Here is a 144,179-nt window from a genome sequence, read left to right as displayed (position 1 = left end):
GTGGGGACGTCTACTCCAGTTACTCCGGCTTTTGCGCAGTCGTTAGCAAGTGGCACCCCTGTGGGTGCCACTCCGAGAGATATTACCCCCCTCGGTACATCGGATGCACAGGGGTCTCTTGGATATGCCTAGGAGCGTGGACGCAGATGGGAGAGGACCCATCTTAGGCAAACTCCTGGGGGTTATGGATATCTAGTTGATAGTAGATCAGGAGCCATCATCATGAATGATGAGGGGAGGAGGGTGATGACTCGCATGAGAAAGTTGTGCCAATAAGTTTTTCGGCAGAACGTCTTAGATCACTGGAAGAACATACTGGAGGGGAGAAAGGACTACATAGTAGCAGCCTTGCACGAGGAGTTTCCGATGCTAGCCGCAGTAGATAGATTCTCTACGGGCTAGATGATGGATTGCATGCGTGCATACATGTCACATAGACGATCTGACGCACTCAAGGAAATCAAGAGTGGGGCTGCAAAGCCCGAGTGGTTAGATGCAGACGACTAGCACGACTGAGGGAGGAGGCTAAAGATTCTCCAAGACATTGGAGTCAACAGTGTGTTTGTAAGTTTTTCTTTTGTTTTTCCTATTTATTTTTTTGAAATATTCTTTGTACTGACAATCATGTTTCTAACAGTTAGCATTTTGTTTTCTTTGCAACACTCCATTACAAATCACAATCCGACTGGCCTTGAGACTCGATACGTAGAGAGGCACGGTCTCAAGGCAAGTTATTGGGGCACGTTATTTCCAAATATGGTATTGCAGTCGACCCAGATAAAGTGACCGCAATTATGCAGGCTCCGCAACCTTCAAGTCTATCAGAGTGTTTGCGATTTCTAGGCAAATTCGGTGGCATGGGCGTCATTTGTGGTTTTTTGCGGATTTGGCTATTCCCTTGAATGTGGTCGCTCACTCTACTAAAAAGGATTTTTTGTGGACTAGTGTCTATGACTTGGCTTATCACCGTTTGAAATTGCAATTGTCTAAGGCTCTTGTGCTGATGTTTTCCAGTTGGGAAAAATCTTTTCATGTGTTCGTTGATGCTTCTGATATTGCGATAGGCAGTGTACTTATGTAAGAAAGTCAGAAGGTAGGCTGGTTTCACCTTGTGTGCTAGTTGTCGCTTGTCTTTGGCTGAGAAGAATTATTTTGTTACTGAACGTGAATGTTTGGGCATGATTTATTCTATCAAAAATTCCGCCACTATTTACTCGGTCGTATGTTTTATTTCCATGTGGATCGCATTATTATATTTGGTGCAGCAACAGAATCTTACGGGATGTTGGCCCGATGGGTTATTCTTTTACAGGAATTTGAGTATGAAGTTATTCATAGACCGGGCAAGTATCATGCAATTGCGGATTACCTTTCTCATCTTTGAGTCTAGTGAAGCGGCTAGTGGAGTTAATGATTGTTTTGCGATGCTGATTTGTTTGCGGTCTGTTCTCTGGATGATGGAAAACATTTTGGTTTGCCACTTGCGGATCTTCCTTGGACATGGTATGAGGAATTGTATTGTTTTTTGGATACGGGGATTATACCGGATCATCTTACTCCTGATTAGTGTTGCCGCGTGGCCCTACGCAGTCACTCTTTTGAGATTATTTTAGGGGATCTTTATTACCGCAATTCTTGCACGAAGTGGGTGGTCTGGTCAAGCTGGTGAGTGACCGCGGTGCGCATTTTCTCAATAAGGTCATTCACCACATGACGCGGTTTTATTTGATTCTGTTGAGGGTAAAGGCGCCTTCGCCTAGTCGCCCATGTATTACTACACTGACAGTCACCGCCACTGCACACTGTAGGTGGCGAGCGCCTGTCACCCTCACTTTATTCTTTATTCTTTTAGTGACAGTTTGAATAAAGGAAGGCCTGGTCACACATTGTGACTGTTGAAGTTCTCATTTCTTGTCTCTCTCTTTTTTGCTCTTGCTCTCCCACCATAGCTCTCGAGTCCAAGCTTCGATCCTTCTCTCCCTTTCAACTAGTATTAGAGCTCAGCTTCTCGACTCTTGAGCTTGGTTCGTGGCATTCTGAGCTTCCCATCGACTCCCTACTCGCATCTCCTTCCCGGCAGCCATATCCGACTTTTTCGAGCTCCCGTCACTCCCCGGCTTCTCGAGCACATTCTCGGCATTGTTGGGCACCTTCAGGGCATTACATTAGAGGTATTTGATTATTTTCTTTAGGGTTTACTTCAGTTCTTAGGTCACACAGGCTGTGAACAGTTTGGGGCAGCCACAATTGAAGCTCCATTGCTTCATATCTTCATTGCCCATGCTCAAGAACCTTGAGGCTTGGTGTGTGTCCCCTTAGGCACCTACTTGAGCCCCTACTCCACCACAGGTGTGCCACGTGGGTTGCAGGCCCCTCAGGACAGTAGCACGCTGTTTGCGCCTGTTTTCAGGCTACTCTACATCTGCTCCACACTGGTCCTCCTCAAGCTCCAGGCCATTGGGCACTTCCACATGCTTCATTTGAGGCATTTGCACATGTTTTGATGCTTGGTATTGAAGGCTAAGTATTGGCATTGCTTCTGGGCTGATTTAGCACTGTTTTGGGACTATCATAACAGTCCACAAATAGTTTATAACAGTACTACATTAACATTTGATGCTTATGCTTGCTTGGCATTGTCATTTGATGCCCGGTTGGTCATGTATGATGCCTACATGTTAAGGAAATGTATGTCTATTGTTTGGAAACCATTTGGCACTGATTTGAGACTGAAATTTCTCAAATTTTGATAGTCATTTCATGCTGTAATAAAAGTGGGTTGAAGCTATTCTACATGCTTTGGGTTATGCCTATTGGTTCCGGCCTATGTCTTGGATATATGCCATGAAGTATTTTTCTTTGGGGTACGATTTCAAGCCAAGATTTCATTCCGGATGCTTTTGGAAGAGCTTTGACATTACTCACTCATTGACATGGTTCGTGCTTGACAGTGGCATATGCTTTGACAGTGATGCTCCTTGGGTTTATGCATACCCGTTGCCTACGGCTTGATGTTTATGTCACGGTTGATTACCCTATGCATACGTTGAGCTTGAGTGCTCATTGAAGCTCTACCTTGGATGCATTTTGGATTATCTGGAGTAGTCTTGGATGTTACTTGGCTTGTCAGAGTTTGGATTGGGATGTATTTGATGGCTTACATGCTTATGGATGCTACATACGGATGCTCTACCGCTTACATGTTCGGGATGTACTACTGATGTATTGTCTTGGACTTATGTCATTGGAACTGTGTCTTGCCTTGGCTTGAGCTATTGAGCTCATGCATATGGCCTTTGTGCCAGTGGGAGCATTCTTGAATTCTTATTAGACATTGAGCAGGCGGTACTTTTATGCATTGAGCAATTACATGCTATTGAGTAGTTACAGACACTTGAGACTTTGGGATTTCTTACCCTTTGGCATGATACATTATATGTCTTGGTTCACTGTATGGTTATGAGCTGAGTCTTAGTTTTGGATATGTATCTTTGCAAACTGACACCTACTTGTGTCAAGTTTTGGTAGTGGCAGGAACACTTTGTCCCGTTGACTAGGGGGTATGCCTACTCACTGGCAGATGTTTGTATGACGTACTTGGGTGTTGGATTCATGGTTATCGATCGTCATATGCTTATGCTATGCCCGCATGATGCTGGATTTGGTCTTGGCAGTATCTGATTGCCTTGGGATCCTATTTTGGCACTGTTAGCTCTCTTTTATTGAAATCTGAAATTTATTATAGCAAGCATATATGTATAGACTGGCATGGATTTTTCATGCTGAAACATTTTGAAATGATGTAGTTTCATTAGTACTTAGTATACAACAGCTTTGGTTCCACTTTTCTGGCCATTTTTCCTCGATTTTGGTGATTTTTTTGTCATTTTCTATAGTAAACAACAAGCAGTTTTGAACTGTCTATAGTCTTCCAGCCTGCATTATGGTGAGTTCGTCCACTAATCATGCTATTTTCAACATCACTAAGCTTGATGGTACGAATTGCTCTTATTGGAAGAGCCAAATTTGGTAGGTCTTGGTACAAAAATCGCAGATCAAACCTTTGAGGTTGAGCGGGCATTCTCCTGCAACTATGCCAGATGAGGAATGGCTTGAGCTTGATGAGTTATGCAAGTCCACTATTATATTGTCTCTCACAAAATAGGTTCATTATAATATCTTTGAGGATGAATAGAGTGCATAGCCGTTGTGGGATAAGATCAAGAATCTCTATGACAAGAAAAGTCCAGCGAGTCAGTTGTATTGGTTGAAGCAGCTTATGGATCCGTGCATGAAGGAGAATGTAACTATGTCTGCTCACTTGAGCCAGTTTCATGCTATACTCAAGAACTTGACTTTGCAGGACATCACTTTTGCAGAGGATGTCACTGTCAAGATTGTGTGAAAGAAGGAAGGAGTCTCACTTGTAGCTTTCTTGCTTGCACAATGGGGGAATACACACATAGGTGGAGGCTGAAAATAGTTTTCCTCTTCTTAGTTGTGTAAGCCAAAAAAAAGAACTCAAGTACATAGAAATAGAAGAACCCTATATATGGGTCTCAAACCAAACTCAACTAACTAAGGTGGCATACTAACTGAGCCACAAACTAGAGTAGATAAGGATAGTTGTCATCTAGCTATTATTCATGGGCGGTGTACCAACCACATCTGCAACTGACAAGTCGGTGACATAAATGCACAACGGTCACCCTGGCATATCACGAGTGGAGCTCGATATCTCAACACTCCCCCTCGAGCTCAATCCCAATTCTTGCACACCAAGCAGGTTTCTAAACTTGCACAGCTTCTCTGCGCCCAATGCCTTCGTAAATATGTCAGCTACCTAATCCTCTATGCTGACATAAACTAGATCAATAAGACCTAGTAAAACCCTCTCCCGCACATAGTGATAATGCACCTCAATGTGCTTTGTTCTAGCATAATAGACTGGGTTATTTGCCAAGTGTATACTACTCATGTTGTCACAATAAATGACAACTGGCCCATTTGTAGGCTGTATATCATAAAGTAGCTTATGCAACCAAGCTACCTCACATGCAGCCATTGCTGCGCCCCTGTACTCAGGTTTTGTACTCGACAAGGCAACTGTAGGCTGTTTCTTGCTGCTCCAAGTGAATGCAGAACTCCCAAAAGAGAACACATATCCACTGGTAGATCGTCTATCAGAAATACTACCAGCCCAATCAGCATCAATGTATCCATGTAACTGTATCTGAACCCCAGTCTCATAAAGTAGTCCATATTGCAATGTGGACTTCACATACCTGAGTATGCATCTAGCCGCATCCAAATGCGGTTTCCTTAGAGCGTGCATAAACTGACGTACCAATCCAATAACATAGCTCAAATCTGGCCTGGTAATAGTCATACAAATCAAACTTCCTACTATGCGTCTGTACAAAGTAGGGTCTTCCAGAAGCTCACCTGCATCTGCGCTCAGCTTCACATTCTGCTCCAAAGGAACTGAAATAGGCTTACTGCCTGTCATCCCATATTTGGACAGCATGTCCAATCCATACTGCCTCTGCAAGAGCCGTATCCCACTTGGTGATCTAATCACCTCAATGCCCAAGAAATAATGCAACTCTCCCAAATCCTTCATCTCAAACTTCTGCTTCAATAGCATTTTCACATGAAGGATTTCTTCATCACTGTCACCTGTCATAATCAAATCATCAACATAAATGACAAGTAGCATAATATATTTCTCTGTTTTTCTCACATAAAGTGAGAAATCTGCCTTGGAAATCTGAAAGCCAATAGTGAAAAGATACTGTCCTATCTTGTCAGACCATGCTCTAGGTGCTTGCTTCAAGCCATACAAGGCTTTCTTCAACCTGCAAACAAACTCAGGATGAACAGCATGCACATAACCTGGTGGCTGCTCCATATATACCTCTTCTTGCAAATCACCATGCAAGAAGGCATTCTTTACATCCATCTGATATAAAGACCATTCCTTTGATACAGCCATAGCAATGACTACTCTTACAGTTGCCATCCTTACAACCGGACTGAATGTTTCTTCATAATCAATGCCATATGTTTGTGCATACCCCTTGACTACTAATCTTGCCTTGTATCTGTTCACAGAACCATCTGCATTGTGCTTCACCTTATAAACCCACTTACAACCAATTGCATTCTTATCTTTAGGCAAAGGTACCAATTCCCATGTAGCATTTGCTTCCAAGGCATCCATTTCTTTATCCATGGATTTCTCCCATTTTTCTTTTCCCATGGCTTGCTCAAAAGAAGTGGGTTCTGGTTCCTGTATCACTTTGACCATATATGCATAGTGAATGGCTGTAAATCCATCATATTTCAGCCTATTGGAGCCCCAAGAGGAACACCAAGGAAAAGGGAATTCTCTTGCAAGAAAATCTATCTTGTAACATCAACAAGATTTTTTATTAGGTTTTATATGATCACAATGAAGGAAAGAACACCAGGCACAACAAATCTTCATGCAGCATCATATAGATCTCCCACGGATTTGATAAAATCAACCATATTCTTCAACATCTTCACAAAATCCATCAATAGAACAAAGAAAGCAAAGGAATGCACCATCTTTGAATGGAAATACATCACATAGTATTCATCTTCAATGTCTTCATAGTCTTCTCTCTCAATCTCTCATATACAATCATTCTGTTTCAATAGAATTGACTATCTCTGACTCTCTCTCTCTCTCTCTCTCTCTCTCCATCAATAGTACATCATATCCTCACTACAATCTCTCGTAGTCACTCACAATAATTCTTCTTAGGTCGTGGATACCCCTCCCAAGAGGTATGTCTAATATGAAGAGGCACCAGAGCCACTATAGTGTCCTTTCGTAGCTCACCACTGTCACTTCACTCCAGTCTTTACTTGAGTCTTCAGTAGCTACTTCTTTCACTTCTTTTAGCTCTTTTGTACTTGTATTCACCTCTTTCCAAGGTTAGAAAACTTTCCCAAGCTACACTCTCATCCAACAGAACACATACAGAAGCATACAGAAGGTCTACAGAAGCTCACCAGAAGCTCATCAGAGAGTTACAGAAGGTCAACAGAAAGCATCAGAACCACATAACTCATACCAAAACCATTCCAAACCATCAAAAATCACTCAATAAGCTTTCAAACAATCTCAAACCCAATTAATCAATACTCCATCCCTTCTTACAGAGAGAAAACTGAACAAAACAAAACAAAAACAGAAGCAATCAGGACCAATCAGAACATATTAGAACATCATCAGAACTTCACATCTCTACTAATAAACATCATGAGCTTAATAAAACCATTCCAACCTATCCAAAAAACTCTCAAACCACTTCCAAACTAATCAATCATCTCATAAAATCAACCATTCAGCTCTTAAAAACAACAAAAATCAGCCAAAAAATAGGTCATTTCAACACTCAACATATCCCCACACTTAATAAGGAAGCGTCCTCGCGACCCAAGAAAAAGGAAATATAAGTACATTCAAAAGCTCAACTTGGATATTCAATACATCTTCAAAAATAGTCCATCCAACCACGACCCCAACTTATAACCTGTATCTGATATAAAAATACAACGAAAGGAAAACCCTTTATACATTAACACTTCTTATCAAACTGGAAATCACAACAAACTTGTAAAGGATATGAGAGGTTTCTTCTTCTTCTGCATCAGCATCTTCAACTATCCAACCAGCAACACCATCACCACAATTCTCCAAAAATGTAGCTCGCACGAAAGCCAATCGAATAGGCAACCACCACGATCTTATCACATAAATTAACCCACAACACAAACACTACACACAACACAACCATCTGAATGACTCCTCCAAAAATAGAGTTTTATCATTAAAAATCATCCACCATACATGGCAAAGGTATCAATGAAGATGATCTCTCTTGAAAGATTGGTGATTTCGAAAACGATCCATGGACAAGGATTCCTCTACAAATGTCTTGGGAGGATTCTGGAAAAACTGAAGGCAGCACATCCTTTCCAACAGGACAAGGTATCTGCTAGGCAAACACAGGGCATGAAAGTACAATACATCCAGTTACTGGGAATCAATGCTCACATTGACATTCATGCACAACTTTGGAATAGGCTTTGAATCATTATGAGAATGCCTATGCATATACGCCAGGTACCAAGTAAAATGAGCAGTTAAGCACACAGAAGGATTTGCAGACTAAGAACATTGCTGAGCAAAATGCAGATAATTCTGATAAGCCTGACTGGCACTTATCCATTCTCCTGGGATCAATGGCCAATTGATTTGAGGTCCAGTAAGGGAATCATTTTAACTCTAGCCTCTTCTTTGAATAATCTTCTAATCAAAACCTGGATACGCACTAACCAACTGAGGAGGATTAGGGATAGAAGTGTTAGGAGACGGAAGAGGGACTAATGAAAGAGGATGAAGTGATGTATAGGCAAATTTATAAAAGGAAGAATGGATTAAAGATGGATTGGCTGAAAATTGAGGAGATTCTGTTAAGAAAGGTGTTAAAAGATAAGGAGGAAAAGTTGATAGAATATCAAGAGATGGGGAAGGACAAGGATCAGGAGGTAGAAAAACTCGATCTTCAATAAAAGAACAATGGGTAAAAATAGGAATTTGAGGAGATCCTTGAGGTTGGAAAAGAAGGGGTAAAATGACTTTTGGGTTAGATTGAAAAAGGGAAATATAAGCATCATATCTATGAGCCATTTGTTGATAATGAGTTAAGCATGGTAAGGATGGACCTAAAGCTAATCTACGATGATAGGCTTCAAAGAAAGAAGTATCAAATGGGGGTTGATTGGAAAGATAGACTAAAAGATCCACCCTCAATTGGTTAGTGTTCTGAGCATGAGCTGAAGCTTTGACCTGACGGTGATTCAAAATGAGAGAATCAACCATAGTGTGCCATGAAAACTCAGGACACTTAGCCACCTTTGAAAAATATCCCTGGAACATCTCATCAATCCTCAACTCCAAATGTCAGACATACAAAGAAGCTTGCAATACCACATCTCCGACATACCAAGCTAGATCTTCCTCATCTAGAATCAGTAAATCACCCCTCAAATACATGTAGGACAGAAGCATCGTATCTGGAGTGACAGAGTCTTCAAAAACCATCCTTACGACTTCGATCAGCAAATCTGATGACCAGGCCCCACTCCATCCATCCTCTGGAATAGGTAAATCCATCGTGGAAAGATTTATATAGAAGGCCAACTTCTGTTGTTAATAATGGACAAAAAAGGAATGATCTGTGGAACATATTCTTGATACTGCTCAAAAGAAGACCATAACAAATCCATACGAGATTGCAATCTTTCCACCTTGGCCTGGAATAAGGGACATAAGGTAGCCTGTCTTTGAAGAGCTGCCAAGTCTGCAGGGGATAAAAGAGAAAGTGGCTGCACAAGACTCTGTGTATTAGACCGAGACTGAGCCAACTGATCTTTGAGTTGCTGGATTTGAACATTGCTCTGGTCTAAAATAGCTGTGGTGGATTTCAACTTCTCTACTTGGGTAGCTATCACCTCCTTCATCTCTTGACTCTCCTTTTGTAACTTATCCCTCTCCTCTGTCACATCAACCACTTGAGACCTAGCTTCTGCCAACTCAGCTTTCAACTTAGAAATTTTAGCTTTCTGAGTATCTACGAGCTTAGTTTGCTGCTCCATTTGCATACAAAGGTCAGAGAATTTCTCCTGAGCAGAGGCTAACTCAGTATTGGTCTTATTCAGTTCCTCCTTAGAATGCTGAACTTCATCATAAAATGAAGAATATAATTGCTAGATACAAGCAGTCATCGAAAGTTCAATAGAACTCTGGATATCCTTGCACAGGAACAGAATAGCATCTCCTATTACCAGGCAGTGAATAGAAGGAATAGTAAGGCCGAGCATCCCATCTCTATGGGCTCTGAAAAGGTTTGGCGTCTGAAGGAATGCAGGCAAGTTGTTAAAAGACTGGGCAGGAATTGGCACTGGAACTGGAGGAATAGGCATTGAATCAGCCACCCTCTTGAGGCGTTTTCTCTGAATGACTAGGGGAGGAGGAGAATCATCATCCTCAATTATCACTTCATCATCTTCATTATGAGGCAGAGGAGGAACTTTTGGAGGATCAACTGGAGGTAAAGGAACTTCCTTTGCAGGGGCAGCATGTAGCAAGAAGACATAGAGGAAGGACCCAAATGTAACATTAGTCACATTTTCTCGAGTAGCTCGGATAAAATGGTGATCCATCTTGGAGAGGAGGCAGGTACTCCAGTCAATGGTTATGCCTTTCAAAATCATTCGTGAAGTTGTAAACAACTCCTTGTAAATACAATGAGATGGGGATTTTGCAAGCATGAACCTGTCCTGAAGGAATTGGCATATCTGTTTCCATAAGGGATTGGAAATCATGGAAACACACACTCCTAACGTGGTAATGACCTTCTTTGGATCAAGAACATCTTGAGTCTGCTTTTGCAACAGCTTCAAAATATCATCATTGGTAAACAACTATCTGGCAGTAGGGACAGATTCCCCATGATATGGCAAACCAAGAGCCTTGCCTAGACTCTTCGGTGTCAAAAGAACAGTTGTGCCATGGACTGGACCAGACCTCTTGCTGTAAGAGGTTAAAAACTCGTCACAAAGGGAAGGATCATCTGGAACCAATGGGAAAGAAAGGCTGACGAACTTGGACAAGCCCGCTTTAGCAACAACATCCGAATCTAATAACAAAGAATAAGCATGAATAGCCAAAGAAACATACTGAATTGGGGGAGGAGTACGAGAGGGTGCCATTCAGATGGTTACACACACACCACAAACACAGACAAACCAAGAGAATGCTTGCAAAGCAACAAACAAAAACCAAGGATAAGATATCAACCAAAGTGGTAAAACGTGACTCGACCAACTATCCCCAAGCAAACCACAGCCTAGAAAAAATTCGACATGACCTCTAGACATATGCGACCGAAAGCTTCATGCTATGCAACATGCAAACACACAAATCCCCGTATCAGGAAATTAAAAAAAAAAAACTACACACCGTACCCTTAACTGTAGCAAAGAAACTGAACCAAAACATAACAAAAACCCACACATATCAGGACCACAACTTTGATAATCAAGTTTGACCATGGAGACAACTCCAAAGACTTCGCGTACCCATCCCACGAAACAAGTTCATTAAAAAGGGGAAATAAGTGCAGTGAGGGGAAATTAATTTAATGAAAGGTTCATTTTAATAGTTTATTAAGAAATGGGTGAATTTTTATTAAGTGATAAACCTTAACAAGAAAACGACGGTTCCTTCTTAAAATTTTAATTACCAATTATTAGGTTAGAGCGGTGCTTTAATCCGAATCCCGGACTTCGATACCCAGACTGGGTCTCTAAATGCAAATTCATTTATTAAAAATTAAGGTGATGTGGAGCGCTTTTTTGCCAGCATGTGCTCTTGTGTGACGACGACTGGTTCATTTTAATTAAAAATATTAAAGTACCTCTTAAGAGCACTTAGCGCGTGCTAAGTGAACGGCTAGTTTATTTTTATTACAAAATGGTGTGTTTAGCGCAAATGCGCGTGCCATGGTGGTGTTTAAGGTTCATGTTAAAAATTAAAGGTGGATTTTGGGGTAGCGAGAAAAAAAATAAAAATATAAAAGGAAAAAAAATACCTAGAAGTGGATGTATGTGTATGCAATAAATATGCTCTTCTCAATCCCAAAGGTATTTGGATTTTTCTAGAATTTTCAGTTGGTGTTTTGAATGAAAGAGATTTTTGTATAAATTTAGCATTTAATGAAGTATTTTTACCATAAAATAATCTTAGAATAAAATGACACATCATTTTTAGCTTAAAAAATCTTCCAAAAATTAAGTAAAAAAGTGAATGGAATTTTTAGGAAATTTTGGTAATTAAATTGGAATTGTTAACCATTTTTAATGAATGTTTTTCATTTTGTGGGTATTTTTCAAAGAATTTTTAATTTGAAAGTGGTCTGAATTTTTTTTTAAAAAAATCAAGTTAGAAAAATATGGCAATATACTGCAGAAATATTGGAAATTTGTCAATATTTTTTTGTAATTTATTTTAAATTTTAAGTGATTTTAATGCTTTTTTTAAATTTTCAATGTATTTTGAGGGTTTTCAGGTATGGGAATTAAAAATCCGAGAATATACCCAGAAATAGACTGCGTGTCAGCTGCGTGTGAACAGCTGGCTGCACACCACCTCACGCACAAGCTAACGTGCGTCCCCGCGCGTGAACAGCCGCGAACGGTCTTCCGCACAACACGAACACGCACAATCACAATCACACGAACACGTTCGTGTGTCAAGGGCGGAGAATGGTATCGGGAGGTTTCGTCCGGTGGTTTCTGCGAGTGTCTGCGTCTCAAGGGGGAACAGGGGTTTGGAGGGGGGTTGCTTGCGGGTCTACAGGGGGGAACAGTGCTTGAGAAGGGGTGGGGGGGAGTGAACAGGGCTTGGGTGGGGCTCTACAGGGTGTGACAATTGGCTTAGGTGGGGTAAGGTGAGTTGTGTGCCTTGGGGAGGAAAGGGGGCTTGCAGGGGGGTTGGGTGGGTTTGGTGTGCTTTGGGAGGGAAAGGGGGCTTGCAGGGGGGTTGGGTGGGGGATTGTGTGCCTGTGGGGCGCGGGGGGGGGGGGGGGGGGTGAAAAGTCACTGATAGGAAACGGAACTATACAGTGACAGAGCTGGAGTGCTTGGCAATGGTGTTTGCCCTAGAAAAGTTTCGCCACTACCTACTATCTACCCACTTTAAATTTTATGTGGATCATGAGGCCCTATCCTTCCTGATGAATAAAGCAGATGTGAAAGGACGAATGATGAGATGGCTCCTTCTATTTCAGGAGTTTGACTTTGAGGTAATTACCAAACCTGGTCGTTCCCATGTTCTGGCTGATCATCTGTCGCGTATCCCACAAATTACAGACGAGGAGCAGGGTGATCGAGACCTCCCTGATGCTTCCCTATTCCTGGTAGAAACTGTAACCCCCTAGTATGCAAACATTGCCAATCTGCTAGCAACCCAACAATACCCTCATGGCATCTCTAGTCGGGAAAGGAAGAAGCTTATGTTAGAATCAGCCCCCTACACCCTGTTAGGCGGTGCACTGTACAAGAAGGGCAAAGATGAAGTGCTCAGAAGATGTGTTGCAGGAGATGAGATTGGGATTGTTTTGAAGGCTTGCCATGACGAGCCATGTGGAGGTCACTTTGCAGGAGAAGCTACAGCCAGGAAGGCTCTGTTAGCAAGATACTGGTGGCCGATCCTCCACAAGGATGCCTATGATTACTATAAAAGATGTGATGCATGTCAGAGAATGGGGAAACCCACCAAGACCAGTGCCATGCCACTGCAACCTATCCTTCCTTTGAAGCCTTTTGAGAAGTGGGGCATCGACTTCGTAGGCCCAATCGATCCTCCCACCAGAAGGAAACAGAACAGATACATCCTCGTATGTACAGATTATGTCACAAAGTGGTGTGAAGCTAAGGCCCTAAAGCGGGACGATAGTAATAGCGTGGCCCTGTTCATGCACGAGAATATCATCACCCGTTTTGGCAATCCCTTAGAGCTGGTAAGTGACAGAGGCACGCATTTCATTAATAAAGTTATGGAAGAGTTAATAGAGCTGTATAAGATTCGCCATCGCAAGTCCACTCCTTATTACCCCAGAGCCAATGGCCAAGTCAAAGTCACAAATCGCATCCTCTGCTTGATCTTGACAAGGACAATTGCCGCACATCGTCGTGATTGGGATGATCAACTTACAGAGGCCCTCTGGGCATACAAACCTCCCATAAAGCAACAATAGGACAAACACCCTTCCAGCTGGTGTATGGTACAGAACTTGTTTTCCCTGTTGAACTGGAATTACCCTCTTTGAGAGTGGCTATCAAAGAGCGTTTGGGGGATGATGATTCATTGCAATGCCGTCTCCTGCACCTGGAATGTTTGGACGAAACTCGCAGGATGGCTCTATAGTGCATGGAAGCCACGCAAGCTCGACGCAAGGCTTACCATGACAGCTTCATCAAGCACAAGGAGTTCAAAGAAGGTGATTTGGTCCTAGCCTATGATTCACGATTTGGCAAGTTTCATGGCAAGCTCCAACAGCGGTGGATGGGCCCATATAAGGTACTTGCCATCAACCCTAATGGCTCTGTCCAAGTGCAGACCGTTGATGCCTCTGATGATCCCTTCCTGACCAATGGATATTGCCTGAAGAAGTACTTCCCTCCTTGGGGATCTTGACAATCACGGACACCTGATCCTTTCTCTCGTTGGTGTGGCACTATCACTCTTATGATGCTACTTCTGATAGCCGTTCTTCAGCTACTCCTGATGAGGTGGACGCAACCCTTTGTCCCCTCAGCCCCACCTTCCAGCCCTGATCTCTTATCCTCTATTTTCCCCCAGCGGCGAGCAGTGGCGAGGTTGGTTCTGACATATGGTCTTTCTACCATTCCTTTCCTAATGTTTAAAAAAAAAAGAAAAAAAAAACATATATACATATCGGTCATGGGAGAAAAGGACTTAGGTCCCTATCATGCCAACCTATTCTTTGAGAAAAGGTGGAGACACCCTCAGGAATAGGGGAAAACAAGAAAAAAAAATGAGAAGAAAAAAAAACAAGACAAGAAAAGAAAAAAATCTGTTATGGGAGAAAAGAAAGCAATTCCCTGTCATAGCAGGCCTCATTCCAAGAAAAGGTGTTCAACACCCTTGGGCGAGAAGCTAGCTGTGGAAAAGGTGGTCAACACCCTTGGGCGAGAAGCTGGCTGTGGAAAAGGTGGTCAACACCCTTGGGTGAGAAGCTGGCTGTGGAAAAGGTGGCAACACCCAGCAGTCCAAAAAGTGGATTCATCAATTGACATCCCCAAGATCCAATTCCGAAGCTGCCTCCCTTGGTACGCTGTGTCATGGGTCTTTCTACAGAGTGTCTAACTGTCCTCTAGCAAACGCCATGTTCCTATGTAACCCCACGCTCGATTTGATGGCTACCTCCCTGGGTACGCCTCTTCAACAACTGATGACGCAATCTTCATCAACAAACAATTGAGTGATGTGAGCTTTCATCCTAACTGGATGGGGAAGTGAGTAAGGTTGCCCTCTGTAACTATCAAACGAAAGTGAGACAGAGGGTGGGGCGAGTGACCAGTCTTTTCCCTTCAAATCAAATGAGAGGTGAGAAGTGTGAATGAAGTGTTGCACGCATGGGACGGGCCTCTCAATGCACAAAGCACAATTTGTTTCTGTGCACTGCACCATAAGGCTCCTTGGCCTTTCTTCTCGCACCGTATGCCAGTACGGGGCACGATGCACAGTTGCACCATCAAATGCGCACAAGGCATACAACCTTTGCACAAGTGACCGTGAGGATAACATTAATGGGTTTCAGGAAAGGGCTGCCCTCCTGTATCTATCAGCAGAGCGTGAGACAGAGGGTGGGCTGAGTGTGACTGGAGTTTCTTCAATCATTTACCGAGAGGTGAGATTGAGGGACGTTACGATACTTGGAGTCAGGTATGTTCCCGTTTCCCTATGCACCCACGGGATGGGTCTCTGCCGTCATCACAGGACACGTCACCATGTTCTATACACTGCACTGTAAGGCTCCCTTGCCTTCCTCTTTGCACTTATGCCAGACGGGTTGGACGCACTAATGCACCATCAACTGTGCACCCTGGCATACTTCCTCTGCACCATCCCCCTTGTCGATTCCTAAACCGGGATGTGAGCCATGGGTTTTTCATCTTGCTTTCCTTGAGTGATATTAGTCATGGGGCGAGTGATTGCTCTTTCATTCCATTTGAGTGATTGTGAGTTGAGTGTAATATCCCTCGCCATCGACGAATTTCCTGCGATTCTTTCAACCAACTACCTCCCTGGGTGCTGCCTCGTGGTCCCTGCCATGATGGATGTGTGCTGTGAAGAACCTTGGTACCTCCTGCAGCAGCCGACAATGACACAGGACGTGCCATCGACAATCAACCTTGATCCTCGACAACATGGGCCAAGTTTTTCTAACCCTACAACTTTTGTTTCTCAGTGACGTTCATGTTTTAGGTCCGCGGACGTTAGTGGATGGTCTATTATGTGGTCCTAGGTCCCTGTTGCTCGGTTAACCCTGTCTGTTAAGGTCTTAAGTGTGGGGACGCGTCCCTGCACGTCTACATTGCATACCCTTCTGCATATGGCTCAACCTGCTCATGCCTCTATGCCATGCCTTGCTTTTACCCTAATGGGGTTCCTTCCCACCCACCCGTCCACTGTCACCCCTCCCTTGGGGCTGTTCCTCCTCCATTTCTCTTTTTCCCTTATTTTGCTGTGTTTTTATGTGAACGCACCCTACATTTAGCAGATTTCCAATCTGACTTTACAACCCTGTTCCTCCCTTTAAACTGACCATTTTTCCTTTTACCTACCCCTATTCCGGTGCATGGTTTTTGAGTTATTAATTTTTGAAGTATTTTGCGCACATTAGCTGGTTTTTCCATGTGAACGCATTTTGCTTGCTTCGGAACAGTGATTTGATGCCATAGCCCTGACAATAACTTTTCTCCTGACATTTTTCCTTTTTACACCGTGTCATTTTGATGCACGGTTTGTCCAATATTAATTTTGCGATTTCTCGAGACTTTTTCATGTATCTTTTTGACATTTTTCCATGTGAACCTGCCTTGTTTGCATCAGAATTCCAATTTGATTTGATAGCCGTGTCCGTCGCGCCTTCCCTCACCTTTTTTCTTTTTCCTCCACCCTCTTTTGCCTTCTGGATTTTTAATTATTAATTTTTAAATTTATTTTTGGGTGTATTTTTTGTGTTTTTCGCATGTGAACCCCTCTTACTTTTGCCGGAACTGTGTTTTGCCATGACAACCCTGTACCCCCCCTTCTTGCGGACATTTTTCCTTTTTACTGCATGTCATTCCGGCCAGCAGTTCGTCCCATATTAATTTCCGATTCCATTTTCGGGTCTGTTTTTTGGGTTTTTCCCATGTGAACGCGTCTTATCTCAGTCGAAACTATGTTTTGATGTGATAGGCTTGTCGGGCACGTCCTTTGCACCTTTTTTCTTTTTCCTGCACCTCGTTCCGATGCACCGATCTTCCAATATTAATTTTCGTTTGCGTTTTTGGACCCGTTTTTCGTGTTTTTTGCATGAGAACGCCCTTTACCCCCCCCTCAAAACCCCCGTTGCACGTTTCCCCTATCTTCCCCCTACCGTCTTGCCCACTTTTTGTTTTTACAACATTTCGTTTTGATGACCGGATTGGGATATATTAATTTTTCTTTATTTTCTTGTGTTTTCGCGTGCCTCGTCCCGCGCGTGAATGCGTCCGTTTTCAATTTCCCGCATCTCCACGCGCCCCGATCGCGTCTGCGTGCCCCGTATCACCATCCGGGCGCTATTTCGATCCCGTCACAGCAAATTTTTTTACCCTGCCCCGCGCACGTGCGCGGGACAGGGGCACGCCTTTCTTTTATGGCGGCACCTCCCATGGGCCCCCACCCACATCCCAAGGCACCCCACCCCCACTCCCCGGGCGCCCTTTCAACCCTACCCACCCCCCTACACCTACCCTTCCCCTATGGGCACCCCGCCCATTCCCACCCCTGGGCATCCCCCCTATGGGCACCCCGCCCATTCCCACCCCTGGGCATCCCCCCTTATGGGCACCCCGCCCATTCCCACCCCTGGGCACCCCCCACACCCTTCCACCCCACCACACCCTTTCACCCCCCCACCCCCGCCATTCTCTCTCCCTGACCCTCCCCCCCCCAACCACCTCCTTACCTCTCTCCCTCTCCCTTCCCCTGCGTGTCTCATTCCCGCTCCCTCCATCTCCACCTCCATCTTCTTCTTCTTCACCCTCCCCTCCTCCTCCTGTCCTTCCCCTCCCTCTTCTCCTCGCCCGCCACCTCCTTCGCCCCTGATCGCCCTGTGTGCCCTGCCCTCTCCGAGAGATCGTTGCATATGGAAGTGAGAGAAAGGGAAGTAGAAGCAAGAAGATAGTGATGATGAAGATATGAAAGAAAGAAAGAGCTCAATGAAGATACAAGAGACCAACTTAGTCATTGATGATGATGATGATGCACAAGATATTCATATGGTTATGGAGTGTGCAGAGGTCTTCTATGATGCTAAAGAATCTTTGTCACTTGATAGCTAGTTGTCAATTGAAGTACTAGTCACTAGTGAGATATCACATACTTGGATATTGGATTTTGGTGGGTCTCCTCACGTCACACCACACAAGTATTGGTTTACTTGATATGAAGAGATAGTTGGTTCTGTCACGTTAGGTGATAGTTACACTTGTGATATCAATGGCTTGGGGGACATATAGATTGTTCTTACGAATAAAACATGATTTTTACTTCAAAATGTTTGCCATTTTCCATGCCTAACTTAGAATTTGATATCAGTTTGGCATAAGGTAAAATTCTATAATTAGATTTGGCGCATATATAAAAATAATATGGTTAAATCCAATTGCTCTAAAGTGGGGATCTCTTTACCCCTTGTATGTATCTTTGAGAAAGAGTCTTGTATTCATAATTGAGCTGTCAAGTGTCGCTATGTGGTATAGCCAGTTTGGAAATATTTTTAGAAAAGAAAAGAACATTCTTTCTTATTTGGGCTACTTATCATCTCTCATTTTTTGAATTTCCATTTTGTGCACATTGTCAATACGGTAAACAAACAAGAACTTCTAGAAATATGCATTTTAAGAAAGATAGACGACCCTTAGAGCTTGTACACAATGACGTATGCGAGCCCATGCTGACTTAAAGTCTTGGTGGTGCAATGTATTTTGTTATGTTCATTGACAATGCAACTAGGAAAGTTTGGGCTTATGTTATGAAGTCACAAGACAATATATTTTCTCACTTTAAGAAATTTGTCTCTCATGTTAAAACTTAGTATGGAAAGAATCTCAAGACTTTGCACTCACACAATGGTAGTGAATACATTGCCAAAGAGTTTTTTGACTTTTATGTTGCAAGGAGAATTATAGATGTGAGTCCCTAGGCTCCATATACTCCTACCCAAAATGGTGTTGTAGAAATAATGTACATGTCACTTTAAGAGCAAATTATGTCCATGCTTTCAGAAGCTAATCTGACATAGAGTTTTGGGCTAAACCATTGTATGCATCCATCTGTCTTATCAATATATCTCCAAATGCTACATTGAAGTTCAAGATCCCTGAGGAGTTATGGTCATAAGACATAAGTTATCCTATATTGGCAGACTCAAGATTTTTGGTTATGAAGCTTACGTTCATGTGCCTAAAGAGCTACATGCTAGATCCATAGTAACAAAAATACACCTTTGTAAGGTTATGGATTGGATGGCCAATTTGACAATCACTTGTGAGATCCAAAAATTGATCCATACACCATAGACATGATGTGGTCTTTAATGAGACTAAGATACATAAGTAGCCAATAAAGGAAATTAAATACCAAAAAAAGCCATTCAATGATGTCTTACCTCTTATATAAAGATTTGATGAGCTAAAATTTCTACAATTTAATGTTCATGTTAAAAGTGCTACTGAGGATGCTAGTACTAACTAGCCAAGAATATCTCAAAGGGTCTCACATTCACTTGTTGCATGGTTTGTTTTAGGCGTTGACTTTGTCTTGTTGATTGATAGTGGGGAGCTATCTTGTTATAAAGAGGCCATGCTAGCCAAGGATAAAGCCCAGTGGGAACTTGAAATAAAGAATGAGATAGCCAGTATACATAAATATGGGACATAGGAGCTTATTCCCTTGCCAACGGATAAGAAGGGACTAACATGCAAATGGGCTCATAAGATCAAGTACGGATCTGACAATGTTAAGCTTACTTTAGAAGGGAAAATTAGTGGCAAAAGGATTCAAGCATAACTATGGCATAGATTTTGAGGAAATATTCTCTTTACTTGTTAAGATAACAACATTGGCATTCCTACTTGGATTGGTTGCTCCAAAATATCTTGAGCTCATTCAAATGGATGTCAAAACCACTTTCTTACATGGTGATCTTGACTAGGAGATTTACATGATGCAATTCAAAGGTTTTGCAATACATGGCAAGGAACACTTTATTTGTAAGCTACATAAGAGTCTCTATAGACTTAAGCAAGCAAACAGGAAATTGTATCAAAATTTTGATACATTCATGCATTCCCTTGGGTTCAAATGTAGTAAGGAAGATCCACGTATCTATGTGAAAAAGCCTATAGAAGGACAGCTCATTATGCTTATCTTGTATGTGGATGACATGCTCATAGCTAGTCATTCTATGAAGGACATAACTAACGTGAAACAACAACTACAAGCGACTTTTGACATAAAGGATATGGGCAATGCAAATCATATACTTGGTATGGAACATTACTCAAGGCCATAAACAGGGTTTGCTATACTATCTTAAAAAGAGTACGTGCATAAAGTTCTTGAATGCTTCAATATGCAGAAGGGGAAATTATTGAGTACTCTGCTATCTCAATATGTGAAGCTTAGAAAAAAGGCTTGTCCAAAATCCCCTAAGGATAAATCTATGATGGCAAAGATTGTATATGCTTCAGCTAGTGGTAGTCTCATGTATGCCATGGTGGCTACTACGAGACTAGACATTGCATATGTAGTGGGAGTAATTAGTCATAATATGTCCACTCCATAAAAGAAGCATTGGAAAGCTGTCAAGTTGATCCTCAAATATTTGAGTGGCACAACAAATTGACAGTTATGCTATGGCCGTGGAGAGTTATCCATAGTTGGATGTGTGGATAGTGATTATGTAAGTTGTGTCAATAGTCATAGATCTACTATTGGATGGATCTACACGTTTGTTGGTTCTGCAATTTTCTTCAAGGTCAACTCTTCAAGATTGTGCATCCGTTTATAAAGGCAAAGTATGTTGCAACTAGTGAAACTTTCAAGGAAGCTATATGGCTTACTCACCTAATGGGAGATCTTGGACTTTAGAAAAAGATACAAGTTCTTCACTATGACAGTTATAGTGCAATTGCCTTGGCACAAAATCCAATGTTTCATGAAAAGACAAAACACATTGATGTGCAACATGGTCATGATATGAATTTTGAGAATTCACACCTAAGTCTATGAGATGAGGGCAAGGCCAGGCAGATACTATGAGCCATGGGAACCATGGCTATGGAAACGGACTTCCAAGAATAGGTGTCTGAGAGAGCCTATATAAGAGCATGGTTGGGTGGAGATTCTTAAGTCTATTCCATTTTCCCTCTCAATGGTATCAGAGCCTACTAGAGGCATGCACTATTGAGAGCTCCAAAAATAGACTCAAAGTGAGCTATTTTTGGACAAAGAGGGCTCACTTTCCTCTTGTGGTTGAGAAACTTTCATTTTTTGAAAAGACTCTCTATTTTGGGAGGTCATTGTGTAGTGTAAAATTTCTATTGTGCTTGGGCATTGTGCTTGGGCTTGGAAATAAGCTCTTGGGCGACTCGTCCTAATCCTCAACTCCAATCACACACACACACACACACACAGCAAACTAGCAGTACCAACCGACATAACTCTTGTGCACTATTAACTTAGACTTGGACTTTTTTATTTTGCCTTTGTTTCATAGTTGGAAGTCAATTGAGAACTTGAACAAGAAAGTAATCAACTATACACTAGTTTTTGATTTCTAGGCTATCAAGTTGGTAAAGCAAGTATATGATGGTGGCGATTGGAGTCAAGTTGATTTTTCTTACTGTCCACATCTTCATAAAATTTTGCAAAAAATCAATGAGGGTTCATGGTTTAAAAACTCATACAATAAATTTTGATTATTAATTCTTATACGCTTGTGAAGTGGATTACTCAACAATCTTGTAGATTCAATCCTATTATCATTAATTTTCAACCCTATTATCATCAATTTTCAACATAGCTAGTCTTTCAAACTTTTAGTGACTGCAATTTCATAGCGCATTAGGGGAGTTTTGAGGTCTCAAAAATGCCTTTTAGGATGTGGAGAGAGAATGCTCTAGACCAATAAGAGCAAAGCCTTTGTAACGGAACTTCTATTTTTTAAAAAAAATATTTTACAAAAATATATAAATATAATAATATTACGGAATTTTATTTTTATTATCTATTTTTAGACTCTTATATTCGTGATTATGACATCTTTTGTATTAGTGGCATAGAGTCTCGGCTGCTTTTATTTAATGATGTTTCTAGATTAATGATAATGACTGATGTAATCGAAATTCAAAATTGGTGAAAAGCATGGCGCTTAGTTTTTTCCCTCCTTTCTTTTATTCCTCTATTGTTTTTCCCTCCGTTATGGTAGCCTAGTCCTCTCTCTCTCTCTCTCTCTCTCTCTCTCTCTCTCTCTCTCTGTGCATGTCTCTCTCTCTTCTACCATGGATACATAAATTCGACCTTCAACAAGGCGTCCAAGCTCCCAAATCACATCCATATCAGTGTTTAACTCATTCCAAACTGATGGAAGATGGATTCCTACTATCATTAGCAAAGCTAGTTGGATCACCATACAACAAGCAAAACGTGGAAAAAGGCAAAGACATGAGAGCTCGTTCATCTCTGCTTGGAAGGGCAGAATCTGAGATGTTAAGCTTGGGGCAAATAAGAATAGCATCAAAGAGGTACTAGTGCAACATGTGTTCATGCATAGAGAGCTGTGTTTGAAACCTGGATCTTCAAAGCTTCCAATGCATAGACCAAATTGTAAGAATTTGATTCTTAAAGTTTTTCCTTTCTTAAACATGGTTTAGGTTTTTCCATTATAATATTTGTTTGTCTTGTAGATGTCTATCCCTCTAATCTTGAGGAATGGCAACCAGTGGAGTCTATTATAGATGTTATACATGGTTCAATTGGAGAAGAAATGTATAGAGGCAGAAAGAAGACAGAGCTTGCAGAGAATGGAATATTCTTTTATGACCATTCTTATGTTATTCCTATGCGGCGTTGCCAATGGGGATCAATAAAACTCCTTCCTTTGCCAGATTTTTCAAGCTTTGAGTGGCCTTTGCCAAGTCCAGCTACTAGTGAGGGCTATAGATGTAAGATATTTTCTGAGATCTAGAAAGCACTAAAATCTAATATCTCAAGTAGGCTAAGAAAAGTTACTTTTTTTATGTCTATTAATATATTTATTGATTTCTTCTCTAATATGGAGATAAGAATAACAAAAACCATGCTTTCAGTGAAGAGACTAACATATGATCATATCATACAATTTGTTGATGAAGGATGGGATACAAGGACAAAAGGAAAAAATTATATGTAAGATAGATCAAGACTCTATAGCTTGTAAATATATGATTGCTACTCAAAATTTTGTCCTTAGCTTTTACTATAGTCAATGGCATTTTGTTGGTAGTAGTCTAGTTGCTTTAGACCAGAATCTTAATGATTTCAGCAAAGATCCTATAGTGGATCTTGATATTTGGTTCAATGAGGATATTATTGCAATCTTAAATATCAGAAAATCATGTACGCTACATCAAGTGAGAATGGATTTACAAAATGAAGACATTGAACTACCATGCTCCTTTGTATTCCAACTTGATAAGAAACGAGTAAGTTTTCACATCATATTATATCTACTTAGATGTATATCAAGATCTCACTTTCTAACTAACAAACATTTGTAATTTATTTTTTGCAGATATCGAAAAGGAGAGAAAATAATATACACTGCAAGTACATTCAAGAAAAGATATCTTTATTATCAATATAAAATATATGTACAAATTTTGTAGCAGATGTCTATCTACCATCTCTATGAGATATACAAGGGCTGAAGGGAAAATTTCTATATATGAAGGCTTACAAGGCGATATGGCAAAGCTATTTCTTTTTTGGAGAACTATCCTTTCTAGGAGTCCTTTTGCCTTTCTTTGATGTCTTGGGTATAGAAGGTGTTGAAGCTGTGGCTTCGCCTTCTGTGGTTATAGGCACCACATCTCCTTCATGGTGCAAATCCCCACCAATCTATGTTGTTGGTTGCATACAATTGACCATTATATACTTCAAGAGCTTTGCTCTAACGTACCAAACATGCTCAGATGCATAGCAATCCTTCGATAATTGTCACACATTTATAGAAAAAAGAGTTTTAGTTCATTATTGTTCTTACAATAGACTATATTTTTATCATCAATGGACTATTTGCAATTAATATCTATCTTAAAGTTTAGCATTTTTCATATTACCTTTACATGTTTATCATTATTAAGATAAACAAAGTTAACCATTCTTCTAGCATTTGCAATCACCCTCTAGCCACAAGAGTGGCTATCATCTTGATGGGGACACTGCAACCACCAACACAAAGTAAAACTATAAAGAGGACGTATGGTAGTTCATAGAATAAACTTATGTTTCAAAATAATGAATAACTTACCGCAACTTGTCTATATTGCATTGTTGCAAGCAAATCAGACAGCATTAGGGGGTCTTTTCTCTAGCTCTTCAATTAATATTTTGGCACCTCTATATATAAAATATGTTGAAATTTAGAGTACTTACAAAAAAAAGAATTGAAATATCAAGGAGCCCTTGGATAATATAACTTACAATTTAGCATTTCCATGGCTTCCTTTCATAGAGTTGATTAAAAAACATTGCTTATCCACAAGGTCTATTGCAATCAAGCTCCAATGAGAACTAAAAGCAATCATATCTCAACAAATTAGTAGGATAAATCTCAAAAACTCTAATAGAATATTGAATCACTTACTTTTCATTATATGGAATTATAAGGAGCTCCAAAGTATCGAAGTCAATCAGATTGAACCAGTGCTCAATAAAACTTGTATCAAGCTCGTTTCTCATAAAGAATGAGATAGATAGATCAAGAACCTCAATTTTTTGTTGTATATCCAAAGGAAACTCATGCATTATACACCTAGAAAAGGCATAGAAATAGTGAGTATAAACAAGAAAAATCTTATTGTTAAAAAAATATCAAAAATTATAAGTAATTATGGATGGATATACCTAACGCCAACAAGAATAATACTGTCATTTACTTCTCTTCTTTTGTCCTTAAGAATCTGAACACATGCAGCATCAAAGGAGATAACCTCACTTCTTTTGCCTAAGTCACCAGGTAAAAAACAAAACACACTAAATCCTTTTGGATTAGCTGCTTCAAGAAGGGTGGCTAGCTCATTTTCAAAGGACTCCAGTTACTATGTTTCCCTTTCTTCAGCCCTTTGCCTCCTATACTCTCTCCATTTATCTGCATGTTCCTCTTTAGCTTTCTCCTCTTTTTCATGTTGCCTTGTATCCTCTCATGGGTGACATCCTCAACCCTGAGACTAGAATCATCTTTCTTTCTCCTAGCTGGGGGCACATTAAGGATATTAAATGTCTTCACATCAGTGAGGGGAATTGGTTCAAGGACCTTTGAAAATCTATATCTTAGCCTCCTAAGAATTAGCATGTCCTTGTCCATGAGTGTGAGCCTATGAGCATGAGCAGCACAAATATAGGCATCTTAAAAAAACTCAACTAAAAAATCATATGTGGCTTCTTGTATACAATTAAGAGCTGTTCTTGTCCATCTGAAACTATCCAAACTATATTTGTCACAAATCTCCCTGACAAGCCTCTGAAAAGACAACTTTGGAATTGCATTGTCAAGAGCCTGCCTTCCTAATCTCCCTTAGGTACTTGACATTTTGAGAAAACTTTCTCTTTGGCTTTGACTTTCTAGAGAGCTTCTGAGGCTTTGAAGATTGATGAATCTTTGATGTTAAGCCCCTAGGATCAATCTTCTCCTTTCTTGTTGTTGCTTTAGTCCTAGCCATCTTCCAAAAAAAGACATGTTACTTCTTCTCCAGCATGTCCAGCGAAACGCGAGTTTCAGACAAGAGGTATCCATGCTGCATGTTGTTTTCACGTTTCAGTTGACTTTTTCTCCAGCGTGTCCAGTGAAACGCGAGTGTCAGGCAAGGCGTCTCCTTGTAGCTGCTTCTTTTCGCGTTTCACTGGACTTGTTGTCCATTGTGTCTAGTGAAACGCGAATTTAAGACAGGAGGCCTCCTTGAAGCACGTTCTTTTTGCATTTCACAAGATAACTCATGAATAGCAAAGAAATCAACAAAACGAAGAAAAAAAAAGCTTTGATCTAAGGAAATCTTTTAAAATTACATAAAATATCCACAAAATTAGGGAAAAAGTTTGAAGATTGCCTTAAATCTCCACAACATTAAGGAATGCTCCCACTGTGGAAAAAATTCTTTTGTAGTGCTGATAAGCTCATAATAACATAAAGGATTAAGGAAAAGTATCAAAAAAATGCATTGAATGGAGCCTGTTAAGTGAAAAGCAGGATGCAGAAAACCATACCTTCTTTGGAGCTTGTTCTTTACAATCTTAGCCTAATGACGAGAATATGGTCGAAGGTTTACTTTGTTGGGGAAGCAGTGAAATGCTTGGAGATTGGAAGGAACACCAAAGGTAAAGGTGGAGTAGCAATGTTTTCTGCTTTGCTGGAAATGCGGTGAAAGGCGAAGACGGTGAATTTGCACTGGACTCAACGTTCTTGGCAAAGTGTTAAGTAACACATGTGTAATGTATTCTTGCTTACCGGAATTTTTTAATCGATGGTACAAGCATTACTTGGCAAAGTGTTATGTAACACACGTGTGACGTACTTTCGAAAAAAGGGAGTGCGCACGTCTTCTAAGGAGTTTGATATGGTGTATTAAGTGAGACAGGTGTGCACGTATTCTGGGGTATTTCGTGCATGCAAAAATATTGGAAATTTCATCCAAACTTGTGGTCCCGTTTATTTTTCCATCATTACACAAACTTTTTTGTTGGAACTATCACCACATGCTTAATGGTCAATATAAAAGCCTTTCGAAGCCATTTCTCCGACATTGTCTTCCTTTCTGCCGAAATTTCGTCTCGACTTCCCTTCAACAATTTCATCTCGGCTTCCTGTGTGAAGAGAAGTTCAACAATCTTTGATAAGTAACAAATTTTTTTTATTATAAGTATTTTAACAAAATAAATTTGATTAATATAGAAAGAATTTTTAATAAAACTTGAATAATTACAGATGTTATGTGCTTTGTATCTTTTAAAAGCAGCATAGCTTTTCTAGAAAGGATTTTATCATAAATTTCTGTGTTTCCATAGAATTAATTTATAGTTCATGTTTCTCTTCTTGATTTGCATCTTTAGACCGGTGAAACACGAAATAATGTCCCTGTTAGTGATATTTTGCTAAGTATCATGTTTCACCGGTGAGATATTGAAATAATTTTTGTCTTCAAGTAGTGTCTGGTGAAACGCGATTTCTTCACAGGCATTTCCTTGGACACTTTAATTTTCGCGTTTCACCGGTCAACTAAATTTTTTTCTCATTTTCTGATTTTTTTGTCTTGAAAAATGCATTTTTGGGGCCTCTTTCCATGGTTCCATCTTGTTTTATTGGATATTGTTGCCATTCTGCTTTGTTTTCAGAGATAAATCTTTTCCTAGTCAAGATGACAAAGAGGAAGCTATCTCTGGAAGGAATGGATGAGGAGGAGCTAATGGAGACATCTGATGATAGGCTCTTTGATTTCTTACACACCACTGGAAATTCTTCCAAGTTTGGCTATATCAGGGAAATTTTCAATGTTCCTTTTGATTTGAAAGAGTTATTGGAGGATCTTGAAGATAAACTTAAGGAGTACAGATGTTTTTATGATAGACATGTGCAAGGTTTGGAAGTCAATGGATTTGTTCATTATAGTAATGTCATGGGAGCCACCAGTACATCCAGGTCAACTTTGCTAGGCAGGTTCAACCTCATTGATGAGGAATTCAGAAAGAAAGAAACATGTTGCCCTTTCCACATGTATCAACACCAATGCCTTCTGATCCACAAGGACGTTGGATTTATTGTGTATCTTCAGTACATGGAAAAATCTTCTCCAGATATAGACCAACAGGGAAAGCTAGAGGATATTGCAAGTATGGATAAGGAGGTCCAAGAGAAGGAGGAGATGTTCCAAGAAGATGTTGAGAAACAACTTGTCCAAGGTTTTGATGTAGGTTTGTTCAAGAGTGGCAATATCACAATGGTGGAAGAAAAGGAGATCGAGGCAAGTGCACAAGTTGATGAAGAAGGTCCTCTTGCATCTGTTCCAACATTTCCCACTTATCTTATCAACAAGAAGAGATATGTGTTGCTAAATGATATTCAACATCTTTTTGATCTTAGAGAAGATTATTGCTTAGCAATCCTTGCAGGTTGGGGCAAAAATGTCATCAATTTTATAGGTTATGAACAAGAACCACTAGCAAGTCTTGATGTTGAGGGAGAGAATTTCCAAGATAGCTCTATAGCCTTACATACATGTATTAATCAGATCATAGAATACGAAAAGGGGGGGCTACCTACAGAAAGAGAGTTCTTGCAGGTCGAGAAGAAACTTCATATTGATGATGTAGGGTATGAAGAGAGATTGAAGTCTCCATCAGATGAGAAGCCCAAGAGTTCAATAAATCTTTATGATGATAGTCTTCTTGAAGAAGATGAACACCCTAAGGTATGAAATATAATTCGAAGTTACCCATTGAGTTTATGTTATACTTTATTATGCATTATAGATAATATCTTATATCTTGTACTATTGTGGTTTGTTGTGTAGATTGAGATTGAAGATCTGGACAACTTTCTTGGAAGGGCCAAGGGCTCTAGGCCAATGAAGCTTGGAAAAAATCAAAGCCTTGGCCATTATATTGGAAACTTAAACAATCAAACAATTGTAATATATCATAGTAGATTGTCAAGCTCTCCAAGTCTACCAATGATGGCTTTGAGAGCTATCTCAAAGGTAATTGGATCTCAAGTTTTCAGCAAAGGTTTGGACAATATCATTTTAGTGGAGAAGGAAGAAGCCATAAGAGTTTTTGCCTTCATGCCTCGATACAGTGGATCTAGAGCTGGATATTTTGGAGTTCTTGGCTCCTATTTGCTCTCTTATGTAGGAGATAGTAAGAATTTGAAGCTTCTTCCAGGCTATTAGAAACAAGAGTTTTTGAAATACAAAGGTCTTATTGAGTGGGATGAAAAAAAAGATTCCTCTAGAGGCCTTGTCAAGCTACCTGAAACCAAGGACTCCTCTAAAGGCCCTGTTGAGGTGCCTGAAACTAAGGACTCTTCTGCAATACAATCAGACTAGAAGATGCCAAAGATTAAGGGTTTCTTAAAACCCATCTTTTCCCAACTCTTTGTTTGGTTTGTAACCATTCTGTAAATCTTTGCTTTGCCCAAGAATTTAAATATCTATCTTTTCTTCTTTGTGTAACAATTTGTATAGTCCTTGCTAAAGATGATGTATTGCTTGATGTGGTTGTATCTTTAAGCTTGAATTTATGCCAAATTTGTCGATAGAACCATTGAAAGACCTCTAATAAACTGTTGGCTTTGTGTCTTCCACCTCCATGTCTTGTGTGTCTAAAATATTTTGTTCTTGCTTGATAATGTGATTTTTCCATACCTTGGGTTGACCAGATAGATAGAGATCCATATTGTTTAATAAAGTATGGAGCATGGTTGTATAGAATATGCTGCATAGTCAACAAATAAAGAAAGTTATTAAAAAACATTATATGAGTTCGACAATGAAGAAACAAACATATACAAACTTCTTACCATATAGTGAGTAAAGTGTTGATCACCCCAAGCTTCTGTCATCATCGCCTTTTTGAAAAGGTTCAATTGGTTTTTAAAGTCTTTGAGATCATCATCATTCCATTCAGTCTTATCACAATAAAAAAACACTTTGTCTAGTGTTTCCCAAACTTTAGATTTTCTATTTTGAGCTTGTCCATTATTAGTGTGATCCTTAACTGCATTATGTAGGGATTTCCACTGATTAAATTTAATAGTTGAGCCACCATTTCTCGAGTTTATCTTGCCAAGTCTCCCATGAAAGCCTGGAAACCTTCTAACCTTCACTCCACCAATAGATGGTTTTTTTGGGACACAATTACCATCCTTAGACTTCTGAAGATCTGGTTCAATAAAAACATTACCACCATGCAAACCAATTGCAGAGAGAACTTTTTCAACCTTTCTTATAGCATCTGTTCTAGTTGATAATGGCTTCAGCTTCCATGTAAATCCTATATAAAGATGAACAAGCTTTTCAATTATCCTGCAAAGTGCATGAAGTGTACAAATATGGGCATTCCCTAAAGGAATGTCCAAGACCAGTTTAAACTGTGGATCCTTATTGTGCCTAAAGGGAGCTCTATTCCAATTGCTTGACTTTAACTCTGCAACAGCTGGTGACATGCAGTATAAGCAAGGAGATCTCGAGTTGGCTCCCTTTGATACATTATACATACATTTGAGTGTCTTTAGGTCACCAGCTATGTGCCACTCAATCCTGTAGTTCCCAAATCCTTCAATAAATAGCTCTTCTCCTGCTTGTTGCCTTTGAATAACATTAGGTATTAATGTTTGATGAAAAACCCAATATAGTATATCAAAATTCTCAGTATCTACCTCAAATGCTCCTAGCCACCAGATGTTATATTCAGATTGAACACTAAATGATGTTGAGTGATTGCAATCACCTGACGAAAGTGCTCTATTCATCAAGGTAATAGAGATTCTCTCCAATTTTTTACATTTCAGAATCTCACTTTCATCAAGTTTAATCACAAATCTAGCCACTCCCTGTGCCTCTGCTCTACTGACAAGTCATAAAATTTGATCATTAAGCATTGTAGGGTGGGCAAGCCAAGGAAAATATTATTAAATTCATTGAATGTAACCTCCTTTTTCTTGTCCTTGAAGCTAGCCTTGATATGAAAAGGCTCACCTAGAATCTCTATCACTTTGTTATTAACTCTCTGTCTGATAGTCCTAACCACAAATGGCTTCGGAAGTATGCAATTGCGTACCTGTCCTTGCTTCATATTTGATTGTAAAAGCTAGAAAAGTTGCATATAAGCATCTCGACTAATACCAATACTATCAAGTGTCTTCTGTACTAACTCAGAATCCAAAGAATGATCCTTTACAAATGACTCCAAGCATTGTTTCTTTGCCTTTTTAAATTTCTTATTCTACAAAATATCCATTGAAACTACTGAAGGAAGAAGATGATAATAAAACTGAGCTGCTTTTAAAGAATCTCTTTCACTTGCATTTTGTTGTAGAAGATATCTAAGCAAAATTAACATTACAAATCAATGCAAGTAATTTAAATTAAGACATATTTAAGATTTTTCAAGTGAAAAAAAATATACCTTGTTGCTTGGATTCTTTTACCACAGCCTCCTCCTCCTCGTTTGAGATTCTCAATATTTTTAAGAGCTCTTTGTTGATTTCGAAGGCCTAATAAAGTTTGCTTTCGTTGATAAGCTTTGATACGCTTTTCCAATGAATGAATTTTTTGTTGACAATCCTCTAGCTTCTGCAACAACTCTATATTGTGTTTCATCAAAAGATGATTCTCTAGTCCAAGGATATCCTTTTCTGCAACAAGATTAAGTGTATAACCTAAAAATCCATTGTAGCCATCACCAATAAACCTCATTAATAATGAGCTATTATAGAAAGGAGGAGTGATATTTCTACTAGGATATTTGGGATATAGCTTTCCATCTAACCAAAGATCAATATTCTTCTTTCCTTCAAACCTCAGTATATGTTTCATAGACTCTATAACCATGATAGATTTTGTTCTCTTTCTTATTGGTTCATACTCACTATCCAACTCAATATGAAGATGATAGAGAGGTCTTTTATGAGAGCCACAGAGATCATTAGATGATTGATCCATAGTTACAGAGATCATTGGGTGATTGATCCATAGCTAAGGATATGATTAAAAGCAAGAACGAAAACAAAGAAGAGACTACTAAGGAGGAGAAAAAAAGAAGAGAGAAACGATGGAGGGAGGCAATCGAGTATCCACCAAAATTCAAATTGAATATTACTTTTCACTTTAATGAGGAGAGATAATATCTTCATTATGACAACCTTGCCAACTTTATGGCGACCTATATTTCTAGGTTTGATGTGACCACGAGAATATCACGACAATTACTTATTAACGAATTTTGATATTTTAACTTACCAAAATATAAACCTTTTAAAAATTCTATAAAATGATTTTATTTCTTAAATTGTTTTCACTCTCTAGGATCTCTTACAAGGCATGTTCGAGACCTCAAAACTCCCCTAATGTGATCTATGAAATTGTTCATCATTATCCATATACAAGTTTGAGGTTGATTTTTGGAGGTGATTCCTCTATGAATTGCTTCTTCTTCCTCTTCTTGAGTTCCCTGCAAGGGTATTTATGCTTCTCTCTATATGCACATACACTTGATCTTCATCATGGACTTTGATGTGCCTTCAACTCACATGTCTGAATTTGAAGGACTTGATTTGGAGTGTGAAGTACCTTTTATTGGCAACCCTCTTCCTACTGTAATGTCCAATGATGAAGAGATCATGAACACACATGGACTTTTAGACTATATAGAGTTTAAAAAACTTTAGACATGGTTTTTTGCATTAGAAACAACTGTGCAGCATATGAGTATTAATTTATCTAAAATCATGGAGTTAGTTAATACATTAGTCTCTTCACAAGCGGCTTTGATAGATATGCCAAGGGCTAGCTGTCTTGCACCATCTTCCAACAAACCTATCCACTACAGATCCCATTGGCTCAACTAAAGAAGTTGATTCCTTGAAGAACTTGAAAGCACCAATCTTCTAGGGGGAAGAGAAGGATTGCAATAAAGATGTAGTCAATACTTTTCTAAGTAAGTGGCCTGATATACATTGGCTTCGTTGTACCGTGGGTGAGATGGCGCCAATGCAGACTAGTTTCTTCCTCTAAGGTAAGGCCTACAAGTGGTGGATTACTTTTAATATGCCACCACACACCCTAAGAGTTAGGGTGCAATTCGAGAAGTTGTCTCACAAGGGATTCCTACCCTCCAACGGGAGGAAGTAGAAATGGGATGCCTAGGATCGGTGTCATCAAAAGCACAGTTCTCTTACACATTATATATCTCACTATTGAAACTTGATGATGGTATAAATGAATTTTACAAGGTGAAAGGCTTCTTATGCGGTGTAAATCCTGAATTGTAGAAGGAAGTTGAGATCAAGGCTCCAAAAACTTTGGAGAATGCTAATCAAATAGGCTTACATTTACATTGATTAAGTTTTTAATCTTGAGGTGACTTCTAAGGGTTCTTCTTTCTTTCATAATCACAAGTGTAAGCATCCTCTTGGTGTAGATCTTATAGCTTAGAAATCCAAGGACTTTGATGGTGGACTTACTCCATAGGAGTTTACTTGTGCTAAAGTTGAAATCCTTTGTTTCAATCATTTTTAGGCGATCATTCTTAGAAAGATTGTTGTCATAAATAATTGGCAAGGCCAACAATATCTCCAATAATGTATAAGTGTCATTATTTTGGCTTTAATTAAATAAAAGTTTTTCTAGTTTAGCTATACTTTCACTTTGTATATGAGTTTGAGAAATGTGCTCTCCATTATACACTTAATTTACATGCTACTTAAAGAAAAATTTAAAGTTAAGTAATCATTAATGAAATTCCTAAATCCCAACATTATTTTCTCTCTTTTTTAATATCTCTCTATATTATAGTTGGAAAATTTTCGAAAGTTATATACTTTATGATTGTGGTACAACCACTATGGTATAACTTTATGAGCCATGGTGCTCTATGATTCATCTTTAATGCTCTCTCATGGGCATTTGGATATAGACACATAAGTATGCAATGCTTTTTCAATGATACTGTTTTGAGTAACTATGTAGAGACCGTGTAAGATATTTGCACGGCCTCACATAAATTTGCATGCTAGCTTGTCTAACAAGCTTATGATACATGTCCACCAATTCAAAGATGATCCTTTACTTGGGCCACCAAAAAGTGCAAGTATCTATATCAAAAAATGGTCAAGAAACCATGAAATTGATGATTGTAATGACTCTATCTATGAGTACTAATTCTTGTCTCGCATAACTCACTATGCTGAAGTGATAATAAGGGGTGACATATGATGTTGTTATGCCTTAAGTTTTGGGTATTGCTTCCTAGAAATGGATTTATTTCCTTGATTTTCAATATTAGACGCGTAAACAAAAGTATCCTATGAAAATAAGAAATAGATATATTTTACAAGGATAGGTTCTTTTAGTAGTAGACAAGAGAGAAGAACGGCCATCATAGAAGGAAGTCTACTAAAGGACATAAGCTATTTCATAGTTTTATACATATATTGATCCTAGATTAGAACATCCACTCTTAGAGAATCTAGATTAGTATTAGGAATTCTTCAAGGCTAGGATATCTTCTTGTTGATGCAAGCACAGTACATGGAATGGACCCTAGTGTTCAGTAAGAAGGTGTTTGAAGCACCATGAGAATTCAAGAGATATTGACCATTGGAACACTAACCTTTAAGACTTTTTCTCACATGTTTATGTCTTGGATAGCCACCATATGATGAAATGTATGAATGGTTGATTATTATGATAGATTAGGAGTTTAAGTGTCACTAATTTTAAGGTCATGACAAGATAATGTAGGCTAACGGTACGATGATCTCACTTTTGAGCCAAAATAAATTTTAATGGCTATTTATGAAGTTCAAGATGACGTTAAGAGTCACTATTTTCAGGAGTACCATGTTAACCTTATGATATTTTCTACTTTGACATATGTTACAATCAACTACATGAACATTCACTGACAAGTTGAGTATAGTTTATGGGTACCCCTTTTGATGCTAGCATTTACCATGCTTAACCCTTCATAAGTCATAACTACATTGGGTAGACTCAACTCTAACTAACCAATTGCTCTTTCAAAATCACCCCAATCAAGTGATAGTAGTTGTTGAGAAACTTATGATGTTTTCGAGATAAAAACTCTTCTCCAAGGTAGGAGTAGTGTTAGGACATGGGTCCTAAGAGTTTGCCCTAACTTTATGAGATAAGGACAAGGTGGGTATGGCTCAAGTGGCTACAAGCCATGGAATCCATGGCTTAAGAAGGAGGCTCTACCACTACAACAAAAAGGCTCCATAGACGCGCTTGTAGATACAATATTTGAACTGTGATAAAAAATGTCGAGTGCGTTTATTACCGCGTCTACTGTTGCGTCTACAATTTCGTGTCTAAAAGCGCGCTTATGGGGTCAGAGTTTCACGCCCATGTAGATGCGCATATAGACTCCTGTATTGACGCGCTATGTAAATATATAATCATATTTATAAAAAAGTGGATATATTCATATTGTGCATGACTCCTGTATTGACGCGCTATGTAAATATATAATCATATTTATAAAAAAGTGGATATATTCATATTGTGCATCTATACACGCGTGTATCTACGCATCTAAAAAATCATTTACTCTGCAAGTTTTTGACGAGAATAGACGCGCATTTATCCTGCAATTTAGACGCCCTGATAGACGCGCAAAACAGAGGTATGAAAAAAAAAACTATGCTCTCTGGTTTTTTGCCCCCCATCAACATAAAAATGTATGCTTAGGGAAAACAGAGAAAGATTATTTCAAAGATTTTTGTACTGAAAACAAAACAATGTATGTAGAACACGAAATTTCATATATATAGATGAAATGTTTTTACATGATGAGTTCTAGTGCTTGTGACCTCAAGCATGGTCATGGTCGCAAGCACTAGCTAAAAGTAATACATATCAAAAATGAAAATTACAAGCCAAGGGGAGGCATGCATGCATGGGGCTCCTCTACATCTCCTCAGAAGAGGCATCATCATCGCTACCACCACCGCTGCCTGTGCCATTGCCATTGCCGCCACCGCTACTGCTAGTCCCCCCTTCGCTATCCTCAACTGCATCAGGGTTCGCCTACACAAAGGATTAAGGTATATAAATACCATTACAAACAATAAATTAGAGTTATCTATACTTTTCATGTAAAAAATAAAACATACCTCTTCTGGTGGTGGAATCCTCATGGCACGATTATATTGCTCCTCCGTGATGAGTCCCTCCTCGTAGAAATGCTACCAAGTGGACGCCTGGTTATGACCTCGATGATAGCCTACCTCTCTAGGAGTAGGCATCCTACCAATAATATGATACTACAAAACAATTTGAACATACAATGTATTAGAACACACTACATAATGAAGTGAAACAAATTACAAAATTTAATTTAAAAAAATAAATCAAATAATACTTACAAACTTAGCCTCTCATGACTCCCTACCACCCGATCTATAATGCGATAATCCCATGGTTGCCATCTGGATACGTCGCGCCTCTGCATGCTGGCAACTTGTCATTTTCTCTGCTGCTCTCTTCTTGGCCTCTTTCCACTCCCTGTGGTGGCAATTGGATGGTTGGCCATATCCAGGGTGCCCCTGCTCTTGTCTCCGCAATGACTCCTTGGTACGCATCATAAGGTGAGACTTCTTGTTATGAAGCACGTCTCTCACCTTTGACGGTCCCCAATCATCTGAGAATCGTGAATTCTCGAGATTAGGGTACCTTCTATGTACTACCCGTAGCACCTCTTGCCACAAACCATTTTTTTGGTGCTTGAAGGGAATCATGCAATCTTTGTATGTGGTATGCATGACACTCCTCAAGTAGTCTATCACTTCCCTCCCCTCAGAGTCATGCAAGATACCACCAACATCAGACAGAGTAGTATATCTATGGAGACTTACCTCTCTCATTTCCCGGTGAGGGTGATCGAGAGCCACCTCCTAGGCAACCCCCACAAAGCCCTCGACCTCCTCGTCCTCCTGCACGACTCTCCCTCCTCCCTCGACGGGCACTACCCTCTACCTCACTCGATGCACGTGCTTCTGCAAATACACGTGCTTCGGCCGATCCATGTATCTCAGCTAATCCCTATGCATCAGCTGATCTATGTGTATGCATAGTGCGTGGAGTACCTGTTAGTAGAGGTGTGCCAAGGTTTGGTGTGTGTGCGGCAGTGCTAGATAAAGATGTGATAGGTGTCCCAGATATCACACTGAAAACCTCCTCTGCAATGGGAGGGCAACCAAGATAATTACTCATCTCCCCCATGAATTGCTCCTTGTTTGGAAAACCTCCAAAAAAGCTACTAACACCTCTAGAAAAATCCGCTAAGGTGTTGTTCATGCGTTCCAACTCAGGATCAGTGTTGGAGGATCCAGGATTCCACATCTACACAAAAAAAATCATATTACCCTATGCAGATAAAACATATTACATGCTGCTCTATATCTGCGTCTCTGTGTGCATCTGTCAGCGTGTCTATTTCCGTGTCTATACCTGCGTCTACACTATCATCTGGACACGCTGACAGACACGCATAGTCGGACCATTTCTTTTCAAACTTGGTTAAAAAATGTGCAAAAAAACCTCCATAGATGACAGAACACCATATTGGGGAACATTGGAATTTTCCATAAGTTTGGAACATGTGGTCAAATCTTTGGATTTGTCATAACTTGAACACTATAACTCCAAATCAAGCGCTCTATAGCTCAATAGATTCCATTTTTCAAGCGCTTTCCAATGATAGGTCACATCATATGGTTTTAAGAAACTTACGGGCATGTTATCCGGGTGCCACCTTTTTAGTATTCAAAAAATGAGAATTGGGAGATTCCCAAACTCACTAATATTGTGTTACAGACTATAGCATGTAAAGAGAGAGAAGAGAGAGACAAACAGATAGAGAAAGCAAACAAGATTGAGAGAGAGAAGAAGAACTCATCTTCTTTGCTTGTTCCGATGGGTAGTGGCTAGGTTGCAAGCTCCTTGTCCTCTTTCTCCCTTCCCTTGGTAAGTTGCTTGAATCTTCTTCTCTTCCTTACTGTTTGTCTCTTGTTCTTTACTCTTTGTCTCTTCTTTCCTCCTGTCCTCTTTTTACTCTTATTTCCTTGCCTCATTATCTTCATGAAGTGACAGATAGACATGAGTAGTGATGTCGAGCTCGAACTGCAGAAAATGCGCAAAAAACGCAGAAAAGCACAGGTTTGAAAAGAAAGCCACAAATTTTTTTAAATTTTTTTAATATTTGTGTAGCGCGTTTGTAAGCGTGTGCATATGCGCAGATAATACCTATTACACGCGCTGACATATGTGCAAGAACAATTAAACTGATTAGATGCTAGCTTTTGGTTGTTTTTGGATCAACATGACATGACTTTCCTAGTCTTTCAATATCAAAATGTTTGCCTCCATGTTGTAAGTATCAATGCATGCATTTAGGGAATATGACATATATAAATTGTATGTGCATAGTGGTCCAACAAATCAAGGCTCTTTCTTATTTGCAGGCATTATATATTGTAGTTAAACTCTAACAGTTTATATTGTGCAAAAAGGTGTCATTGATTTAAGCTAAGATCTTGATCTACATTGCTATTCATACAATTTCATTTATGTTGGGTTAGCCAATCTGCTTGATTAATGCAAGATATGCTTGATATGATGTTTTTGATTGAGAATACTGGTGAAATATATAGAAAAACTTGAGATAAGAGATGGTACACTAGCAAATCAATTGACCTATGTGGTGACATATATAACAAAGCTTGAGGATAAGAGATAACACATTGGCAAGTCAATTGGCACATATGTGGTGACTTACTAGACCATCCCACTTGCAATTGCATGCAAGTATCAATAGGTGGATAAAGCACGAATGGTTTTTAGCTAGAGAGAGATAATGCAATGAAGGTGTATACGAAAGAGATAGAGAAAGGCATATTATCCATCAATCAATCAAAGATATGTACATGAAGTGACTTGATATAGTAATTAGAGTATCGTCATTTTTAGGATGCTCCATTGACTTCTACAAGTTCCCATAACCTTGAAGTAGATAGCCAACCACACTATCCATGGAAGGAAAACTTGACCTCATCAAATTAACCATGTTAATTTACTTATACATTTCATATATAAGAGATTTGTAGTTGGCTTGTTGGTATTGCAAAGTATCCTTACAGTGATCTATTTTAGTCACCAACAAGTGGACACATTGGCTAAAGATGATGAAAAGAGGACATGTGCACATTGGCTACATGTGGTCCACCTTATCTAAAATTATATGTGAGCTATAAGTGCACCTTGACATGATTGGAATAGCTTGCACATGCACAAGCCAACTGATTTACATCAATCTACTCATGCTATGAATTGGCATGCATGTCTTGCTTTTGCTTTGATTGTATTGATTGTGATGTATATTCCTCGAGAATAATGAGAATCAAGGGACTACCCTAAAAAGTGAGGGTACTCCCTTGAATCACCGATTAAGCTTTGATCTATAAGTTTATGCATGGCTAGGTTAAGTGCACAACAAATGAGACATGTGAGTGTATTGATCAGTTCTCTCTCTCTGTTCTGCCCTTTCTATGCAGAATACATAAAAGAACAGAGAAATACTTCATGAAGCAAATACCTAATCTCACACCCAGAAACCATAGGAACTCAGAACTAACCATATGAAAGCATAGATACACTACATTCAGCACCACTAATCAGAAAACAAAGAATAAATCACACAAGACATGCTACAAACGAGATCAAGATTCCAGCCATAATGGCGCTAACTGTCAGATCCTCTTCATTATTGGGTAGAAACATCATACATCAGGCGTGATCATCATCAGTGATCAGAGAGACAAGAAGAACACACAAAATGCCTCATCAGGTCACGTTTTTCAACTGCCCCCAAAACTGCACTTCATGAGGCAGTAAACTTCATAAGACATATAAAGGCTGCTTCACATAGAAAATAGTAATACCTAAGGTAATGCACCATTCTAATGGTAAATGTAGTGTCAAGCCAATGGCTAACACCTGGCACAGCCCGGTGGATGGCTGGCACAGCCATAACTCAAACCCTTGAATGATCGATGAAGTCAAAATGCCTTATCCAAAACCCGACATATCTAGTGAAAAAGATTATGCCTTACCCACAGCCTTTCACCGTGAAGTAAGCCACACAGAGTAACCATAAGTAGAGCCTCTCTAGTAGGATACTTATAGCCCTCTACTGCAGTTCCATAAGCCCCTCAAAAGATAGTCAAAACAAAACATAAAGGCATAATCCTAGAGGCATACATATCAAGTATGATGTAAGTATGATGAACCAAAAAAAGAATATGATCAGACAGTTCTACACCAAAAGAACTTATGAACTATGAGGCTCATGAGCATCATTGCAATCCGTAATAGATTGCTCCTGGACATGATGCTCTTGCAATCCAAAAGATGCAATATCATGAACTATATCCACCATATGATCTTGAATCTTAATCTGCTAATTTATATCCTGCAAAACATTATTAATATTAGCTTTGACCATATCTACTGCATCCACAGATAGATTTTCAGAACCTTGAATTTGCTTAACATTCTGCAACCCAAACAGTACATCCATCATCCTATGATAGTCAGCCTGCATACCATCCAACTTTTCCTTTAACATATCTTTCTCATGAATCAATTTCTCCATGTTTTTAGACACAAATGTCTGCTGCAAAACTACATATGGCCGAGAAATAACTTGAGACATTCTAGCAGCTATGCTAACCCACTGATCATGCATAAAGGAAGTCAATGTAGTTCTCATTGATGTCAAATCTTGCTGCATAAAAACAGAGCCATCAAGATCAACCTCCATATCTCTCAAAAATTGCTTTTCCACTTTAAGAAGAGGTTGTAAACGGGCATCCAATAATACCCTTTCAGCCTTCAACTTAGCATATTCTTTAGCCAACAAATCCAATTCACCACCAAACTTATCCTGCATATTAGCTGTCCATTCCTTAAATGCAACAGAAGACAATTTACATTTAAGCAACATATCAGCATACTCATCAATTTGCCTTTTCAAAGCATCCACCTCATTCTCATGTAATTCCTTCATTTTTCCCATTTCAACTTGCATAGCATCTCTTTTAGTTTTAATGGACTCTAACTGCTCCTGTAAAGATTGCACCACACTTAACTTAACGGCACCATTAGCATGCATATCCTTCATGAACGGATGTAACCCTGCAACCAAAGAGCAAGCTTCACCAAGACTTTGAGGAACATATCCATCATGAACCACTTCCCTATCATAAGACAAACCCATATGCTGCTGCAAAGCATCACTGTGCTTTGGTATAGGCATAGTCTCCATCTTCAACTTGGAGAATCTAACCTTCTTCTTAACCCCTGTAATAAGCACATCTTCACGAGCATTGTCATTCTTGACATCATCATTTAACCATGTTGATATATCTAAAGGCACAGTGCATCCCAAAGTACTAGCATGTGAAGATTCTGGAGATGAAAAAGTCATAAACAAAGGATCCACAAACTCCTTTGACTTAACATTCTCAAGATCATTCAATGCATGATCATGAGACAAATATTTATCATAACAATCAACCATTATTCCATCCACTAAATTTTGCCTTTTAAATGCAGTAACCTTGTCCATAGTTGGAGATTCCCAAAGTGACGGATGCAATGTTGGACATACAACCTGCAAATGAGCATATAAACCAGCCAACATAGGTCCAAGTCTACTTTTCTGCTACTGCTTATGAATTGTTGGCACATGAACTTCCTGCATCAATTTTTCATATAAAGTTCCTGACCAATTTGGAATCCCAACATTTTCTGCATACCATAAAATACCAAAAGTGTCCTTTGTTATTACATCAGCCTTTATGAACAATAAAAACCTCTCCATGAACCATTTGATGAAAAACCTCCTCTTTGCATCTGCATGCCTTAACACACACTAATTTCTAACACTTGAAGGAAGCCCAAACTCTTGCTGCATAGCTTCATCTGTGCACCGCCAATGCTTTGGCCGATCATTAAGCGCAAGAGAGAAAACATGTGCTAGTAAAGTAGGAGTAAGCTCCAATCTTCCGCCAACTTTGCCACTTTCTCAAATCATAAGTAACTGTTGTTGAGCATGTATATTATTTCCCCAAGTCTCCCATGGTAGCTCCGCATAATCAAGCAACCCAATTTGCATTAACCAGCCCATGGTATTGGGTTCTTTGGTATCCATGAGTATAGAGCAATCAAGCATAGGAGTAGGCAACTCACCGTCATCTTCACTCGACATAATAGAAGGCGTTTTTGGCGTGGAGTTCTTGACTTTCGATGGCGTTGTATCAGGTGGACTATCACTAGAGTCATCATCCTGGTCTTGGACTGCTCTCGGCTGCTGTCGTGCCCTCTTAACAGGGAGCTTCAAATTCTTCTTTTGTCTTGTCTTCACCATGGTTGCAACAGCGGATGACCTGCTACGAATTAGGAATGAAAAGAGATGAAGAAAATGCTGAAGCTTGATGGCGTGAAGTTGCAGAGAGACGCTGCTAAATTGGCGCAGGCGACAGCACACGAGTCTTCTTAGCCATAGTTTTCCCTTTTTCCACTTGCGTTACCTGACCATAAGTTAAACTCCTTGAAAAAAGAGACATGGTAACATATTGATTGCCACTTGTACTCCAAGTTGAACATGAAAGTCTTGTTGCTTCAACCCCACCTCATGCAACTGAAACTTTATAAGTTCACACAATGAAAATACCAACAGAACTGGAGTTAGACACTTGATCTTCTAAACCATCACATAAACATCCCAAGTTGAAAGGTAGATATCTTATCAAAGCACAATTTTCCATGGCCATGATACCACTTTGCCCAATCATGATTGCAAGACAAAGAAATTTAAAAAGATAATCCTCATAAAGTAAATTCCAAGAGCTAACTTTGAATATCATATATTGCCACCACTTCATGTAGTACCATTGAACCTTGAAAATGAGATAGAACAATTACCAAATAGATTGCACTTCATAGAGCACTACTGAAGTTTGCCTCACTTCTTCATGTTCACCACAAGTGATATACAAGATGACATTATCAGCTAATAGCTCACCATAAAAGAGTAGTTGTTTTTGCCAAAAACCAAGCCAGGGCACCCTAAAAACAATAATGAGTCATAGAATCATAAAGTGCTCCATGAGATAAAATGCCATAGATTACTCCATGAGGTAACAGTGCTGGAATTTGAACCAAATTTAGTGCAACTGGTTCTTGTTCAAGTCCATAGAGTACCTTATCATAATCCGGTTGAACTAACCTTCTTAATCTAAATCTATTCACTGCAGGCTTAATAATTTCACCCTTTAAAGTAGTCAACACAAAAGTGCCTTGACCAACATCTTTCAAAACTTCATAGGGACCGGTGTACCTTAACTTTAACTTCCCTGGGTGCTTCCCAAGCCGTGAATATACACCATAACCAAATCCCCTTCTTTGATTATCTTCTTTTTAATATGCCTATTAACCCATGCCTGTCTTCTTGACTACACCACCCCTTGAAGGTAGTGAGCTATAATTCGATCTTTCTCTAACTGGAACAAGTTCAGGAGCCTATCATGAAGTGATTCTTCTGGACACAACCTATAAGCAACTGCTATCCTCAAACTAGGCACCAAGAATTCCATGGGGACAACTACCTTAAGTCCATAAACCAACTTAAAAGGAGTTAAGCCTGTTGACACCTTATATGCTGTACGAAAGGACCATAACACCGAGTCTAACTTTGTATCCCAATCCTTACGGTTATCAGCCACAATTTTCTTAAGAATTCGGAGTAAAATCTTATTTGAACTTTCAGCTTGTCCATTTTCCTGAGGGTGATAAGGTGTAGACTTCTTATGAAGGATCATATGCTTAGCAGTAAGCTCTTTGATTACTTCATTTAGAAAATGCTTACCCCGATCACTTACCAACTCTATGGGGCATCCAAAACGGTTCATAATATTAGAGTACAAAAACTGAGCTATAGTTGCCACATTATTATCCTGTAATGCTTTGGCTTCAACACACTTAGTAAAATAATCGGTACAGACCAAAATATACTGATTCTTACTCTGACGAGCAGCTGGCTTGATGGGGCCCACAAAATCAATACCCCACTTTTGAAATGGTTCCAAAGGTAGAACTAGATGATCTTACATTCGATCTTGAGATTGAGGTTGACCCTCCTTCATACAAGTAATGCATTCTTTAGCATATTGATGAGCATCTTTGAGTACAGTTGGCCACCACAATCCCGCTTGAAGAACCTTTCTAGCTGTAATCCGACCAGAGAAATGCCCTCCAGTTATTCCTGCATGTGCTTCATGAAGAACTGCAGGCTGCTCTTGAACAATTACACACCTTCTTAACACATTATCAATGCCTCTCCTATAAATAACTCCCAAAATAACTTGATAACTCGTGCTTTGTAATGCCAATCTTCTATGGTGGTCTCTAGACAAATCTGCAGGCATCACTCCATGAAGCAAAAACTGTAACATTTGATCATAGAAGGAATTGAATTGACTTACTTGAACATTGAATAATTCTCCATCAGGCAACTGATCATTCACCCCCAATACAGGGTCCACTGACTCAATTCTACTCAAAAAATCAGCCACTATATGCTCTTTACCTGGTGTATGTATTATTTTGTAATCAAACTCTTGCAATAACAACATCCACCTTGCCAATCTTCCTGTAAGCTGCAGCTTGTTAATAAGATACAACAAAGCCTAATGATCCACATGAAAAATAACTTGGTTTCCCAACAAGTAATGTCTAAATTTTTGCAATGTAAAGATCATCCCCAAAGCTTCCCGTTTCGTAACAGTATAATTCTTCTCAGCTATTGTAAGCCGTCTACTTGCATAATAGACAAATCTGAACCAACCAACAACCCATTCCTGCATCAAGACTGCACCTACTGCAATATCAGATGCATCGACAAATACATGAAACAGAATATCCCATTGTGGTGGTTGCAAAATTGATGCTACAACCAGCATCTTTTTCAATATAGCAAAAGCTTTATCCTGGTCATGCCTCCACACAAATTGAACCCCTTTCTTGGTTAACAATGTTAGTGGAGCACAAATATGAGCTAGATACCTCAAATACTTGCTATGCCATTTGACCTGCCCCACAAAGCGCATCACTTCTTGAACTGTTGTAGGTACTACAACCTTCTGAACTACTTGAATCTTCCTTGAATCAATAGCCATACCTTCTTCTAAAATAATATGCTCCAACAGAACTCCTCTTTTAGCAGCAAAAACAGATTTGAAAGGATTAAGGGACATGCCAAATTGACGGCATCTTTCAAAACAAAGTCTAAGATGCTGCAAATGATCCACTTTCTTACCAAATACACAAAAAACATCTATGAAGACCCTCATAAAAGATGTAAGATAAGGATCAAAGGTTTTATGAGCTGCACCCTGAAATTCTGGGGGTCCATTCTTCAAACCAAAATTCATGACAGTACTCACAAAGACACCCCATTCGGTTACAAAAGCTGTCTTATCCATATCTTCCGGATGCATATGAATCTGATTACAGCCAGAGAAACCATCCAAAAAACTATAAATCTCATGGCCCGCCACATCATCCAATAAAGAATCCATGAATGGAAGAGGGAATGGGTCAGTAATAGTTGTTGCATTCAACTTTCTATAATCTACACAAACTCGTATTTTGCCATTCTTTTTAGGCACCACCACAATTGGTGACAACCAAGTCACTTCATTAACAGGGCGGATAAAACCCACTTGAAGAAGTTTGTCAATCTCTTCCTTCACCTGTTTAGCATAATTAGGATTGATACGATATCGTTTCTGCATGACCGGCTTTGCATCTGCCTTTAAATTAATTCTATGTTGACACACCTTTGGATCAAAGCCCTTCATATCTGTATATTCCCAAGCAAAAATATCCTAAAAGTCCTTACACGACTTAATTAATTGCTGTTGAAATCTTCCTCAATGAAAATACTCACATTTATCGGCTTAGAGCCTATTTCAGCTTCCAAATACACTTCTTGGACATCATCCTCAAAGACTCTAGCTGACTTATGCATAGTATGCTCATATTTCAGCTCTGCATCTATAATAGCTTGCTGACTTGCTTTGTCTAAATCCTCCTCTGCATCCAAAGAAGGCTTCTTTTGGTCTTTAAGTGTTCCCAAATTAGTATTTTTACTTCCCTCAGAAGTAACATTACTTTCCACCCTCAAATTACTATTCTGCTGCATGAAATCACTACTCTGCTCCATGAAGTCACTGTCCTGCTTCATGGGGCAAACAGTTTGCTGCATCAAATTATTTTTCTGATGCATGGGGTAACTGTTATGTTCTGAAGATAAAACCACTTCTGATGATAATACCGCTGGAAATACCCTATACTGAGCCAAAATTTTCTGAACATCCACTTCAAAAACTGGGATAACTGTGGGGTTAGCTTGCATAAAAAGTTCCTCCTCATCATCCTCAATCTCAGGTGCAACATTAATTGTTTGAGCAACTAACGGACGGTACTTAGGTTCCAAAATTACCTGATTACTTGTGGATAACTTCACCTCCTTACTTCCATGAGGAATAGTCACTGTATCTGAGCCCCAATCCTGCTTCAACTTGGCTAGTCTAATCCAGGTCTTCCCAACAGCATATTATATGAATCTCCTAAACCTTCCATATGAAGAACAACAAAACTAACCTTGAACCTCAGCCCGGCTATCCGAATAAGCTGATTCTTTAATATTCCCAATTGCTGAATTCTTCTTTGATCTGTCTTTTTAACCTAAAATGGTGCTGCCACAAGTCCTTGCAACTTATGTGCCAAATACATCTCTTCAGGCAAAATATTAACTCCAGAACCTCCATATAGAAGAACATCATCAAACTTGCTACCCAAATAGTCAACTTGAATAGTTAGAACTTTATAGTCTACCACCTCCATGTATGTGGGAATCACCGCTTGACAATCTGAAGTCTGCTCTCGATCCATAGCATAATGCTTAAACACTTCATCCTGATTTGACATAACCTTAGCTAAAATCTTTTCTTTAAACCCTGGAATTAAATCAAGGATTTGTTCCAAAGTCAACTGTAATGAAGATTTGGCTAGTGCAGCAAACAACTCATGAGAACCATGCAATGCCTCACAAGGCTTCAAACTTTGTGAGTGTTTGCTGAACTGCATTCCTGACACAAACATATCTATCTGATTTTCCTCATGAATCAACTGACTGTCTTGCACTTCATAAGGCAATTCTGCAACTTTAAGCTGTTTTGAAGTCTGTTTTTTCTACAACTTCATAACTTCATTGGAAGCTACTTCCCTAGCCTTTTCTTGATCTTCCCAATTAATCTTTTGCTTAGCTTTTGCTCTGGTAATGGCCAAAACTGCTGTCTCATTTGGACAATCTTCCACAACTATGCAATTTGAACAGTCATAGCTCACCTGCGGCTCCAAACCATGCTTAGTAACATTTAACACACCCTTACATAATAGTACTTTTTTCTGTATAACTTCACAAACTTGCTGGTTCTTTTGATGACTTACTGCCTCACTTTCCATTACTTCTACAGGTAACTCTACTAGGACTAGTGCTGCGAGTGCCGATGGTTGCTGTCCATGGGGTATTCCCCTTTCAGCCCTATGGCATACCCATAACTCATAGTTAGGTCCAGACATGTGTCCCTGCCTGCCACAGTAATAGCAAGGTCCTCGCTGCCTCTGTTGAATATTATTCCACTGCCTTGGCTAGTCAGTATCCCATTGCTTAGGTGGCTGAACCTTCCTACCAAAGCCTCTAAATCCTCTTTGCTGTGCTAATTTAGGTGCAATTTGGTTAACTGGTGCCACCGGAGATGCTGTTTGCGGCCTTGCATTCCATACAACTGGATTATACCAACATTCTCTAGCATCATGACCCACTTTCTGACAAATGGTACATGACTTTACACTTTTGGAAGTTGTCAATACTCCCATCTCCAACAGTTGCTTCTTAATTTTCTTTTCCAACCTTTTTTCCAAGGCCGTTTTTTCCTCTTTCTCTTTCCCCTTCTTGCTATCCCTAGAAGAGGTTTTATCTTTCCTCGATTTCTTTTTGTATCTCCTTTGTCTACGCTTACTTCGATCATCATCTGAGTCACTTGATTCGGTTTCCGACTCAGATCCTGATGAAGTATTTTCCTCCTCACTACTATCCTCTGAATCAGAACCATCCGAGTCAGAGTCTGAAGAGTCATGTTTACTCTTCTTCTTGGATTTACTCTTACCAAGTTTCTTTTCCACCCGCTGCACTGCTTCAACCAGCCGATCTATACTATTATTGTTTCCAATTTTTGCATTAGCAATTGTCGCTGCAATTGCTTTGTCCAAACCCTTAACAAAATAAGAGTATTGCAACTCCATAGAAGGTCTATCTTCCTGATTCAACCTGTTTAATAGATTTTTAAATTTCTGTGCATAATCCTACACTAACATTGTATTCTGCTTGATCTGCTTCAACCTTTTCAACACATCAGTAGTTGTCTTATGCTTTCTAAACCTACTTAAGAAAGCGGTTTTAAGGTCAACATATGTGGTAAAGTATCCAGCATCATAAGTACTATACCAATCCATAGCCTTACCCTTGAAAGTTGCAGCAAACTGTTGTAATTTAACTTGATCCCCAAACATATTTTTGAAGCCATTGGCCACCCACCTTGTCTCAAACTGAGCGACATGACAATCCGGGTCTTCTTTCTTCCTCCCTGAGAATTTAGATGCCCTAACCTTAGGGTTAAGTGGTGGATTAGGATTCATAATTCGGAACTTCTTCTTCTTCAATGGGGGTAAGGGATCAAATGTTAAAGACTTCCTAGCAGTACCCACTGGTCTCCTTAACAGGACTGCACTTCCTAACACCAAATGCTGTAATCGTCGTGCTGCACGATCCAGAGGAGTTGAAAGATCTTGTAAGTTAAGTACTTCTTTTGCTTCATCACGGGAACTTGAGGGAGATTCACTAGACGACGCAGGGGAATGATACACAGTAACGGTACCAGCAGAGGTACCAACATCTTCGAACTCCTCTCCAAAAGATGGAAACTCCCCCTCATCCAAGGTGTCAATTCCTCCTGCTTCCCAGCTATCATTCTGCAATAACTCCCTTTGTTGTCCTGCCAATAACTCCCGTAATTCTCTGAATTTTCTTTGGGTTAGAATAACATTTGATCAGTATGGGTAATTCGCTGATATATATGCAGAAATGCAAAGTTAAACCTATAATCTGCATCATGCTGCTTGAAGCAATATACCATTGCCCCAAGAAGCAACTAGGTTTTCAGATATATATTATCAAAGAAAAGTAATTCGACTATGGTTCAGCATCCAGAAATAAAAACCACATAAAGAGAATGGAATTGTCATGATTCTGGTTCTGCTTCTTCATGCAGAAAACTTTTGCTTCACACAGAAAATTGTTTCTTCATGCAGCAACTTTGAACATCTGGGCTTAACCTTCATCATTCTGAATCATGTTTTGACACAGAGGTTCCAAGAAGAAAATAGCAAGATCGCCAAAGTGTTGCTGCCCTTTCTATGCAGAATACATAAAAGAACAGAGAAATACTTCATGAAGCAAATACCTAATCTCACACCCAGAAATCATAGGACTCAGAACTAACCATATGAAAGCATAGATACACTACGTTCAGCACCACTAATAAAAAAACAGAGAATAAATCGCACAAGACATGCTACAAACAAGATCAAGATTCCAGTCATGATGGCGCCAACTGCCAAATCCTCTTCATTATTGGGTAGAAACATCATACATCAGGCGTGATCATCATCAGTGAGGATCAGAGAGACAAGAAGAACACACAAAATGCCTCATCAGGTCACATTTTTCAACTACCCCCAAAACTGCACTTCATGAGGCAGTAAACTTCATAAGACATATAAAGGCTGCTTCACATAGAAAATAGTAATAACTAAGGTAATGCACCATTCTAAGGGTAAATGTAGTGTCAAGCCAACGGCTAACACACACACACACACACACTCTCTCTCTCTCTCTCTATATATATATATATATATTGCAAATGCACAAGTCAACCTTTGATCTATAAGTTTTAGCCATGGCTAGGTTAAGTGCACAATAGATGCAACATGTGCATATATCAATCACTTCTCTGATAATTATGTCGTATATACATCCAATCATCATGCCCTATCCAATCACATTTGTATAGGGCATGATTGGATGTATATAGGGCATGAAATCACATATATATAATTAGCTTTGAATGATTGGATGTATATTTGTAATACTCAGAAAGAAGTAAAGTTGGTAATGTATATCATGTCCTATATACTTGTATATCATGTCCTTATGATCCAAGTGTAATTATGTCGTATATACATCCAATCATGCCCCATCCAATCACATTTGTATAGGGCATGATTGGATGTATATAGGGCATGAAATCACACACATATAATAATCTTTGAATGATTGGATGATATACATGTATGCCCTATACATGTATATCATGCCGTATATACATGTATATCATGTCCTTATGATCCAGGTGTAATTGTGTCATATATACATCCAATCATGCCCTATCCAATCACATTTGTATAGGGCATGATTGGATGTATATAGGGCATGAAATCACACATATATAATTAGCTTTGAATGATTGGATGTATATTTGTAATACTCAGAAAGAAGTAAAGTTGGTAATGTATTCAAACAAATACTAGCTATTAAGAGGTTTGGTCATATTCAAGGACTTTATGAGAAATGAAAAATATGTGTGTTTATTTTCGCATCTATAGGCCCGTTTATAAACGTAGATATATAGATGTGTTCTGTATACTAGCGTGAATAGAGGCGCTGATACAAGCGCTTATAAACGTGCCCGCTTTTTCACGTGTACAGTGCGCGTCTATAGGGCCTTTCTCTTGTAGTGTACGAGTAGGTGTCTTGAAGAGTCTATATAAGAGCATATGGTTGCGTGGAGAGTCATAAGCATATTTTGCTTGCCCTCTTAGATATCATTCTACGTAATAGTTCCTAGCAGACAAGAAGCTTGAATTAGTGAAGATTGACACATTGGACAATGCAGTGAATGCATTAACAAAAAAATTGTCTAGTGTGATCAGTTTTAGCATTGTCAAAAGTTGATGGGCATAGGGTCAAGATGATAATCCCTTCACTAACTTCTTGTATATTACTACGTCCCACATTGGCCATCAAATGGGAGAAATGTTGAGATACTGGCCATGTTGTTTCCACTTCCCATCACTGCTCACTAACCCCACATGTATAGATATTCACTTGAGCCACTCACTAACTCTAAGTGACTGGTCATCTTGTTCATGAACAATGAGAAGCTTGGGGGGCAAGGCTCACCCTCACCCACACTGTGCATGTCTCTCGCTCTCTTCCCCTCTCTTTCTCTTAGCACATACAAATGCATGCATTGTGCACTCACACTCTTTAGGATGTGATGCATGACTCTAGGGAGTCAAAAACTTTAGATGATGGAATTAAAGAGGAATTTGAGTCATTTCAATCCTTAAATCAATTCCAAGGCAATTTTATTGATGACATCCTTGGGAAATTACATCCTTAAACGGAGATGATGATCATATTGTAGAACTCATACCATGGAGTTTACATCCTAATAAACCTCATTATAAAGTCCCTCAAGCTCAACAAGAGGATATTATGAGGTAGGTGAATGAACTACCAAACAAAGGAATGGTGAGACCTATTTCATCTCCATTTTGTTATGTAGTTCTCTTAATGCAAAAGAAAGATGGCACATATTGTATGTATTTTAACTATAGAGAACTAAATATGATTACAACCAAGAAAAGATTTTTTGTACCACAAATAGAAGATGCATTCCATAAGTTGCAAGGATCTATTTACTTTAGTAGAATAGACCTTAAAAGTGGCTATCGTCAAATAAGAATAGCTAAACAAGATATTCCTAAGATTTCTTTTCAAACTATGTTTGGTCTTTATGCATATCTTGTTATGCCTTTTGGCTTGAAAACCAACCACTTTTAATTGTTTGATGGAGAACATCTTTTGACCTCATTTCAAGTTTATGGGAGTATTCTTTGATGATATCATCATCTAATCCAAATCCCTTGAAGAAGACAAAGAACATTTTCAGGTAATACTTCAATCTTTGAAAGATAATAAGATTTATATTAATAAAAAGAAAAAAGATTTTCTCTTACAAGAAATTAAGTATTTAGGCCATATTATCTCTCAATTTGGTATTTTTATGGGTCCCATAAAGTTAGAGGTAACAAAAGAATGGCTTGAACTAAGGAATTTACACAAGCTATAAAGCCTTATTGGTATGTGTGCATATTATAGATGATTCATAGAAAAGTTATCCTCCATAGTAGGTCCATTACATGACATACCCAAAAAAAAGGTCAAGTATGTGTAAGGACTACAAAGGAGTAATTAGTTTTTGATAAACTAAAGCAAAAGCTTATCTCTCAAATTTTGATCAAGCTACAAGATCTCTTCAAGTCTTTTAAGGTCCAATGTGATGCATGTGGTGATTACCTAGGAGAAATATTTCTTTAGAAAGGGCATGCCATAGCATACAAGAGTAGGAGATCAAATTTTGATGAAAGAGCATTAGGAATTTATGAAAAGGAGCTATTAGCAAACCAACATGCTCTAGAGATATGAAAACACTATCTCCTAGGCACTCCCTTAATCGTATGAAGGGATCATCAAAGCTCAAAGTATTTTATGATAGACTATGTGTGACTCACTCACTTTGTGAGAAAGTTATGTATGAATCTCATGCGTCCCCATATGCAGGGCATCAAAGCATTTAAACTACCTATGTGCGGTAGAAATTCATGAAAGTAGACATAAAAGTTATGTCTCTCAATGCATATTATGCCAAAAGATAAAGTATGATAGAGAGAAGCAACCCGACTTGCTTCAACCATTGATAACTTCCAATTCACTATGGGAGAGTATATCCATGGATTTTATCTTTGGCTTACCTAAGTCTCTCTAAATAAATACAAGAATATGGTGAAAACCAAAATTGTCCGCTCCTCTATTAACGTAACACATTTTAGTGACAAGGTTGCAAAACTTTGCTAAGAGAGATAATAGAAGATGAGAACTATGTGCATGGATGGAATCTAGTCACAAAAAAACACATAAAAAAGTTTTACCATTATGAGAATAACTTATAAGGAGAGTCAAAGAGAGAGGGGCCACATAGAGAGAGTGGCAATGACACAATTTAGCACTAGATTTATGTGGCACTAGTGTCCCCTCAAAGAGGCACATGTATTATAAATTCTCCTTGAATACAACTTGGTTCCTTCTCAAGCTTAATAGCATGACTATGGTGAGCTTCATGCAACAACACACACATAGCTTGGTGGAGCCTCCATCCTAAGATCTCAAAAACCTTCAAAGGTGGAGATAGCTAGTAGGAAGAGAGGTAGATTGAGAGGAAGAAGAACAAGAAAGAAGTATTTCCTCACATAAATCCTCTCATGGAGCTTATCATAGCATAATACATAGTATATGATAGAGAGATATAGATAACTTGCACAACTTGCTTGTTTAACATGGATATTGCATAGATTTGCACTCCATAGCCAAGAGTTGTTGGTGCAAGGTCTCTTATTCTCTTCACATGAGAAGGAGACTTGATAATGAGTGAAAATACTCACAAAAAAAAACATATATCCCTCCTTGGGCAATAAAATCCTGTTTATATTATCATCCTTGAAGGCTATTGGACCTCTTCTCTCATCCTCCAATAGCATTGATGGCTTCCTTGTATGGTGGAGTGAGAACATAGTAACAAGTGTCCTCTTAACTTGTGTGAGAGGTGTGAGAGGCATGTGTGAGACTAGGCTCTCATTAGCTCTCTTAATGGCTGGCCAATAGCATTTGAGCCTTCACATGATCATGGGTGTAGGGGTTATGTGTTGCTTAATTTCCATTGGCTCTCCTTGTAGGCTACCCATAGCATTTTGTGCCTTCACATGCAAGTTAGGGTGACTAGAGTGGAAGGGAAGGCTCCTAGAATGGAAGGGTGAAGTGAAACCTAAGTGAGTCATCTCACTCTCCTCTCTCTCTTCCCACATCCCTCCAAAAGAGGAGGTGCACCCCCTTCTAGGGATATATTTTGACTTATTTTGTCTCCGATGCTAGCCTAAGGCTATATTACACTAGCATTGATTTACCAATAAATACAATAGGCTCTAGGTTTAATTTTGAAACTCATTTTTGTATTTTTTATAATAAAATATGGATAAGCTACCTGGCACCCCCCACTTGAAGCTAGCTAGAACCCCTAGTTTAAGCTTGTTAGCACCCCCTAGCTTAAACCAACCCCTAGCTTGCCATTCTTTAAGGTTCTTTTAAGACCATTTGCACCAACCCTTGGATCTCTTGGTGGACTATTTCCCCTTGGTTCCCTTGTGGAAGTAGCCCATCGCTCATCAATATCTTGACCTTTATTCCCTTATCATTGTTTCATTTTAAGTGGCTACTTTAAAATGGGATAATCATTTTTGGAATGTCAAATATTAAATCTCATGACAATGGTTCACAAGTTAACCAAACAAGCTCATTTCATACATACTAAGAAAACTATTAAGGCCCATCAAATGACAATCCTCTTCATATCACAAATCTTTTAATACCATGGCTTGCCTACTCCAATAGTGTCCGATAAAGAACCTAGAATGACTAGTATTTTTGGGAGGGGTCTCTTTTAAAATCTAGAGACTAAGCTAGATTTTTTTTTGGCCTATCACTCACAAACAAATGGCCAAAGTGAAATAGCTAATTCCACTATCCTTGATCTACTAAAATCCTATGTCATGGAATTAGATCAATGATCTCAATGAGAGAAATATTCACCCCTTGTAGAGTATGCATATAATAATGCTATACATGCTTCTATAGGCAAGGACCTCTTTGAGATAATTGAAGGGAGATACACAAGTCCATTGCTACTTAAATTTCATGGAAAGATATTTATTGCTGATGAGTATAGTGGAGATTTTTAAGATTCTATTCAAAAGATCAAGAATGCTATACTCGTCTTACAACAAACATAAAAGGCTACTGCCAATGAGCACTAAAGATCCTTAACCTTCAAAGAAAGCATTGTGTACTATTAAAATTTCTCAAAGTTTGCCTTAGGTACACATCAGGTAAGAACCCTATGGGCCATCAAAAGTATTATGCTAAACTAGCAAAAAGATACTATGATCCCTTTTAAGCCAAAACCAATGATATGGCTTATAGACTTAAGCTACCCAATCACTATCTCATAGGCTATGCCCTCCATGTAAGTCTAATCAAGCCATAAAAATGAGAGCCACCCAAAAAAATGATTATTAAAGATGCACCAGAGTTTGAATGTCAAGAGGAGGTACTCCAACCAGTCCATCCTATGACATGAAGATAAAGTGTTGCATAATGGTAAGACTCTCTATGGTTATCTTGTTAAGTTTAAAAATTATCCATTTGAGGATGTTAGATGAATGACAGGCAACCAACTCAAAGATAGGCAACACCTTGTCAAAGCATATAGTGACTCAATTGAGTAACTTCATGTATTCAATATACTGTGCAAATTTTTAATTTTAAATGACTCAGTTCTCTTTAAATTATCAATGTTTAAAGTATGCATGCTTAAGATCGTGCTTGCAACAGCCATGTCTGCCAACAAGCACCGAATAGAACTTTCCAATGAACTAAGTTGAAGGGATATGAAAATTTCATATCACCCTTGGATAACAATTAAGGTAAAAAAGAAACAAATGAAGAAGTGTTTAGAATTTAGAATGCCAACCCATTGCATGCATTCAAAAAGAGGTGCTTTCACTAGAGGTAATTATCTATCTAGCCACATGATTTCACAAAGTTTTGCAATTTATTTTCCCCTTTGTTATAGAGATTTGCCTCATAGAGGAAATAAGAAGCATAATACACAAAATTAGCTATTATGGCAAAATGATTTTTTTTAATAAAAAAAGCACAAATAAACAACATTTCCATTGAAGATATTAGAATTAAAATAATTTTTATTTGAGTCCAATTACCTAGACTTGATAGTCACATCGTATGTGCGCGGTCAAGGGCCAAACTGACCAAGGTTCACAGTTCAAGGGTTAGCCAAGGGCCAATAGTTTTGGGATCAAGTAAGGTTTCTCTTGTGTATTTTACCTTAGTGCGAACCTACTCTTGTTAAAAAGGCTCCTTAATTGGTAACCTACATCTATATGGATTGGAAGAGAGTCACACACATGCATACTCTATTATTAAAAAGTCTCCTTAATTGGTAACCTAGGGCTATATGGATTGGAGGAGAGTCACACACTTGCATACTCTATTATTAAAAAGGCTCCTTAATTGGTAACCTAGGGCTATATGGATTGAAGGAGAGTCACACACATGCATACTCCATTATCTTGATATAGTGGTGGGGGTTGGAATTTGGGGGAAAAACTAGAGGTCTAAGCTCACATGATGTTCTTGACCATCTATCAAAAGGTTTGGTGTTTGCAAGCGTCTCACACTTGGTATTCAAGCGAGTCAAATGCATGAATACCTCCCATAATGGACCCACAAAGGCATGATAGTGCTTAGCCATCTCACCCAATAGTATAGCCGTATGAGAATGCACCTTGAAAGTCACACACAATAGTCGTACGACAATGGGTTGATGTGTGACACATGCAGTGCAAATGAATACCCCCCATTGAGCAAGAGGCACATGCATCACACAACCTCTCTTGCCCTCATGCCTTTACTAATTGCCTACTCACCTTATGATATTTATACCTTATCATTTCTCCTCCCCACACTATATATGGGATAAATCCCTCTCTCTAGAGCCACTACCCTCTCTCTCTTACACCCATACATCAACTCAAGTTTGGAGCATCAAATCTCCACAAAATTGAGCCTATTTAAAGCTAGAGGATCGTGGAGTCAAACAAACAAGATCAAGCCTTCTTTTTGACCTAGCAAGACCATTTCTAGTGAGCAATTTGAGTGTGAAATTGATAATAGATAAGTGGTTTTAAGCTTTAGAAATGCTTGCAATGTATCTAGTGATTCTAGAAAATCAATTTCATTTGTAATTATTATATTTCCAATTGAAGTGCTTGTGTTTGGGACTTGAAAAGCGAGAGTTAGGCTATAGATACTGTGTGTATAAATGAGTAGAATTGTGGATTTGAAAACAAAAACAAAAAAAAGAAGAGAGAAAAAAAACGTGGAGGAAGAAACTTCACGACACCATGATTTTGATGAGCCAATGCTTGAGCAAGACAAAACCATAAATGTGGCCAATATGGTCACTTGTATAGTATCTATGGAATCCACTATGATCTACTTGTTTACTCAAATGAAAGAATTGACTAAAAAGTGGGGCCATACTCATGGTAAGACTGTGACAAGCTCACCAAAAGTAGAAATTAGTGAGGGTGTTGCTAAGGAGCTAAAAACCTTGACTAAAGTTCCTTTGTTTTTAGGGCTTACAAGATGGCAAATCAAAGACTAAAACCTTCAAAATATTATGGGAATGTAGTGGCCAGCATAGCTAATGCAATAGAGCAGTGGCTCTCCAAGTGGGAGCAATGCTTGCAGCTTTGATATGGTAAAATTAAACAAGCCACGTATAACTTCCTCAATGTCGCTTATCAATGGTGGAGGAAAATTGAGAAGGATAAAGCAAAATCTGCTACGTACTAGGAGCCTTTTAAAATAATTTTTTGCAATAATTTTGTTCCTATAGATGAGTGTAGTAGAGCTTTAGATGCATGGTTTTTCATGACTCAAAATAATTATTAATTGCAAGAGTATGTTGATAGATATCAAGATATATTGCTTAAGGTTCTTGATCATATTCTTGATTTTTTACAAGTCCATAAGTTTATTTTGGGTCTAAAAGAAACTCTTAGATCTCTTGTTAGAAAGGAAAAATGTGCTACCTTAAATAAGGCTGTGGACTTAGCAATGGTGCTTGAGGATGGCAAGAAATTCCTTGTGGGTGGTAGCCAAAAATCCTCTTGGACCTAGACACCTAGAACTTCAATGCCAAGCACCTCTACTCTACCCTCTACTAGTGAAGGTAAGGAGACTAAAGCAATTCATATGATTAATACTACAAAGGGAACCAAAACAAAGGTTTTTACCATGGCAAAAAGAGCCTTTAATTGATCTATTTCAACTTCATAGGAAAGAGATAAAGCTATGAAGGAAGGCTTGTGTTACATATATATGGGATGCAACATAAATAGAAAGAATGTCCCAAGAAATCCAAGATCATGGCTAGGATGATGCTAAATCTAATGCAAGAGTTGGAGAAAATTTAAGATGACATGTTGGATGAAAAATAGCAAGATTATCCTAATTGTATTCTAGCAATGTCAACTAGCAAGAATGTGCCTTTAGTTCTAGATGTTGTGTTATCACTTGAGACACAAAAGGATTACCAAGTTTTAGACACAGATCTTATTGTATTGAGGAGGACTAAGTAAGATATGTTGGTCAAGGTTCTCTTTGATACTAGATCAACACATAATGTAATTAGTTCAAGACTCATCATGAAGCTCAAGATCCCAATGCAACCTTCTAACTATAGCTACACACAATGGAGCTAGCTAGAAAAAAAGGTATAAAACTGTGGACTAGGTAAGTAGTTGGCCTCCCTTTTCAAATCCATTTGTATGAGGATAGATTAGATTTCAAAATTACATGGCTTGCAAGATTTGATCTAGTTTTTGGAAAGCAATGGCATGCATAGACGGAGCCCACCATAGATTTTTCACTGCATGTCATATAATTCAAGCATGATGGTAGATGCATTTTTATTTAGCAAGAACTCGACTTCTCAGAAGCAAAAGTGCTCAAGGCTCCTAATTGAAATAATGTAAGCATACTTAGTTTTGTTACATTGTAAATATAACTAAAGTAAATCCAAGGATGGATTTGATAGTTGGTGGTAATTCTACCATCCCAGCCTTAAATCTTTCTAATAAGATTAAAGTTGAGTTTGAAGATATAGTCAAATTCAAACTACCTATTGAATTGCCTTCATGTAGGAACATTGAGCATATGATTAAGCTCATCCTATCAACTTATCCAATTGCTAGACCCCTATATTGCATGAGTCTTAAGGACTAGAATGAGGTTAGGATGTTGGTGTATGAATATCTCTACAATGGGTTGATTTGTCCCAGCTATTCACTTTTGCATTCCCAATTTTACTTGTAAAGAAAAAAGATGGATCCTTTGGAATGTGCATAGAATATGGATCGCTATAAAGCATCATTATCCTATGACTAGGATAGACAAATCTTTTAGATGCTCTTGGTGAGGCCAATATCTTTAGCAAAATAGATTTAAAAAGTGGCTACCACTAGATAAAAATAAGAGTAGATGATGTACATAAAATAGATTTTTGTACCAGGCTTGGCCATTAATGAATACTTAGTTATGCCATTTGATCTAACTTATGCTCTAGCTACATTTATGTTGCTTATGAGTGACATGTCAAGACCATTCAAGGGTAAGTTTGTTGTTTATTTCATTGATGACGTGCTCTTGTATAGCAAGAACATCATAACACATGAATCACATTTATTTTGAGTTTTTCAAGCGTTGCACAAAAAAAGTTTGTTTGACAACAATGATAATTTTTTTTTTGTGTATAGTCATTATTGAATATTTAAGTCATATACTGACGATGGGATTAGAATGGATCCCAAGAAAGTTTTTACAATATTGGCATGGCTAGTGCCATAAAATCACTGCACTAAGATCATTCTTAGGATTAAGTGGGTTTTATCAAAGATATATAGAGTGCTAGTCTCTATTCGCAACTCCTATGAGATAGATTTATTGCAAGATCATGTGCCCTATGTGTGTAGACATCTTGTGCAACAAGAAAGTTTTGAAACTTTAAAACAAGCGGTTTCAACAACTCCTATCTTAAACATAGTTGGCCCAAAAAGGCCTTTTGTGCTAGAAATTGATGTTAGTGGAGTGGCTATTGGCATAGTTCTAAGTCAAGGTGATCAACCAATAGCTTTTGAAAGTAAGAGACTTTCACTGGCTCAAAGAAATTGACCATTGCATGAGCAAGAATTGTATGCTATCATACATGCTCCAAAAATATGGTGACACTATCTTTATGGTGTTGAGTTTAAAGTGTATATGGACTATCATACATTTAAATATTTTAAGAACCAACTTGATCTTTGAGGAAGACAAGGTATATGGGTTGAGTTGAATTCACATGGAAATTCTTTATTGCAAGGATTGAGATAATGTTGTCATTGATGCATTATCTAGAATAATGTAAACATGAGTTTTATAGTCCTAGAAAACTCATTGCTTCAAGAAATCAAGGAAGCATAGGTAGAAAAACCTTATGCATAAAAAGGAAAGTTGAGACTCATGTCAAGTATGGATACTAATGAAGACTTAGCTTTGTCTACTTGTTCACCAAAGATAACTTCAAGTTTGTTTGCCAATTTATCAGTGGAGAATGGATGGCTAAAGTGAAAAGGAAAGATTTATGTTGCTTGTGCATGGGAACTAAGAGCAAAAGTTTTGCAAGTAAACCATAATACTCCATACGTTGTGAACAACTTGTTCAATATAAAATAGTACAACTTGTTAGATGGACATTTTGGTGGTCGCATCCACGTAGAGATGTCCACAAGTATGTCCAACAATGCTTCTAATGCAAAATTATAGTGGAAAAAAGAATAAAGAACCCTAGGCTACAACATCCCTTATAGATTCCAAAATCTAATCAGCAAAGTATATCCATGGACTTATGCATTTGATTGCCAACAACCCTAAGACAAAAAGATACTATTTTAGTGGTAGTTGACCACTCGAGCAAGATGGCTCATTTTATTCCTACCAAAGAAACTATGGAAGCTCCATAGGTGGTAGAATTATTTATCCAAAATGTATTTAGATTACATGGATCGCCAGCTTCTTTTGTCTCAAATAGAGATGTGCACATTTGTGGCCATTTTTGGAGACTTATTTATGAAAAATTACAAGTTACTCTCAATATGAATAGTGCTGACCATCCCAAGACACACAGTCAGATAGAAAGGGTTAACCAAGTACCCAAAGATATGTTACATGCTTATGTATTGGAGAGGCAGATATATTAGAATTCATACTTACTTTTCCTTGAATTTGCATATAATAATAGATCTAACAAGGTCACCTAGTATGTCTTCTTTTGAAATGAATTATGGTATAATTCCTTTATCACTTGATACTGTAGGCACACTGTAAAATTGCCCAAGTGTGACACACTTTTTTGCAACTATGCAAGATAATTATAGATAAAGGTACTACGGATAAAGCTACGTTTTATGTTGACAAGAAAATATCTTCTAGAATATTTAAGGAAGGAGAAAAAGTTTTTGTCTGAGTTAATTTAAAGTCTACTTCCTTATCTACTAGAAATTATCCTAAGCTTTTGCCCAAGTTTTGTGGACCTTGGACAATAGTAAAGAAGCCTAAAGAAGTAGCTTACCCCTTGGAACTTCCACCAAGCTATTGTGTCCATTCAGTATTTCATGCAAGCAATTTGAAAATATATATTTCAAATGATATTAATGTAATTGATGGTTTTATTTTCTTGCAAGAAAATGAGTCTAGTGACCATCAAGGTACTAGATCATATAGAGAAATGACTATGTAATCATATCCTTCGAGACTTTTTAGTTGCTTGGAAGGGTCTACCACTCTCCAATGCAACTTGGGAATTGGAAGCTCTGATTTGTGAACACTTTCCACAATCAATCATCTAGGATGATGATCTTAGAAGAGGGAGATAATGTTAGAATTAAAATAATTTTTGTTCGAGGCCAATTGCCTAGACTAGATAGTCACATCATGTGTGTGCAGGCGAGAGCCAAGCCGGCCAAGGTCCAAAGCTTAGGGGTTAGCCAAGGTCCACAGCTTGAGGGTTAGCCAAGGGCCAATAGTTTTTAAGGCCAAGCAAGGGTTCTCTTGTGTAGTTTATCTTAGTAGGAATCTACCCTTATTAAAAAGGCTCCATAATTGGTAACCTAGGGCTATACGGATGGGAAGAGACACACACACACATGGATACTCTATTTTCTTGAATTGGTCAATGGATTTTAGGAAAAAAATTACAGTTTTGAGTTCACATGGTGTTCTTGACCTTTTATCAAAAGGTTTGGTGCTTGTAGGTATCTCACAAGAGACACTTGCCATCCAAGTTCTTGAACTTTGCTTTATGTTGTAGATGAGGTGAAGATTGCTACTAGTGTACATGCTCAATGGATGATCTTGCTAGAAAGATATATGAATACCTTAAAGAGCTTCTTGCAAAAAATGGGCTAGACATGAGGAAAGCATGGCAATGGGTTGCTTTGTACAAGAGTCTCTTGCCTAAAAAACATTGAATCTAGAGTTATAAAAACTGTGGAAATAAAATGAAGGTAGCAAGAATGCAAATAATGAGCTACAAAAGAAATGGCCAAGTAAGGGTCATGATTCATGAAATGAGAGGAAAGGTCAATGATTATTATGCTTCAAATGCAAAGACTTTATAAAAGTGGCTTGATAGATAGGAAATTGCAAGGCACAAGCATGACCATGCTTTTTGAAATTTGATCCACACAAGGATGAGGAAGAATACAACAACTTTATCACCATCACACCTTCCATAGCTTCAAAATTTCTCTTCTTTGGATGAAACTATTCACATTATGGTATTCTTTGCAAGAATCACATTAGAAAGAAGTAGGATTAGCTTACTACGAGATTTGTTTTCCATGTAAATATTATTGTACTCAAGTTGAAATGCTAGAGTTTAGCATATGGGACATTTGACATATTAATGTGTACTCTAAAATGTATTTTAGCTTTATACATTTCTTTTAACCTTTGTAAGTATAGGAAGTATGGTGCCTTTTGGTCACAAGGATAACATTTTTGCTTAGAAAATGTGGAGAAAAGAGAGCCATATGGATTGCAACCTCACAATAAATTTCAAACAATGATAGACCCAACTGGTGACATTAAAATTATGACTGATCAAAGTGTACTTGGGATATTAAAAACATCATGAATTTGAGCTTTAAGATGTTTCTCTTTAATGTTAATTGCTTAAGGGTATTGATCCAATCTTTTGAAGCAATCATACAAAAGTTGTTACAAACATGAACAAGTATAGCTAGATTCCCCCAAAGTATGGACATACCAAATCAATGCCTTTGCTATTCTTGAGTGAAAAAGTTGTCTCAAAAGCTAACCCAAGGAAGTCTAGATGGCTATATGTGGTTGAAGTAGCTCCTCACAAGAGAAAGGTGTTTGAGCCTTTGGAACTACCAAAAGAAGCTAGATACTAAACAAATGAAGAATTAATTTAACATGATGTCAGTGGAGGAAACTCACAAGAGGAAAAGCTCTTCTCCACATAGGCAAAATTTGACAATTGCAAGTGTCGTCTTTTGATGAGAGTGATGAGGAAGAGAAAGATGATGGTAATAATGAATCAATTATTTTATTGATCAATCCCCATTATTAAGCTTCAATTTGGAACTAATGGATATAGACGTAGATCATAATGACACTAGAAATAAGCTAAAATCATCTCATGATTTAGATATTGACAATTTTGTTGTCAAAGACTTGATTTAATAGATTATGAGCATACCTATTGTATTGGCAATTTTGTGATCAAAGACTTGATTTAAGAGATTATGAGCATACCTATTGTATGCTATGCATTACTTAAAAGGATGATGGTAATAATGAATCAATTATTTTATTGACCGATCCCCATTACTAAGCTTCAATTTGGAACTAAAGGATATAGATCTAGATCACAATGACACTAGAACTAACAATATGACACTAGAAATAATATAAAATCATATCATGATCTAGATATTGATGATTTTGTGATCAAAGACTTGATTTAAGAGATTATGAGCTGTATGCTATATATGCATCCCCATTACTTATAAATATCCATGTTTTACTAAGATTACTAATGCTGCCAATGTAAAGGGATGCAAAGCCCTGTAAAAGCTAACAAAACAACCTCAATGGCCAAAATCCTAGAAAAGGGTTGTGCCATATTTCAAATGATGCTTTATGTTTTTATGGGCTATTTTTTTCATGTTCTTTTGACAAAGTTTTTGATGGTTTTCTTGGTCATTTTTAGTTTCTTCAACCCATCTTTAAGGGATTATTTGGGCACCTTTTTAGAAAGATGCTTCAACAACAAACAAACATGATTAACAATCATCAAAGTAGGAGGTGTTGTATTATAGTTATAGTTTCTCTACCATCCAAACTCCATATTTGTCAAGGTGTGTTTACATGCGGACAAGTTTTTTGTTAAGGATATCTAGAGGTATCTATACATACATGTTGGCTACTTGTAAATGAATTTTGGTCCTACTTATTTGGGACATGTGGTTCTCATGTTTCTCAAGTTTCCTTTGTCATAATGAAAATTCCAACCCTAGTGTCCAAAATACTCATGTGCTTGTGCTCTTCCAACTCTATGGGTAGCAAAGGTTTTACTCTTTTCCTTGAAATATTCATTCATCTTTTTCAATGGTTTTAATTGAAGGCTTTTTATTTGTGATACCGCATGATTAGGCTCTGCCTTTATTAGTTCAAGACCTCCTACACAAAATTTAATACTTGTTTTATTTGAAGTGATAAGACATATTTCATCTTTAGCATGACTATTGATGGTTGGAGTGGAGTTCACTTGATATGTATGTTAGGATCTATTTTAGGTTGCTTGTACAAAAAATTGGAGGTTAATTCTTTCTTTGTCTAGGTTATTCTTTTGATTCTTAACCATCTTTTGTCATCCTTTAGGTAGGAAAGAAAGGTTCTAAAGTTATTGGCTTTGCTCTCATCTTTGACCCAAGGCCTCTAAAATGTGTCTTAGTGTACATCTTTGAATGTTGGCTTTTATAGTTTTTTGAAACAAATTTCTCCTTTTGGATTTAATTCCATAAGGCATAAGCTCATGATTTCTATCATTTCTCTAGATCTTGGTGTACTGGCACTAAATTTTTTATAAGTATCTAGCTTTTTCAAGGATAAAGTAGGAGGCCCTAGAGTTCTAACTAGATTTATAGTCTTTGTTATAGGTTCTCATGATATTAATAGCCCCTTACAATAGACTATGAATGTTTGTCTACATTTCTACATAGGGCTTCCATTCCTTCTATGATGGATTGCTCACCCATGACTTATCTTGGATGACATGTCTTGTCTTTGTATGTCCTCATTGGGGTTTAAATATATTTTGAGATTTTCCTCAAGTATCCTTAGGTTTGAGTCTAGTGTCTAATTGATTTAAAACATCCTTGGCATCTAAACTATTTTATTTTCCCTTATTCTCTGAGAGAAACAAACATTCTGTCAATAAAATAGTCTAAATAAATTTGCACATTGATACAAGCAATACTGAGAGGGACTCAAGCTTAAGCAGTTGGAGGCCATTGTAAGTTGTAAACATAAATGTATCTACCCTTGAAAACATAGGATAAGGCACTACTAACACACTCACACATTGTAGTTAGAGACGATCCTAGGTTGTCAACCTGAGTGCATCTACCCTTGACAACATAGGACAAAGTTCTACTATAACACTCACATGACTAGGGACTACTAAGGACAAGAACAAGTGAAAATGACACAACCAAGTGAACTTTGATTTCTATGTTATCAAGACTTGCAATACATGCATCTCACCACCAAATGCAAAGATCTTATCAATAGAGCTAGCTATCCAACTAGAGAGCAAGAGCTCAGATCTATGAGAATTGAAAGCTCTAAATAATGAATCCCATGCACTACAAGTTGACTAGAGGCACAAGGAAGCTATCCCTTGAATATCAAAACAAATCTAGTGGCATTTATGTACAAAAACTCCACAAGTGAGACAATGGTGTATCTCATGCTCAAGTCTCACGCATTTCACAAAAATCAATATTCCTCATTCTCCATGCTCAAGGACTTCATTCATGGTCTTGTATTGGAAAATGGAGGTTTCTACATATGGATCTGATTGTTCATGTCTCATGCACTCATGCAACATAAACAACATGAATAAGAACTCAAACCAAGCATGCAACACATTTGTTTAGGGCAAAATTGTAACCCTAAATGAAAATATAATAGAGCATAATATGACACTTAATATCCATAGAATACTAAAAATAAACATCATACAATAGCAATATGATGGATAAGAAAGACAATGTGATGTTAGATTCCATTGAAAAACTTCATAAAACTGTCATAGATACAGACACGTAGTCAGATGCACTAGGCACAAATAGTCAGGAATGAATAGACAACATTTACACACTACAAGATATAGACCTTATAGCGACGTTTAAAGCGACGAAAATACAAACAACAAAATTTTCCCCCATCATCGCAAAAAGCATCGTTATTGACGACGCCATAGAATCGTCGCTATATGCGTCGCTATATGCGTCACTATATGCATCGCATTTGCGATGCATATAGCGACGGTTACAGAGAATTTGCGATGCTGATAGCGACGACAATAGCGACGCGTGCAGTAAATTTGCGACGCAAATAGCGATGGTAACAGAGAAAAAAAAATGGCAACTGTGTGCTGTATGAGAGCCATACAAAATAGTTTCTGCACTGCTGCATACAAAGCGTTTGCAAACAAAAAGAATGTATACTGAAATCATAAAACTGATAGATGAAATAAATACATGATATCGCATAAAATGCGATTGGTACAATCATAAAACAATATCACTAATACATAGAAAATGTCTACATAGATCGGGCGACTAAAAACTAAAGGTATGTGAGCTCTAAGGATCCAAGGGCGAGCTACAAATCGTCATCCCCCGAAAGCTCTTCCCGCTGCAAAGGAGCATCAAACGGATTCTGCAGAAAAAGAAACAACATATCAATCCACCATACAATAATGCATTCAAATATCTCATGGTAACTACGGACAAGAAAGATGAGTGACTTACTGGGCCGCCGCGTCTATACAATCGGTCGATCAATGATCTGAGACCGTGCCTCTCTACATATCAAGTCTCAAGGCCCTGCGGATCGCGATTTGTAATGGAGTGCTGCAAAGAAAACAAAATGCCAACTGTTAGAAACATGATTGTCAGTACAAAGAATATCTCAAAAAAACAAATAAGCAAAACAAAAGAGAAACTTACAAAGTCCTCCAAATATGTCCTATGGCCGCCACTCCCAAGGTGATGTACCGATCCGGCCTCGATTCGTACCCTCGCCGCCTCCCGCTGCTGCTGCTGACTCCAACGTCCTGGCGAATTTGTAGCCTCCTCCCTCAGTCGGCACCAGTCGTCTGCATCTAACCACTCGGGGTTTGGAGCCCCACTCTTGATTGCCTTGCGTGCGTCGGATCGTCTATGTGACATGTATGTACGCATGCAATCCATCATCCAGCCCGTAGAGAATCTATCCACTGCGGCGGCTGGCACCGGGAACTCCTCGTGCAAGGATGCTACTATGTACTCCTTGCTCCCCTCCGGTATGTTCCTCCAATGATCCAAGACGTTGTGCCGAAAAACTTGTTGGCACAACTCCCTCATGCGAGCCATCACCCTCCTCCCCTCATCATTCATGATGATAGCTCCTGACCTGCCATCCACTAGGTATCCATAATCCCTAGGAGTATGCCTTGTATGGGCCCTCTCCCATCTCCGTCCACGCTCTTGGGCATATCCAGGAGACCCCTGTACATCCGGTGTACCGACGGGGGTACCCTCTCCCGGAGTGCCACTCAAAGGGGTGCCACCAAAGGGGGTGCCACCAAAAGGAGTGCCACCAAAAGGTGTGACATCTGCTGACGGCTGCGCAAAAGCTGGAGTAACTAGAGTGGACGTCCCCACAGGTGTGACAAATCCTGGAGGTGACCGAGCTCCAGCTGAACGACGAGACAGAGACACCGCGTCCGTGTCTCCACAGCAGCACCCCCCTGATCCTCCTGCAGTCGCAGTCCCTCCCTCTGGCCCAAGTCGCGAGCGTCGAGATCGTCTGCTCGAAGCTGAAGCATCTGATCGCGCTGAAGCTGATCTAGCAGAGCGCCCTGACGAAGAACGAGACAGCTCCTGATGTGCCATCTCTCTGAATCTCGCGAGCTGATCTGGAGACATACGTGCCATCATCTCCTGAAACTCCTCATCGCTCATCCCTCGACTCATCCTAAAAATGTCGATACCTGCACAGATAAAAAATAATGTTAGAATAATCAATTTAAACTATAAAAAGCACATTAATATAAATCATTTTTGAAAAATCCCTCTTAAAATGCATATCTTATCTACCTTTATGGAAGATCTAAACAACGAATTGAGTAATACAATTCTCCAAGAATGAAGTATTCTATGGTCCCATGTTAATCTCCTGACACAACTCTGCATACACTGGAAGGTCGATAGACATGTCACCACAAAAGAACGAGTCTGCCTCATTCTCAAAAAATTCTACGACTTCTGTATTTCGATCATTGTTAGCCGATGCGGGCTCCAAGCTTGCGGTGGCCTCCACCCCTTGTAATTTCGATCCCTCTATTTGCATATTTTCTTCATCTATGCCTGGAACATCGCTTTGATCATATACTCTCGCACCTCGAGGAGTTGAAGGTATAACATACCACCATCGAGGTTGTCGGGGATTTGGATAGAAGATTACCTGTTCACAAACACTTACAAAGCGGCTTCAAACCATTGTGACATAAACCATGTCGTATTACAATTAGCAAGCAAATGACTAGTTGTACCTATTCACAATGGGCCGGTAACACAAAGGTGTCGCGCAAATCCATCCATTTTTTTTCGGAATCTATTTCAAGAAATCCAGATGGACCTCGTCGAACTGTTGCGCCAGCTCCTCCAAGTACCACTTTGAACCACTACACATCGAATATTATCATGGAGAAGCTACGGTAATCCACCGTAATAATACTTTGCAAGCTCCCAAAATACTCCATCTCATCCACAACCGTGTTTGGATCCGTTGCTCGTCGCCCGCTCTCTTGCTCAAACCTTGCCATGACACCATAGTCCATTGTGGAGCGCATTTTGTCAATACGCTCCACCCGAAAATGCCATCCGCGCGACCACGCTGCACTATATATTTTGTACTGCACATTGAAACACTCAAATTAGATGTAGCAAGCAAATTTAGATACGACACATTCTAAACCCCTCATTACCTTTGGACTACATCCCCTCGAGAACTCCCACTCCTCCATTGAGACCTCTGTCCCTTCGCTGGATGCTGCGGTCAAGGCTCCATGCAACCATCGTGTTAACATAAACCGCGGCATCTCCTCCATGCCTTCGGGATATCGGATCGGTCGGTGACGCATACTGCGTCGGAATTCAGCTCGCGCTTCCTCTCGATCTTGCCTTGCAATCTGGTACTTGGCAAGCCACGTCTCCATGGAGGCATGGTGCAACATACAAAAGCGATTCACCTTCTCTTCCATTGAGGCATCCATTCTTTTTTCTACCCCATTTCCAACCACCACATCTCCAGTCAGCTTGTCATCGTCCTTCAGCATCCATAGCATTTCATTGTCTGGTTCCACCGTTGGTAGCCATTGTGAGATATGCACTAGCGCCTCTGACACCAACCAACCTTCCGCCATGCTACCTTCTGGACGAGCTCGTTGTCGTACAAAGCCTTTCACGGTTTTCATGAAGCGCTCCAGGAAGAACATCCATCGCCTATGGATAGGTCCAGCAATCTCCACTTCATCCACAAGATGCACAAGAAGGTGAACTTGTATCGTGAGCATGCTAGTGGGCAGGTATTTCTCAAAGAGACAGACCGTCTCAACTGCTCCCCGCCTTGCGGATTCAATAGAGGACGTCTTAATCTCTTTCTGTGAGATCCATTGCACCAAAGTCAACAGCTTGTAAATGGCCCCGCGAATTTCTGGAGTTAGGCATCCCGCGATCGCGATCGGTAGGACAAACTGCCACAAATGAGAAAGCATTAAGAATAATGGTCACTTTTCAAATTTCAAAATGTCCACACTAATTAAAATCCATTTTGTTCACAAATCTAACATATCTTATGCCAATCATGGGATTTTAGCCCAGACATTTGGTCATCTTTAGAAAATGCGGACCTGAGAGAACGCATCATACCCGTCGGAGTGCGGATAGACTTGATTACTTGCTTCACAATGCGCTCTTCGTTGGTAGACAAAACCCAGGGAGCGCGAGGAAGCTGCACTCCCCCTTCAGCACTCGACTGCAGCCAAAGCGCCTCCATCTTACCTACCTCCTTTAAATCCATTCGTGACCCTATAGTGTCTCTCTTTCCTGTGATGTGGTCCCATAGCAAGCTGCCCACATTTTTGAAAATATGCATGGGATCCAACAAGTGGTTGACCTATAAGTGGGTCCAATATGGCAACTCGTAGAAAACTGAGAACCGTCGCATTCCATTTGGATGTGATTCCGGGTTTACCATTTTCAGCTCGTACCAGCTTGCAGCGTTCATACGTGCTGGAGGTCATCCAAGAAAACCTTCCCTGAGTTCATGATCCTCCGGCAAGAAAGCGGTGTGTCCTTGATATACCATCTTCTTCATGGTTCGTGACCTTGGGGAGTCTAACTGTGGCCCACACAATGGACATGCATGATAACCTGAGGTAACGAGACCTGCAAGGTGATCCACGACCTAGTGAATACTTGATTGAATGAAATAAAATATAGATATTACCGGCAAGAACAAAGGTCTGCTCACCTGAGCACTCTCCCAATCCCGGAAAGTCATGCATCGTCCACATGAGAATGGCTCGAATGTTGGCTGACCGTCGACCATCGCGTCTGCTCATATCTTGCACCGTGACCCCCTCCTCCCACAAAATCTTAAGCTCATCGACTAATGGACGAAGATATACGTCTATATTTTTTACTTTGTAGCGGCCCGGGACGAGCAAGCTAAGGATGAGATGTCCTTTCTTCGTAGAAAGCCATGGAGGAATGTTGTAGTTGACAAGCACTATAGGCCACACACTGTAAGAAGTGGAGCGCAGACCGAATGGGTTCACACCATCCATGGCGAGACCGAGCCGAAGATTCCTTGGCTCTCGCGCAAAGGGTGGGAAGGTAGAGTCAATGTGGCTCCATGCGCGCGAATCTGCTGATATTTGTTGCACTCCATCCGTGGACTTATTCTGCACATGCCACATTGTCAAGCTTGCCATGGCAGACGTGCGAAACATGTGGTTTATGCGGGAAATGAGCGGAAAGTGTCTAAGGACTTTTTGAGGGATGGTTTGCCCTTGCAAGTCCTGTCGATACATGTGAGCACCACACTTTGGACATGTCTCCATAGTCTCGTATTCATCTCAAAACAATATGCAGTTGTTGATACATGCATGGATGTTATTGTAGTCCATGCCAAGCTTCCGTAAAACATGTCGTGCATCATCACGAGACTCAGGCATGGTGTTTGCAGGTGGCAATATATGATATTTCAATAACCTGAAAAAATCATAAAACGCCTTGAAAAATCCATCCATGTTTACAATAATACTGTTTTAAAAAAAAAACAATGAAGTCTGTGTGCAAGGTACCTGAATAACTCAGTCACACTCGTATCGCTCCAACCGTATTTTGCTTGCACACTTAAGAGTGCAAGCAATGTCTTCAACCGAGATACTTAGCACCCATCATATAATGGTATGGATGCTTCCTCTCTAAGCGGGTCAGATGTCTCAACATCCATGGGAATCAATGCATCGATCATTGCCTCCATCTCAGGCTCCAAGATTGTAGGCAGGTCGGGAAGGTTGTCTGTCTCCTCTGGCATTGACGGTATAGATGGACCTTGCGAGTGGTCGATTGGCTCCTGCAATCCATCCATCGCACGTCCACGAACTCTCCTAATTGGCCGCAAAGGGTGCACTCCCCCTTGGGTGGAGACATCACCCCCCTGGACACAAAATTTGCCAACAAGATCCAATCTTATTGTGTATGGTTTTCAATTAGCTTGAGAGTACAATGCATGAAAAATGCTAACTTCAAATTACCATTTGCTAAAAATCTACAATCGCCTGATCAATGATCTCAGATTGAAACTCGCCAAATCGTCGTACCTATTCTATAGACAATCGGCGTTTTCGTCTAATTGCCAACTTGCATTGAGAGTAAGGACATGGGACACGTTGATTAAGATACGACTCGCGGTCTTGAACAATAGGACCTTCTTCATTTTCCATCTTATCTACATTACAGCAAACGAGGCTTAAATGGATAGCTTTATGGAGATGTACGTCAAGTTGCAAGTTGACCATAAACCTTGCATTGTATATAGTAGTCGAGAGATTTTCCGATGTTATATCTCGGCCTTGTATCATGCTCAACGATTTGTTTGTCCCGGTAAATAATTTTTTGTTATATCTCGGCTTTGAGTATAAGTAATCCATTTTAAAATTAATGCGCGCCATCTATGAAATTTTATAACTATGGTAATAAAATTTATTTCAATCAATTCTACTCATAGTCATAAGACCTGAGAGAAATTATCCTATACTCAATTTAAGGGTTTCTTCTTCTATAACAATAATTTTGGGTTCATTTTGATGAAGTACGTGGCTGTATGCAAAGCACATTGCATACCATTACCCATAAGTATATTATCTTAAATTTCCTTCCCCTCCCTCTCCCTCTCTTTCTCTCCCTCTCCCTCTCTTCCTCTCTTTCTCTCACCCTCTCCCTCTCCCTCTCGTTCTCTTTCTCTCCCTCTCTCATTTCCTCCCTCCCCCTCCCCCTCCCTCTCCCTCTCCCTCCCTCTTTCTCCCTCTCCCTCTCCCTCCCTCCCTCTCCCTCCCCCTCCCTCTTTCTCTCCCTCTCTCATTTCCTTCCCCTCCCCCTCCCTCTCCCTCTCCCTCTCCCTCTCCCTCTCCCTCTCCCTCTCTTTTTCTCCCTCTCCCTCTCTATCTCTATTTCTCTCTCATTTCCTAAACAAGAAAAAAATAAAGTGATTTAAACATCCTCCAAGCAAAAGGGAGAGGGAGAGATACAATGCACTCTCCCTCTCTTTCTCTTTCTATCCCTCTCTCATTTCCTTCCCCTTCCTCTCCCTCTCACTCTCTTTCTCTCTCATTTCCTCTCCTAAACAAGCAAAAAATAAAGTGATTCAAACATTAAACAAGCAAAAGGGAGAGGGAGGGAGAGAGAGAATGCACTCTCCCTCCTTCTCCCTCTCTTTCTCTTTCTCTCCCTCTCCTATTTCCTCCCCCTCCCTCTCCCTCTCCCTCTATTTCTCTTTCTCTTTCTTTCTCTTTCTTTCTCTTTCTCTTTCTTTCCCTCTCCCTCTCCCTCTCCCTCTCTTTCTCTCTTACTCTCTCGTTTCCTCTCCTAAACAAGCAAAAAAGAAAGTAATTTAAACATTAAACAAGCAAAAGGGAGAGAGAGAGAGAGAGAATGCACTCTCCCTCTCTTTCTCTCCCTCTCCCTCTCCCTCTCCCTCTCTTTCTCTCCCTCTCTCTCCCTCTCCCTCTCCTTCTCTTTCATTTTCCTCTCCTAAACAAACAAAAGAGAACGATTTAAACCTTCAACAAGTAAAAGAAAGAGAGAGGGAGACTCACCAATGAGATATGGCGAGCGTGGGCGGCTTCTCTTTGCAACGAGGGCTCCTCCTCTCCTTCGCGAACAACGGCGGTGGCGGCGACAGCAAGTCTCTTCCTCCTCTTCTCTCACAAAGCCTTGGCTCTCTCCCTCGCTCTCTCCCTCGCTCTCGCTCTCAAAAGGCAAAGAAAAGAAAATGAAAACGGTGCTCTGGTTTCGGCCGCGCTTTTTTTCCTTGCGGCGTCGCAATTGGTGTCGCTATATGCGTCGCAAATAGCGACGCATATAGTGACGCAAATAGCGACGCATATAGTGACGCCTATAGCGACGCCGATATCCGGTGTCGCTAATCGGCGTCGCTATTGCCCCATTCCCTTGTAGTGGCATCTGCCTTTTCCATTAAAAAACTACATAGGATCATGTCCCAAAAAGATACCCTTTCACATGAGCCAAAACTCCTTAGGCTTTCTAAGGTTAAAAGAGAAATAAAAGTTAAGATGTCCAAGTGTCTTTAAAAGAGAAAAACATGGGACCTGAACCTAAAATCCCCGCAAAAAGTACTAACGAACTATTCCTTTTTGGTATCTAAAGATACCTTTTTTGCAACATTCTCAATCATCTCCTCTATTAACTCAAAAACAAGAGCTTTAACATATTTGACATCAACTATATCCTCTCGATCTTCCTCTTGCAATGACTTCAACACTGTAGCTATATTTGAATTTAGAATCCTTTCAGATTCAGTAGATGTTGGATGGATCCTTGTCAATATCAACATCCACCTACATCTCATTCAAAGGTGTACTAAATATTTTTGAGTGAGTAAATATTCAATAGATGTTGGATCCTTGTCAATATCAATATCCATTTGCATCCACTTGCTGAGGTGTGGCACATCCATCATAATTAAGGCTGGAAAAATCATCACATAACTCCTTTTATTTTTTGTTTGAACAGCTTTTTCCACTTTGAGACTCTTGGAGCTTCATTAACATTCTTCTTTAGCTAAAAACATCTCCATCAAAGTCATAACTTTAGATCTGAATGCTTGAAGTTCAATGTCCTTCATTTCCAACAATTGCTTGTTGCTGGTCTGCAACCGTAATTCTAAATCTCTGCACCTATTTGACAAATGTATATCACCTTGCAAAACACCATATTGATTAAACATTTCATATGGTTTCCTAGCTATAATTTCTAATCGCTCCTTGTTTGTTTCCATATTTGTTTTTTGCAATCCTTGAGTTCATTGAATAAATTCAAAATAGCAAGATCTGGTATGAATATGCCATCAACACTAGCTTCATCAACATTTGCCTTCAATTCAACTTCAAAGCTCTCCAAAAGGTGAAGTCTGCCCTTGAGGATTTGTTTTGTTGCCATATATGTAGCATTTGCAGCCACAATAATATCAAATTCACTGGTTTAATTGACATGTATTCTCCATTTTTGCCTTAAGGTCTCTGAGTTTTGTCAAATAAATCATCCAAATCTGGTTTAAAACTCTTCACCTATTTTAACTCTTCCTACTAACTCTTTCAAATCATACATAAGTTGTAATTAATTGTCTGAAAACTATTGGATTCTTTTATCTTGACTTTTCACAAAATGAATTACTATTAATAAATCATCTACCACCTTGCTAACTTTGGGTGGTATAGCTGCAGGTTCATAAGGGTCTTCATATACATCTCCCAAATTTCTCTTCCCTTTTTTTTGAAAACAATTTTTACTTTTAACGACCCCTACAAATTGAATTGCAGTTTTCACTGTTGTTTTTGGAAGCTTCACAAAAAAAGATTTCTATTTTGACATAGAGCCTTCATACAAAGTATCCTCTAGAACATTGATAGACTTAGGAAAATCATCATCTAAAGGCACATTAGCTTTAGATGTCATTGCGACAATAATTTCTGATTCACTGTATCCTGTAGTTTTGAGATCATTCTTGATTTATTGTCAGCATCATCAAGAAACTTGTTGTGAACCGCGACCAAACTGACATCATTTTGTATCAAATTTGCACTGGACCTAAAAAATTTTCTAGGTTGTAATTTAGGTAGTACATATGTAACTCCCTTTTGTTCTACATAAGCAAAGATCATCCCTAATAGAGCTAGAATTTTAGAGACTATCGACCGCTTCCTTCTATCTTTCCCCATAACCTCCATTACAAACTTATGCAATAAAATATGAGCCCAATCAAAATTCACACCTCCTTTTGCTGTTGACAGCAACCCAAAATTGTCCTTAGACATATATTCTATTTTCACAAAAAACAAGACTTTCTCTAAAAACGATACGCATTGCTGGCATCAAACTTCATCTCGTATGTTTTTAATAACATAGTATGATTTCAATCCAAGTTTTTTGCCAACTTGCTTCTCTAATTCTTCATCTGAAACTTTTTCCAACTCTATAACACCATCTTAGGCAAAGTGAAAATATCTGAAAAAATCTATGGTGTAATTTCGATAGCTACATTTTTGCCCTTATACTCTTTAGCCTTTTGTAAAGTCTCAAACTGCTCTAAAGCTTTAACATTCCCTGCATACATAGCCCAAGGTAATGAAGCATAAGGTAACAATCACAATTGTTGAAGCCACTTTCTATTTTTAACCATGGATAAGTCCAAGGTTTCCTAGAGTTCTAGTAGAGCGAGTACAATAACTTGGTCACCACTTGAATTTTTTTCTCTTTTTGCAGCTTCAACACCATCTCTATCAAACTTGTGGCTGCTAACTGTGCAATCCTTTCATGAGCTTCCGCATGAGCCTTGCGGGTTAAAGGACTTCTTGAATACTTATCTTGCCTAAAGGCCTCCAAAGATGCACGCTTCACCATGGTAAGAAAAGGAGAAACACAAGCTCAAATGCAGAAGCTAACACAAAATTGAGCGATCACGCATCAAGAATAAATGTAGAGAAAAATCTCACGCATGCAATATGTCAAAAGTTTATCTTGCAGTTCAAATTTTCCCACGTAGGTAAAAGATGTGCAGGTCAACTCAAGTATATTTGATTGTACTCACATCAACATGAATTTGAGACAAGACCTCCCCATTCAAATTTGCGAAGCCAAAAACCATTCACCAACTTTTTTAATATTTGGCCATACTCATCTTGTAATTGAAATGTACCCTAACCCAAATCTTTAAAAATTTGGAAAGATCCAACATAACACAATTTTCAGCTTCCCCAGATGTTTACCCCCAACTTTGAGTTGTGCATCAAAACATAATCTCCTTCTTTGAATTGTCTCCTCTTGATACGACTATCAACCCATGATGCTCTTCTATTTCTAATTATTGTTGCAATATATGCACTCCGGCATCTGTCTTCATCCAATTGCAACAATTTAAAAACCCTTTCTTTCAATTATTATTCCATTGGCAACCTTTCAATCACATCAATTCTCATTGAAGGAACTATAAATTCCATGGGCTAGCTGCTTCAAGTCCATAAAACTAACTTGAATGGAGTTAAACGTGTGCTTACTTTGTAGGCCATGTGAAAATCCCATAGTGCTAAAGTCAATTTAACATCCCAGTCTTTCCTATTTTTAGCAATACTTTTCTTTAGAATTCTAACTAAAGCTTTATTATACTACTTTCAGCCAAAACATTTGCTTAAGGATAATAAACAAAAGACTTCTTGTGGTTAATCATATGGAGATGTGCCAATTTTCTTATAATCTTATTCAAAAAAGGGAAGCAAAGTTGTGTTTCATCAACATGGGTGGACGCAACAAGAACAAGAGTGGGATTCGAGATGACCGAGATGAAATCTCGGTGGCCCTTGGAATCGGGGCAAGTAGACCTCAATTTGTGATTGGGGAAGGATATGCAACAGAGCATGAGAATGAGATAGATGCTGCTATGCACGAAGAAGAGGAGCCACGGCACAAGCTCGACCCAATGGATGCCATGTGAGAAATGATGAAAAACTTGCTGGCTACCATGCTACCCAAAGCACTGGGGAAGGCTCAAGCCAAGACAGACAATGATGGGGAGATTCATCGGAGGCACCGAAGGAAAGAAAAGAAAGAACGGGATGGCTCCTCATCTGATGAAATGGGAAAATACAAGCCTCAAGCACCAAAAAAATACAAGGGTGAGAGGGACTCAGTGAGCCTAAACCGATGGATACGAGAGGTGGATGGCTACATGAAGTTACTCAAAGTGTCAAGCAAAAGAAGAGGATTGGTGGCGGCACAGCTGCTAGAGGGTGATGCCTCAAAGTGGCTGATGTATGAGGAAGAGCAATTTGGCAGAAAACTTACATGGGAGGAGTTGCAAAGGAGCATGAAGGAATATTTTATGCCAAAGAATGAACCATTTAAGGTCAGAGACGAATGGAGAAATCTGAGGCAGAATGCGAGCCGAATAAGAGACTATGTACAAAAGTATAGGTCTCTAATGCTACAGCTACCCGACATGGATGTAACCACCAAACTGCATGGTTTTTTATATGGAAATGCAACCATGGGCTCGAAGAGAAATAGAAAAGAAGGAGCCAAGAAGTGTGTTGGAGGCCATGACAATGGCTGAAAGGCTCACAGATTATGATGGCAAACAAGGAGGGGTGGGTGGTGGGTCTTCGCAAGGAGGCAACACCGCTCAGTCCAACTCAACATGGGGAAACCGACAAAATCAAGGATCATACCAAAACAACACGCAGGGAAATAGTGGATGGAGTGGCAAGCAACCCCTCTGACTGGAGTATACTGAGACTCGGTCAGAGACAACCCCAGCCAACAGTTCTGCCAGTTCCAGGACAACCACGTCAGGGGTCGGCCGAGGGAATAACTCAAACAGAGGAGGATACGGAGGAGGGGGTAGAATTGGGCAAGGAAGAGAAGGCGCTTTGTCTTGTCACTCATGTGGAGGATCGCACTTCGCAAGGGATTGCCCGAGAGGTGCAGCTTCATCAAGTGGCTCAAGATTTTCCTATGCTCAAGCAGACGCAGAGAGGTTGAGGTCAACAATGCAAATAACGGAGGTAGAAGATGAAGAGAAGGAGTGGGAACCTAAGGCAAAGGCAGGGGCAGTGGGGGCCAAGCCTCCAGCCACTATACCAACCTTCATTCCCAGTATATGCAATATGTTTGTTCAAACCAAGTTGGGGAACCACCCCCAGATGATGATGGTGGACACAGGGGCCACACATAGTTTCATAGCACCTCAAGTAGTAGCCCAGCTAGGAGTGAAGCCAGTGAGGGTAGAAGGGCTGCAGGTATCGTTTGTACAAGGGAAGTACAGGTATTGCGAGTTAACAAAAGGGGTCCCAATTCAAATTGGGCAGTGGCAGGCAAGCCTGGATTTTATAGTGGTCCCTATGGATGATTTTGAAGGCATCCTAGGCATGGATTGGATAGATAACCATGTCGTGCAGATATTGGGCATGAGGAAGAATAAAAGATACTTGCAAGCCCCTCAGTCAATGGTATGGATGCCATATTTTTGCACAAAATGCAAAGGCCACAACAAGTCACCGGCCGGAAATGCAGTGGATGCTAGGTTGGTGGTAACCAAAGTGAATAATGTAAGCAGCCAGGAGAAAGATAGCCCCACAAAGGTATGGATGCAGAAAGCACCAACAAAAGAGCAACCAGAAGAAGAACAATCGGAAAGAGCAAAGGAGATGGAAGCAATGGCGAATCAGGCCATGGAAACTACCGAAGAAGCACAAGTGGAAGCCCAAGGTCCCATGGAGATTACTGCCAAACAACAAGAGAAAGAACTGAAGCACCGGGGGGGCAGTTGAGGCTGTGCATGATGAGGCTCATTGAAGAGGAACCAGTGATTCAACAGATCATTTGGACAATAGGAGATGACAGGGTCTGAGAAGTCCTAGACAAGTTCGAAGATGTCATGCCCGACAAGCTGCCTTCAGGGTTACCGCCTTGTAGGAGTGTTGACCACCGAATCGATCTCTTGCCAGGAGTACAGCCGCTAGCTAGGCCAGCTTATAGGATGATAGGAACGGAGCTAGTAGAACTAAAGAAACAATTGGGAGAGATGGAGGCCTCGGGTCACATCCAGCCTAGTAGATCACCTTATGGTGCTCCAGTCCTATTTGTCAAAAAAAAGGATGGGCCTCTTCGCCTATGTACAAATTACAGGGCCCTCAACAAATCTACAGTGAGAAATAGGTACCCAATTCCGGTGGTAGATGAGTTGCTAGATCGGCTGCAAGGAGCACGCTACTTCAGTAGAATCAACTTAAGGTCAAGGTACCACCAAATCAGAATAGAGGAAGGAGATGAAGTAAAGACGGATTTCAAAAGCCGATATGGAAGCTATGAGTGGTTGGTCATGCCAGAAGGGCTCAGGAATGCACCAACAACTTTTTGTGAGCTCATGGATAAGATATTCATTAATTATTTGGATGACTTTGTGATCATTTACATTGATGATGTGCTTATCTACAACAGAACATTGGAAGAGCATGTACAGCACCTGGAGAAGGTCTTTACCCGACTCCGGGACAATCAGTTATTTGTCAAGCTAGAAAAATGCGAGTTTGTTGTACAAGAGATTGAATTTTTGGGCTATCTGGTCAAAGAAAATGGCATTGCCATAGATCCTAAGAAAGTACAAGCAATGAAGAACTGGGAAGCTCCTCGCAAAGTGAGCCAAGTGCGGGAGTTTTTAGGATTTATAGTCTTCTGCCGAAGGTTCATTCAAGGATACAGCAAGATTACTGCCCCGCTGACAGATCTGACCTCCAACTCAACCACGTTCCAGTGGACAGAGCAAGAACAGCAGGCCTATGAGTAGCTAAAGAGCATGATGATTCAAGCCCCAGTATTGAAGATGGTGGATTTCTCACGCCCTTTTAAGGTCCACACGGATGCGTCAAGTTATGCCATAGGTGGTGTGCTCATGCAAGATGTGCATCCTGTATGTTATGAATCAAAGAAGCTAGACCCAAGTGAGAGAAGGTGGGCGACTCACGAGAAGGAGATGTATGTAGTAGTACATTGCTTGAAGAAATGGAGGCATTATGTTCAAGATAAGCCAACCAAATTCTATACAGACAACATTTCTCTCAAGTACTTTCAAACTCAGCCAAAGTTATCACCAAAGCAGGCCTGATGGCAAGACTTTTTAGCAGAATTTGACATAGAAATCATTCACAAACCCAGCTCCTCCAACAAAATGCCAGATGCTTTAAGTCGACAAGCAGAACTTCAAGCCATCACAGTCTCGCAGAAGGCAGATTTGGAGCCCAAGTGTGGGAGAAAATGGATGGAAATGAAGAAGCTTAGCAAATCCTGAAGGAGATTGAAGCAGGAACTACCCCATGGGGAATGTATGAAGTCAAGAATGGGCTCATCTACTACCAAGGAGACATGTATGTACCAAAGAATGATGAACTCAAGAATCAGATATTATGGGAATGCCATGATAGTCCTATTGGGGGACATTCTGGTCAGATAAGGACCTTTGATCGCCTAAAGAGATTTTTCTACTGGCCCAAGATGCGAGAGGATGTCACCGAATATGTCCACACCTGCCCGACTTGTCAAATGGTGAAGGTGCAAAGGATGAAGCCAGCAAGAGAACTTCAACAGATGTCGATTCCATCCCGACCCTGGGATGTGGTAAGTATGGATTTCATCACAGATTTGCCTAAGTTGCATGGATGCACGGTGATCTTCATGGTGGTGGACTACCTCTCCAAACAGGCTCACTTCATTGCTATCGAGCCGCCGGTTACTGCACCAAAGGTGGCTGAGTTATTCTTTTCCAGGGTCTTCAAGTATCATGGGCTACCTCTAGCTATTGTATCCGATAGTGATCCCCGCTTCCTCAGCAACATGTGGTGGCAGCTCTTCAAGTTGATGGATACTCAGCTCCGTTTCTCTTTGGCATTTCATCCTCAGACAGATGGCCAAATAGAGAGACTCAACCAAGGCATTGAAGACTACATCCGTAGTTATGTCAGAGCTGATCAAAAGGATTGGGCGCAGTATCTCGACATTCTAGAGTTTCACTATAATGCTACCTTGCACAATTCCACTGGTTTCACCCCCTTTGAGGTAGCAATAGGTAAAGAAGTAATCACCCCTCTAGCCTTAGGAGCAGGTAAATAGTATGTAGAAGACCCGGATGCCGAAGAATTCCTGCTCAAATGGAAACAACGAATGTTGGCGGCCCAAGAAAGTCTCCGCAACAACAAGCTCCTCATAGCAAAGAGATACAATGCCAAGAGGAAAAACCATGTGGAGTTCTTTCTCGGCGATTTGGTGCTGGTCAGCTCCAAGAACATCGACTTACCTAAAAACCTCACCCCAAAATTCAACAACAGGTACTATGGGCCATACAAAGTCATCACCTGGCTCAACGATGTCACTTACAAGATCCAGCTGCCGTCGAATATATTAATCCATGATGCATTCCATGTTCAACTCCTCGGGTGATTCCATGTAGATACCCGGTTCGGGCGACAACGACCACTTCTAGCACAACTTGTTCAGCTTCCCTTCGAGCCAGAGATTATTCTAGACACGCGCTTCATCGGCAAACACCCGGGGCAAACACCCGGAGTTTCACATCAAATGGAAGAATCGACCTATGAAAGAAGCTTCATGGGTGGCAGAACCACTGGTCATCGAGCATGCTCGCGAGCTTCTACTCCAATTCTATGAGTGAGAAAACCCTGATTTGTATCATCCGCCTTTACCCCAGGAGCGATCATCTACCTCACAAATTGTAAGTGAGAAGTGGGCAGATAAAAGTGTTGAATCTTCATCAAAAGTCCTTCGCTCCACATCTGTAATCGAGTCATTGGGCAAGGCAAATTTAGGTCTAGGAATTGTTTATTTTCTGTTCAAATAAACAAAGACCTTATCTCACACTTGTATTGAGTCCGTGGATAAGGCACTTAGCGGGTTCAGACACTGATCTACTCACTAGGAGTGGATTAAGACCCCCGAATTTTGAGTCAACAAGTCCCACTCCCGCTCAATGAGGACATTGATCTTCCTTGTGGGGGGGTGTGTATGAGGGGGGATAAGCGCACAAACATTGTAACCAACATTTTCATCTCGCATTGCCTAGGTGTTCCCCCTCCACCTAGGCCTTGCGCCAACATAACACGAGTGTTATTTCTTGTAATCGCAAAGCCTTCTTGCAATCTACTTTCTTTCTAAGCAAAGTGCCTTCTTGTAAGCTAAAGGCGGGGAAAGACTGCGGGGGATCACAGTGAGAACCGTGGGTGACGAACGCAAAGTGGGAAGTTGCACGCTACGCAGGCCTTGTCCGTTACAACAGGTGGTTGGAGTATCCTCGAAGCCTCACCATAGGCTATGTATCTCATGGTTTTGGGTGCTTTTATGCCAAATTGGCATCAGTTTTGATGCATAGATACTTGTTGACACTTGTATGCTTATCTTTTGGACAGTGTTGATGTTATTTTGAAGCGTTTTGGGTTAAGATTTTGCTCAGCGTACAAAGGAGACTCTGTCGAATTTTTTCTAGGTCTTATGTGCATTTTTTGGCAGTTAGAACACTGTTGATGCGTGTATTGTAGAGATTTTGGTTGTTATATAGCCAACTTTCAGGGGAAATTCTGCCAAATTTTAGCCAAAAATTTTATGTGTAGTCGCCATAACTTTATGTGAGCTCTTAGAGGCATCTACTGTCACTAGAGAGTAGTTCAGCCTTGTATCTTATTGTGCACACATTCTACAAGCAGTATGGCATCTACTAGTAGCACAGAATACACTCTCTTTAACATTGAAAAACTTGATGGTTCCAATTATATGTATTGGAAAGAGCAGTGTTATAATGTCCTAGTCCAAAAGAAGCAGGTCAAACCAATTCGGCTAAAAGGTGTGAAGCTAGAAGATTTTGACGATGAGGAGTGGTTAGAGCTAGATGAGCTAGCCAGGTCTACCATCTTATTGACTCTTCATAAATCCGTTTACTTCAATGTAAAGGATACCATTGGTGCTTATGGGTTATGGCAAGCGTTAGAGCATCTCCATGGCAGAAAGAGTGCTCCTAGTCAGGTGTATTGGCTGAAACAACTAATCGACTTATGTAAGAAGGAGTCCACACCCATGAAGAACCACTTGAATGAGTTTAATACCATTTTGAGTCAGCTGCAGTCATAGGAAATTGAGTTCAGTGACTCCTTGAAGGCAATGTTTCTGCTAGTTACGTTGCCACCAGACTCATGGGATACTTACAGGACATCCATTAGCAGCTCAGCTCCAGTTTACAGGGTTGAAATACACTGACGTAGAGAGTAGCTTGCTAATGCAAGAGGTCAATAGAAAGACTGTTGATGAAGCTAAGCCTGCTAGTGCCATGAATGTATGAAGCAGAGGCAGGTCAAGGTCAAAATCTCGCAGTGCATCTAAAGAGCCTAGAGAAGGAAGATAGAGAAGAAAATCAAGAGGTCGTAGCAATATAGAATGCTACCACTGCCATAAGAAGGGTCGCATGAAGAAAGACTGCAGTATTTGGAAGAGAAGTCAATGATCTCATGAACAGAAGAGTAAAGGCAAAGGCAAAGATGCTAGTCACAATGCTGCTGTTAAAGATGAGGAGTTGAATGCTACTTCTCATCATGACTGTGATAGTGGGAGAGACATCCTCCTTGACAGTACCATAAATGCGTCATTTTTGGTTGCCACCGAAAGCTCGTATGAGCAGGACTGGATCATGGATTTAGGGGCATCATTTCATGTTACTCCACACACAGAGTGGTTTACTTCTTATGATAATAAGAGGTGTGGGGTGGTGCGTTTAGGCAACAGTTATGCATGTGATGTAGTGGGTGTTGGAGACATAAAGCTTGCTTTGCCAAATGGATCCTATTTATTGACGATGCTACACAAAAGGTGTGGGTATATCCTATCAGGAAAAAGGATGATCTGCTTAAAACATTCCAAAAATTTGTGGCCATGGTTGAGAATCAGATGGGCAATAAGCTTAAGTTCTTGAGGTATGATAATGGTAGTGAGTATATCTCCCGTGAATTCCAAGAATTTTGTGATGCTCGAGGCATCATAGGCTTTGATGATCTGTCTTAATAACAAAATCAGCCCCTAACAAGTAATGTTTCCAAATAGAGAGAGCATGGATAATTGCCATAAGCTCCTTCTCATAAATGGAAACATGTAGCTCTGCTTCTTTGAGGCACTGGCTTTCATAAGCAATGACGTGGCCCTCTTGGTTCAAGACTGCTCCTACACAGTCATCGGATGCATCGCAATGAACCTCAAAAGGCTTGCGAAGATCGGGGACTATGAGGATAGGTCCATGACTAAGAAGATAATTAAGCTTTTCAAAAGCTTCTTTCTGACTAGGGCTCCAATGAAATGGTACCCTCTTCTTAGTCAAATCATGAAATGGCCCAGCTATGGTGGCGAAGCCTCGGACAAAGCGCCTATAATAGGAGCATAGTCCAACAAAACTTCAGACGTCGTGGACTGTAGCTAGCATAGGCCATTCTACTATTGCTTGAATCTTCTCGAGATCCATTCTCACTTCGTTGTGAGACACTATATGGCCAAAGTAGTGAATTTCTTTTAAAAAGAATTCACTTTTCTTAGCATTCATAAATAGCTTGTGTTTACGTAATTCTGCAAACATTGTTGCTAAATGTTCATAATGCTGCTCTTCTATTTCTGAGAAGACTAGGATGTCATCAAAGAAGACACCCGTAAATCTTCTATATGGATGAAAATTTTGATCCATCATTCTATTGAATGTCGTTGGTGCATTGGTGAGACCAAAAGGCATCACTAAGGACTCATACAACCCGAAGGTTGTTCTAAATGAGGTCTAATGCACATCCTGAGGAGCAATGCGTATTTGATGATAGCCGCTCTTCAAGTCGATGAGATTGAAGATGCATGCTCCTTATAACTTGTCAAGAATGTCATCAATTTGGGGAATTGGGAATCGATTCTTAACTGTGATCTTGTTTAGAGATCTATAGTCTATGCACACACGAAATGTGCCGTCCTTTTTCTGCACTAATAAGACAGGTGAACAATATGGAGAAGTACTAGGTCTTATGAGACCCTTCTCCAAAAGTTAATTGCCTTGTTTCATTATCTCCTCCTGCTACATCAAGCTTGCCTTGTAAGGGGGCTGAAGGAGAACTTCCTGGGATCAGATCAATTCTGTGATCCTCAGGTCTGGAGGGTGGAAGCTCATCTGGGAGTGAGTTTGTGAAGCACTCTTCAAATCTATTCAACAACTTAATTCTGTTTTGCTCTAAAGAGGGAGAAGATGAAGTAGAGACATCTTTCTCTCTTGCAAAAATTAAGCATGCTGAAACACACTTCTTCATTTCTTTCTTAATTGCAATGTGATTGGCGATAGGAATGCGCTAATCACCTGCATCTGCATTTACAACATGGTGTTTCCCTTTATGAGAAAAAGAGAGGGTCTTATGAACATAATTTGGGATGGGATGCGTGTAGATGATTTTTCCGTGGCAGGTGTGGATCCATCAATTGTGAGCGTGATGACTAAGAGGCAACAAGCTTAGTTTCAGGCAGATTATGTTAGAGCTTTGCCCGAGGGTGTGCACCAACATTTGAATGGTGCCATTCTTGGTCCCCATGGTTTGGCTGGAACTGTGCAAACTCAATCCCACATCAGAATAGCATCAGAAGTTACTTCTGAGCCTCTCAAGCAAGCGTAGATGTGAAGGATGTGCATAATGAACATTCTACGCCAATCTTGTGCAGTGTCGCCTCAGAGAAAGCAAACATGCATAGAGAAGAAGCTGAGAAGACATCTAGGGAGGAATCTGCAAATGCTAGTATACTTACCATGCTAGACAATGTTTATGATACTGGAAAAGGTCCAAAACAGGAGAGCTTAATCCCTTTAGAGGAGTTTAGGCATGTGGAGGATAACCAATTAAGGGATACTTCTTCAGTAGAGGGTGATGATGACGATCTTGGCAATGTCGTTAATTTGAGGTATCCTTATGACTTGAAGTAGGTTTCAGAGGTCCTCTTTGGAGGAACACCTGACTTTTTCCAACTTTCAGGTTATTGAGCTAGGGGCCTATTTGCCTTGGTATGAATATTGGCATTTCCTAGATTATAGGTAATGCCTTTGTACGCCTGCAGTTTCATACATTCCAGAATGACCAGTGAACCTTGTGAGGTTATATGGTAACATGAAGGCCATTTTTCGTCAGGTAGAGAGAGTTTCATAAGTGGATGTTCCATTGATAGGAGCAAATCTATGCCGTATTCATGTAGCTCCTATTTAAGAGGGCCTCATTATTTGTTTCTCATATATGGATTCCCTTTCGCCTTCTGCATTTGGGACCTGGTTGGTTTGTATTTTGTGTTGGATGGAACCTGTGAGGAGGTTTACCATGTTTCCTCTCTATTTCGATGAAGGCATGTCTAAAAACTATGTAGAATGCAACTACTAGGTGGAAGATGGTTTCACTGAATGGCGACAAAAGGAGACTGGTTTACGTGGATGATGACAGAACTTGAATGACTACTGGAGCTGTGATTGATCTTTTTTGGATAAGGCTGTCATTGGTACTTCTTGTGACTTGCGGAGTATGGATTGTTGTATCGGCCAAATGGCTTGTTCTGTCTTCATGTCATGTGAGCCAAGTTATAATTTTGGTGACTGCTGTCTCACAACCAACATTTTAGCTAATTGACTATTTTGACCCTTGTGTGAGGCTTATTACTTTTATTTGTGCAAAAGTTGTGTTCAATTTTTAATGTTTGGTTCAATTTGTAGGTTTTGCTTACCAAAGTTATTATAAAAATGATAGTCCAAACATGTGTGTCTGTGTGTTTGTGTGAATCCATGAGCTTTTTGTGGAGATAAGCTTGGAGCACAAGGAGGCATGCAAAACTATTATTCATCAGAAATGGTGCTTTTATAGTACCTCTCACCTCTATTTTCACCTCTATGCCATTATGCATGGGAGTTCAGCAGTAAATCTGCCAAATTAATGAAGTTGTGGTTGCACTTTGTGAAGTTAAGCTTTTAAGATCTTTCTAGATTGATTTAGATTAATAGCTTTTTATTTCTCACCTTGCTTTGGTCTCAAGGCAAATCATTTTTTAGGCCTTGGAACGAGTTAATGACTTTTTTTAAAAAAATTTAGTTGTGCATTTTGGTTTGAGAGTTTGAATCTGCATCACAAGTTAAAGTCAAGGTTTTTTTTTTGCCAAAGATCATTGCCATCTTACATATTAATGGTCTTTTCTTTTCTCTTTCTAGTTCAAGTTTGCTATGAGAAGTGTTTCACTTTGGGTTAAATGTGAAATGTTTGAATCAAGTTGAAGGGCTCACTTGCAATATTGAAGCATATTACTCAACTTGAAATAGATCATTTCTCTTGGAAGGGTATGCTGAGAAAGCCAACAAAAAATCAACAATTTTCGAGCCTTGTACTGCTACCATGTTGGAGTTAATGATTCTAATCTCATAAGTACATGTGAATCCTTGATGTGATGAGTCCAAGCATGCAAGAATAACATCAGAGTAATTTTTGTGTTATGCTTCAACATTTGCATCCATACCATGTCATACAGTTTTTTTGTCAATACATGGATTTTGACTCTAAAGAATTGACATCAAGCCTTGATAGCTAAAGTTAGAATTTTTCTTTTTGCCTCACGAATGTTGAGCCATGTTTTTTTTAAGTTGTCACATATACATCATGGTAAGTAAATTAGTAATAAAGATATGAAGCGTTCGCAATTTGTGGATATCTCAAACCTGGCTACTAAGAGCTAAGCTAGCATTTAGTGATTTATGTTTGTTTTTCACTTACAAAACAATATATATTTAAGGTGAACACATGTATTTTTTCAAATATGACATGCGTGGTTATGGCACACATGATTTAGTGATGTGCCTATGTTGACCATATGTTTTTGCAAGTTATTTTGAAGCTGAATGTGAGGAAACATTGGTTTAGTTTCACTGATTAGGTTTTTACTCTAAAGTTTAATATTTTTCTCTCCTTGTTTTACTGGGCCTTTTGCATTGTATGTGTGTTTGTGGAATAATTATGGACATTTTACTTATTGGGAGTGTCTTTGTATTGTCTCACTGATAATAAGAGTAGGTTAAGTGGCGTTCTCTTACTGCTAGCAGTAGTTTTTCTACTCATTCCTCTATTGATAGTTTGGACTCTAGTTGGTATTTGCCTATGGAAGCAATGTCTTTGACAAAAGTTTTGCAAATCGATGAAACTGAATGCTGGTAATGTGATCTGAATTATTGTGCAAGCTGGAATAAATGAAGATGTTTAGTCATTTGAATGAGAGCCTACTACCATCTGTTCAACTTCCTGCTTGTAGAAAGAGGACTACTTGTGGTGAAGCATGCTGCTTGACTTTAACCTGAAGTCTTGTGGGTACATATGGTGTAAATCATGTTAAGTGATCAACCAGGCTCATGGCTTTGATTGGCTAGGAGTAGTGATCTTGAAGTAATTACGTTGTGTCACTATAGCGATTGTATAAAGCTCCATGCCTTTGCTTAGGGGTTTATGTCGATTATACTATTTGATTCAGTTGATGTGAGGCTCAGTTAATGATAGTCTAGGTTAGACAATCTTTGCCTTGCTCATGTCACTCTCAAAAGTTGAATGGTTACACCTAGTGGACCTACTAGTCCAGTGGTCGTGATTGCTTTCTGTCTTTCTAAAACATGTATTAAAGTTTTTAGTGAAAAGCTTTTATTGTGGTTTGCCCTAGTATACGATGAGATTGATTCTGGTAAACAGATTAGTGTTGAGTTAAAACAGGTAAAAGTCCTTTATAGGTGTCAGTCATTGCGATATCAAATGCGTCTTTGTTGGTGGTCTGCATCTAAGGTGTTGATTGGATTAATCAACTACATAACGAGGAAAGTTTTCCATCCCTATTTTCATGTGGCTCATAATGTCAAACTCTCAAAAGAGAAGATTGAGGCTGTGTTGCTTCTGGTAATTTGAAAATGCCCAAGGGATTTAATTGGTATGTTTAGGAAAATGAGAAACTAATTTGGCATTCTGACTTGTATGGAAGCAAGATATAAAAAGACCTTTTATGCATCTTTTTTCAGCAATTGTCTTTAAAACTTCTGGTAGGTGATTGCTAAACTTCTGAAAACATTGTCAACCCTTAAACTGGTCTATCAGCCGTGCTAGTTTCTTTTCTTTTCTATTGAGGCAATAAAATCTTATTCTCATGTTTTTCTCAGTTATGTTACATGTAGCCCATACCTCTTCATCATTGTCTCATCTGTCCATTTTCTGGTGCTAGCAAAGAATCCTATCCCGCCTCTTTCTATGCTCAGCTTTCTCCATTGTTTGAGTCCCTCCATTGTTTCAGTCCTACACTTGCATTCAAAGTAATTTCTACATTTCAGAGTACATAGAGAGAGAGAGAGAGAGAGAGAGAGAGATGATACATTCCTTTCTTTAAACCCTTGTTTTTTATATCCTCTTCAAGCATCCCAAAAGACTCTTTTTTGTTCCCGAAATATTATTTGTTGCTCCCAAAAGATTCTCGGTTATACAATCCAAGTGTTTAGAAAAGATTTTACGTTCACAATATGTAGGAATGGTTATATGGAAAAATAAAAGGCAAAAAGAAAATAACCTAGAATTTTGCACCTTGGAAAAAAGCTTTACTCTTGCTCTCGTGTTGAAAGAGATCTTGCCACAACTAGGCTTTCAAAATGATGGTGTGATTAAGCTAGAGATCTTCTTAGCCAAACTAGTCATCCCAAATCTACACAATTTTTGGATATCGACACTGCAAAGCTCCAAGTATGCATAGTATAACAATAGGAAGGGTGTTTTCCTTTGTGATGCTTATGGAGGATACTCCTTTGTTTTAATAGAGAGTCTCACAGCTTCACGCACAGAGTATGTCAATACCAAGAGGGACTCAAGCTTGGGACAGTGTGGGGCCACGCTATATTGCCAATCTATGTGTGCGAAAGCAGGTTAGTATAGTGATGAAACTAATGTGCTGCCATGGAAAACTATTGAAGATGTATATTAGGGATTGTGATAAGATTCTATCAACACTCCTCTCCACTTAGCTCAAAATGCTCAAATGTAATCAAAAGAGTCCAATTAATAATTCTGAAGAAAGTCTCAAATCTACACAAACTTGGAGCTCCATTATGCAAACTACTTGCATATTCTAGTAGATAGGATTCTAAGAAAGCTTATCATGAAGTTTAGTGGAAATCCAAGAGTTTTCATACCAAATCTAAAATGTGATACAACAATGTATGACATGCACTTGTGTCAAATACAACTAATGATGATCCTCATGCTCTGAGGACTCTCCAAGTGGTTTTGAATCTCAAAACAACCCTCTCCACACTTAGATTTGATTATCAAAACCCAAAATGCATTGGGGTTGAAAATTACATGGGACGAGAAACGCTCCGCAAAACACAACACAAATCAACACAGAAAGAAACTAAAAATAACAAGCACATGAAATTTGGTTCAAAAATACTCACTCACCTTCATGCAACAAAAGATTGTGCAAGAAGGCAGAAACTCCAAGAAGCTCTTTCCAATTCAATTTCAAGTCTAAAAAGTCCTTACAAAAATTGATGAAATGAAATATAATCACTTCTTTTTTATGTTTACCTTTTAAACTCAACTTTACATGTTGAAAGCTTCAAATCAGCCCCATCAATTACAAAAATGAACCTCTATCACTTCAATTTTGAAAACTTATTTACAAAATTTTGGTTATAATTGTCCACACAACTCCCTTGACCTAATCTGGTATCTGGCCCAGCAACATCGCATAGGGTTGCAACATCGAATTGGAGGCATTAGTAAAGCAATTCTGAGCCAATGGAGAGGGTCCATCGTCAAGAGCTTGAGTGAAATTGATGAACAACTATGTGCTAAGCTCGTATAAGTTGGTCCCTAGAATTCATCTGAGATAGTAGCCCTCAATAGTCTCATTTAAGAAAATGAAGAAGTAAGACAAGGGCACAACATAAGAAGATCTCATGTAAAACAAAAAGCCACCCTTCCTCATCCGCCCTGCATACACAGAATTGTTGCTCACTCTCTCCTTGTCATTTGGAAAAGCTTGCCCCTGTAGCAAAATGTCCTGAAAACCATCAAAGCTTTGCCATACCGTTTCATTCATGGATTTATACATCACTAAATTTCCATTCACTAAATTGCTAGGAGCCATAGGCTGGCCTCTGAGCTCTTACCCTGGCATCATCCAATAAGTTATCTGCCAGCCATTGAATATCCGACGGCTTCAACTGTCTGGTAAAGGATTCTATGATTGAAGGCCTTATTCAGGGTGTTACTTTGCCTAATGGTTTGCAACAATGCCTTTCTCAATTTGTGGATGATACAAATGCCTTGCTCTCTAATGATCCCAGAACGATAAATCAATTTTGGACAGATGTAGAATGCATATCATAACTTCGATGAGATGTATCACCCAAAAGTATTTTGAACCAGCTAAATGTGAACATGCCTAGAAGAAAACCAAATTCCACCAAATTCTTCCTTTTTCAAGCATCCCCTTGTTAACTTTAGTCACAAAATTTTTTTTCTAACAAAAACAAAGACAGAGTGCAAGCCATAAATTGACCATATTTGGACTTCAAGCATAGGAGAGGGCTCCAAATTTTTTTTTTTCCAACCAATCAAAATAAGGACAGACGTGAAACTCAGCCGGTATTTTTGCCAAAAAATGATGAATTTGCTGGATTTTCAACTAAAACATGCAAAAATTCAATGTTTTTTCAAAGATAACCTTGAAATCCAGCCAGTATTTTGCAATTTCAATCGATTCAAAATAGTGTTAAGGCCAATTCAAAATAGTGTTTCTGTGAGCACTGCATAGGAGAGAAAACACTCTAAACAAACATTTTCCTCTAAAAATTGACTTTTTCTATATTCTTCGCTAAATACCCATCTTTTCCATTAGAAATTGGACTAGGTTTCAAGCTTGTCTTGAAGCAAGCCAGTTGATTTGCACACATTTGAGTGTTAAAAATGGCAAATCCTTCATTTTTGGCATAATAATCCGATGAATTTTGAATTGCCCTTTATCACTGGTTGATCTATACCATACTTGAGTGACTTCGCAACATGTTTTAGAGAGAACTCCATTTCCTCAGCTTAGTTCTCAAACCCTCAACACGGTGCAATCCCACCATAGAACATGTGGTCTTTTGGGCACATGTGGCAGCATTTTGCAGCTTAGAGGCTGCCCCCTTCCCCCCCTCCACCATCTCTACTCGCACAGTTAAGGAGAAGGGTGCATAGCAACCTACAAGATGACAGTGAATGAGTCTATAGAGGCATTTGCAGATGACAAAAGCAACTGTGGTGGCTGCACCACACTGTGCAAAATATATCTCAATCTCGTGCATCTCAGTCTCATAGGGATTTCTTGGCTAAGCTTACAACCTCTTTGAGTCCACAACCAAACACAATTTTATGATTTTACTAGAACTTCGCCCAATGTAAACCAACTAACAGAATCATAACTTTGATAAGATGTATGTTACCCAAAAGTGCCATTGAATCAAGCTGACAATCAATTGCAAAATATGGCATTAAAGTATGCGATTCCTTTAGAGCTATGGTCTAAGAAGGAACCCAAAAGTGCCATTGAATCAAGCTGACAATCAATTGCAAAACATGCCATTAAAGTATGTGATTCCTTTAGAGCTATAGTCTAAGAAGGAACCCAAAAATTTTCAGAAGAAGCTGAGCCCAAGTCATATAAGTATATCTTTGTGGAATAAGTTGTAAATGGAAAGATAGACTCTCATCTTTGGCACTTGCATTCTTGTAAAATTATCTAGAGTTTGCATGTAATTTGTATGATTTTCTGGAACATATAGAAACCAATAGTCTTGAACTCAATGTGCTTCTTTCCAAGTTGTCATTTGATTTACAATACAATTTCTTTCACCAATACCACCAAAAACAGGGCTTGGCTCATCTGTCCAACACTGTGAAGGTACTCCTAGCATTTTGAATGCCTTCATGATGATAAGAACAGATTGTTGAACTCATCTCTGGGAAAAATGTACACATAAAAAAGACCTCCATAGAACAATGCCAAGAGCGCTTGAGGATTATTCAAAAGAATGCAAGGCACACCATTAATGTGATCCTTCCTCGTTCACTGTAATAATGCTTAGAGCCGCCTTATGCCTAGAAATCAGTGGGTTGTATGTATGGGCATATAGATCTTCTGAATGTGGTAAAAGCACAACCATATCTTGATTGTTCTCCGAGCCCCTTACAAAAGGGTTTTGCCCGGGTCTCATCGGAACACTGCTTAAACTCCAAGAAATTGTAAGCATTGCCATCTCATGTGTAGTCTCATCTAGAGAGAACAGACACTCTACCCTCGACTGCACTAGTCTGCATGCTTGCCTCTGACAACAGCCATGAAGAGGAAAACCCGCTTTTTCCGCCGCATCTTTGGACTCTCAAGCAAAGTCCCAGATGACATTTTGTCAAATCCATTCACAGCTACTTTACCATCAACGCAATTGACATCTAAGTGACCTGATGCATTTGTCTCCAATGCAACCATAATTTTCTTGAATGCTGCATCATGGTTGCTTTGATTTCCTGATCAGCATCTCGGCCATGTATGCTGGAGAGATTTTGTGAGGGATCCTTGACATGGCAGCCTCAAGCGCAGGAAACATTGGGTGATCTTCAATGCCTAAATAACTGCTCATCGGCTTCTTGAGAGCTGGAAAGGTCCAATAAGACAGCAAGATGTGCATGTCCATGCGACTTGGCCGAAGAAGGGCAGGATAAAGCTTGTCCTTGAAATTGGTAGTGAAAATAAGTATGCGTTCCTCGCCACAGCATGACCATAGCCCATTAGTAAAATTGAGGAGCCCATGGCAAGTAAGCCTAGTTTTACCATCACCTGCCTTGCCTGCACCAAACCATGATCATCTTCAACTGTACGATCACCTAACTGCACGGAGCAATCAATATCCTCAACGACTACCACCGCACCGGTTTGCTTCTTGTGCCAAAAATAATTTGTTTTAGAGATAATATAGAGTTTTTTTGCATTTTTCTTTTATTTAGTATATTATAAAAGTAAAAATAGAAAATCTGCTTGAAGCTCAGTTCAAAGAGTAAAGGCGCAATGCTAGAATAGAGCAAACGAATCATCAAAGACAACTGGCGAATCTTCAAGGTCCAACAGGGATACAAAAGGGGAATCACCAGTAGACTAAAGATACTTCAAGAATATCAAAGCTAGAAATTGAAACAGACAAAATTAGCAACAGGAACATGAAGTTCAACGCAGTCATACAGATGACTATTGATACATATTTCAGCTGATAAAGAGCTACAAGGTTTAAATTTAAGGCTTTATCACACCTCTTCTACACAAGAGAGTTACATGGTCAAAAGTATTACAAGCTAAAATTTAAAGAAAAGAGAATGATACTTCCCAAAAAGGAGGTACATATTCTTAAAACAGTCTCCATTAACAAGTGCTGCTAAGTTCAAGACAATCAAGCTAATGTGGGTAAACACACATTTAAACGAGGAAGTCTTGTTCTTCTACCGAGCACCTCAAGAATAAACTGCTGAATCAAGGTAGCGTGCATGCCCAACAAAGCACCGAACCAAAAGCTTTCCAAGGACATTACCAGCATGTCCGAGGACGGACATTGACTAGGTGCAAGAGAGTGTTGGAGCTCAAAAGTCCAACAGTCCAAAGTCCCAAAAAAGTCCCATAAATATGTACAAAATCCCATAAATCAATGTATAAAAGAGTCATCAATTGTATAAACAATGATGGAATGGGGTCAGATGAGGCTTCCAAGTTGTAAGTCATGATGACTGAGTGATTATGAGTGAGTGGGAGTACTTAAGTGAGCTCGTAGCTCATTTGTAAGGACCAGCAGTGAAGAGACTAAGTAAAGCGCTAAGAGAGCTTTTTGAGCAAATCTTCTCGAGCTTGTTGCGTGCGTTCTCATTATTATTATTTAGTGATGCTTTATAGGTATGTTCTAATACTGATTAGCTACTGTTTGATCGTGGTCGTGCATATTTTTGTGGTGTGTGCACATGCCTATCAGCGTAGACCCACCTAGAGCATCAGGTAGTCATATCTAGCTCTAGAGAAGTCCGTTTCCAGATTCAAGACCACCACTAGAGTCTACTCAACTAGGAGATTAGGGGTGTAGTGAGAGTCGTCACTTTTTGTGACCTGCACAAACACATACGCGTATGTGTTCCGAAACTATTTGATTGACCTAAAGAAGTGTTGTCTAGGATTTGACCATATGCTTGTGTTCCCTAGAGTCTAGCGATCATCTGATTCAAGTTTGGATCGATTCCGAGTCTGTTTTCTTGCTAGATCTGATATTTAGCATTTGGCATAGCAGATACGTTTTAGGATGATTCGACAAGACTTGAGTGATTCTTGGCATAGAGGGCTAGCCTAGACCACTGTGTGAGTTAGTAGGATAGTTGAGGTAGAGTTTCGTTACTCCTAGAGATCACAATAGTTAGTTGTAGTTAGATTGCCTAGTAGAGTACACACAGTAGGAGATTAGTGATAGTGCACCGTTTGGTACGATTGGCCTGACAAGCCAGGTTATCCTCCGTATGTTTCTAGTCCATGGTCCCCTCTGGTATTGACTCGTAGTCGAGTTGTCTTCTAAGGTCACTACACTATGATGAGGTGATGGTGTCCACTCTTCTTGGCTAGTGACAGCAGCACATGATAGGTTGAGTATGGATAGCCTTAAACAATATATATATATATATATATATATATATATATGTGCGTGTGTATGTGTATATGTGTGTGTGTGTATACACACACACACACACATATACATAATGTATATATGTGTATGTATACGTACGTACATACATACACACTCATAGAGAAGAACTAAAGTGCATAACCTCCCCAAAAATGCTTGGCCATGATCTTTCCCTTCCTCACATCCAAAGTTGACAAGGATGTTGCCTGTCTCACTTGTCATTGATAGCATGCTTTGGGCCACACACTCTCTTTCCATTCTCTCTTTATGATTGCTTGAACTGGAATGCTCATCCTTCTTATGTGTGGGAAAAAGTATGGTTCTTTTTTTCTTGTTGTTATAAGTATGGAGCCTAGAAAGCCTTCCCTTCCTTTTTTTCTGCAATAGCCTGTTCTATTGCTTTTTCTTGAATTTGATCCATGTCTTGCCTTTAGATTTAGTGGAAGTAGGTTTATATTTTTGCCATAAATGTATTGGATACAACAAGTCCCCCTTTCTGCATGGGTTGAAGTGAAAAACACTTCTTATACATGGGACAAGGTAAGGGCTTTTTTAATAGCTTGTACTATTGCTTTTTCTTGAATTTGATCCATGTATGGAAGGGCTTGCAGTACGCTCCATGGCTATGTGATGTTGGCTTTGCTCTTGTGTGAAAGAACTTGCATGTTGTCCATATAACTCTACAATGTTGGATTTGTTTCATGTATGGATTAGCCTAGTCTAACAGTTTGTAGCTAAGTGATGGTGGTAGCCCTGTTGCATGTACGTACATACATACACACACATAGAGAAGAACAAAAGTGCATAACCACCCCAAAAATTCTTAGCCATGATCTTTCCCTTCCTCACATCCAAAGCTGACAAGGATGCTACCTGTCATGTATGGATTAGCCTAGTCTAATAGTTTGTAGCTAAGTGATGGTGGCAGCCCTGTTGCATGAAGAACCTTGTATCTTAGCAAATGATATGCCGCCCATTCAACTCTACAATGTCAGATTTGCTTCATGTATGGATTAGCCTAGTCTAATAGTGTGTAGCTATAAGTGATGGTGATACCCTTGTTGCGTATGAAGAACCTTGCATCTTACCAAATGATGTACCTCTTATCCTCATGTTGGTTACATTACATGTTGATACACAATGCTTTGGTCAATCACATTCATAATTAGTTATGTTGCTTTGATTCCTTGTAATCACAATATGGTTGGTATTATGTTCACATCGTAAAGGAATGCTTGATTTGTGCATAGGGAAAACGATAATTAATTGGACCCTACAGTTTAATCACAAAATATAGCACTGAACTTAAAGCTTGGATATATTTCAACTTTGGAGTACTTGTCGACATGGTAAGGTAAAGCTTAATGCATGAAAAGAAATTCATTATCCTTACATTTGCAATTCACCTCAAGGAATTTTGATATTCAATGGAAGAATAAAACTCTTTGCCAAAAGAAATCTTAGCTAAAATTTTAAGAAATGAACTAAAAACAATGACTATTGAACTGCATAAAACCCTCCTCCTCGAAGTTGATTTTTAAAGTTGTGAATCCTATGCTTTGGGGGAGGGGTAGACTCTCTCTCCTGTTAACTTAAAAGGGGAAGGAAAGGCTAGAAAATGAGGTCAGAGTTGACGCTATCTTTCTCAAAGGCCGAGAGAATTTGCAACCCTCAAACAACACGGAGGGAAACATCGAGAGGGAGGAGGAGATCACTTATTCAATCTTATGAACAAACAACTATTCAAAACTTTTCAAGGAACGTAGATTTGGTTGCCACTGTTGAAGTGACTACGCAGACTATGGTGGTTGAACCCACCACCTTGGTGATGCAAGCCCAACCCTCTTCCAACTAAGCTAGCCCCCTTGGGCAACAAGTAGCCATTCCTAAACAAGAAATGAGAGAGAGAGAGAGAGAAAAGTACATTACTAACTCCTTGACAAAAGGATTTATTTTATTGGGAAAGCGATAGGGGGGGAGGCATGTGCTAATGCCACATAGTACATAGATTTAGGAAAGGAAAGGGGAAGGCAATGTGTGGGGAGGGATGTGCTGATGCCGCATGGCCTGGCTACTCATCCACAAGTAGTTCCCACCATGCTACAATACCTGACAACCACATAACTTGATGAGATTCCTTGCCTAAAGTCACCATAAAATGGGATAGCTCTTGGTCATATAGATGAATGCTCTAAATCTTTTAGACAACCCAAAAAAAACTTTGCTGACCTCTAAAACAAAGTAACATCACTCTCGCATGGTCCTCCCATTTACTCTTCGCAATATTCCAAAAACACAAACAGAAAATCAAATAAAGCGTCTAATGCTAAAATTCTTAAGAGGCTTTCCGTGCTTCTCTTCGCACACTTTGCCTTTCTCCTTGCCCTATGAATTACCTAACAACCGACGGGGCAGCGGCAGTCGGACTTAGAACCCAGAGAGTTGCAGCATCGGGCGAAGTTGCTGAGCCTCTCGCTGATCTGGTTGGCGGGGCAGTCGTTGCCGGAAACGGCTCCTCCGACGTTCTGGCAGCAGGCAGCGGTGGCCTGGACGTTGCCACCGCACTTGCAGGCCTCTGCGGCAGATAGCAGAGCGACGATGGTGAGGATAGCTAAGTAGAACTTCATGATGGCTACTGGGGCTATTAGGTGTCTAAAAGAAGGGTGATGGTGAAGAGCGACGATGCCTGTGTGTGTTCTTATAAAGGAAGATGGGAGACGTGTCGAATGGTGTCTTTTTTCTTTTTTCTTTTCTAAGAATGGTGTGCTATCCTTGCAAGACTCAAGTCTTTTTTAATGCGGTCATGTTATATTATAGTCGATATAAGGCTATCTTGTTCCATTTGCCTTGTTCCATTTCCCTCTTATAAGTATATTCATGTAAACTTTTATGATCATTTTGTGTTTTTAAACCATTTGGATTGGACTCGTGTGGTATAAATAGTCTCTACAACTTCATGAGTCTATTATTTAGTTCCATTTATAACCTACACGCAATGTTTTGGTAGATATGATTTTCATAGTCATCATTTTCTATGGTCAAATATTTAGCCTTTTCCTTATTGTTCTCCTCATGGCTGGGTTGAAAAACCAGTCAAGTTTGATAAAATGATCTATTGGAATTTCGTCTTTCTTGGGGGAAAGTTTCTCTGAAACTTTAATGGGTCCACCGTTTTTGTTGAAACTTACTCAAAGATTCATTATATCATGAAGAAAAAAATTATGCAAGTTGTGCTTTCTCAAGCATGTGAGGGAAATATTGATCTACCTCGTGTTTTGCTAGACTATTGGGCTCAATTTTGACTCGAAATTATTCCACATAAGCTAATATTCTCCATTGGAAAGTTAATCCTTGGGTGCCCATTGTTATTCTTTGAGGGTTGCTTCTTCTAATCTTCTTTAAAAAGCTATAATGGTCTCCTCTAAGACATTCTTGCATTAATATGTAAGATTGCTTAAATAATTATTCCAATTGGTATGTAAACTTCATATTTGGGACATTCCTTTGTGCCTTGAAAGATCTCATCCAAGTCTTACCAAATAATATGAGGTAATTACGGGCATACATTATCATTTCCATCACTAGAAATATTGAAATTAAGTTATTACCTCCGAGTTTCAAAGTAACCACTCAAAGAATCCAAAAGGGACCAATTTTTTTCACTTGTCATGCTCACCTAGAATCGAATTGCTTTGGAAACATTGAAACAAAGTTGTATCATGGTGTGCCTAGTCATGATATTGATGGTAGCTCCACCATACATCAAATTCCTCCCATTGATATCCAAAATGAATTTTCATTTTGGGCCATAGCACATGAAGGCCATAAGGACTAAAAATTGAGACTTCATCAATATGTATTTGATTGTGGTGAAAAAAGCGTGCTTGCTTGCCTGACCTCTTGGAAAAAGTTATGGGAATTATATCGATTTCTCCTTGCTTTGCTGAGGGATATTTTCATAATGATCTCAAAGAGATGTTTGGATGGAACCTAGAAGGTTATCTATTGAGGAACAAGGTATCGAGAATTTTACATTTAGAAAATTTTTAGCTCAAGCTTAAAGTTGAGGATCCAAATTGATATGAGCTCAAAAGGAAGACCTTGTGTACATCTTATGGATGTCTTTTTTAGGGAATGGTACAATACCATTTTCTTCTCTATATTCAACAATTTCCTAGGTTTGATTACTTCATTACTTGAAGATAAAATTTGGATCTCTTAATTGTTAGACATCCTTCAAGAACTTTTTTTTGGCTTCCCTTGTTCTCTCTAACATTTGGCATAATCGTATACCTTTAAACATTACTTATCCATTCTCTATGCCTTTATGTCAATGTGAATCCTTCCGAATGACTTCACAATTCATACCTTTATGGCTAATTGACACACTAGTGCATGAGGAAATGGAATGTCTTCAAGAGTATCTATAACAATATTTGTTGGGTTTGCATGCCAACTCGCCAGGCGTAATAACCCACCAGTTGTAGTAACCCATTAACTCTTCTTTAACCTTATTCAATTTATATAATGAAAATGATTTAGGAGCAGGATGACACATAGGCATTATCCCTGAGCTCATCTCTCTCTCCCTCGTACCCAGCTGAGAAGGGGGCTGCGACCTCTTCCCTCAACTTAGTCCTGAGGAGCAGCGCGCGAGAAAGAGAGGACGCCCTCTCTCCCTCTTCCCTCGTCAACCCTCTCTCTCTCTCTCTCTCTCCTCTTCGGCACTACAGTAGCGTACAACAGCTGCGTTTTTTGCAAGGAGGAGGTTCGGCCTGTGTGTTTTTTTTTTTTTTTTTGCAAATGGAGTACAGTGGTGGAGTTTCAAGTGCAAGAAGGGGTGTGGCAACATCAGCATTTTCTACTGCAAAGGAGGGACACACATCTGTATCACCAGAGGCTTCCACACCCTTGATTTGCCCAAAGATCATGCACTTTGCCACATGTACTGTGCTGATCATTCATGAAAGCAAATTGATTTCTCCTTTCTCTCTCCTCCTCTCATTTATACTACCTATATAACTACCCAGGTGGATAATTCACTAGCCATAGTTCATATGCACCTGGTCGAACTTGGCACAATGCTTGTTTGGCCATTCCTGACCTTGCGACTTGATCCACGACATTAGAATTAATTTATTTAATTCAAATTGATTAATTATCATATGCACAATATCAATTATCCGTGTACACAAAAAACCGTGCACCTTTCGTTAGAGATTCCTATGGCTTGAACCGGACTAGGTTTCCTGTTCCAAGATAGTTTCCACTTCTCTTGGACAACCTTGTCATCTATTGGCACTTTCCCATGCACCTTAGAGCCATAGCTTGTCCATTTTACCTTTGCATGTAGCCTCGGAGAGTTCCCAAAGTGGGTCCCGCTAGCATCAAAACTCATATATTTTCTGACTGCTAGTTCCAAATATCTTTCTGGTAATTTTCTTATTAACATTGGGCTTTCTCGACTTTGTCACAGTGCCCCCGCCAATAATTATAATTATTTAAAATTTAATTAATTTTAAATGATTAATTATTACTTGTGAACACTAATAATGCAAAAATTGATTTCTAGTGCCTTGTATCTTTGGTCGGAGTGATCCAATGGCCATTGTCTTGTCCTGCATGGATTCACCACCCTTAGACCTCGAATCTTGTGGCCCAGATCACTTGTTTTACATTATTCTAGCTCTTTTCTTGATTATTTCTTGTGGTCTCCAAGTCGATCGAAAATAATCAAACAACTCTAAAATCAATTCCTCTATTTTTTATTATTTTCTCTTTTACCTAATTGATAAAAAAAGGTAGAGAAATACTTTTAGGAGTTTAGAAATTAATTTTGATGACATTACCTCGCTCTTAAAAATCATAGTCGTCCTCGACTATGGGCTAAGGAAGATAAAGTCATACCTAGTCCTTTTTCCTTTGGGTATTGGATCCCTCTCACCCGTTGACAATCTTCCTTAGCCCATAGTCGTCCTCAACTCCTTGACTATGGGCTAAGGAAGATAAAGTCATACCTAGTCCTTTTTCCTTTGGGTATTGGATCCCTCTTACCCGTTGACAATCTTTCGCAATGGATGACTAGTCCATCGGATGCTTGAGAGCCAGAGATGCTGCAAGCATGTCTCAAACTTAGCCTCTTGCTCTTCCATAGTAGATAGGCCATATCTACTAGGTACTTGGGATCCTTAGCTGCCGCAAGCCAGCCATATTTTCTAGCATGCATTCATATAAGCCTCTTATCACTTCCTATGTAGATAGGCAAAATCTACATGATACTTGGGAGATAGAATCTACTGCAAGTTGATTACTAGTGTATACATATATAAACTTTTTTATTTTTTTAAAAAAAGTACTCATAATTATGAGTTAGCCAAGAGACACCATCCACGGCTCGAAATGGGGTCCTTTGACCCACACACACACCCATTATTCACCTCAGCCAAGGACCTGATGGTATACACATATAAACTTATGAACGTTAAAAAGAAATAGAAATTCAATTTAAACTTTGTTCATACCTGCACTTACCTTTAACCTTTGATGTAGTAAGTCCTGTGCAATCCATTTAAGCTATTCTGACTCTTGTACAAAAAGTAAAGAAAGACTGTTATGCTTACCAAAAGTCAAGGGATTTAAGGAAAGATTCTTCTTTATTTTTGACATGATCTATTGTAGTCATCTACAAGAGTTAAATTATCCTTTAACTGAATGTCTTGCATCCAACGTGCATCTTCAAAAGGATAATTCTTAAACTTAATAAGATATTTCATGACAGCCTTACCACTGCGTAATACCTTGTTCTCATGTCGAAGAATACTTTTCGGCTGTAAGATCTCTTCTTGATCTTCAAATTCTGGGGGCTCTTCCGTTATGGGTTGCATAGGTGCATCCCCTTTGTAAGGCTTAAGCAGGCTTACATGAAAAGCATTATGTATGAGCCATGTTCTTGGTAGCCTTAACTTATAAGCCGTCTCATTGATAAGCTTAAGAATTTGAAATGGGCCATAATACCTTTTTGCTAGTTTAGCATAGTATTTCTAGTGACCCGTTGGGTGCCCTTGCTTTCCCTTGCATGTAGTTACACTTAGACATGCATTGGAAAACTTTAGCAAGGCCCAATTGTTCTCTTTGAAGATCACTTTGCGTCTATGCTTGTCAGCCGTGATCTTTTGTTTTTGTTGTGCGATGGATATAGCATCTTTAACCCTGAAAGGATTCTTTAAGATCCTTGCTATACTCGTCCACTGCAAACACATTGCCCAAATACTTAACTATGAATGGAAGCTTAGGTCTTCCCTCTACGATCTCAAATGGGGTTTTACCCGTAGACATATGTATGGTATTATTATACGCATACTCTACCATAGGTAAATACTTTTCCCATTGATCTTAGTGATGTACTTTCATGACAAAGGCTTTTAGTAGATCAATGATAGTTAAGTTTGCTATCTCACTTTGGCCATCTGTTTGGGGATGATATGTCGATGAGAAATTCAACTTTGTACCCAAGTTCTTGAAGAGTCCTTTCCAAAAATTGCTCGTCATTCTTAGATCTCTATTGGAAACAATCGACTTAGGTAAACCATGGTACTTAAAAATTTGGGAAATAAAGAGGGTTGCCATATGGTGTGCTTTGATAGTTTTTTTGATCGGTATGAAATGTGCTTGCTTACTGAACCAATCAACTATTGTCCATGTGCTCATATTCGCTTGAATAGATCTAGGCAATCCAAAGATGGAATCCATCGATATGCTTTCCCATGGTGCATCAAGAATAGGCAACGGTTGTAACAACCCTGATTGTTTCCCTCTGTCATACTTTACCTTTTGGCATACCATGCATGTAGAGACATAAGCCGTTATGTCTATCTTCATGGTTGGCCAGTAAAAGTACATCTCTACTCCTTTGAGAGTAGCTTGAATCCCTTGATGTCCCACATATGGAGAAGCATGGGATTCATACATTACTTTATCATGCATACTATGTGTAACACATAGCCTATTGCCATAGAGAAGATAACCATCTTTTACATCGTATGGTTCCACATTCTTTCCTAATGCAAACGCGGACATCACATCCTTGAAGTCCGAATCTATATCATACTCGTTTAGCATATCGGATAGATCCTTGTGAGATGTTATGGATATTGCATTTACTCTTGGCCTTCGTGATAATGCATCGGCCATCTGGTTGTGCTTACTAGCAATGTGAGCAATATGAAAATTGAACTAAGAAAGAAAATTTGCCCACCTCATTTGTTTATCATTTAGTTTAGTTTGTGTAAGAAATTATTTCAAACTTTGATGATTCATATGCAAAATAAACGGAGTGCCTAAGAGATATTGCTTCCATGTATCTAGTGCATGCATTATAGCTAATGCCTCTTTTTCATAGATGCCTAGATTCCTTTCATGCTCATTTAATCTCCTACTCTCATATGCCATTGCATGCCTTTCTTAGAGTTAACACGGCTCCAAAGCTATGCCCACAAGCATCGCACTGGACCTCAAATGCTTTTGACAAGTCCGGCAATACAAGTACTTGTCAATAAATAATTTTTTCTTTAAGCTTTTCGAATGCATCATTTTGTTTATCTGTCCACACAAACCTTACATTCTTTTTAGTGAGATCATGCAATGGTCCCACTATGAAAGAGAAATTAGGTATGAAGTGTCTATAGTATGCACACATACCAATAAAGCTTCTAAGCTCATGGATATTTCTAGGTATTGGCCATGGCTTTATTGTCTCTAACTTTTCAAGATCCATACGAATGCTTGATTCCGGATGCCTAATTCAGAGATAACATGACTAAGAAAGTGTATCTCTTTCAAAAAGAACTCACTCTTTTTAAGGTTTATGAAAAGTTTATTATCTCTCAAAACTTGTAATATTACGTCAAGATGCTTCTTATGTTCCTCAATGCTTTTGGAGTAGACGATGACATTGTCAAATAATACTCATGTATAAGCTCTATGGGGTCTAAATAAGTTGTCCATCATCTGGTTGAAAGTAGCAAGTGCATTAGTAAGACCGAATGGCATTACTAGATATTCATACAACTTGAAGCCAGACACAGTAGGAAAGGCTGTCTTGTGAATATCTTCAGGCATGATGCAAATATAGTGATAGTCACTTTTAAGGTCTATTCTACTAAAGTAGATAGAACCTTGCGATTTATCAAATAGATCCTCTATCCTAGGAACATGAAATCTATTCTTTATGGTTATCTTGTTTAATGGTTGATAGTCGACACACATCCTGTATGTGCCATCTTTCTTGTGTACTAATAACACTGACAAACAAAAAGGAGATGAACTTGTCCGTATCATCCCTTTTCAACCAATTCATTCACCTGCCGCATTATGTCCTCTTGCTGAACTTGCGAGACTCTATAAGGAGGCTTATTTGGTGGAGAACTTCCCAGAATTAGATCAATACTATGATCATCTATTCCTCTTTTGGGAGGCATTTCCCTAGGAATGTCATTTGTGAATGTATCTTGAAACTCTTTTAAGAAATTGGACAACTCCCATTATTCTTTAGTTTCAACTTTAGACCCATTTGAAACACATGCATTCACTCTAGACTCTTTGACAAAAACCATGTAACAAGAAATAGAATTCTTTATTACTTTGTCAAAAGAAGATGGATTTACAACTGGTATAATGCTTCCAGCACTATTGCATGTAAGTGCATAATCCTTGCCTCTATAACTAAAGAGTACTTTTCTATCAGGGAACTTCATATGAGCACCCATACGATCGAGTGGCGAGATGAAGAAGTCTTCCTTATCCACATAGCCTTGAATGTGAAGTTGCAGTTTCCCTATGAGAGGAGTAACTGAAACTTCTTGCCCCTTGAAGGCACCATCGACTTGGATAGTATATCCCATCTCGAAATCATGAATGCCCAATTTAGTAGCCAATTTAGTAGAGATGAAATTGTGTGTGGAACCAAGATCAAAGAGGATTAGAGCATCAAGCTCTCGCACTTTGCCCCATGCATAAGACAGAGATAAACCTTTAGAGTGTCCATCCTCCTTTAAGACTTCCACTACGGAGGCCTTCGGAATTTCACTCTTCTTCGTCCTCTTTGGACGCACATGAGAAACATGTCCTTCTTGACCACATTTGAAACAATTGTTGTCTTTGCGGTACTATTCCATCTCCTCAGGAGAAATCTTTGCTTGGCCCTTGTAGCCTTTCTCCTTTGTTTTGGCCTTCTTAGAATCAGGAGCCTTGGAAGCATTTGGCGTTGATGCGCCCTTCCCCTTGTGCTCACCCAATTCTTTCACCTCAGGGGTACGAGGATGCTTCTTTCCCCCTTGTTGAAAGTGAATCTGCGAAGAGACAATAGTATGGTGAATCACGGTCGAAATGGTCTTAGGCCTTTGTGAGTTCACATACTCACTCATCTCCTTGGAAAGTCCAACACAAAACTGTTGCTTTCGTTCCGAAAAGTGGATTCATTTGAAGACAGTAGCCTTAAGATGCAAGTCCCAAAACTTGTCGATGTATTTGTGGATAGTTTCATTGGGCATCATCTTCAAGCTTCGCCATGCCGTAAGGACCTTGTCCTTAGCGTCGCTTGAGAGGAACTGCTTCATGATGTCAACTCTCAATGCCTTCCAAGTCCTTGATACTCTACCTTGAGCATGCAAACTTGCCCACCATTGGCATGCCGATTTTTGAAAGTGCATGGCTACATTTTGGAGCTTTGAGAATTCCATAAAACCCTCATCTCCGAAAGTCGCATCATATTGTTGAATGAAGGCTAACACTTTGTCCGTAGCTCCAAAAGTTTCATCATAGGTCAAGAAAGTGATATTCTTGTCTCCTTCTTTAAACTTTCGATATCTACGTGATTGCTTCATTGCCACATAAATTCTCCTCTTTTGTCTTCCTTTATATCACTTTGATGAGGAGTCAGATCCCTCATCGTCGGTGTTGAGAATCTGCCAATCACACCCTATGTATGCCCCTTTGTATGGAACAGCTAGGCTAGGGAGATGCAGTTCATTCTAGGAAGAGAGACAGATCCCATAGGCACAATGGATGTAGTGTACTACCAAGCAATCCTATATAATGATGTACTTGACTATCACTTTCATATGATGATAATGCAATAGTACTTGTCTCTTTATATCAAGCGCCTGTGTCATTGTCAGCACTACACAAGAATGTCTTTATGAGTCCAAGTCTCAATCTTGGAACCTAATTCACTTGTGTAATAACATTTGTCTTCTTTGTCAATGTCATCATGAGTTCTCACTTCATCTTCCATCTTCCATAGCTTCCGCCTCTGCCATGCTCTAGATCCCACATCTTTGACATGGTATTAGAGCCTAGACGGGCATGGCACTACTCCTTCAGCTCCATTTCACTTTCATCTAGCTCAGCTTGAGCTCAGTCCAGCTCAAGACTTCATCTTCTACTCTTTTTTCTCACTGCCCTATTTGGCAGCCATAGCCAAACCTGCATCTACCTGCCTTTGAGGCCTTGGATCTCCCAAACAAAGCAAATATCTCCATACGCTTCCTTCTGGAGGATTGTTCCTAAACTCCCTGCGCTTCCCTCTGTTGCATAAAATTCCAACATTGGTCTGTCTACGCTCCAACATTATCATTCAAAGCTGAAGAACCAAAGATTAAAGACAAGAAGATTTTCCATGATGACAAAGAAATAACAAATGCTGAAAAAGACCACAAGGGCCTATCGGTCCTTGTCTCTCATTTTTAATTTTAAAAAGCATTGTACTTGCCTTAATGTTCCTTTCATAAGCTTGTAAAAACTCCTCATGTAGCCTTGTACTACAGCCTCTGTACACTTTGTGAGGCCCCTGTTACAGCCTTGTAAAAACTCCTCATGTAGCCTTGTACTACAGCCTTTGTACACCTTGTGAGGCCCCTATTACAGCCTCTGGATGTCCACCATGTTTATGGTATCCACACTTAGCCTTTTCTACGACAGTCTCTGGTGTTTTGCCATGTCTATGGTATGCCCACACTTTGTAGGTGGTTCTCATTAGAGCCTCTACACACTTTGTACTTTCAGTTTGTGATTGAGGAGGGGTGTTGAGAATATGCCAATCACACCCTATGTATGCCCCTTTGTATGGAACAGCTAGGCTAGGGAGATGCAGTTCATTCTAGGAAGAGAGACAGATCCCATAGGCACAGTGGATGTAGTGTGCTACCAAGCAATTCTATATAATGATCTACTTGACTATCACTTTCATATGATGATAATGCAATAGTACTTGTCTCTTTGTATCAAGTGCCTATGTCATTGTCAGTACTACACAAGAATGTCTTTATGAGCCCAAGTCTCAATCTTAGAACCTAATTCACTTGTGTAATAACAGTTGTCTTCTTTGTCAATGTCATCATGAGTTCTCACTTCATCTTCCATCCTCCATAGCTTCCGCCTCTGCCATGCTCTAGATCTCGCATCTTTGACAATCGGTGGAAGATGGTGGAGATGAAGATGATCCATGATCAGAAGAGGAGGATGATGAAGATGGAGAAGATAGAGTCTTCTTTCTCCTCTTCTTCCTTTCATCCTTGGTCTCCCTCTTTGCAAGTTTATGTGCAGGGTATTAGATGATTGCTTCCTCATTACATGACTTGGCGATCTCCTACTAGCCCGCCGCCGTCTCGGAGACACATCACTATTAGAAGTAATGGGAGAGTCACTCCCATACTTCTCCTTAGATAGCAAAGGATGCATAGCGTTCTCTTGTTCTCTTCGTTGTGAGGTATCCGCATGCACAATGTTCGATCCATGATGATCTTCTTCCTAGCATAAAGAAGTCGGATTAGGAGTCCCACGAGGGGGCCACTCCAAATCTCCTTCTTCTTGGCCAATAGGAGATTCAAGCAACATTTGTTGCATGTGATTACAAGTCTCCATTTGCATGTCCGGATTGCGCATGGCTTCTTGAAGCTTTGTAACCAACTCGTTGCTCGCTCTTCTACCTTCATACACGAGCAAAACATCTTGAGCAATGATAACATTGTCTATGTTTCTTTCATTTCGATGATGTTGTGCCATGATTTAGGGTTCCTTTATTAATGTAGCTTTTCTTTAATCCCCCTCTTTAGCACTAGAACTCTAGCTATCTCAACCCTTATCCCTCAGAAGAGATGCTCAAATAGTCACACATGTGGTTTACTAGTTGTGGGAGCCTTCGCTTAACTGCCAAGACCCACGGACTGCTTATTGCTTCAAGTGTTTCAAGGAAGCTCTAATGGCTATCTCTCACCTGGCCAATGCGTCATCGATCCTACGAATGTAGTGAGCTTACCTTGATGCCGATGTGAGTAGCCTTCTTCCTCGTACACCTCGGTAGCTCCACGATTCTTGATGCTAGCTCAAGCATCCTCAAGCCTCCTCCATCTCCAAGCTACATCTTCCATAGCCGCGCGCCCTCACTCCCACACACTCACTCCCTCACACTCCCTCTCTCAAGAGCACACACAAGCAAGAAGAAGAGAAGAAGAGAAGAAGAAGAAGAGAGCTCTTGTTAGACACACACCAAAGAATGAGTTTCCATTCAAATTTTGAACTTTATATACAAACCCTAAAATCCCATGGGCACCCATCCCCTTTTTTACATGACCGGCCATTGTGGCAAGGTCTTTTTTCCATTTCTCTTCTAGCCTTACGCCTCTAGCCTATGCCCGTCTAATATTTTACAATTGGCACAGGAGGGAGCATGGCACTCTTTTACAAGAGTTTTCCAAGTTTTTTGAGGCGCCTTTCATTTAAAATTGCGCCTTTGGTATCAGCTTAGCTTTTAGAGGTCGCCTGCGTGTCTTTGCCCTTCTTCCATGCTTTTTCCGCTTTTTCCTTCATTTTCCGCCATTTTCTGCCATTTTGACTTGGGGTTAACATTACCCCCCTCCGAGACTGGTGCCAGTCCCATGGCACTTTTGTGTTGTTGTAGGGTGATAGGCACTTGGGCAATGATGGTATAAAGGGAAGGGCCACATGGAGATTCAGGTACGCATGGAAGTTGATGTTTGTTGGGGAAGCCGGATGGATAGCGAATGGTTGACGGGGGCCTCCAAAGTTGGTGGTTTGCCGCTTGTGTGATGCCTGAAAGGAGAAGGTGCAGTGCTCTTCCTAAGGGGAGTGTCTACCTTACTGTTGTAGTGTAGTGTGCTCGTGCTAGTGGAACTATAGGCCAGCCTGGGTGATGTCCCACACTTGAGAACCCCATTTGTGTTAAGGGAGGTGCAGTGCAAGTGGCTTAGGGTGACAGGTCTAACCATAGGCGAGTGTTAGCTCCCTAGGTATGTTTTGCCCTTGATGTGCCCTAAGCATGAAGTGGGGAAGCAAAAAGAGCTAGGGGGTTAGGAGCGGAGCCGGCCGACTGAGGCCATCGGGCACGCCTAACTTGAGAACCCCTAGGTGTAGTGATAGTGCTCTATGTGGTGTTTAAGTGCTTCTGCAAGTGAGTGCTTGTGTGCTTTTCCTTCCAAATATTCTCTTCTTCTTTTTTGCCACAGTACAACTTTTGCAACATGCGGAGGCTATGAGCCTTTCAATGTGTCGGGACATGTCCAGCCCCTCGGAGGCTCAGGAAATGGATATGACCGTGATGATTTTACCCTAGCCTCGTTGTTTAGGGGAGCCATTGTTGCGGTATTGGTGCGATTGCGGTGACACCCATCGTGAGAACAGAGTGTGACCCAAGAAAGCCCCTGACTATGCGTGGGTTCATGCGATGTGTGCACTTGCAAGGGTTATAGTTCGCGTTCAGCCGCGTGACTTTGTTGTGGTTTTGCAGTGATCCAGGCGCGCTGAACATGTTTGCACAAAGACCTGTGTTATCTTGCATCCACTTGTCACGTCGTGAGAGCACATGCTTGATTCCGTTAAGTAATTCAACAGATGCAGTTGAGTTAAAACATGACTTTCTGAACTACTATAATGTTAATCACACCCCATAGGCGATCGCTTGTTAAAGGTCGGCATACATTAGCTATGGGCAGCAAAAGAGGTATGAGTGTGGAGTTTCCCTTTCACCCATTAAAAAGAAAAAACATGTCAAGCTGTTCATACATCGCAAGGCTTAGTCAATTTCTATTAGGTGGGGCGAGTCCGATTGGTTGGGCGCCTTGGTTGGTGCTGGTGCGGGATTGTCGTGAGGTCGGGTGGGGCACATGTCGACCGGGACGTGGATGGTATAGTCCCGAGCCTCCGCCAGCTCTAAAATGCTTTTAACCAACTCGTTGGATTCTTCCCTGTGGCTGCCTTTTCTGCTCTTGGGCATCTAGTGCCTATGCGCTTGTGGGGGATTTGTGCAACCGGTGTTGCCATGGGTTGCATGCTTAGACGAGCTCTGACTTTCCTGGCCTGAGGATCTTTAGGCCTTCATCTGGGGTGGTGCCATTTAGGTCAGCACTTCTTTGCGTATCTCTTGAGTGTGGGCACATAGCGTTCCGGTGGAGGGGCGCATGCCGCATGTTCCGATGTGTGCGAAGAGCGTCCTTGCACGCCAGCTGACCGTGGTTCTCCATGTTTTTCTTCTGGAAACTTGCAAAATGCAATCCAAGAGTTAGGCTTTGATATGGGATAAGAGCATTCCCATAGGAGGGACTTGGTGTGGGTTGTCAAATGTATGTGATTAGAAGAGGAGTTGTAGAACATGCTGGACTCTCGTAATGGTGTCCCTCTGGCCGCTAACTACGAGCAGGTCTTGACTCATGCCGAGTTGGATCGGTTGTTGGTGGTTTTGTGTTTGAAAGGCTCCTCCTCGGAAGGATAGGCCAGGGAGGGGGTCGTGTACAGAGAGAGAGAGAGAGAGACTACGCCTTGCTTACGTCCTTAGGGATGTTGGACAGAGCTACCATGATGGTAATGCGGAGCACATGCTCTTTGCCTGGAGGCAGGCATGATCTGGTGAACGTGGAACTGGCCTAGCATAGCTTGGCAGCCCTGACTTGTCTATCTGCGCGCTTGACTTGTTATGGCTTGTGTGTGTTGATAATGTCTATACACGGTGATACAAAAATTATTGTATATATATGCGTACATACATTTGTCCGAACCCTTGTCGCTTCACTAGGATAGAAACCAATGGTAGAACTCGGGATTGTACTGATGTGTGGCACACGCATCTAGCACACGTGGTGGCTTACTCAATACTGATAAATATTTTGCCACATCGAGTAGCATGGAACCTTGTCTGAGTCTATTGGTGACATGTAACTCCTCCTCAGCCAGAACTTTATCAAACAGAGGGTTTTCTTGGCTTGGTTCGGCCACATCCTTGCCCCGAATGGCAGTCAACACTTGAAGGGAAGTTGGTGCCACATAGGTTGGGTCTCTTTGGGATCGCCATTGGCCAATCGCTCCTCAAAGACTGTCATGATCTGAGCCCCTAGTTCGGCCATTGCAATGCGGTTTTCACACCAACCCTGCTCAAATCAACTCAGGCCTGCTGATAGTCGCTTTAGTTGCTCTACGTCTACGAGATTCGGTTGGCAGAGCACTTCATTGAATGTGACGGTTAAGCGTAGTTCGTCAGCTTCCTCGCCCGAGATGAGTCACAAGCGTTCGTGTAGGAGCTTGCTATAGTGCTCATCAAGGTGTTCCTGCTCTTTCCAAGATAAAGGGAAGGGCAAGTAATCTCCAAGCTGCTCCTTGGGGATTGTGCCCATGTTTGCAAGGACTTAAACTCGTGCGAACACCTTGAGCTTAGCATCCAACTCAGTTAAGCATTTTGCGACACTTCTATGTTCAACGAGGGCTTGCTCGGTTGCTATCTCATGCAAGGTTCTAGGAGTTTGCCTAGGCTTTAGCATAGCTTGGGGTTCAGGCCTATATGAGCAAGATTGGTCAATGCTAGGATTGCTCATGCTATTGGGGTTTCCATGTTTCTCTTGAGGCTTCGTTATTGCGTCATGGTTCTCCTTGGGTGTGACTGGTGTCAATTCGTCACCCCATCGTGATAGTGTTGTATCCACTCTTGATTTGTTAATGCGAGTTCTATTGTCAGTGGATAGAGTGTTGCAAGTAGCCATTGATGGTAATGACTGCTTTGATTTGTCAGAGCACACGGATGTGTCTAAGGTTTCACCGCTATTAGGAGAGGCATCAGTGGGCTCATTAGTGGTGGATGTACTTGATGCTTTATTCATCAGCTCTTTAGCACTCTTCGTCCCAATGTTCTTGGGTCCACAACCACCTGCAAACTGTCGTTGTTTTCGCTGTTTTCTCCTCTTTTTCTTGGTCAGTGTAGGTGCATCTAACAGCTCAGGACCTTGGGCTAGGTCGACCGCTGATGTGCTTGGTTGGGCCTTAGCATTTCCCTTCTCTAGTGTGTCCTCATGGGACCTAGTCGTGGCCTGCAGAATAGCCTTGCCAGGTTAGGTGGGTACAACAGTCTCCCTTTTGGGGGAGTCTAGCTCTTCAGCCAATTCCCATGTGTCTAACTCCTCCAGCCCAGGCTTTAGGCTCTTTGGAAGTGCTGGAGTTATTAATGAAGTTGGTTGCGACACCTCCTTCACAGGTAAACTACTAAGGACACGTTCCCCAAGGGGCATTGTCACGGCCAAGGGTTGTGGGCTGTGATCCCTGATTTGAAGTACTAGCAGCTAGTTCGGTGGACTTGCTACTATTGGTGGATTGCGGTATCCGGTCCTTAGGGCGATCGGAGGTGGTTGCGTCTTTTGTTGCCCTTTGAGCATTCATTTGTGTAGATCGAGAATGAGTTGAGATCCGGTCACATTAGGTTACACAGGCATATCCTTGGGCCAAGAGACACGGCTAGTGTCATGTCCCCCCTCTTGGATATTTGGAAGCCTTGATGGAGATAGAGATTGGGAGTGAGCAGTTGCCATTGACAATCACTGTTGTGCTTCCAGTGTTTGTTTGGAAAAAGTGGATGTAGGAGATTTGGGACTCCTACGTAGGCTTGGCATTGACTGGAGAATTTGCTTGTGATTGTTAGACGATTCTGTCATTAGCTTTGTTGAGAAATCAGCCTTATCTTGAGCAATGTTGTGCTTGTGGTGCTCATTATCCTCTTGGGAAGTCAAAGGCTCCTTGGGCACTAGTGGACCTTGTGGGAGCCTTCGCTAAACCACCAAGACCCACGGACCACTTATTGCTTCAAGCGTTCCAAGCCGAGCACTAATGGCTACCTCTCACATTGTCGACGTGCCATCCATATCTATGGGTGTAGTGATCTTACCTCCATGCCGTTCGAGTTACCTCCTCTCCTGTGCACTCCGGTAGCTCCACGATCCAAGTGCAAGCTTCAAGCACGCTCCATCCTCAAGCTCCACGCTCCAAGCTCCATTGCCGTGAGCAAGAGAAGAGAAGAGAAGAGAGGAGAAGAAGAGAGGAGAAGATGGAGAGCTTCTACACCCTACGGTCCCTCACCCTCACATACTCACTCTCTCACACTCTCATACTCCCTCTCTTAAGCACAAGCTCAAGCAAGCAAGACAAGAAGAAGAAGAAGAAGAAGAAGAAGAAGAGAGCTACTTTTTGCCACACACAAGAATGAGCTTCTCATTCACTTTTCAACTTTATATACAAAATCCTAAATCCCTTTTGGGCGGTCATCCCCTTTTCCCCTTTCTTACATGGATGGCCATAGCCTAGGTCGTTTTTCCCATTGTCCTTCTCTCTCCCTAGCTTCCTTTCCACCGCCTGTCTACATTTACAAATTGCACGGGTGAGAGCCCGGGCGCTCCTTGAATTAAACCATAATGCGCTTGTGCTATTTTACAATAGTTTTGACTTGCGCTTTTTCTTGTGCGCCTTTGTCTTCCGTTTCTCTTTGCCTTGGCCTTTGTCTTTGTCTTCTGTTTTAGCTTTCTAGATTTTCCACCGCCTGGCACTCTTTTACAAGATTTCAAGGTGCGCCTTTGTATTTTAAAATGCAACTTTCCCCTTTTGCATTTGCCTTGGACTTTTTAAGATTGCCCTTGCGCTTTTGACCTTTTCTCCTCTTCTTTCTTTAGTCGGACTACCTTTTTTCCGCCTTTGCCCTGCGTCTTTTTCATTTCCTTTTGCTTTCTTCGTGTTGGGGTTAACATTACTCCCCTTCTAGACAAGTGCCAGTCCTATGGCACTCATCATCGTAGGTAGCAGGTGTTAGCATGCATCAAAGACAGGGGCAAGGATGTCGATTGTTGCCATGGTGGAGTGTTGGTAGTGGTGGGGAGGAAGGTCGTTGGGGGCACGTTGGTGGGTTAAGTGGTAGGTGGTAGGGCAATGGGAGTTGGTGGTAGGGATATTCTTTAGGGGGGTTGCACTGATGGAGTACAAGTGGCGGTTTGTTGGGGATTCTGTACATGATGATTCTTGGCAGGCTTACAGGGTGATAAGGATAGGAATTTAGAGTCGAGTGTTGATGAAGAATGAACGACACCTTCGTTGGATCTTCACTACCTGCAATTGAAAAACCTCTCATGTGGTCTCTCCCTAAGGGGTAGTGCTAGTCTTCTTTATCGTACACAAGACATATTTTGATTAGTTTGGGAGACAGGTCAAACTCTAAGCAAGCCTAGAGTATTGTCCTACGCTTGAGGACCCAAACTGTGTGTATACTTTGGTGTAGAGATTAGGTGAGTGCGCGTGCATACTTAGATATTACGTAGGTAGAAGACTACGGGCGGGTTTCACCGAATGACGTGTGGAGTAAGCAAGGTCATTTCGGATGGAAAGAAGTACACGTGGAGACGTATGCGACATTCTTTACATTGTGATCGCACGATTACAAGTGATTGCACTGAAATTAAGGCAAAGTGTAAGGGGGGATTGGGGGAGTGGGTCAGGGTGACATGTCTAACCATAGGCGAGACAGGCTCCCTAGGTATGTCCTGCCCTTGAGGTGCCCTGAACGATTGTGGGGGGTGCAAGGGGGCTAGGAAACTAGGGGCGGAGCCAGTCGACCAAGGGCACTGGACACATCTGATTTGAGGGCCCCTAGATGCAGTGCTGTGATCGAGGGGTTTTTTTTTTGCAGTTGTGGAATGACAGCCATGCCTAATTATCTTCATCGGAATGAGGAGGGGAAGGGGGTCGGATGGATTTGCTAAAAAATTGGTGACTTTGCATGTAATCTTTCAGATTCATGCGGACATGAAGAGAAGTGGTGGAGAGGAAAGGGTGATTGCACCTAGTGAATTGGCTGTCATTCATATCTTCTAGGAGGGCTAGGCAAAAAGAGGGGAGGAGACTAGCCCTCATCATAAGACGAGCCATGGCGCAGCTGTCAATAGCGTTAGGGTCAAAGAAGAGGGGAGGTAGGCCGCGCTCTTGTGGAGTCAGGTCCTGCTTAAGGAGTAGCTTAAGTAACCTAAGATAATTACAGGTTGTTACAAAGGCGGGGTCAGGGCATGAGGAGAAATCTGCAAGAAAGCGGGTCATAGAATCATCTAGGCTTTCGGAGGTAAAGAGAAGGGCATGCTCGAAGGATACTACATTAGAGTTATAAATAATAGGGAAGTCGTACCGCCCGTGGAGGGTGGCATCAAAATCCACCTTTACCCTTCGAGGGTATGCCATGTAGGTAGGGTTGTTCCGCTTGAATGGCAGGGTGTTACGAAACGCCATCCAGGCGAGCATACTGATGTCGCATACTTTCCTCCTCCATAGGGGTTGGCTTTTGTAGCCCTGTATCGTGTGTGGGACTTCAAAAACTTTGTTCTGCTAGTAATCAGCCGCTTCTATGCCCCAAGAGGTCGGGGTTTTTTCTCACTCTTCTAGCCATCTTTGCCCCAACCGGCCCACCGATCGCAATCACCTCATCCATCACCCTGAGTGGGAAGACCCTCCGCAGACTGTTGGGTAGGACAAAACTAAAGGTGAATGGATCCTTTCCTTGTTCTTGTATCTCCCACAACACCAGTTCTGCGTGGAATCTCGCGGGGATATCATCAGGGCAAGGTGGGAGGGGTGCAGACGGCAGCATGGCTGGTTTGGCTCTCAGCTGTTTGCTGGCATCTTCTACTAACTTTCTGCGTCTTTCCCTAGATGCAGCTTTTCTTTCCGTAGATGGGTCCTCTTGTGGTGGCTCCTGAGACTGTGGCGAGGGGGGTTGTGGGACTACATCCTCCCTGAATCGGTTCATGTCGATTTCAAGTTCTGCTTCCTCCCCCTGCCGTTCTCCCTGTGGTGCTTCCTCTTCGAATCCAAGGGCATCGATTTCCTGGGGGATTAGGCTGGCCAGCAATAGGTATTTTTGTTGCTCGTCCAAGCTCAGCCTAACCTCCGCAGGTAGCGGTGGCATCTGCAATCCAGCATGTAAGGCTCTGCGTACGATGCTGAGCTTTCTTTGCATCACCTCCAACAACTCTCCTTACGCTGAACGGGTGGTCCATGATGGTGTTGAGGAAGGCTTTTTGTTGGGTGCCGAAGGCCACTTGGGCGGCTTCCGCCTTGCTCTCTGCAATGATTTTCTCCTTCTCTACCAGAGCAAGGCGCCGTGCTAGTGTCTTCACCCTCTTTTCATTACACACAGCCCACTCCTCTACTCTTTTGTTCATCTCCCCCATGCTCTCCCCTTGCTTTAGGGTTAGTATCATGAGTTTTTGCTCTTGGTCCTGCAACTCCCTGACCAGCCTCTCTTGCTCTTCTTTTTCAGAGTTGAGTTGATCTGTCAGGTGCTCAATTTCTTCTTGTTGCTCCCTTATGTCTTATTTTCTCTCCTCATCTTGGCATTCATCTCAGCCACAAGCACGTCAACCTGAGCAGATTTCGTGATGAGCTCCTGGTATTGCACTATCAGGAGTTTGTGCTCTCTTTGCATCTTCACTAGCTCTTGTGTTTCATTCTCTAGTTGTTGTCTCCAGTGCTCCTCCCTGTCATCCTTAGCCTTCGTTTCTTATTTAAGATCTACGATCTCCCTTTGCTACATGGCTATTGGGAGAGCAGCTCCCTGTCCTCCTTAGCTTTCTCCAATTGGGAGAGCAGCTCGGCGACGTACTCATCGTAGTTAGCGGATGGCATCATCGTTGTGTGGATGGGTGAGGTTGAGGCTTCTACCTTCTACCATTTAGGATCTTGTCTTGATTCCACATCAGTAGCTGGCCTCTTTTGTCCTGTGGCCGTGGTTTCTGTGCTCTGTCCCTGGCCCATCTCTTTGTTGATGAAGTATTGCATCCACGCCATGAAGTTTGACATGTCGGCACTGGTTGGGATGCTAGGGGTGATGGCGGTGGATTCAGTGGAAGGCACCAGGAGGGTAGGAATTGGATGAATCGAGGCCTTGCCCTTGCCCTCAGGGAGATTGGAGGTGGCACGAACTCCGGTACCTATGTGCTAGAACCTGGCCCTTCTTCTCTATGCGGGCTCAAGTTCCCCAATTCATTTGCTCGACTTTGTTGCTCGATGGACTGGCATGTGGCTTCCGCTAGGTCCTCTTCCTCCTTCCTTTGTAGCTCTTCCTCTTCCTCATCAGCCTTTCTTCTCCTTTCCTCCACCACTTTTCTCTTCTCTTCCTTCTTTTTCTCTTTTTCTTCTTTTTCCTTTCTTTTCTTCTCCTCTGCTTCCTGTTTCGATGCCTTCTTTGCTTTCTGTAATTCTTCTTTCTCCTTCGCTTCCTCTTGTCTCTTCTTCCTCTCTCTCTCCTTGGCCTCTTTTAGGGACTCTTTCTTTGCCCTTTCCAAGTTTTCTCTCTCATTCTTTCTGCCTTCGTCATCCTTCTTATTGCTCTGCGTTGTCTTCTTTTTGGGCTTCTTGGTTGTCTTTTGCTTGCCTGTTCTTCCCCTTCTTCCTTTGTCTCAGTTCTATCGGTGGACCTATCCTTGTCCTGGTGAGGAGGTGACCTTTCTAGCATTTCTCCTTCTCCTTCTTCTACATCCAGTGCTCCCTTCACTACCTCTTGGATGACCGCAGTCAAGACACTGCCATACCTGATGAAGGAGACTTTGGAGGAGTCTTTCTTTCTTTTTGTGGCTTTAGAGGCTGGAGATTCTCCTCCTACTGGTACACTTTCTAGGGCCAATGCTTTGGCTGCCTGGTCGACCGTTTTTCACACGTACCCATTCCAGTCTACTTCGTCTAGGGTATGGGCTGCTACATTCTCCAGCACAGGTACGCTAACTCAATGCATCAATGAATTGTAGCGCTGGCTGGAGAAGAGCACATGTATCAACTTGGCTTGCATCCTAGCTTCTGCGTCAGGGATGTCTTGGATGCTTATGCCGTCATTTGTGAGCACATCTTCCTTCTTCATTTTAAGCATGGCATAAACATCTCTTTTCTGTTTCCTCTCCTTCTTTGGCTCCAACCCCAAAGCCTTCTCCACCAAGGCTGGGTCTAAGCGGACCGGTACCTGCTTTGCATCTTCTCCTCTGCCCACCATCACAGTACCACATTCTTGATCTGGGTTGTACGTTCTGAGGAACTCCACGCACTTCAGGTGGTTCGGCTCCTGGGAGAACTTTTCAAGATACTTTGTGAGGTTGCATTGTTTAACCATCCTCCTGGCTGCTTCCTCCTTGGCCACTACAACTTTTATGTTGTGGATGGTTCAAAATTTGAGCTAGCTGAAGGCGCGATTCTCTAGATGGATGGGGTATTGCTCCCTTTCCTCGTCTGTGAACGGGAGTCGATGGGCGCGGTCTTGCTGCGACATTTTTGAAAGGTGAGAAGGATCGAAGCTTGCACGCGAGTTATGGCAGGAGAGCAAGAGCAAGAACGAGAGAGACAAGAAATGGGAACTCTGACAGTCACAATGTGTGATCGGGCCTTCCTTTATTTACTAGTCACTAAAATGAATGTAAAGAATAAAGTGACATGACGGGCGCCCGCCACCTACAGTGTGCAGTGGCGGGTACTGTCAGTGTAGTAATACACGGGGCGGCACGGCGGAGGTGCCTTTACCCCAACAACCTCCCACTTAAAAGCGAATCTGCCCCAGTGAGAGAGAAAAGAAAAGAAAAAGACAGTACAATTGTACATAGGTACAAGGGATGAGGAAAGGCAACATCTCATCCAACACCCATCAATCTCTTGAGGAAGGCAAAGCGCTCAGTAGTGAGGCTTTTTGCGAGCAGATCTGCAGGATTCTCGTCAGTGGAGATCTTGACAAGGTCAACAGACTTGTCCTCCACGACACCACGTATGAAGTGATACATCACCTCAATGTGTTTCGTCTTCGCATGGAAGACCGAATTCTTAGCCAACTGAATGGCACTCATAGAATCCGAATGCAGTATAGGTATAGCATCAATCCCAAGGTCAGCAACTAGACGGCCTAGCCATATGGCCTCCTTGCAAGCCTCAGTGGCTGCAACATACTTGGCCTCAGTGGTAGACAAAGCCGTACACTTCTGAACCCGGGACATCCAAGAGATAGCACCTCCAACATAGGTGAATACATAGCCAAAAGTGGACTTCCTACTATCTGCATGTCTTGCATAATCGGAGTCAGTGTACCCCATGACCCCTGTATCCTAGCTGCCATAGCAAATACACATATCTATTGTCCCCTTCAGGTACCTCATGATACCCTTCACGGCATCCCAATGTTTCCTACCAGGTGTAGCCATATAGCGTGCCACAACACCAACTGCAAAGGCAATATCTGGACGAGTGGCTATCATGGCATACATCAAACTACCCAGCTGAAGCATAAGGGATTTGGGCCATCTCGGCCCTCTGCTCATCTGTCTGTGGACAATTGGCCTATGATACCTTCACATAAGAAGGCAATGGACTGCCAATAGGCTTTACGTCCTGCATGCGAAAGCGCTCAAGGACTTTATGAATATACTCCCTCTATGACAAGTAGAGGAGTCCTTGATTCCTCTCGCGTTTAATGCACATACCAAGTATGTGAGAGGCCTGTCCCAAATCCTTCATCTCAAAGCTCTTCTTCAGCTGAGATTTAAGAGCATCTAGCTCATCATGAGCTTTCCCAGCTATCAGCATATCATCCACATAGAGTACCAGAATAAGCAATGAACCATCATGGGCTTTCTTCGTGTAAAGACACGGATCCATAGCACTCTTGCTGTAGCCCTGTGACTGCATAAAGGCATCAAACTTATGATACCATTCCCTAGGTGCCTGCTTCAAGCCATAAAGACTTTTCTTCAACTTGCACACTAGGTGGTCCTTGCCAGGTTCTGCAAAGCCCTTAGGCTGCTCCATATAGATCTCATCATGCAAGTCCCCATGTAAGAAAGCCGTCTTGACATCCATCTGATATAGATCTAAGTCAAGCTGAGCAACCAAAGCCAAGACCAAGCGCAAGGTGGTCATCTTAACCACAGGAGAAAAGACCTCATCAAAGTCTACACCATGCTCCTGCTTAAAACCCTTTGCTACCAATCTAGCCTTGTATGCCGGCTTGGGGTGTCCAGGGGTACTTTTCTGCTTGTACACCCACTTGCATGGCAAAGCCTTCTTGCCCTTAGGCAAGGAAACCAAATCCCAAGTCTCATTTTTATGCAAGGAGTCAATCTCAGACTGCATAGCCCTCTCCCACGAGTGACTGTCACCCCTACGCATAGCCTCATCATAAGTGAAAGGCTCTCCTGCATCTATAACCAAAACATAATGCATAGAGGGCTGAAATCTATCAGGTGGACATCTGTCTCTAGCAGACTGTCTCACTGTAGGCTCTGCTGCCTACCCAGTTGCCTGTCCAACACCCTGACCATGAGCATCTTCTGCAACTATAGGCTATCCAACTGGCTGTGCAGGAGCTCTAGGCTCCTCCTAAAAGATCACTCTATGGATCTCAACCACCTTCTTAGGCTACCTGTGCATCTTGTCTTCATGGAAGACTACATCATGGTTGTGTACTATTTTCCGCGCCTGGGGATCCCATAGGCGATAGCCCATCTCTCCTGAATCACCATAACTAAGAAAGATGCATTTATTGCTCTTTGGATCCAACTTACTCCTCTTGTCCTTGGGCACATAGCAAAATTCCTCACATCCAAAGACACGGAGATGCGCATAAGAGGGTGGCTTACCAGCCCAAACTTCCTCTGCAACCTGGAAATCCAATCCACTAGAAGGCAATCGATTTAAGACATGCACTGCCGTACTAACTGCCTCAGCCCAAAAACTCTGTGGTAGGCCTGCATGGCTAAGCATAGAGCGGACATGCTAGTGAATAGTCCTGTTCATGTGCTCAGCCAAACCATTTTGGGCGGGGGTGTAAGGGGCGGTCAATTGACGCTTAATATCCCTGTCATCACAAAACTGCTCAAAAGCATGTGAGATATATTCTCCCCCATTGTGAGTCCTAAGGCATTTCAGCCTATACCCAGTCTGGTTCTCAACAAGAGCAAGCCAACACTGAAAGACTGCCAAGACATTAGACTTTTGCTTTATGGGATAAGCCCACACTTTCCTAGAAAAATCATCAATGAAGCTAACAAAGTACTTCGCGCCACCCATAGACATACATGGCATGGACCCACAAATATCTAAATGCACCAAAGCCAAGGGCTCACTCATGCATGGCCTACCCGATTTCTTATGCGTAGACCTATTCTGCTTACCATAAAGACAATGATCACACGAGTCAAAACATGCATAGTCCAAAGGCGAAAAATACTGCAAACCAGATAACATTTTTATTCCCTTCAAAGACATATGCCCCAAATGGGCATGCCAAAGTGATACATATGGGATAGAACCCACTACCAAAACATGGTCTGCAGAAGACCCAGATACAACAAGAGGATAGAGACTGCCAGCCTTGGCGCCTCTAGCAAGCACAAGTCTGCCTCTGGTAATCTTCCAGGCAGAATCCCCAAAACAGACATGAAACCCTACATCATCCAACTGTCCTGCAAACATAAGACTGCGCGTAAGCGCAGGTACATGACGTACATCCCTGAGCAAAAAGGAACTGCCAGTGGAAAACTACAACTAAATATCTCCACAGCCCACAATATCAAGAGACCTGTCATCTCCAAGTCTGACTGATCCAGATATAGTACGGTAAGAGTGAAACCACTCACGGTAAGGCGTCACATGGAAGGACACACCTGAATCCAATAACCAGCACTGTGCATACATACTAGGTGTCTCAGTCAAGTGTGAGGCATCAGAAGAACTAGCTGCAAGTATGAACTCATCACCACCATCGGAATCCTCGGTCTGCGTGACATTAATTTCCTCAATCTTGATGCTAGACTTCGCAGGTACTATGCTGCGATCAGAGGACTTCTCCTGCACTTTCTCTTTCCCCTTATCCTTGCGCTTCTCATTGCGCAACCCATGACACTGTGGTTTGATATGGGACTTTCCACGAGATTTAGACTGACCCTTCTGCGAGTCACAGCCACGGCCATGACCATGATCATTCTTGTCATTCCTGCCTCTAACTGTCAAAGCATGTGAAACACGAGAGGCATCCAAGTTTTTGCGATTAACCTCTTCCTGCAGAAAAGTACTCTCAACATCATTCATTTTCAGAGTAGCACTAGAGGCACATAGGGCAGTGCGGAATACATCCCATGACTCATTCAGAGTCCCAAGCAAGAAAAGAGGAGTTACTTCCTCTCCAAAGGTGATATCCTGTGAAGTCAGGTTCTTCAGTATAGCATGGAATTGGCTCAAGTGAGCAGGCATAGTCGCATTATCCTTCATGCGCAGATCCATAAGCTACTTCAACCAGTACATCTGACTTGCCGGACTTTTCTTATCATAAAGATTCTTGATCTTATTCCATAGATCCCACGCACTCTGTGCTTTCTCAAATACATTATAATATACCTGTTCAGTGAGAGACAATACAATCGTGGACTTGCATAGCTCATCAAGTTCAAGCCAATCGTCATTGTCCATAGTTTCAAGCTGCTCCCCGCTCAACCGAAGTGGCTTAATCTGAGATTTCTGCACCAAGACCTGCCAAATTTGACTCTTCAAATAAGAGTAGTTGGTACCATCCAACTTTGTGATGTTAAATCTGGCATTATCAGTCGAAGAGGATGCCATAATGCAGGCTGGAAATGCACAGACAATGTAAAACTGCTGGCTATTTTACTGCAGAAAATGCCCAAAATCCACTAAAATGAGCTCCAAATGGAAAGAAAAGTATGCCAAAAGATGCTGCCCACTTAGTACTAGGTGCGTACACCAAATCAGGATATTTCAGCATAAAAAATACTACACAGTCCACCAATAAATGCTTGCTGTAATAAATTTCAGAACTGCAATAATGAGAGCAAACTGTCCCAAAACTAGATCTAATGTCAACTAAACAATGCTAGGTCCAAAGCCGGCATAAAGAGGACAAAGCAAAGCCAAATGACAATGAAAATACATGAGCATAACATCGAGAGATGTCAAATAGCATCTGCCAGTAAGAGGCACACCCCCAGACAATCTAGGCAAAATGTACCTGCAACTGCCAAAACCTGACACAAATAGGTGTCTGCTCAAAGGAAAGTGGATCCAAAACTGAGACTCAGCTCATAAGCAATCCGGAGACCAAGACATACATCAATGCAACATCCAAAGGTCGGAGGGTAATCCCAAAGTCTAAAAAAACATCTGCTCAAAGTCGTAAGTTGCTCCAAGACATGAACTGCTCAAAGTCGGTCATGCATACACTATGCTCCCACTGGCACAAATGGCGTACAAGCAAGCTAAAGAGCTCAAAAAACCCAAGACAAAGTACCAGTGACAAGTGACCAAGTCAATGCGTCAGATGCATCCGAGAGAGCATGACATACATGAAGCAACTGTCATAGCAACCACTGAGCAAGACATAATCCCAATGGCAAGATCTCTGTCAAGTCAATACATCCAGTAGCAACGCAAAGTCAATATCCCTATGAGTTCGAAATGCTCAAATACATCCAAGGCAAAGCTCCCAATGTTGGTAAAGCATAGACGAACCAAGCGGCATAGATCACGAACCAAAGCATGTAATGTATGAAGCCTAACTGTCAAGCATAAACATGAGGCATAAGCGGTCCAAGAGCATGCCAAATCGGTCCAAATGCCAGTGAATACCAACCAAGATGGAGCTTATGCGTAGCTCAAATACATTCCATAGATTCAAACATGAGCTCAAAGTCGTCCCCAAATGTCAGATACATGATGGCAAATCCCAAAGCATACATCCGGTACCAATAGGTAAGTGACAAGGCATCCAAAGTACCTTCATCCCATTGTTATTACAGCCAAGTTTGATTGTCAAAACTGAGAAATTTCAGCCAATATTTCAGGCCAAAATCATGGCATAATCATGTGCATACATTCCCAAAGCACTAGGCATCATGTAGGCCGCATACGGGCATCAAATAAGGTAACCGGAGTAGAGTATAAGCATCAAATGCCAATGCCAAGTGTGGCTGCCCTGTTTCCAGCACTATATAATAGTAAATGACAGTCCCAAATCAGCCAATATTTCAAGCCAAAATCATGGCATAATCATGTGCATACATTCCCAAGGCATTCGGGCATCAAGTAGACCGCATACGGGCATCAAATAGCACAATCAGAATGGAGTGTCAGCAACAAATGCTAATGACAATGGTGCTACCCTATTTTCAGCCTGTTATGACAGTTTATGACAGTCCCAAATATGAAGAAATCAGCCCCGAATGATCAAGACCAATGCCCAAAGCTTGAATGACATCAAACATGAAGTCTAATAGCCCTCTTGATCAAGGTAGAGAGCAAGAAGCAATGGCCAAGTGTGGAGCTGAAGTAGACGAGTGCTAACAGCCTGGAAAAAATGGCGCAATCTGCCCTGTTGGTGCTGAACTTGCTGCTACTCCACATGGGCTGAAAGGGGGTAATGGGGGGCTCAAGAAGGGCCTATCAAAGGCCTATGACAAGCCTCTTTGAGCCTTGATAGGTGTAAGGCACAATATGAGAGGAATAAGCTTCAAGGGTTTGAAGCCATGGCTGCCCTTCTTCTTCCACCTGTTTAAAACTGAGAACTGAAGTAAAACCCTTCAAACTTTGACGCAATACCTCAAGGGCAAGACCCTGAAGAAGTTCAACAATGCCGGGAGGGAGCTCGGGAAGCCGGGGAGTGTCGGAAGCTCGGGAGATTGGCTATGGCTGCCGGGATGGAGACCCAATGCGTGAAGGGAGTCGATGCAAAGGTAGAGAAGCACCGAGTCCAGCTCAAGCAAGAAGAAGCCAAGCTTTGATACCAGTTGAAAGGTGAGAAGGATCGAAGCTTGCATGCGAGCTATGGCGGGAGAGCAAGAGCAAGAAAGAGAGAGACAAGAAATGGGAACTCCAACAGTCACAATGTGTGACCGGGCCTTCCTTTATTTACTAGTCACTAAAATGAATGTAAAGAATAAAGTGACGTGACGGGCACCCGCCACCTGCAGTGTGCAGTGGCGGGTACTGTTAGTGTAGTAATACACGGGGCGGCACGACGAAGGCGCCTTTACCCCAACAATTTTATGCTCCTACCATAAATCGTAACTTTCATTAGTACTTTCCACATATTAATTCACTGATTGCTGGAAAAGAAAAAATCTATGCTTTTTGAATGAATTCATTAAGAAGCAATGTAGATTTTCCTTTTTAGACTTGGACTTTTTGCCCTTTACTTCAAAGTTTTCATGCCCGTTTTCCTACCCCATTCGTTTTTCCATAATACATGTTAATATTTTTCACTGATTTTACTTTGATGTATCCCCTTTGATTCATTTCTCATCTAATTCATTTTACCTTACCCCCTCCCCTTCCATCTTGAGAAGAATCCTTCCTAGGATTGAGGGTCAAAAGGTCAAGGGCTTTCAGCATGTTGGGGTAGGAGTTACTTGTGAAGGAGCCAAGTATAGAAATTTGGATTGTATCCCAATTGAGCTGCGCGGTCCAAATCAAAGGGTCGAATTCCCACGTGCGTGATATATGTGAGAACATCTGTGAGGAAGTCACCAGAGTCGACACGGCTAGCAATGTGTAGCTCTTCCTTGGTCAACAAGCGATCGAGGTAGGGGTGTCCTTTGAGGTGTTATTGCATGGGTTGGCCCCGAAGAGTGGTTAACACTCTATACAAGGTGGGCGCGACGTAAGTGGGATCATACTCTGCTGTTTTGATGTCATGGCATTGCTCAACGTTGATCATTATGCGACATCCTTCAACTTCCCATTGCAACCTAAGAGCGTGCCACTGCCTCAAGAAAGGTGATCCAATATCAGCAAGGTATGATAACTCCGCAATTTCTTGGTCACTCAGTGATAGCAGAAGTGGTTCTTGGATCGTATGACGTGATAAGGGGCTATTTGATGGCTTGATCCTTGGAGATTTAGCTGTTAATCAACTTAGCAGCGGAACGAGAAGCTTTTGCAAACGCGAATTCAAAGGTTTCCCAAGAGCAAGGCATATTTTGCACTTCAGTTCTTCTAATAGACCTAAGTCCAAGTGGTCGTAGCTTAGCGCAAGTGACATGAAAGTGTCATCTAATCTTTTAATACAATCCACCACGTCATCCCCGGTGTCCTCAGCGAGGTTAGCGGCTAGCACTAAAAAGGATTTTCATTCATAGGAAGGTGTAAGGCCGACAGGTGGTTGAGGTTTGATGGAACAAGAGCTTTTGACAACGAAGATGGGCGCTTGGGAGGGTTCGTGAGTTTGTGGTTGAGCTACTTGGATGTTGAGTGGATTAGGAGTAGCCACGACGGACGGGCTACTACATTCAGGTTGGAGTTGGGGAGGTGGGTTGACTTCGGCGGGTGATGACTCTTGTGACGGAGCCTGCGGTTTGGGCCGGTAGGCTTGTGGGACTCTCGTGGGCCTAGGCGTGGATGAGGCAGATGGTTGTGGTTTAGGAGAGCACTGTGGCTTGTGGTTTTGAGGGTTTATGGAATGCGGTTTGATCAAGCTTGAGGGCGGTGTATGAATGGTGCCTTTGGCCGTGTGGGCCTTAGGGATCCATAGCCAAGTGTTTCCCTCGTAGTAGCCTTGTGCACGTAAGAGGACTTTAGGGACCCATCTTTGCTTGATCATGCGACGCTTTCTGTGACTGCGTCTTGGCCTCCTAGGGTTAGGGTTTTTGGTCCTAGGAGGATAAGAGTGTCGACTCCTAGGCGGCGGTTGTGACTGCTTGGGCTTCCATTGGTATCTAGGCTGTTGAGCCTGATGTTTTGCTACTGTGGGCTATGATTCCTGAATTCAGGGAGGTGGCAGCCGCACACTACCCCCTTCGTAGATTTGGTCATGGAGAATTCTATCGGTGGCTTTGCAGACAGTGATGAAGTCGCGTAGCCCTTGCTGAAAGCTGTGACAATGAGAACGTTGCCTATTGCAAGGTGGATGCGCTGCGACTCATAATCAACATTGGAGTGAGTTTGCTTTTTGAAAGTGCGCCCTAGCAGCAACTTCGTGCTTGCGTCTTTAGCATTTAGCAACACGTAAAAAATCATTGCGACAGTCTCAGACTCGATAGAAACGACTACTTTGCACTTGCCGAGGAGTGCGTAGGAATAGGCCCCATAGGGACTTAATTTAGCATTCGTGGGCTGAAGTGGTGGGCTGCCAAGTTTGATCCAATGATCGTGAGTTAGGACATTGAAGTCTGCTCCCGCATCGATTAGAGCATTGAAAGCGCGGGTTTGTTTTGTAGTGACCGTTATATGGAGGTATGCAGGCTCTGCTGCTTTCTCATCCTTGTCATCAATCTCAGTGATTGTGGCCACTCGTACTTTGACGCCTAGGCGGTTGTAACATCGGGGGCTCGTGCAAAGGATCGGTGGGAGGGTAGTACTTCTTGACACGCTTGCCATTGAAAAAGCCTATTCCCTCACCGTCTAAGGTTTCGAGTTCGACATTGCCTATGCAACTCATCGCGCGAACCTTGAAGGGTCCAAGGCCTCGAAATTTCATTTTCTATTTATGTCCCTTAATGGAGTAGAGGAGCACTAAGTCGCCCTGTTCAAAGTCGCGCTGCTTGATGTGCTTGTCAAACCAACTCTTGCGACGGGCCTTCTCACATATAAGTGCATGGGTGGCTAGAAGATGGGGGTCTCTAATAGGCGCTCAAGCTCGACCAGGCGTTGCGTCCATGCCTCCTTCCCTTCCCATCGTTCTTGAAGGGCTATTCTCAGGCTAGGAACAAAGAATTCTAAGGGTAGGATTACTTCTGCTCCATAGGTCAACTTGAATGGGGTTTGATTGTGCTGACAACCATTTTATAAGCTGTACCGTAAACCCACAAAGCTGCCATAAGCTTGTTGTCCCAGTCACTACGTGAGGCTGAGACTACTTTGGTCAGGACATTGACGAGAATCTTGTTCGTGGATTCTACCTGACCATTTGCCTGAGGGTAGTATGGTGATGATTTGCGATGGATAATGAGAAAGGTGGACAGGAGATGCGCTATCACTTCATTGATGAAGTGCGTACCTTGGTCATTGGACCAGTTCGATGGGATAGCCGAATCGCGAGATCACTTGCTTCCATAAAAACTTAGCAGTTGTCCTAGCGTCGTTTTTACGTGTGGCTCTTGCCTCTGCCCATTTTGTAAGATAATCTGTGGCCACAATGATGTATTTGGCTTGCGAGTACTGCACCGCAGGACTGATGGGTCCTATGAAGTCAACTCCCCATTTTTCAAAGGGTTGTCGAGCAATAATTGGGGTCAACACCATCTGATCCTTGCGAATCGGGACTTTTGTCCGTTGGCACTCCTCACAATGCTTGACGAATTGCATGGCATCGTGGAAAAGTGTGGGCCACCATAGTTGAGATTGTAGCACCTTCCGTGCTGTCGTGTCTCCGCTAAAGTGTCCTCCAGTAATGCCGCTGTGTGCCTCCGAGAGCACATGCATCTACGCAGCAATCCGTCTTGCCCCAGCCTATAGAGTTGGCCTGCAATCAGCTGATAGGGCTGGATCTTAAGGATTAAGCGCCTAAGTCGGGCTTTTTCTATTGGTCGCTTAGATAGTCCGTGCTCAAGCACTTGGACTATGTTGTCCGCCCAATATGGCGTTAGATCAGCCTTAAATAAATCTGTCTCGTTGGAAAGGTGGAATAGATAGGCGTCGGGTAGTTCATCAACGATGCCTTGTCTAGCAGCTTCTCCCGTGGGAATGCATGACATATGGTCTGCCATGTAGTGTTGTTTTCCTTTCCGCACAACCACGGAGAAATCGAATTCCAAGAGCAGACGGAGCCATCGAGCTATGCATCCTGTAGCACAAGGTTTGTTTACTAGATAGAGCAGGGCTTGATGGTCCATGAAAAAGATGAAGGGTGTGGCCAATAGGTAATGCCAAAATTTCTTCACAGCGAATACCATGGCTAATCCCTCTCTTTCTGTTGTCGAGTAGTTCATTTCCGTCTCAGTGAGTTTTCTGCTAGCAAAGCTCATTGGATAATCTAAGTTGTGCTCACCAGGCTGGCACAACATTGCCCCCACGGCAAACTTAGAAGCATCAATATGTACGTGGAAGGTAATGGTCCAATTTGGGGCTCGCAGAATTGGTGCTGTGGTTAGAGCCTTTTTCAACTCTTCGTACGCTCGTTGGCATGCCTCAGTCTACTCGAAGATAATCAGCAGCTTGTACAATGGTCTGGTGATCAACGCATAGTTTAGTACAAACCGCCGATAGTATCCCGTATGGCCTAAGAAGCACTGAACTCCCTTGTAGTTAATTGGGGGTGGAAGGTCAACAATAACCCTGACTTTCGAGAAGTTAGTGGCAATGCCGTTCTTCGACACTACGTGCCCTAGGATGCATCTGTACTTTACCCAAAATTGGCACTTTAAGGGGTTCAAGGAGAGACGATACAAGCAACACCATTCAAACACTACGTGGAGTTTGTCTAAGTGTTCGATCCAGGTCGAATGGACACATAGGTCATCGACAAAGACTTCTAACTCCTTACGAAGCATGTCCTTAAAGATGGTACACATGAGGTGTTGGAAGTGGCAGGGGCGTTAGTCAACTCGAAGGGCATGACTATGTAAGCAAAGATGCCCCACTCAGTGGTGAAGGCGGTCTTGTGCCTGTCCATAGGATGCACTTGTACCTGGTTGTACCCTAAGAAGCCGTCTAGAAAACTTTAGGCTTCCTTTCCTGCCACCTTCTCAAGTATGTGCTCGGTGTACGGCAATGGATAGTTGTCCCTCTTCGTAGCAGCGTTCACCTTCTTGTAATTGACACAGACTCGGATTTTTCCACTCTTTTTCATCACGATGACTATGGGTGATACCCAGTGTGTGTGCGCTCAATTTCGTAAATGAATCCCGCTCTCATCAGCTTGTCAATTTCCTCTTTGACAACATGAGCGTGTTTTGGATTCATAGGGTACGGTCGCTGCTTGATCGGCGTTACGTCTGGTGCCATGGGTATGTTGTGAGTCACGACACTCGGGTCTACCCCCTTAAGCTCTTCTAGGGACCAGGTGAATACGTCTATGTACTCTCGCAAGAGAGCGACAAGACTAGTTTCTTCTTCCTCAGTCAAGTCGTCGGCAATGAAGACTGGTTGGGGTGTTTTTCCTTTCTGGGCCAGATTCACCTCCTTGACCTTGGCTGGTCCCTCGATTGGTTCGTTGGTTTGTCCTTGACGTTTGGCACCTAATAGAACCACTACCCTATCCCCTTTTTTGAATTTCATGAAGCGCTTACGGAGGTCCCGCGGTTTTCGCTATTCTTTCGTTCGCGTATCCCTGGGTTGTTTTACATTTTCCTGCCTTAACTGTCTGCGCCTCAGGTGGATAGGTAGGTCCCCCTTCGTGCGTCTAGTCGTGGGCGGCCTGGGGATTTCTGGATCACTATCCGAGCTAACCTCCGACTCAGAGTCGAACTCCTCATCTTCGCTAGAAGAGATAGTCTCCCTTGGTGGGCGTAGTTCAGATGGTGATTCTGTCCTAAGGATTGGGGTCATCCCTGGCTGGGCTAAGTCCGCTTGTTCAAGGTCTATGGCTCCTATGTGTTCCAACCAAGCACAGTCACATTCCATGCGCATGACCCCTCGCTCTATCCTAAAGATATTTCTTTTCTGCGGCTTGGAGTATGCTCGTATTTGCTCTATTTCTTGTCCTTCAGTGTCGTATTCTACGGTATCTACTTCAACCTCAGTTCCATCATTGAAGGATTGATAGTCTTGTTATTCATCGTTAGAATCCCCTTCATTAGATTGCAAGTCATCTCCTAGGGCTTGGTACACCTCTTGTCATTGGTCAGGGAGTAGGGCCCAGTTATATATGAGGTTTAAGTCATGCACTCTGGTCCATTGCCACTTGGATTCACCTAAGAGATCCTGGAGTGGTTTGAAGTTTGCAGATGCATTGCCAGCTAGCTTGTTTGTCAAATATTCCAGCATCTCCTGGAGTTTCCTTTTGTTAGTTGGGACTTGAAAGTTGACAGGCTTAGGCTTTCCACGAAGGGTTCCTGCCATTATGCAGACTGGTACGGAGAGTGTGTTGCTAGGCTTGCCGATCGTTTTCATGGTTTGCTCATACGCCTCATGGTCTAAGAATGGCAGGTCGATTATAGCAAGAATGTGCATCCAATCCCGCTCATCCTCTGGGCATGGGATATACTTGGTCAAGGACCCATAGGACTCCTTGACTTGAGTGTTACCCTTGAGCATAGCAAAGATGGCATCTAGGTCGACCGGTGAGGTCTTCCAAGTATCCATCTCTATCCTTACGGCATCCGTTCTGTTGCCAAGGAATATCAAGCCATTACCCCAATCTTCCATGACTCTAGCATTGCGCGTCCAGGGTCGGCCTAATAGGATATCGTAGTCCACTCCCTTCATGACTATAAAGTCAACAGAGAACTAGACACTTACAATCTTCACTGGCCAGTTCTTAAGTACCCCAAATGGCTTTACTCTCATACTGTTTGCTAGTGTGACATTAAACCTAGCAGTTTCGACAGGCGGGTTTCCCCAAGTCTGAAGCACTGCGTAGCTAAGTACACTAACCCTAGCTCCCATGTCTACGATTCCCTTTCTTGTTGTGTCGCCTAGGGCTAGGACCGGTAAGACTGCATGCATCTTAGAATCTTCCCAGAAGGCATTGACGTGCAAGGATTTAGGCACAAAGTGCAGTGTCAAACTCGGTATTTGCCTTTCTGCATCATGGTCTTGAGGGTCTTCCGTGACCTGTCTCGTGACCCTTCGACCCACTGCTTAAGATCTTGCCATAGGGTAGAATGCTACCTAAGCAGATCTCCCAGGCTAAGTGTTACAGGGGTAGTCACTAGCGTGGCCAGGAGATCATTGAATACTCATCTCTCCCTTAACCTGGATTGTCCTGGCTAGTGGCCGTGACTAATCTGCGGCTCTATAGCATCAAGGCTTGGTCTTAGCGGCACTGCTTGTGGTGTGATTGCATCTGCCGAATTAGGTTGAGGCAGTGATATTGGCGTGCTTACATTGGAGAGATCATTGATCTCGTCCTCTATGATGGGCTCAGCGTCCTTGAGATGCTCTTGAGCCTCCTTCACCCATTCCTTCACCTTCTCTATGGCCTCTAATTGTCGCTTCGGATGCGGGTATTCCCCTACCTTAGCGCTTCCCTTTTCGGCCGTCTTAGGGGCTGAAGTTTCTGCCTCTACGTCTGAAACCTTCTTTCTCGGAGGCAGAGTCGTAGCACTCTCGGTTTTTAGTGCAACTTTCGCTTCCGATCTCTTCTTTTTTCACTTGTGGCTTTTCTTCCCTATTGAGGCTGCGTCAAGATTGCTAGGTCATGGCAGAGAGATGCCGGCCTGCTTCATTTGGGCTCGGGTCATGACCCGCAATGGGATAGCTGTGGCCTCTCCATCGAGGTTTTTGACACCAAATAGCCCCAATGGGACAGATGGTATGTTGGCTAAGCTAGAAGATGGCTTTCGCTTTGGGCTAGATGGGTGATTCCGCACTCTGCGCACCTTTGGTTAGCCTTGTCTCTGTTTTGTGCACCACAAGTCCAACAAATGAGTGGATCATGCGTCTGCCCTCCTAGGCCTTTACCTCGTCCTCTTCCTAACACCATCATCGGCACGGGTCGATAGTCCATGAGGACAGCGTTGCCCTCGTCGTCATACGAGACGTAAGTGTATATGTAAGTTTCTTCCTCACTTGGCTCCTCCACGTAGTGGACTGGAGCATTGCTCGGTGGATGGGTCACGTAAGGACCAGGCCTAGGGATGCCCGTAGGATTTATTTCCATCCTAGGAATAGCTGGCTTCATATCGTTAGGCACGGGAAGGGCCAATGGGGCTCCCCTTCCAAAGAATGGCTGTGGTCTGTTCGCTAGGTAAGGCTAGCCGTAGGGTTGCGAGTACGGAAGTCTTCTTGGTAATCTACAATGCGCGCCATCATGGCCAAACCTATTGCAGTTAGCACAAGGTCTTGACCTAGGGTCTTGACACTCAGTCGATAAGTGGTTTCCGCCACAATACACACATTGAACGTGCAGGTGCATTGGTCGTCTCAACATGTCTTGCAACTTGGCTAATTCCATCTTGACATCAGCCAAGCCTTGGTCTGTCTCGGTGGCCTTCCCCTTATCTTGGGATGATGGGATTGATCGCTCATTAGAGGCTAACGCTCTCTTTGACCCTTGGGAGTTGGTCTCCTCTACATTCGAGCTCCTAGAGCCCCGCTCTTTCAGCTAATCATCGACCCTGATGGCTTCCTCAAACACTCTAGCTACCGCATCTTGCTGCAAGCCTGAATTGCCTGCCAAAGCCTTATATAGCTCCTCGTCTCGAATTTTGCTGATGAATACAGCCGAAACTGCTCTTTCAATCGATCGCTCACCAGAGGGATTCTCTTGAAGAGACTCCTCACATGGGTTACGTAGTCGCGGATGTCCTCCTTCTCTTTCTGCTTGATGTTCATCAAGCGTACTAGTAGGTTATCGGAGTATCCAGGCTCGGTGAATCTCTTGATGAAGAGATCCTTGAGGCCATTGAAGTTGGCTCGCTCTCAGCATCTAGGCTCGTATACCATGTCCTACTCTTGCCGCCTAGGCAAAGCCCAACGCTTGCGAGCATTGAGTTAGGTCGTTGAGGCCATTGGCTTCGCAGACTTGCTCAAATTGCTCAACAAAGCTGTATGGATCGTCATGGGGTTGGTACTTGTCGAGTTGCTTGGCAACGATCGGTATTTTGGACTGGCTCTTTGAGTCTTGGTTCGCCCCTAGTCCTGCGAGCAGTGATGTCACTAGTGCCATGGCACTTTGCTCTGCAGGCGTGTTATCTAGCAGTTGCTTCATGAGAAGCTTGCTCAACGTCAAGTCCCCCTTTAGAGCTCTCTCATGATCTGTTCAGTTCCTACTTGCTAAGTTCAACACTCGCAGCACCTTGCGTAACTCCACACTTTGCCGTTGGCTTCTAGCCTGCTGATCCCTATTGTATTCGGTTATGCTTTGCAATGCTTTGCGGGCTAGTTTTCTCTCCTCTTCTCGATCTATGATGATAGCATTTGCTGTCCTACCGCGGTGCTCATACTGGGCGTGTGCATTGTAACTCCTTACCAACTGTGCTAAATAGCATCTGGGAAGATGTTCAAATTGAGTTTCTCATTAGACCAGCGGTCTGAGCTTTCCTCTTCCATTGTCGAGTTGTCTTGCTCCACCAAGCTGTCGATCAGGTTCAGTAGACTTGTTAAATCCACGTCGTTGGCACCCCTTGCTTGGTCCTAATTTGCGCTTTGATGGTTTGTCTATGTCTTGGGTCCTCTCCTATTGGTGGGTTCCTTAAGTGGTTTATCTGAGTGAGTTCCTTTAGTTATTAAATACAAACCTCAATTTATGATCACTCAATGCGTGTGTCGTTTCTCGTGCACTTGTGCTCAATCAAGCTTTCAGCTTTCTTAAGTGTACTTCAAGTGCGAAAATTCAATATGAGTGCAGTAAGCAATTCCTAAACGTTTTACACACTCTCGCTTGTTTCGAGCGTGATAGGCTTGTAGATCAATTTTTTGGCCATTTTGTCAGGGTTTAGGGTTTTTCTTGTATGTCGCCTTGTTCGTTTTTGGTCGGTCAAGTTTTGCAGCTCAGTGGTTCGCGTCTAAGTCCTTGGGTCTTGCAACTACCTACTTCTAGCTGCTAAGCGGCTGTGCGCTACGATTTTTTCCTATTACGTGTGCTAGAATCAAGTTTTGAGCGCCCGAAGGGTTTTGACAGTTTGCACTGATGCATGTTTACCGGGTTAGGTCAAATTTTTGAAAATTTTGATAAAAAATTGCACTCGGACCAATTGGTCCGAATAGCAAGGTTCGAGTAGGTCACTTGGAGGGGCCAAGGCCCGAATTTCAAGGTTTGACTCGGACGGTTTTAATTTGGATGGCCGAATGGCAAATTTAGACAAGGTGATTCGGACGGGGCCGAGGCCAAAATGTGCCATGTGGCAAAAAGTTTTGACTCGGACGCGGTCCGAGGGCCGACTAGCATTTGACCGAGTGGGCTGGGTGGTCCGAGGTCCGAGTCTGGTCCTCGGACCAGAGTCGATGTGACTTGGACGCACCGAACGCCATGCGTGTTTTCGTCGAAGCTGGCAAAATTCGTCGTGCAGGGCACTGGAGGCCCTCCCCCTTGTCGAGCAACTCTAGATTGGTCCTATTACTGTAGGGGGAGTAGTAGAATTACCTGGGCTAGCCGAAGATCTCTCTGATGCCAAGATTAAAGCGGATCCCCTCGCCAAGCTTTCCTCTTCTCTCCTGCTCTCCTGAAACCCTATAATGCACAATGTGGCCTTTCTTGCCACTTTTGGTGCTTCTACCCTCTTCTGGGTATGGTATTGGCACCCCCAAAAACTCACTTACTGACCTTAGGCATCACAAGTAAGTTTTTTACCACTTTGCACGATTCTCGCCCTGTTTTGCAATAGTAACCCTAATGCTTATTTTCTTTGTTTTTCTTTGTTTTCTCCTACTCTAATGCATACAACTCACAAAGTAAATACCTACACTACTCCATCTCGCTACATAACTCTCAAAAAGCAAAAAACCTACTTCCCAAGGAGATCGAATACCATCTTCAACCCCCTCACTACCTACCTATCTCAAGCACCGGTTCAGGGAAACCCTTACTTTGATGCTCGATTCGAAGCGCGCAAGCGCTCAAGGCTTGAATCCGTTGGTCCTAGCAAACGAAACCAAAATGTGGGAGCCTTCACTCAACCGCCAAGACCCACGGACCGCTTATTGCTTCAAGCATTCCAATCCGAGCACTAATGGCTATCTCTCACATAGCCGACGCGCCATCCATATCTACGGGGGTGTAGTGAGCTTACCTCCATGCCGTTCGAGTTACCTCCTCTCCCGCGCACTCCAGTAGCTCCACGATCCAAGTGCAAGCTTCAAGGATGCTCCATCCTCAAGCTCCACACTCCAAGCTCCATCGCCGCGAGCAAGAGAAGAGAAGAGAAGAGAGGAGAAGAAGAGAGGAGAAGATGGAGAGCTTCTCCACTCCACGGTCCCTCACCCTCACACACTCACTCCCTCACACTCTCACACTCCCTCTCTCAAGCTCAAGCAAGCAAGACAAGAAGAAGAAGAAGAAGAAGAGAGCTACTTTTTGCCACACATAAGAATGAGCTTCTCATTCACTTTTCAACTTTATATACAAAACCCTAAATCCCTTTTGGGCGGTCATCCCCTTTTCCCCTTTCTTACATGGCTGGGTCTAGGCCCTTTTTCCCATTGTCCTTCTCTCTCCCTAGCTTCCTTTCCACCACCCGTCTACATTTACAAATTGCACGGGTGAGAGCCCAACACTCCTTGAATTAAACCATGATGCGCTTGCATTATTTTACAATAGTTTTGACTTGCGCTTTTCCTTGTGTGCCTTTGTCTTTCGTTTCTCTTTGCCTTGGCCTTTGTCTTTGTCTTCTGTTTTAGCTTTCCAGATTTTCCACCGCTTGGCACTCTTTTACAAGATTTCAGGGTGCGCCTTTGTATTTTAAAATGCTCCTTTCCCCTTTTGCATTTGCCTTGGACTTTTTAAGGTTGCCCTTGCACTTTTGACCTTTTCTCCTCTTCTTTCTTCAGTCGGGCTACCTTTTTTCCGCCTTTGCCCTGCCTCTTTTTCATTTCCTTTTGCTTTCTTCGTGTTGGGGTTAACATTAGTAGAGAGGAGGGCTTGACAATGCAGACTTCTGTGCGGGATAGCTCCTGCTAAGCTTATTATAGCTCAATAATGGTTAATCCATAGGCAAGCTACAAGGGACTCCATTATTAAAACTAAAGCTCTCAATGGTGTGCACCATACCTCACTGAAGTGAGTGCCGATTCTGATTGGAAGTCCGTGTCTCACTTACCCTACTATAATCCACAACTTTAACATTTTTGTAAACTTACCCAAGAATCCTCCTTCTTAAGAAAGAAACAAGAAACCAAAGCTCTAATACCAATGTCAAATATTTTTCCAATTTAATAGACTCTTTTTTATGTGCAACTAGTGGAAGTAACGGTTGCATATGTGAAAGAGAGTTTTCCCATTAAGAAAGGTTTATTTTGAGAGTAGCAAAGAGAAGAGTGTGAGGCTGATGGCTTGCATACCATTCATTATTTCCCTTAAATCAACATTTTAGCATCATTATCAACATAACATAAACGAGAACAATCACAAGACGACACTGCATAGAGGACCAAATTCTTGGAGCTGGTCCCCCCTCTAAAGTCTTAAGTCTTTGTATTATTAAGCTCCACAAGCTCTTTCAATAATACAACTTAGTGTGCAAGATGCATGCATGGAATCTATGGAGACCCAAATCTTTTACCATCTCCCACTCTGTCGAAGGTAATGGCTTCCATCTTCGCAGGCAATCACTACCGCAAGCTCCACTTGAATCTTCACTCTATAGATGCAACAAGGGTACCACCATGCCTCATTCGGATCAGCAATTTACTGGTTTAGACCAGTAAATCCACCTCAAAGAGCGTGTTGTAGAGAGAGAAATAGAAGCAAATAGACTAGTCTAGTGGCGGTAGATTACGTAGCGGTGACTAGTAGGCTCACCATAGCCATAGCCGGGGAGGAAGGAAGCTCACTCGGGTAGTACACATGAGAGAGAGAGAGAGAGAGAGAGAGAGAATGTAGGCTGAGCTTTCAGCCTTGGCCTTCCCACAGATAGAGAGAGAGAGAGAGAGAGAGAGAGAGAGAGAGAGAGATCTAGCGCTAGTTTTCTTTTATAAGAATAAAGCCCATCTCATGCAAAAAAGGATTGGTGGAGCATCACAAGAGGCTCCCACACCCTTGATTTGCCCAAAGATCATCCACTTTGCCACATGTATGGTGCTGATCATGTATGAAAGCAAATTGATTTTTCCTTTCTCTCTCCTTCTCTCATTTATGCTACCTATTAATTGCCCAGGTGCATAATTCACTTGCCATAGTTCATATGCACTTGGCCAGTGGCTCAAATTGGCACAAGGGTTGGTCTTACCATTCTCAACCTTGCAACTTTATCCAAGACATTAGAATTAATTTATTTAATACAAATTAATTAATTATCATATGCACAAAATCAATTACCCATGTACACAGAAACCGTGCACCTTCCGTTAGAGGTTCTTGTTCCAAGGTAGTTTCAACTTCTCTTGGACAACTTTGTCATTTCTTGGCACTTTCCCATGCACCTTAGAGCCATACCTTATCTGTTTTACCTTTGCACGTAGCTTCGGAGAGTTGTCGAAGTGGGTCATGCTAGCATCAGAACTCATATATTTTTTGACCATCCATAGCACTCTAACAGGGTATGTGCAGGACTGAATTGATGTATGGCCATAAGCCTATAATGCCTATTGAGGAGTCTATCCCTACTTGGAGTGTGTTATGATGGCAAGAAGAGCTGACAAGAGAAGAGATTTTTGCATTAAGGATTAGACAATTGGAAGGAAGATCAGAGGATATTGAGGAAGCAACCAAGAAGCTGAAAGAAGCCAGAATGAGGAACAAAGTCAGATTTGATAAGAGGATCAAAAAGAGACCAAAGAGCATTCAGGATGGAGATTGGGTGTTAGTTTATGACAACAGCTTGGATACTCAATCTTTAGCTATAAGGAAGTTAGTCAAGAGGTGGTTTGGTCCATACATTGTGAAGAAGGTATTGCAATATGCTACCTATGTGCTTATGGAGCTGGATGGAACAGAGCTAAAGGTGTCTGTTACTGGAAAAAGAATCAAGTTGTTTAAAAGAAGGGATGAGGCTCAATATGAACTGGACACTGAAATTGCAGAGCATCAAGAGGAATGGGATAAAGCTGAAGTTGATTTGTTAGATAAAGAAGTGGAAATACATGAACCTGATATATTATTCTCAGATCCTGGATGAAGACAATGGAGTCAGCTGGCACATCAAGGACGATTTGAAGATTAGGAGGAGGTGGCTGTGGTGTGGCCACTTGGCCACACATTGAAAATTAACAAGATTTTTAGGAAAAGCTAAGTCAACTAGGAGTAGAAGGGACCATGAAGATAGGAGGAATTCCTGAAATCCGGTTAAAATTTGGCCTGCAACTGATTGAATTCTGGCCTAAATCTGGTTAAATTTTTGCCTAAATCTAGCTTGAATCTAGCTGAATACTTGCCTAAATCCAAGCAAAATTTGGCTGAATTTAAGCCTGAATCTAGTTGAATTCTAGCCTAAAGTATGGTTGATTTTTTTTCTAAATTGAATTATGACTGAATTTGAACATGAAGCCTACAGCTTGAACCCTGAAGTCTAGAATCCAACATCCTAAAATTTGAAGACTTGAATTCTTGAATTCTGAAGTCTATAAATCTAAAGTTGAACTTGAAGTCTAAAGAAGAAGTTGAAGCTGAACTTCAAACCAAAAGCTCAACCGGAACCAAAACCAGAACCATAATTTTGGTCCACCAAAATTTTGGTCTACTAGAACTAGAAATTTGACGTAAATTTAGGCAAAATTCGAGGAAGTTAAGCGGTTTTCTAGAGAATCAGCGGTGGATTTTCGGGGACTTTCTTTCCCACATCACGCCTTGGCCCATACACTTTCCCTTAACACATATTGGTAAATTTATGAGGACAATATGAGGGATGAAAAACCCTAATTTGGATTGTGATTATCCCATTTTTCTATATTAGCTTGATTTTAATACATTCTTCTAAATGTTTGATTAATATCTTGGTTCTGGACTTCTTTATGGATGTTTAATTAACAAAAATCACCAGCATTCACACCACACCTACTCTGCCTAGCCCATCTGCATACATCCAGAGGCCCGGTGGCTTCTTGACAAGACATGCATCCTTCATGATAATGTGATAGAAAAGTGTAGTTGCCAAAATTCAAGAGAACGTTGCAATGGGAGTAGGAAAAGGGACAAAAGGCTCACTTCTTTTTTAGTTTTTTTTTTAAAAAAAGAAGATGGACGGGCTTCTCAATAAAATATCCAAGAATTGAAGGGGGGAGAGAGAGAGCCCTTCTCTATAAATTTGTGGCCCTACCCTCTCTTCCAAGTATAGTGAGGCTAATCTAGCACTCATGGAGACTCTATTAAAGTGTGATCTTCCTTGTCTTATTTGTTTTCTTTGTAGTCTATCTTGATTTTGTGTCAACAAGAAAAATTTTCAAAGAAGTTTTTTTGACAAATGGTGTGATCTTTGCTTTTGATCTAATAAGCATATGTTGATTGTATACCAATTCTATGTTATTTAAATTCATCTACCTATTGTTTTTTTACAAGTTAGGCAAATTCTATGTTCAGGTAAGGGGTTTACCAAGGAGGAAAACCCTATGTGTGTGTGATGGCCTAATTTTTAGGACTTAAATACTAGTAAGGGGGTAAACAATTGGTATACTTATGTTTTAATTTGATCATGTTTAGTGGTTGATACTTAATTGCAACCATGCTATGCATGTATGCACCTATGGATGGAAGGGATGAAAGGAAGTGCGTGTGCTTCCTTGGATGTGTTATTTATGCTAAGTTATGATTTGCGATGATGATAATTGATGCTTGATTTGTGTTTATGAGGTAAATTCCACGTCGTGCTTCTATATGCAAGCAAAGTTGATTTTTCATGCAAGATTGCATGTTGGCCTTCTAAGCAAGTTCTTGACAAGATGCTAGATGCATCATTGATTGCTTAATAAAGTGACAATGAGATTGCTAGCTTAGTTGTGCTGGTAATTATGATATGCCATGGCAATAGAATCATTTTGTGTGTTTTAGTGTAGCTTTGAACCCTTGCAAACAATGGGCTACGGGATGTCTTTGGAATAATTTTTTTGTTATACGTCCTTGTTGAGTAGCTTTCTAGGCCGTACTAGGGCTGCTATAACTTTTTCAGGGGCATGTATTGTCACCTAAAGAGGCTAGGTGCCTAAAATTCATGGTTTGTTTTTTCTTCCAACCACTAGCTAGCTAAATATGGATTGTATTCAAGGCTTGAAATCATGGAGGAAAAAAAAAACAACCATGTGTTTCCTTGTTGGGCACAGTACTTGGGCCTATGTTTGGGGAAGTCTGTATCTAAGGAGGAGTGGATTGAATGAGTGGCTTGGTTGATCCCCTTAAATTGTTTGAGACTTGCTTGCTAGATTCTAGTTATGTTAATGATTTTGCTTAGATGTTCATGTCAATTTTGGTTATTGATGGACATTGTCTTCACTTCATATCAACCTATAGATCATCAATCTTTTGCCTGAGCATGTAGTATCTTGTCTTATATTGCAATTCACAAATATCAACATGCAATTGAGTGTCCAAGGGATAGTATGTTGAGTAATATAGCCCAAGGGCTATATTACTCAACATAATATAGCCCTTGGGCTAGTGTTAGATGTGCACTTAAATCTCCATAAGGGATTCTAGATGGGACATGGAAGAGCTCTTGTTGTAAGTTCATATATTCATGATGGGTAAATTTAATATGGACCCACAACATAAAGATCTCTTAGGTGCCTTCACAATATTCTTGGCTATGGAGTTTGATAGCATCACATTGAGATTGAGGCAGCCATTCCTGATCAGTGGGACAGAGTGGTCAGAGGAGCAAAGGATATGCAGGGACACTCGGGAGGCTCGTGGTGTGCTCTGAGAGAGGGGGTGCCTTATCGTATTCTTAGATGTGAGGGATCCCTAGTTTTTAGGCCTTCAGGTTTGCTTGATGCTTGCTCACACCTCCAGTTTTGTCATGTAGTGGATGAGAATGATTGCATTGACAGTTTGGATTGGCTACCGATCAGGGTTGTTGGTTCTTGAGGGAAGGTTTGCCAGGTGGACCCACACTTTCCCCCTTTGAGGACACACTTCTTTGGAGACTATGGATGTGGGAGGGTCACCTACGCTCTCATATTCAGTGGGACCCTACAGAGTGGCACTGGCCTCAGAGTGGTCAGGGTTCAATCACAGTCTCCTTCTTTGGTTGCATTCGTGCATACATACGGATCCGTACGGATATAGTACGAAACCATACTGTATAGATCCGCACACACTTTTTTTTTGGGGGGGTGGGGGTGGGTGGGTGGTGTTTTTTGGGGGTTATAAAATAAAAAGTATAAAATTATTTATGTGTGTGTGTGTGGTTTTTTGGGGGGAAGGGGGATGGGGTGGGTTTTCAAGTAGTCATTTTTTATCTAACCATTTTGTTAAAAATGACAAAAAGGGCATATCGTATGCGCCGGGGTCTATTGACGGTTCTCGGCCCCCATTGCTAGAGGGCTTTGTCCCTGGAACCCCCCGTTGGGAGCACTACCCCCAGACCCCCACTGGGGGCGTTGCCCCTGGACCCCCACTAGCAGCAACGCCCCTCGGACCACCCACTGGAGGCATTGCCCCCGGACCCCATCGGATGAATTGTCTTCGGCTCCCCTTGGGAACCTCCCGGCAATAGAAATACAGACATAG

The 144,179-nt window shown here is 41.2% G+C and overlaps 1 long non-coding RNA gene across 1 annotated transcript; it reads right to left on the bottom strand.

The window, feature by feature from the left end:
• Window positions 1-98,372: 98,372 nt before the first annotated feature.
• LOC148017701 (uncharacterized) lies at window positions 98,373-99,240 on the bottom strand. Its single transcript, XR_015687691.1, has 2 exons — window positions 98,833-99,240; window positions 98,373-98,545 (listed from the first exon to the last, which is right to left on the bottom strand). It is a non-coding gene; the product is annotated as an uncharacterized LOC148017701 (long non-coding RNA).
• Between the last annotated feature and the right edge of the window lie 44,939 nt (window positions 99,241-144,179).

Source organism: Lygodium microphyllum, chromosome 21 (assembly GCF_053477565.2).
Source record: "Lygodium microphyllum isolate KBCC chromosome 21, Lygodium_microphyllum_v1.1.10, whole genome shotgun sequence".
NCBI classification, from domain to species: domain Eukaryota; kingdom Viridiplantae; phylum Streptophyta; class Polypodiopsida; order Schizaeales; family Lygodiaceae; genus Lygodium; species Lygodium microphyllum.
Note: the sequence above shows the minus strand (reverse complement) of the source record. Positions and strands in the feature narration are given on the sequence as shown.